The sequence below is a fragment of the Hordeum vulgare genome, chromosome 3H, assembly GCF_904849725.1.
Source record: "Hordeum vulgare subsp. vulgare chromosome 3H, MorexV3_pseudomolecules_assembly, whole genome shotgun sequence".
Taxonomy (NCBI): Eukaryota; Viridiplantae; Streptophyta; class Magnoliopsida; order Poales; family Poaceae; genus Hordeum; species Hordeum vulgare.
The window spans coordinates 157,954,639-158,098,817 of record NC_058520.1 but is presented as its reverse complement, the minus strand read 5'-3'; positions in this window follow the sequence as shown (position 1 = coordinate 158,098,817).

Below are 144,179 nucleotides of genomic sequence, written 5' to 3'. Positions count from 1 at the left end.
TGAGATTGATCATGTGGCTTCAAAGTCATGAATCTTCACACATGATAGTTCATTTGTGTGAACACTTTTTAAAAATAATTGTCGTATTACAAGTTTATTATTTTACATGGTAACTTTATCACATATGATGACATACTGCAAAGGTTTCCTATTTTTTGATTTTGTTTGAATTTTTCATGGCCTTTCAAAATGCGGTCGAAACGGCAAGCATGACCGTTCCTACCTAGTGGTTGAATCTTGGAAACCTTTTGGTGTTTCTATGATTAAATAGATACTTGTGTACCTATAAATGATTTTTGGAAAAAATAAAGAGCAAACTATAAGGCAGCCGCAGTTCAAATTTGACCTGCTTCCAGCTGATTCGACGTAGATTTGTCTTTTTCACGAGAGATGGATAAAAGCTTTTGACACCCAACCATTTTGTCAATTGTACATTAAATATGTCCTAGTATGTTAGAAATATGATTTGGACCAATTTTGAAACAAATATATGGTAGGTCCTTCACAAAAAAGCTCATTTCGGGTACTTGAAAAATGAAAAATGAATTTTTCATTCAAGGAAGATGAAAACTTCCTTAATCAATATTGTTTATCATTTCAACATGCACCATTATGCAAAATATGAGACCATTTCAACAAACTATGCCATGAATATGGCCATGAGATTGATCATGTGGCTTCAAAGCCATGAATCTTCACACATGATAGCTCATTTGTGTGAACACTTTTTAAAAATAATTGTCGTATTACAATTTTATTATTCTAAATGGTAACTTTATCACCTATGATGACATAATGCAAAGGTTTCCTATTTTTTTGATTTTTTTTGAATTTTTCATTCCCGTTTCAAAATGCTGTCGAAACGGCGGGCATGACCGTTCCTACCTACTGGTTGAATCTTGGAAACCTTTTGGTGTTTCTATGATGAAATAGATACTTGTGTACCTAGAAATGATTTTTGGAAAAAATAAAGAGCAAACTATAAGGCAGCCGCAGTTTAAATTTCACCCGCTTCCAACTGATTCGACGTAGATTTGTCTTTTTCACGAGAGATGGATAAAAGCTTTTGACACCCAACCATTTTGTCAATTGTACATTAAATATGGCCTAGTATGTTAGAAATATGATTTGGACCAATTTTGAAACAAATATATGGTAGGTCCTTCACAAAAAAGCTCATTTCGGGCACTTGAAAAATGAAAAATGAATTTTTCATACAAGGAAGATGAAAACTTCCTTAATCAATATTGTTTGTCACTCCAACATGCACCATTATGCAAAATATGAGACCATTTCAAGAAACTATGCCATGAATATGGCCATGAGATTGATCATGTGGCTTCAAAGCCATGAATCTTCACACATGATAGCTCATTTGTGTGAACACTTTTTAAAAATAATTGTCGTATTACAATTTTATTATTCTAAATGGTAACTTTATCACCTATGATGACATAATGCAAAGGTTTCCTATTTTTTGATTTTTTTTGAATTTTTCATTCCCGTTTCAAAATGTTGTCGAAACGGCGGGCATGACCGTTCCTACCTACTGGTTGAATCTTGGAAACCTTTTGGTGTTTCTATGATGAAATAGATACTTGTGTACCTAGAAATGATTTTTGGAAAAAATAAAGAGCAAACTATAAGGCATCCGCAGTTCAAATTTCACCCGCTTCCAACTGATTCGACATAGATTTGTCTTTTTCACGAGAGATGGATAAAAGCTTTTGACACCCAACCATTTTGTCAATTGTACATTAAATATGGCCTAGTATGTTAGAAATATGATTTGGACCAATTTTGAAACAAATATATGGTAGGTCCTTCACAAAAAAACTCATTTCGGGCACTTGAAAAATGAAAAATGAATTTTTCATAGAAGGAAGATGAAAACTTCCTTAATCCACATTGTTTGTCATTCCAACATGCACCATTATGCAAAATATGAGACCATTTCAAGAAACTATGACATGAATATGGCCATGAGATTGATCATGTGGCTTCAAAGTCATGAATCTTCACACATGATAGTTCATTTGTGTGAACACTTTTTAAAAATAATTGTCGTATTACAAGTTTATTATTTTACATGGTAACTTTATCACATATGATGACATACTGCAAAGGTTTCCCATTTTTTTGATTCTGTTTGAATTTTTCATGGCCTTTCAAAATACGGTCGAAACGGCGGGCATGACCGTTCCTACCTAGTGGTTGAATCTTGGAAACCTTTTGGTGTTTCTATGATTAAATAGATACTTGTGTACCTAGAAATGATTTTTGGAAAAAATAAAGAGCAAACTATAAGGCAGCCGCAGTTCAAATTTGACCTGCTTCCAACTGATTCGACGTAGATTTGTCTTTTTCACGAGAGATGGATAAAAGCTTTTGACACCCAACCATTTTGTCAATTGTACATTAAATATGGCCTAGTATGTTAGAAATATGATTTGGACCAATTTTGAAACAAATATATGGTAGGTCCTTCACAAAAAAGCTCATTTCGAGCACTTGAAAAATGAAAAATGAATTTTTCATACAAGGAAGATGAAAACTTCCTTAATCAATATTGTTTATCATTCCAACATGCACCATTATGCAAAATATGAGACCATTTCAAGAAACTATGACATGAATATGGCCATGAGATTGATCATGTGGCTTCAAAGCCATGAATCTTCACACATGATAGCTCATTTGTGTGAACACTTTTTAAAAATAATTGTCGTATTACAAGTTTATTATTCTAAATGGTAACTTTATCACCTATGATGACATAATGCAAAGGTTTCCTATTTTTTTGATTTTTTTTGAATTTTTCATTCCCGTTTCAAAATGCGGTCGAAACGGCGGGCATGACCGTTCCTACCTAGTGGTTGAATCTTGGAATCCTTTTGGTGTTTATATGATTAAATAGATACTTGTGTACCTAGAAATGATTTTTGGAAAAAATAAAGAGCAAACTATAAGGCAGCCGCAGTTTAAATTTCACCCGCTTCCAGCTGATTCGACGTAGATTTGTCTTTTTCACGAGAGATGGATAAAAGCTTTTGACACCCAACCATTTTTTCAATTGTACATTAAATATGGCCTAGTATGTTAGAAATATGATTTGGACCAATTTTGAAACAAATATATGGTAGGTCCTTCACAAAAAAGCTCATTTCGGGCACTTGAAAAATGAAAAATGAATTTTTCATACAAGGAAGATGAAAACTTCCTTAATCAATATTGTTTATCATTCCAACATGCACCATTATGCAAAATATGAGACCATTTCAAGAAACTATGACATGAATATGGCCATGAGATTGATCATGTGGCTTCAAAGCCATGAATCTTCACACATGATAGCTCATTTGTGTGAACACTTTTTAAAAATAATTGTCGTATTACAAGTTTATTATTCTAAATGGTAACTTTATCACCTATGATGACATAATGCAAAGGTTTCCTATTTTTTTGATTTTTTTTGAATTTTTCATTCCCGTTTCAAAATGCGGTCGAAACGGCGGGCATGACCGTTCCTACCTAGTGGTTGAATCTTGGAAACCTTTTGGTATTTATATGATTAAATAGATACTTGTGTACCTAGAAATGATTTTTGGAAAATATAAAGAGCAAACTATAAGGCAGCCGCAGTTTAAATTTCACCCGCTTCCAGCTGATTCGACGTAGATTTGTCTTTTTCACGAGAGATGGATAAAAGCTTTTGACACCCAACCATTTTTTCAATTGTACATTAAATATGGCCTAGTATGTTAGAAATATGATTTGGACCAATTTTGAAACAAATATATGGTAGGTCCTTCACAAAAAAGCTCATTTCGGGCACTTGAAAAATGAAAAATGAATTTTTCATACAAGGAAGATGAAAACTTCCTTAATCAATATTGTTTATCATTCCAACATGCACCATTATGCAAAATATGAGACCATTTCAAGAAACTATGCCATGAATATGGCCATGAGATTGATCATGTGGCTTCAAGGCCATGAATCTTCACACATCATAGCTCATTTGTGTGAACACTTTTTAAAAATAATTGTCGTATTACAATTTTATTATTATAAATGGTAACTTTATCACCTATGATGACATAATGCAAAGGTTTCCTATTTTTTTGATTTTTTTTTGAATTTTTCATTCCCGTTTCAAAATGCGGTCGAAACGGCAAGCATGACCGTTCCTACCTAGTGGTTGAATCTTGGAAACCTTTTGGTGTTTCTATGATTAAATAGATACTTGTGTACCTAGAAATGATTTTTGGAAAAAATAAAGAGCAAACTATAAGGCAGCCGGAGTTTAAATTTCACCCGCTTCCAGCTGATTCAACATAGATTTGTCTTTTTCACGAGAGATGGATAAAAGATTTTGACACCCATGCATTTTGTCAATTGTATATTAAATATGGCCTAGTATGTTAGAAAAATTATTTGGACCAATTTTGAAACAAATATATGGTAGGTCCTTCACAAAAAAACTCATTTCGGGCACTTGAAAAATGAATTTTTCATACAAGGAAGATGAAAACTTCCTGAATCAACATTGTTTGTCATTCCAACATGAACCCTTCTCCAAAATATGAGACCATTTCAACAAACTATGCGAGAAGATCAACAACTAGTGTTCATGATGTCTTTTTATGTGTGATTGATGGTCATGATCTGTTTATAGCAACAGGTTAGGACACTTCATTGTCATGGACACTTAAACACATAATACAACAAATTAAGAGCTCTCTTTAGCTAGGAGATTTCACATAATACAACAAATAACATATACCAGTCTAGTTCTCTTTAGCTAGAAGATTTCACATAATTTTCATGGGCACTTAAATACATTTGCAACAAATAAGAAGTCACTTAAACTAATCTATGAACAAATAAGATACAACAAGTACGATTAACCAAACTATCAACATACTTGGGTTGAACAAAGATAAAGTCACTTAATCATACATAATTAAGAGATTCTTCTCATCTTGCATTACAACATTGCTACAAAAGAGCAACACACCAACAATAGCATAGTACAGTTACAAACATAGCATAGTGGAGTCACTTAATCATACATAATATAGAGATTCTGATCATCTTGCATTACAACGTTGGTACAAAAGAGCAACATAGCAACACAACAACACATCAACCAAAGCATAGTGGACTTCATCTTCATCTGATCAGCTCATCCATCCAAAATGTCCCTGATCATCTTCAACTTCGCTTGGTTCTTCTCCAATGCCTTCAACTGATCAGCAATCTGGATCTTCAGCTCATCCCTACGTTTAATCAGATTCTCAATTCCTTTCTTCAGACCATCAATTTTGTCCTCAGATTTTGACAGTTTATCAACCCGAAGCTTTAAATTGTAGTTCTCTTTAGTAAGCTTCTCCTTCTTGTTCAAATGATTTTCCTTCTGCGTCCTAATGACCATGCCCTGAGCTTCAGCAAGGTTGACCAGTTGATTCACATCTTCTACTAGTTTGTCATAGTTTGCATCAAGATTCATTTTCTCCTCTGTGATGTGGTGAATTTTCAGTGAATTCTCCAAATTATCATCCCTCCTAGCACTCTTGTTGTCTTCCAACATTTCCCACAGTTTTAACAATGCATTTTGCATTGTGGGAGGCCACTCTTGGTCTACCCAACTAACAAAACCACAATTTTGAGGTGGCTACACTACAAAATAACCAGTACTTCAGCAATACAAAATAACCAGAAAATAACAAGCCAGAATTCTGTAATAAACATGCAATGACAGGGCTGTAATAAGCAAGCAATGAGAGTGTTGTAACAAGCCAGAATCTTTTAGCTTAACTAGCAATGACAGTGCTGTAATAAACAATGACAGTTTGAATATTTGAGCTAAACAAACAATGATAGTGATGTAGTAAACACTGACAGTCTTAATCTTTTGAGCTAAACAAACAATGACAGTCTGAATATTTTAGCTAAACAAACAATGACAGTGATGTAGTAAACACTCACAGTCTGAATCTTTTCAGCTAAACAAACAATGACAGTCTGAATCTTTTGAGCTAAACAAACAATGGTAGTTGGAATATTTTGAGCTAAACAAACAAAATTGCAGGGAACAACCAGATAGAAAAAACAGAAGCAACTTCATGCATGTCTAACACAAAATAAGATACAACTAACCAGCTGAGCACACACTAAAAATCTTCTCCCTGTCTCAAATCCTTCGAATGCTACGCGACGCTCAGGCGGCAGCTCATGCTCCAAGCAAACATCCAGGGCAGAATTCTCGATGCCCATGTAGTCTTCTTCGTCGATGCTAGCAGGGATCTAAAGAAGAACCAAGAAACAGAGATAAATCCCAATGTGAAGAAACTAAAACCCTAAACCTTACCCTAGCTCTAAAAATTACCCGGTACATCATGCCATCCGAGGAAGAGCTCCAGGCTCCATAGTTCGTTGCTACTCTCATCCTCGTAAACCATGGCGCGGCGGAGGTGGTGGCGGCCGACGAGCTTCGGCGACGAGGGGGGTAGAGCGCGAGCAGAGAAGAAGAGCTGATGCGGGAAGGAGTAGACTGGCTCGGTCGACCAGGTTCGAGCGAGACACAAAGACCGATCGAACCGGTTCGTGCCGACACTTACATGCGGGCCCGCTACGTCAGATTTTGATAATAAATTGTGTGACTTTGTACATTATTGATTTGTTAATGTGGATTTTTTTTCATATTGTGTAAGATGTCTATGCCATTTCTTTTTTTTTGAAGGTGTCTATGCCATTTTTTTGGTAAGATGTCCCGGACGACACGTGGCGGACGTGACGTTGCAGGAACTGTCACATCGTATAAAGAGGGAACTGCCTCTGGGCGCATCGTCTCCCTCGCCGCGACGTCTGCCACTCCTCCCACTTCGTCTTCTCGCTTTCTCCCGTCGCTCCATCTCCCCGTTGCTCTCGTCTCCCACACCGAATGGAGGGCGCTCGTCGCGCCGTCGCCGTTGCGGATCTTGAGAAGGAGGTGCCGAAGCAGGAGGACACGACAACAACCGTTGTCGCCGCTGCGGATCTTGAGAAGGAGGTGCCGAAGCAGGAGGACACGACCGCTATCGCTGTCGCCTCTGCGGATCTTGAGAAGGAGGTGCCGAAGCAGGAGGACACGACCTCGAGCGGTGCTGCGCAGGTTCACGACGATGAGGTTTTCTGGTTTTTTTATAGTTGATTCGTGCTTGAATGCTACATAGATTTATTGAGACTTGGTTTTCTTTAATTTCAATCTTGATTTGTGCATGTGGATGTGGTAATGCTTCCCGTTCCCCTGCTTTCATAGTTATCGTTGATAAGAAGGAGATTTAGCATATATTCAGAGAGGAGAACACACTCTGCTTTTGCATGTGTTGGCGAACTTTTGCATTTTGTTGGCTTGAATCAACGGAATCTTTCTCTTATTAGTAAAGATTTCACCTAGGTCATGTGCTTGATATATACGAACACCCATTCCTAAATATCGCCTAGGTCTGCCCCCTCTCTTGCATTTTATTGGGATTATTAGTAAGGATTTAATAAGAGTTAGGTTTTGAATTGACATCATGATTGCTGCATGTGCTTAGATTTTATTATGTGCCGGATATGTTGATAGATTTGTTGTGGTTATCCGCTCACCGGGGCACGGCAGGGGCTGAGCAGCCCAATTGTGCAATATTTAAATTTTATTTTGTATAAATCACGCTATGTATGTTCCTGAATAGGGTGGCTGATGCAGCAACACTATGAATGTAATTAGAAGCACATTGTTGAATGCTTGACCTTTTGAATACTGTGTTACATCGTTTGTACTAATCGAATTACTTATATTGTAGGAAAAGGAAGTTGCAGGCATGAAGAGGAAGCTCGCCAAGACTGGGTTCAAGAGCCCGTATGACTCTGACTACGATGACGACGAGACCCGTATAAGGTAATCCCAACTATTTTAGTTCAGCGTAAGCACTATATGAATGCATGTTGGTGGGATTTTTAATGAAATTGATGTAGAGAGTGTTTTAATGTTGTTTGTTTAATCAGATTACTATACATGATTTTTTTCTTTGCTTGTTCATTAAAATTTGGTAAATGGGAATTATCTGATGTTTTTTCATTGCATCATTCTGAATCAGAAGTGTGTGTTCTGGCTCCATAATGCCTATATGAATGCATAATGTGTTCCTGCAATTAATTTGTGTGTGCAGTATAACTCTGGAGATGACGTGGAGTACGGCAACAAAGAGTCCTTCATTGAGAAGGAAGCCGAGAAGATCAGGGAGAAGGGGAAGGCGGCGTACTTCAGGAGGGGAATGTTCAGATGCCCATACTGCACCACAAAGCCAAATCCCAAGGATGGGATTTATGAACACCTTATGTCGCATGCACGTGGTTTATCGACGAGTGCTGCAGACATCAAGACCAGGGCAGAGCATGCAGCCCTCCTGAAGGCTCTTGGTCCCATTTAGTCACCTCCATGATCTAGATGTCGTTGTGAACTGTTTTACTTTTGCGCAAATGGTAGGTTGTTGTGAACTGTTGGAATGTTATGGCAGGTTGTTGTGAACTGTTGGAATGTTCTACTTTTGATGTTGGAATGTATTATGAGTTTATGTGCTGCAACGATCACGGTAGCTGCTTCTATTTTGCTTCACTGATCATAAAGAGTGGGTCGACTGCTTTGATGTATTGAAAAGAGTGGGCATAGAAAACCAACATCCTATTCCTAGCCGAGCGGTAGAAACCCAGTGAAATGGGCGCCAGGTCGTGGGTTCGAGCCCCCGCTCACGCATTATTTTTTGTGAGAAAACAACAGCAACAAGCAACATCTCAGCAAATGGTTCTAAAAACATCAGGAACAGCAACAGTTCTGAAAACAACAACAACATGCAACATCTCAATTCAGTTTATTTATGTAGATAGCAACAACTCTCTAATGTAGTTTTGAAAATAGCTCTGAAAACAACATCTCAATTCAGTTCAAAAAAACTTCAGGAACATCACAACCAACAGTTTGCAATATTTTGCATTACAACACAACAGTTTGAATCAGGATCACATCACAACCAACAGTTCTCACCAAAACTAAGAATATTTTGCCGCTCAACTGCCTGTCAAATGGGTCCTACCTCAGTGACAAGTAAGTGAGGCTGCTGAGGTGGCTGCGTAACCAGCCTAGTGCATTCAAACTATTTAGTAACAACCATTCATATTGGTCATTATCACCTAGAAATAAGGAAGTGTCAGGTGCTGTCCGCTTTATGACCTTTTCCATTAAGCAAGTGATGACCTTTCTGATGAAAATGGCCGTTGGTTTTTGGGACTAGGACCCCTCCAGACAGCTTGCGACCAAATGATGTCAAATGGTCATAGATTTATGACCATTCCTTCCAGCGTCACTGACAAAAGGTCATTACTTGACATATTTCTTGTAGTGTGGAGTCATATCTTCTCTCAAATTGGTTGTCAGACCCGGAGCGAGAAATCCATTCTCCAACATGAGCGTGATGTCTTCTTCTAGAGCTTCTCTTGGTGTATTTGTCTTTCTTCTCCGATTTCTTACCTCTCCTGGAATGTCTTCGTTCTTAATGATCTTCTCTACTCCTCTCTCTACGAGGTGACTGATCTCTTGAGCTTCGTCTTCGAGGTGACTCTTCTCTTTGTTTGTAAGCAGCCGAGTACTCGTTGGAGTAGTGTCCGAGCTTCCCATAGTTGGAGTAGGTTTGGTCACGACTGGACGAACGATTCTCATCATGCCTTGAGCTTGAGCTTTTCTCTTTGGCTCTACTCTTGTATAACTTGTTTAATTTTCTGACCATGAGGCTTATCTCTTCATTGGTAACAAGATTGTCACTTGAAGTAGCGGGAGCATTGACTGAAGCTTTGTAAGCACCGCTTGACTTGTTCCGTGACTCATCTTTGTCTTTGAGAGACATTTCTTGATCAATAATCCTTCCAATGACTTCAGTAGGCATGCGATCTTTGTAGTTGGGCATCATTTGGATTAATGTGCACATGGTGTCATATCTTCCATCCAAAGCTCTAAGTATCTTCTTTATGATGAGATTGTAGTTCATCTCTTTGCTTCCTAAGCCGACAATCTCATTTGTGAAGCGAGCTAGCCTAGAGTACATTTCGGGACTCCTTCACCATCCTTTATCTTGAACTTGTCAACCTGACTTTGAAGCACATCCAACTTAGATTCTGTGACAGAATCGGTACCTTCGTGCATATCAATCAAAGTATCCCTAATTTCAACGACTCCTTCACCATCCTTTATCTTGAAATTATCTTGACGTACTCTTCCCCGGCAACGGCGCCAGAAATACTTCTAATGTTTGCTTATCCCTGGCAATGGTGCCAGAAATACTCCTACTACGGCACGTTGGTATTCCCTCGAAGCGGAAAGGGTGATGTAGCACAGCGACGGTATGTATTTCCCTCAGTTTGAGAACCAAGGTATCAATCCGGCGGAAGAGTATCTTAAGATCCTGCACAAACACAAAAGCTTGCACCCAACGCTATGAAGGGGTTGTCAATCCCTTATAGATTGTTTGCCAAGTGAGAACTGAAAGTAAGAAAGTAACAAAGCAAAGTAAAAGCGGAGATGTAAACGATTGATGTGAATAGACCCGGGGGCCGTAGTATTTACTAGTGGCTTCTCTAATGAAAGCAAGTAAACGGTGGGTGAACAAATTACTGCCAAGCAATTGATAGAACTGTGCAGAGGCATGATGATATCTATGCAATGACTGTTTCTATAGGCATCACGTCCGAAACAAGTAGACCGATACTTTCTGCATCTACTACTATTACTCCAAACGTCGACCGCTATCCAGCATGCGTCTAGTGTATTAAGTCCATAAGAACGGAGTAACGCCTTAAGAAAGATGACATGATGTAGAGCAATAATCTCAAACCAATAACGGAGGTAATTTGATGGCAACTGCTTGATGTGTGCCTTGCTGCCCCTTCTGTCACTGGGAAAGGTCACCACATGGCAGAACCCAAAACCAAGCACTTCTCCCATTGCAAGAATCATAGATCTAGTTGGCCAAACAAAACCCAAGACTCGGAGAGACTTACAAGGATATCAAATCATGCATATAAGAAATAAGCAAAGACTCAAATATATATCATAGATAATCTGATCACAAGTCCACAATTCATCGGATCTCGATAAACACACCGCCAAAGAAGATTACATCGGATAGATCTCCATAAAGATCATGGAGAACATTGTATTGAAGATCCAATAGAGAGAAGAAGCCATCTAGCTACTAACTACGGACCCGTAGGTCTGAAGTGAACTACTCACGAGTCATTGGAGGGGCGATGATGATGATGAAGAAGCCCTCCACCTCCAAAGTCCCCTCCGGCAGGGTGCCGGGAAGGGTCTCCAGATGAGATCTCGCGGAAACGGAAGCTTGCGAGGGCGGAAAAGTACTTTCGAGGCTCCCCTCATTTTTTGCGGAATACTTGGGAATATATAGGCGCAAAACCTAGGTCAGGAGGCGGCCAGGGAAGCCACAAGCTTGCCCACCGCAGCCTCCCCTCCTGGTGGCGTGGTGCAAGCTTGTTGGCTCCCTGGTGCCCACCTGGCCTGGCCCAAAGGCTCCCTGGTCTTCCTTCCTTCGGGAAAAAATCATTTCGGGGATTTTATTCCGTCTGGACTCCGTTCCAAAATCACATCTAAGAAGGGTCGAAAACACGGACAAATGGGAACTGGCACTTGACACTGAATCAATAAGCTAGTCTCCAAAAAGATATAAAAAGGTACATAAAACATACAAAGAAGACATGATAACAGCGTGAAACCATCAAAAATTATAGATATGTTTGAGACGTATCAAGCATCCCCAAGCTTAACTCCTGCTCGTTCTCGAGTAGGGAAGTGATAAGAATGAATTTTTGATGCTTTCATGCTACCTAGCATAGGTGTGCTTTGTAATTCCTCTTATGTGACGTGAATGTTCAGATCCATTAGATTCAAAACAATATTTTTCTATTGACGTGGAAACAATAATAATTCAAGCAAACTAGCAAAGTAATCATGAACTTTCAAAATAACAAGGACAAAAGAAAGTTATCCCTACAAAAGCATATAGTCTGGCTATGCTCTATCATCATTGCACAACGAATTTAAATCATGCACAACCCCGGTATTGGCCAAGTAATTGTTTCACACCTTTACTTTCTCAAACATTTTCAACTCTCACGCAATACATGAGCGTGAGCCATGGTTATAGCACTATATATGGTGTGGAATATGGTGGAGATTGCAAGACAAAAAGGAGAAGATAGTCACATTAACTAGGCATATCAATGAGTTGTGGAGACGCTCATCAATAGATATCAATGTGAGTGAGTAGGGATTGCCATACAAATGATGCCCTAGAACTACAAGTATGTGAAAGCTCTTAAAGAAAACTAGTGGGTGTGCATACAACTTGCTTGCTCACGAAGACCTAAGGCAATTTTGAGGAAGCCTATCATTGGAATATACAATCCAAGTTATATAATGAGAATTTCCCACTAGCTATATGGTGGTGACAAAACGAGAGACTCTCAATCATGAAGATCATGGTGCTCAAAATGCACAAGTGTGGAAAAAGTGGTAGCATTGTCCCTTCTCTCTTTTTCTCTCATTTTTATATTTATTTTGGTGGGCTCTTTGGCCTCTTTTTTATGGGCTTATTTGGCCTCTTTTATTTCCTCACATGGGACAATGCTCCAATAATGATGATCATCACACTTTCAACTCAAAACTTAGAGCAATTACAACTCTATATGGAATGCCTTCGGTAGTGTACCGTGGCAACGATCTAGCAAGGTATATACATCAATGGAAAAATCATGCTGGCTATCTTACGATCCTGCAATGGCAATGTAGACATGGTGGCACATATCATGGTGGTAGTTGCATGGCAATATATCTCGGAATGACCTTGAAAAAGCCATAGTAGGTAGGTATGGTGGCTGTTTTGAGAGAGGCTAATGGTGGGTTTTGTGCACCGGCGAAAGTTGCACGGCACTAAGAAGATAGTGATGGCGGAAGGTGAAAGTGCATCTAAGCCATGGACTCAACATTAGTCATGAAGAACTCATATACTTGTTTCAAAAGTTTTATTAGTAATCGAAACAAAGCATTCAACGCATACTCCTAGGGGAAGGGTTGGTAGGAATAAACAATCGCGCGATCCCGACCGCCACGCAAAGGATGACAATCAATATAATAATCATGCTCAGATTTCGTCACATAGCGGTTCACCATATGTGCAAGCTACGGGAATCACTAACTTCAACACAAGTATTTCTAGATCCACAACACCTTACTAGCATGACTTTAATATTACCATAACCACAACTCAAAACTAATTGAGATGAATCAAACTTCTCTAACTATTCAATGCACATGAAGGAGGAAGTTTTCGTATCCCTTTGGATAACTACCCCTTTTGAGACTACTTTCAAAGCATAAATCAACTACCAAGCCACGCACCGCTACACTCTAAAAGAAATAAGTGAAGCACAAAAAGCAAAAGTATCTAGCTCAAAAGATATAAGTGAAGCACATGTGAGCTGAATTGTCTACCAAAAGATATAAGTGAAGCTCGTCAAAATCACGGCGTGTGCATGTATCTCTTTCTAGGTGTGCAGCAAGGATGATTGTGACACAACAAGAAAAACTCCTACGATACAAGACGCTCCAAGCAAAAACACATAACATGTGGTGAATAAAAATATAGCCCCAAGTAACGTTACCGATGGATTGAACACGAGAGAGGGGATGCCTTCCCACGGCATCCCCAAGCTTAGGCTTTTACGACATCCTTCAATCTCTTGGGGTGCCTTGGGCATCCCCAAGCTTGAGCTATTGCCACTCTTTATCTTTTTCTCCATAAGAACTTCACCCAAAACTTGAAAACTTCACAACACCAAACTTAAACAGAAACTCGTGATAACATTAGTACAAGAAAGCAAACCACCACTTCCTTAGGTACTGTAGAAAACTTAAATTCTACTTGTGTTGATGTTGGGTTACTGTACTTTCAATCTTCCATGGCTAATACCCCCCGATACTATCCATAGTTTCATCAAAATAAGCAACAAACACAACAAAAACAGAATCAGTTAACAGCAGACCAGTATGTAGCAATCTGTATGTTTCGTATACCTCTGGTACTTCAAACATTATGAAATATTACGACAGTCTGAAGAATTTGCGTAGCAATCATCAGAAAAAAGAATCAACTCAAAAGCTCTTACAGAAAAAAAACGGAAATTCTTTTTGTGAGCAGAAAGTTTCTGTCTTTCCCAGCATGACCAAACGATCATCCTCAAGGCTAATCATAATGGTTTTGCTTGGCACAAACGCAAAAAGAAACACAAAAAACACAATCATAACAGAATTATGAAAGTGTGGAAAACACAAAACAGAAAGAAAAATGATAGATTCGTTGGGTTGCCTCCCAACAAGCGCTTTTGTTTAACGCCCTTAGCTAGGCATTAAATGATGCTCTCACAAAAGACAAGAATTGAAGCATAACGAGAGCATCCTAAAGGATGTGAAAATCACATCTAAGTCTAACATACTTCCTATGCATAGGCATTTTGTAGGAAAACAAATTGTCAAGACAACTAATAGTTGCCATATGCAAGGAAGAATAAAGAGATAATAGCAATCTCAACATAACGAGAGGTAATTTGGTAACATGAAAGTTTCTACCAAAATATTTTCCTCTCTGATAGCAATTACATGTGGGATATTCAAATTCAACAATATATCTATCCCATAGGATATTATTTTCATGATCAACATGAATGCAAAGTTGACGCTCTTCAAAAATAGTGGGATTATCATCAAATAAAGTCATGACTTCTCCAATCCCACTTTCAGTATTGTTGCAAATATCATATTCATCATGAGGTTTGAACAAATTTTCAAAATCATAAGAAAGATCATCAGCCCATTCATGATTATTGCAACAAGTAGTGGACAAAGCAAAACTAGCATCCCCAAGCTTAGGGTTTTGCATATTTTTAGCATGATTGTCACTAATAGGATTTGTAGTGAAATAAATGCAATCATGCTTTTCATCCAAGGAGCCTTCATGAATCACTTCATGAATTTCTTCCTCACAATTTTCAGATTCACACATCTTACGCAAAACTCCAAAGGAATAGACAATTGCCCTCAACTCAATAGCAATTTGTTCCATACGAGTGGGTCTCTTAAAGAGACTAGCAAGTGGATGAGGATCCATATCTCTAGATTTTCAATAAGCGAAGATGCAAGCATATTGAGGGCACATGGCACCCAAGCGAACAGAAAGAAAGCGAGAGAAAAGGGCGAAAGGAAAAAAGGCAAAGGAGAAAGGAAAATGAAAATGATAAATGTGAAGTGGGGGAGAGGAAAGCGAGAGGCAACTGGCAACAAAAGTAAATGCAAGAGAAGAATTTGTGAGACCTACTTGGATAGATCTTGATTTCTCCTCCCCGGCAACGGCGCCACAAATAGGCGTGTTGTCGGGAGAATATTCTTCACGATCCTCCTCGGCAAGCAATCCTCTTCCCCGGCAACGGCGCCAGAAATTGGCACGTTGTCGGGAAATTATCTTGACGTACTCTTCCCCGGCAACGGCGCCAGAAATACTTCTGATGTTTGTTGTGTATCCCTGTCAATGGTGCCAGAAATACTCCTACTACGACACGTTGGTATTCCCTCGAAGCGGAAAGAGTGATGTAGCACAGCGACGATAAGTATTTCCCTCAGTTTGAGAACCAAGGTATCAATCCAGCGGAAGAGTATCTTAAGATCAAGCACAAACACAAAAGCTTGCACCCAACGCTATGAAGGGGTTGTCAATCCCTTATAGATTGTTTGCCAAGTGAGAACTGAAAGTAATAAAGTAACAAAGCAAAGTAAAAGCGGAGATGTGAACGATGGATGTGAATAGAACCGGGGGCCGTAGTGTTTACTAGTGGCTTCTCTCATGAAAGCAAGTAGACGGTGGGTGAACAAATTACTGCCGAGCAATTGATAGAACTGTGCAGAGTCGTGACGATATCTATGCAATGATTCTTTCTATAGGCATCACGTTCGAAACAAGTAGACCCATACTTTCTACATCTACTACTATTACTCCACACGTCGACCGCTATCCAGCATGCATGTAGTGTATTAAGTCCATAAGAACAGAGTAACGCCTTAAGCAAAATGACATGATGTACAGGGATAATCTCAAACCAATGATAAAAACCCCATCTTTTTACCCTTGATGGGAACTGCTTGATGTGTGCCTTGCTGCCCCTTCTGTCACTGGGAAAGGTCCCCACATGGCAGAACCCAAAACCAAGCACTTCTCCCATTGCAAGAATCATAGATCTAGTTGGCTAAACAAAACCCAAGATTCGGAGAGACTTACAAGGATATCAAATCATGCATATAAGAAATCAGCAAAGACTCAAATATATATCAAAGTCCACAATTCATTGGATCTCGACAAACACACCGCCAAAGAAGATTACATCGGATATAAAGATCATGGAGAACTTTGTATTGAAGATGCAAGAGAGAGAAGAAGCCATCTAGCTACTAACTATAGACCCGTAGGTCTGAAGTGAACTACTCATGAGTCATTGGAGGGGCGATGATGATGATGAAGAAGCCCTCCACCTCCAAAGTCCCCTTCGGCGGGGCACCGGGAAGGGTCTCCAGATGAGATCTCGCGGAAACGGAAGCTTGCGGCGGCGGAAAAGTACTTTTGAGGCTCCCCTCATTTTCGGCGGAATATTTGGGAATATATAGGCGCAAAACCTAGGTCAGGAGGCGGCCAGGGAAGCCACAAGATTGCCCACTGCCGCCTCCCCACTGGTGGCATGGTGCAAGCTTGTGGGCTCCATGGGGCCCACCTGGCCTGGCCCAAAGGCTCCCTAGTCTTCTTTCGTTTGGGAAAAAATCATTTTGGGGATTTTATTCCGTTTGGACTCCGTTCCAAAATCAGATCTAAAAAGAGGCAAAACACGGAAAAACAGGAACTGACACTTGGCACTGAATCAATAAGTTAGTCCCCAAAAAGATTTAAAAAGGTACATAAAACATACAAAGAAGACATGATAACAGCATGAAACCAGCAAAAATTATAGATACGTTTGAGATGTATCAAATTGCAACATCTTCAACTCTTCCGTTGTCGCATCACAATCCGGTTCTCTCCATTCTTCGAAGAAGTCACCTTGCATACTAACACAAACAACAGCCCAAACGGCAGGATTATAACCAAGAATACGCATTTTATTTTATCCTTACAATTAGAGAAATTAGTGCCATCGAAGTATGGACCTGTACTGTGATAACTTCCCTCACTAGACGCCATACTCTCATAGGTTGTGAAACCAATGCAATGGAGACCAAAGCTCTGATACCACTTGTAGGGTTGAAAGTATGTGTAGAGAAGGGGGTGATTAGACTAATTGACAAGATACAAACTTAGCTTTTTCCCAATTTTTAGCGTAAGCCAGATTTTGAAACTATGACTAGTCAAGTACACCCTACACATGCACATCTAAGAGTATATCAACGAAAAGTAAAACATGCAGGTGTAAAGTAAGGAAGGATGGGGAGATCAAACGCAAGAGGTTGACACAATTTTTTTTGGCATGGTTAGTATAGGTGGCGCTATCGTACGTCCATGTTCGTGGAGACTTCAACCCACATAGGGTAACGACTGCGAGAGTGCACGGAGGTCTCCTCCCACAATGGGTCCATGAAGAAGCGGCCTTGTCTATTCCACTACGGCTTCCATCCACACAGGACTAGCCTCACTCACGGTTTATCTTCACAAAGTAGGCGATCTCCTTGCCCTTACAAACATCTTGGTTCAACTCCACAACACGAGGTAGGAGGCTCCCAAGCGACACCTAACCAATCTAGGAGGCACCATCCTCCGAAAGGTAATATATGTGTTAGAATGATGAACTCCTTGCTCTTGTGCTTCTCAAGATAGTATCTGCAACACTCAATTACTCTCTTTCAGATTTGGCAAGGGCAGGAGAGATTGATCTTGTGGAAAGCAACTCCGAGAAGCTAGAAATCAAGGTTCAAATGGTTGGAATGGAATCTCTTGATCACAACACATGAGTAGGTGGTTTTCTCTCAGAAAAATGGATCTAGCAATGCAGTGTGTGTTCCGAGTGCTTCCTCTAGGAGTGGGAGGTAGGTGGTGGGGTATATATAGGCAACCTCCAAAATCCGACTGTTACACCATAATTGACCAACTCGGTGACACAAAAGTTACAAATTCGATGGTACCGACTTGCTCAAACGGTAGCAACTTTGAATCTCGGTGGAACCAATATACACAACTCGGTAGAACCGAAAAGGTGACTAACGGTTAGATGACACAACTCGGTGACACCGAGACAAAAACTCAGAAACTCTGATTTAGTGTACCGAGGCAATAGAAGTTTGGTCACCTAAACTCGGTAGTACCGATGCAGATTTGGTTGCACCGAAAAGGTAGGTTTGGCTGGGATCTGTCTAAGTCTAAAATCGGTATGGCCGAGTGATAAATGTTGGTGGCACCAATTTTGGATATTTGGCTTGGGACAGATATATTTTGTGGAAGAGTGGCTGAGTATTTTTGTTGGCTATCTCTAAGCACTTGAGCAACCAATTCATCATAACATCTCATCCCCTTTTAATAGCATTGGCTTTCCTATGAACTCAAATGTGATTTCTCACAAAGTGTAAAATGAAGAGTCTTCTTCCTTAGCAAATCTTATCCTTCCTTCATGAAATGGGCGTCTCCACTCAATTCTATAGCCAAAGCATGCTTGAACTCTTCTGAAAAATACTTGGATAATCTCTGTAATCCATTGATGCATATGTTGTGATTAATTACCAAGACCAACTTTGGGAGCAATTGTGCTTTCACTCTCTCTCAGAACAATGGATGTGGCAAGTGTAAGTATGTTCTGAGTGCTTCCTGTGCGAATGAGAAGTAGGTGGAGGGGTATATATAGGCATCTCCAAAAATCCAACTGTTACAACATTATTTCCCAACTCGGTGACACCAAAATGCCATTCTCGGTGGTACCGAGTTGCACTAAATGTGGCAACTTTGAATTCCCAGTGAGGTCGATATATGAATCTCAGTGGTATCGATAGGATGATCTAGACTGGTTCCCAAACTCGGTGAGACCGACTTCAAACTCAGAAATTCCAAAACTTGAAGTTATCTCAACAGAATGTTGGTCACCCAATCTCGGTAGCACCGATAAGAATGTTGGTTCTACCGAGATGGTGTGTTTGGCATCGGATCTGTTTATGTGCAAAATCGGTATAGCCGAGTGCGAAATGTTAGTAGCACTGATTTTGCATATTTGGCTAGGGACAGGTATATTTTTGGGAAAGTGGTTAAGTATTTTTATTGGCTATCTCTAAGCACTTGAGCAACCAATTCATCATAATACATCATCCCCTTTTAATAGTATTAGCTTTCCTATGGACCCAAAGTGATTTCCCACAAAGTGTAAAATGAAGAGTCTTCTTGCTTGAGGCTTTAACCAATCCTATTCCTTCCTTGAATCAAAGGGGCATCTCCACACAATCCAATAGCCAAAGCATCTTTGAACTTTTCTGAAATGTACTTGGATAAATTCATTAGTCCAATAATACATATGTTGTGATTAATTACCAAAACCACCTTAGGGTGCAATTGTCCTTTCAAGTTCATTCAGTTGAAGAGTGTGCCGGTTAGAATTTATGCTATCCATGTATTTCCAATTGGCGATGAGCATCGATATCCATGAGACATTTTTCATATCAATTGTTCACATTCCAAAATGAGATAATATATAGATAGACAAACACATACAATTGATATATTTGGCATGCGTGGACAAAAGAATCGAGCATTTACATGCTGAGATTGGTCAAGTCCCTAGGTGGTGGAGTAATTTACAAACCATTTGCTTGCTAATTTACATCAATATAATATATATGAAATACGCATGCACAAAAGTGTTACTACCCCTAACGCCGACCTAGTACGCACAACTCCCATCGTCCATCCTGTCATTCCTTGGATCAGGAGGGAAGCACATCACCAAGTCAATAGCCTACAACTTGATTGATCGAGGCTCAGGCAGCCTCGACATTGGTGATCACCGGTACTTCCTCAGGTGCAGCTCTCAACGGGACTGCCGCATCCGCCTGGTCTTCGCATGTCGTCTAGGCGACTGATGAGACCCTCGCTCTCCCGAGCTCTACAACCATGGACGTGAGGCCTCCGATGGTGTTCGGAGCAACGTCCTCCTCCATCTAGGACATAAGTGTGCGCCTCATGCGGTGCCCACTGTAGAAGTTGTCCTTGAGTCGTCGTGGTTCCTGTTCCGCCGCCCGCACCATCCGTCGCACTCTGTGTCGAACCCACAATATCACCCGTTGGAGATCCCTAGATTCTTTCAGGATGACCATGGCTAACCTGCTCGCTTGCTTGTATCGTAATTCTTGCTTCCTTTCTCTGTCATCAGGAGAGGTAGTGGCATGGCCGTCGACCCCAAGCCGACCATTGCACCGATAGCCTCGATTCTACCGTCGCCCAACTCCATCCTATCATCGGCAATTGTGGTTTGACGGTATGTGTGGTGGCTACTAGCTAGGGGATCCATGACTCACGGTCACCGGCCATCGTTGTGGTTACTAATAGCTAACAAGTGGCTAGGGGATTCGTGATTTTACAATTTACCATGTTGGCTCGGACTTGCGCTTGCACGTGAAGACTAAATAGATCCCATGAGCGATGACCAACCACTCTTGGTGAGGGTAGGAGGCGAAGGGCGGCGAGTCATGGCACATAGTTGTTAGTTTAGAGCCATGTGTGGTTGCATGGCTTACCGGAGGTGCTTCGTATTTTACACTTGGGTGTGATATATCAATTCTGCATGGCACACGGTTTTCGGTGGCTGTGTATAACGTCATTCATTTCTGCATGTGGGCATTGGGCCGGTTTGTGGGTAGCACACATCTTGTTCCATCAACCATGTGTGCTCTTTTATTACTATCGCCCATGATTCTTTTACTTGCATCGTGTGCCCGTTAGATCACACAATATCAAGCATTTCCTAAGTTTGTGAATTCTTATCCTATACACTTAACTACACACGGAAAAAATGTAGGAACTCTCTACAATCATGTATAGGGACACAAACAAATACCTTCTCTCTTCATTCTCCATCGTCTGTTTCTTGTCTCGCTGCTCGCAACCCCAAACCTGTCCTTCTTCTCCCCATTGTGCTCGTCTCCAAAAAATTCTCGACATTACACAGGTCGTCAGAAATTTGAACCACCCACTCCATCATTGAAGGCATGGGGTGACACAACTCATACGCGTGTATGAGCCCATGGCCGCGGTGACGATACCCACTGATGAGGGTGCGAAGGCCTTGGTGGCAAGCACGAAAGAGATGGATGTTGCAACAGATCTGTTGAGGGCATGCAAGGTTCTGTAGGCAAAATGCATGGTTGAGTATGCGACCAGTGGGGCACGCGCTGATGAGGCCCCTGTTACCTTGGCAGCATGTGTGGATTTGGCAGTGATAAGGGCGGCAACCTCGTTAGTCTGTATAGGTCTAGCAATGTGCGGATACGCTTCCAATGTATCTATAATTTTCTTTATTGTTCGATGCTATAATATTAACATTCTAGGATACTTTTTGGGATTTATTTGTTGATTCTTATTATTTTTAACTACAAACCTATTAACCCAGTTGTTGGGGATATTATCCGTTGCCTGACCCGCCCTATTGGGCCGAGTTAAGCTCATGGCCGCTCAACACTTGTGACCTGGAGATGGGCTTAGGCCTGGAATATGGAAGGCATGAAGTGATCTTCAATGAAGAGCTGGCCAAGCCCAAGGGCCCGGATGGCAACTCAGGGCCCAAGAAGAGAAAGACTCGCCGTGCCAACTCCTTACTTCAGAGGCACGACGGCTTAGAGATATGTGAGGTCACGACTTGTGATATGACTTGGACTCTTGTAAGCCTAGGGCCTCGACCTGTATATAAAGGCGAGTCTCTAGGATTGAGAGTGTTAAGTTACAATCCATCAAGAGCTAGGTCAGGCGAGTTTCGCACCCTTGTAATCGATTCCACCATCAATATACACAAAGTAGGACGTAGGCTTTTACCTCCATCGGAGGGGCCGAACCTGGGTAAACCCGAGTCTCGCTTCCACTTACCCCCTTTGAGTCACCACCAAGGTGCGACGGCTCCATCTCTAAGTCCTTTCACGAGGACATCTGCCGTGACAAAACCACGATAGTTGGCGCCCACCGTGCGGCAACCGCATAGTGGAGTTGAGTTCTCAAAGGGAGCCCTTCTAGGGTTTGGGAGCTACGCAGTTGGCCTCATGACTAAAAGCCGTTGCGGGAAGTACTAAATCAACAATTCTCAGTGGGTGCATGGTGTTGGTTCAATCGAATCTGGTTACTGGGTCCCCTTTGGCAAGATCCAGGTCTTCATTGGCAAGTTTGGAGTCCGTGTACCTGAGCCGGACATCTGCACCGACATCGTTGAGCCAGCTTGGTTCGCCCAAACCCGACAAAAATCACGCCAGGCCGCGCCACGCTTTTGTTGGTTTTACGCAGGGGGTCAACCTACCGGATGAGCTGGTGATTGAGGAGAACACCCCTGTCAACTCGGACAATGAGTCATCCATGGGCGATACATATTCAATCTACCCCCTCCATGAAGGGCGGCTTGGGGGTTTGCCCGAGGCGGCGATTCCCGAGGATTTCCAAAAACCTCATCGTCAGGTCGCCATCTACATGGCAGGAGGAGTGGTGGCTCGGCCGACCATGATGGATAACAATAGAGCCAACAAGTCAGGGAAGGCTCCGGCCCAAGCCATGGCGGATCTAGTGGCAGAGATGTCTAAACTCACGGCGGTAGCCGTGACCACGGAGAACCAAGAAGAGGTTAACGTCGAATTGGCAACGCTGAGGGAGGAGATGACCAAGATCTAGCGTGAGATCAAAGTCGAGGTCACCCGGATGTCGAGCCAGCAGGCCCATATCACCGCGGAGACATAATGGCTAAGGGCTCAAGGATGGCGGCTTGAACGCCAACAACGCACTTCGGATGTGGTTCACTAGAGGAGGCATCTTAATCGTTTGCCAACTGATCTAAACTCTACGCAACTATTTGACAGCCCACATACCCCTGGTATGGAACCTAACTCGCCATGGCGAGTCACTCAGCAGGTTGAGCCAGCCCAGCCGCCGCCCAATCCACAGTCACCTTGGCTGAAGCCAGCACAGCCGCCACGCTTCCACATGCCGGAGGGTCACTTTTCTAACCCCGTCAACAATGTGCTCGCCGCGACCCGCAACTTAGAGTCTCTTCCCATTCATGGAAACTCTGTAGCTGAGGTGGAAGCAAGGAATGTCATCGAGATGTTGAAAATGGCGGTGGTCTAACAGACGCAATACTCATATAGTCGTGACTGGCTACACTCTACCCTCATGCAAGTCATACAAGGAGTCGCTGTTACGACTAGCCCGCGGTGTCTAGCGGTGAGCAGCGTCGACATCCATAGACCAACCCGCCTGGATTGCCACGCACACATGCCCAATACATTGTGGATGCAACACGAGCCGCCCGTCTGGCGAAGGCGGCAACAGCGGCGGGTCAAGGCTTTCAGGCTTATGTGCTGCCTTCCCCGACGCACGGCGAGTCAGGAGGCAGGAACATAGGGATTCCCTGTTTACCACTCGCCCTCTACAATGAGCGTATGCCCAAGGACTTTAAGGGTCCCCGCAAGGTTCCTAACTACACGCCTGACCTTGAGCCAAGAGCATGGGTTGAGAGTTACGAGCTCGCGATGGACATGCTCGATGTTAGCGATGCGGTGTGTGCCAAGTACTTCACAATGATGCTCGAAGGGACGGCACACACTTGGCTGAAGAATTTGTTGCCGAACTCCATCAATACCTAGTCCGAGTTGAAGGAAGTTTTGTCAAGAACTTCAGAGGAACTTGCAAGCGTCCAATGACTATTGTCGACTTACATCATTCTGTCCAGCGCTCACATGAGTCGGCCCATCATTAGACACAGCGGGTTGCAGAGATAATCCATTCATCGGATGGTATCACGGCGGCTCAGGCTGTGCTGATTTTGGAGAAAAACGGTCACTTCTAGCCCTTGGTGTTGAAACTTGGGCGACTCAAGCGGAAAGTGCAGGATATGGGCGAGTTGATGGACACCCTAACTCGATATGTCGAGTCAGATGGTAGCAAAGACCCCTGAGAGGACGATGACAAAGTCAACGACACCAGGAAGGGAGAGTCATCCAGAGGCCATTCTCAGGCCCAGGGACGTAACAACAATAACCCTGGGAGGCAAGGAACGAAAAGGCATCAGGAAGGTGTAAATGATTTCGTCGCCAATACTAACATCGGGACCGGGAATCAGCGTTAGATGAAAAGTAGGCATCAGGGATTCAGTGGCAAAAGACCATGTAACTATCAGAAGATGCTGAAGGGCCCCTGCCCACAACATAGCACAACGGAAGGTCCAACCACTCATTCTTGGGAAAACTGTTTTGTGATGCAGGAGTTTCGTGCCGAGGCCCTCAAGAACAACCAAGGAGGACGTAGTGGTGGACACCCGGATCAATTTTGTTTGGGCGGCTCACACAGGAATACGTTTGGCGGCTTTCCCAACCCTGGTCCACAGGGCGGGTCACACTCCAACATTGGGCAATACCCGGTCTAGGGTAACCAGTGCTGAGGGCAGCTTTCAGCAGCATGCAACTTAACCCGGGTGGCTTTCAACAGCAGAATGGCAACATCGGCTTCCAAAATAACCCCAATCAGTTGAATAGCGGGCAGTATCACGTGTTTACCACTAATGCCTACAAGAGGGACAAGAAGGTTAAGCAGAGAGCCCTCAGCATCGCTAAGCCGACGCTTCCCAGGTATCTCAACTGGTCTGAGCACCACCCACCCCGGGTTGATAACCCTAGCAACTTGGCATTGGTCGTGGCACCATAGGTTGGGGGCTATACCCTCTCCACAGTCCTCATGGACGGTAGCAGTAGTATCAACATCTTATACTTTGACACTTTCCGGAGAATGAATTTCTCTGAAGGCGACTTGATGCCTTCCTCCACTATCTTCCACGGCATCGTCCAGGGTAAGTCGGCATATCCTGTTGGGCGGATTAAACTCAATGTGGCTTTTGGAACCGAATCTAACTACATGAGCGAGTCTCTCACGTTCGAGTTGGTCAAGATCAAGAGCCCTTATCATGTGCTTTTTGGTCGGCCGGATTACGCCCGCTTCATGGCCAGGCTGTGTTATGTCTACGTTAAGCTCAAGATGACAGTCCCTAGAGGAAAAAACAGATAAGTGGAGATCGGAAGATAGCTCAGGAGTTCGAAGAAGGAGATGCTGCTTATGCTGAGTCAGCCTGCGCTGCTGAGGAACTCAAGTTTCATCAGGCCAATGTTGACCCGATAGAGATGACTCCACTCAAGAAGCCCAAAATCGATTCTGAGCCGCCCCTTAAGTGTAAACCGACAGATGACACCAAGTAGGTTGATTTTACGCCTGGCGACTCTTCCAAGCAATTCGCTATTGGGACAGGTCTGGACCCCAAATAGGAAAGCGCGCTCATCGAATTCATCCAGGAGAATTGGGAAATTTTTGCATGGAAACCTTCTGACATGCCAGGTGTACCGAGAGAGTTTGCTGAGAACCACCTTAATATAGATCCCAATATGAAGCCGGTTCAATAGTACCTCCGTCGTTTGAACGAGGAGAGGCTAAGGCAATCGTGGAAGAGGTAGCCCGACTCTTGGCTGCTGGGTTCATTGTGGAAGTCTTTCATCCAGCGTGGTTGGCCAATCCAGTCTTGGTCCTCAAGAAGAATGGGACTTTCCGCATGTGCATTGACTACACCGTCCTTAACAAGGCCTTCCTGAAGGACCCTTTCACTCTCCCTCATATCGATCAAATCATTAACTCTATGGCGGGTTGCGAGCGGCTGTGTTTTTTGGATGCATACTCACGTTATCACCAGATCAAGATCGCTCTGGAGGATCAACAGAAGACGACCTTCATAACCCATTTTGGTGCTTTCTTCTATGTTTCCATGATATTTGGGCTTAAGAGCGCAGGGGCGACTTATGAGCGCTGTATCCAGAAATGTGTGCACAATCAGATCGGGTGCAACGTTAACGCCTATGTTGATGACATAGTGGTGAAATTCCAGAATAAGGAGTCACTTCTGGATGATCTCAAGGAGATGTTTGACAATTTGCATGTGTATCAGATGAAGCTTAAGCTGACCAAGTGTGTCTTTGGTGTCCCTACAGGGAAGTTATTGGGTTTCTTGGTGTCACAGCGAGGCATTGAGGCTAACCCGGACAAGATCAAGGCGATTACTTCCCTTGGCAAGCCGACTAATATCAACCAGGTCCAGCGTATGGCCGGTCGTATTGCAGCTCTGAGTGGCTTCATAAGCCTCCTTGGTGAGCAGGCCATCCCTCTTTATTACCTTCTCAAGAAAACAGACTGTTTTGTGTGGACAGACGCGACCAACGAAGCTTTTGAGGCCCTGAAGAAGCAATTGGTTGAGCCGCCAGTTTTAGCCGCCCCTACCAAGAAAGAGCATATGCTCCTGTACTGTGCTGCTAACTCTAAAGCAGTAAGTGTGGCAGTGGTTGTCGAACACAAGGAAGAAGGAAAGGAGTACCCGGTCCAAAGCCATGTGTACTTTGTCAGCGAAGTCTTGACCCTCTCTAAACAGCGTTATCCACACTGGAAGGAGTTGGTTTTCGGGATCTTCATGGCAAGCCGGAAGCTGAAGTAGTACTTCCAGGAGCATCCGATCACGGTGGTCAGTTCCGTGCCACTTGGCGATATCATACAAAACTGTGAAGCGACTCGGTGGATTGCTAAGTGGGCCATTGAGCTTGGTCCTCACCACGTGAAGTATATGCCCCGCACGGCAATCAAGTCTCACGCCTTAGTGGATTTCATAAACGGCTGGACCGAGTTGCAAATTCCAGAAGACAGACCTGATCACACATATTGGACTATCCACTTTGACGGGTCCAGGCAAGTCGAAGGCTCGGGGGCTGGTGTGGTATTGACTTCCCCGTAGGGTGAAAAGTTTTCCTATGTCCTACGGCTCCTGTTTCCATGTACTAACGATGCAGCAGAGTACGAGGCTTTGCTCCATGGGCTTCGGATCGCGAGAGAGATGAACCTTAGCCGGGTTAAGTGCCTGGGCGTCTCAGATCTGGTGGTGCAACAAGTTTCCGGAATGTGGGATTCCAGGGATCCATTGATCGCAGCTTACACGCGTTCCGTATCAAATGTGGCGGGTCACTTTCACGGTTATCAAGTTGATCATATTGACCGCCGGCTTAATGAGGCTGCTAACGCTCTTTCACGACTCGGGTCACATCATAAGCTATTTCCTCCCAATGTATTTTTGGATATTTTGCATAACCAGTCGGTGAAGTTGCCTTTGGAGGAGGATATAGCAGTCCCTATTCCGGAAACTCAACTTGTGGCGGATCTTCGTGCCACTCCGGATTAGGCGGTCCCTTACATGGCTTATTTGGCACGGGGCGAGTTACCTGTTGATGAGTTGCTGACTTGCCAAATTATCCGGCGATGCAAATCCATGGTCATACATAAGGGTGAGTTACACAAACTAAGCACTTGTGGAATTTTTCAAAGATGCGCCTCGCCCGAAGAGGGACATGCGATCCTTAATGAGATTCACGCTGGCGACTATGGACATCACCCGGGTCATGATCTTTGGTATCAAAGGCCTTTAGACATGGGTTCTATTGGTTGACAGCTCACGTCGATGCTGAAGACATAGTGCGCGGGTGTGATGGTTGTTAGAAATTTGGGCGTCAGATGCATGTGCCGGCTGAAGAGTTGCGGATGATCCCAATTACATGGCCTTTTGCAGTCTGGGGGCTCGACATGGTTGGTCCTTTCAAGACGTCTTCCAACAAAAAGACTCATCTACTCGTGGCGGTTGACAAGTTTACCAAGTGGGTTGAATCAGAACCAGTTAGCAGTTGCGATGCAAAAATGGCTGCCAAGTTCCTCAAGAAGTTAATCTTTCGCTTTGGGTATCCTCATAGTATCATTACTAATAATGGTACTAATTTATCCAAAGGCGCCATGCAAGAATTTTGTGTAAAGGAGCACATCCAGCTTGCTGTCTTTGCAGTTGCACATCCCCAATCCAATGGACAGGCGGAAAGAGCAAATCAAGAAATCTTGCATGGGATCAAACCTCGACTCATGGTTCCTCTGGAGCGCACTCTGGGTTTCTGGGTTGAGGAGCTTCCTTCAGTACTTTGGAGCATAAGGACTACCCCAACAAGTCCACTACTTACACCCCTTTTTTCTAGGTCTACGGAGTTGAGCGGTCTTACCATGTGACATAAGGCATGACTCGCCACAAGTCACCGCCTATGTTGAGGAGGACAATGAGCTGGCGCGTCAATATTCATTGGATGCTTTGGAGGAGGAGCGTGACTTAGCCGCGACACAGTCGGCGATTTACCAGCAAGACCTACGACGCTATCATAGCCGCAGAGTCAGGAGCCGGGTCTTTCAGGAAGGCGACTTGCTGCTTCGATTGATTCAAGATCATACTGGTATGCACAAATTATGACCCCCATGGGAAGGAACTTTTGTTATCATCAAAAGTCTTCATAATGGTTTTTACTACCTGGTGGACCTTCGTCCAGATAGACCAACGACAGATGTAGAAACAACCCGGTCGTGGAACATTGCCCACTTGCGGCCTTATTATACTTATAGCCATTGGCTCCTTATCATTGTACATAGTTTAAGTCCTTGTACTCTCTTTATATATATAGCAATAAAGCCGGCGCCCACAAAATTCGGGGTCTCTGCCATCTCAGCTTCTTGAAAGCATGAGTCTTTATTGTTTCATAAGCCATCCAAGCATGCACGCTATCAGTATCAAAGAGCATAAGTCACCATGCTGCACTTATTTCAAAACTGGATACTGGTAAGCCAAACAGGACCAAAGTTGCCACGTTGTACGGTTCAAACATGGGGGCCTTATATGATTTTGATAATTAAGCCGGCTTACTTGGGGGCTACTAGTTCCCAAGTCATTTTGCAATAAGAGCGTAAACGCTTCTGCAATCCTATGTCCGTTTTCCCCCAAATCATAGGTCACTTGGGGGCTTCTACTCACCGAGTTCAGCTTGAATACCCTCTTGGCTAGCGAAAAATTAACGCATTACAATGGTTATACTGGACTGTATGTTTGGTGACTCGCCCTATGGTGCCATGTACTCTTGGCGAGTCAATCCAGTTTTGGACCCTGAACTTGCTTGGTTAAAACATGACGGGTGCTTGCCGGAGCTGGCATACGGAAAATAGACACACCATGGGTTCACTAAACCTACTTCACTGAAGCTTGACTCGTGCCTGATCAGCTGGTCTAAACAACTAAGGCTATTGCGAAAGCCTCTTTAGGGCAGCACTAGAGCCTTGCAAGCTCGTCCTACCCTGCCGCGACTTATTGAGCCGGCAAACTTTATGACTTCAAAGTATCTTTGGGGTACAGTTAGAGTTTTCAAGACGCATGTTACCCACTGCGTCTCATTAAGCCGGCTCAATATTCTTCTCTGACCACATGAAGCATCTTTACTTCGATGAAGACATACAAAAACGCCTAGTAAGGCGACTCATATTCTCAAAGGGGTGAGACTTCAGAGTCCATAATGGTATGGTGCAAAATATTACTGTTTTCATCTCTAACCTATTACATGGCTCAGAAGTCCACAAAATTTTACATGACCGGGAGATGGATCTTCTAGATCGATCTCCATGGCCAGTCTTCAAGGAACACCTTGTTCAAGACGCCTCTGGGTTATCCTGCGTCGAGCCTTCGCCGTCTTGGATCTGTAAGTCGCCCATTGTCCAATTGAACTTCGTTACGGCGTGGAACTCAGCCTCTACGGTCAAGATGGTGGACGGGTCAGCATCAGAGTCAAAAAGGTGCTTACGGTGTTGCGGAGTCATATTTGTGACTTCAAAAGAGGGAGGTGTGACACGTTTGTTGTTCTCTTCATAAGCCGCCTGATACTTGGCTATGTCAAGACTGGCTCCAAGTTGAGCCGCCGATAGGCGAGATTCCTTCACACAGCAATGATAGTGCTCTTGAGTGAATTCTGACCCGTCGTCTTTATATTCTGGAAACTCGCCATCTATTCCTCCGGCTTAAGATCTAGAGCGTTAGCCAAACATTTTCTAAGGGTGGTAATTACTCCTCTTCGGGCGGCTGATCTTTTTAATTCTTCAATCTGCTTCGGCATTATGTACAAGCACCTCAACATATACTTGATTGTCTTCACGGGCTCGTTATCTCTCATGACGGTTTTAATAGTCATCAAGCCGCCAACATAAAGTTGCTTTCTTAGAGTGTATATTGCCTTTAGCTTCAATACACAATCATCGTGTAGATTGGCGGACCGAGGACCTGCAGCAAGGATACACAATCATAAGATGCTGATGTGTTTTAAAACATTGCCTTACAAATAAGGACAACTGCGGGTACTTACCAAATACATCATTAGCCATTTTGGAGACATGAAGTTTCAGCCCAGTCAGTTCCTGAACAGCGACTTTCATTTGTTCTTCGGCTTGTTCGACCAGTTTCAGCAAAGGCGGCTTGTTCAGCCTAGGCTTTTTCTTCAGATTCTTTGAGATCCATTTTCAATTTCTTCATATCCACAAGTGCAAGGCGGAGTTCTTCTTCAACCTCAGCTCAGGCATCTTTTTGCTATGCTAAGATTTGTTTCAAGCCGGACACGGTTGAGTCGGCCTGGCTCAACGATTCCTACAAAATCCAGGTGTTTATGACAAGTTTCATGGAGATTGCAAGCAATATCCCTGACACTTGGGGGCTAATGTATGATTCAATTTTCCATGGCAATAACTTAAGCAAGACCCGACTCATCTTCAAAGAAGATGACTCGGCCCTTGGGGGCTACAGTTTGAAGCTTTATTACAATTTAAACTAAAGACCTGGCCCATCTTCAAATAAAATGACCCAACCCTTGGGGGCTACAGGTTGAAGCTTACTTCTACATTTACACCAAAGACCCGGTTCATCTTCAAGAAGATGACCCGGCCCATGGGGGCTACAGGTTAAGGTTGTCTACAAAGCTTGTCACAAAACTCCAACTCTTCATTACAAAGATGACTTGCCTTCTGAAGGGCTAATGGGAGTACATGTAAAGGAGGATGACAGGCATCATACCTCATATTTTTTCTTCATCATGTTGACCAGGCTTGTTTCCATGTTATGACTCGTCGCCACGCGACTCAGATAGCCAGAATGCAATTCTTCAAAGTCTTGCTTCTCAATATTGGGAAGCTTCAACTTGGTCATGCCCTTCTCTATAAGGATTGGGGTATCCTTGGACGTATGCTTGGTCACCATTGTGGATGCAGGTTCAGAATAGCCAGTTCCAGTAATAAAGACTTGATCTGGGTCAGGTGTCATGTCTTCAGCCGCTTTTTGACGCCTTGGCGGGTTGATATTCTCAGTAGCTTCCTTCTATGGGCTCGTTGGCTCATCTTGAATATCTGGGAGATCGTCAGGAGCTTCAGTGTGAGGCTCAGCAAGCTCGTTCTGATCTTCTGGAATGGAAGTACTTATTCCCACCTTCTTAGTCGCCTTGGGGTTAGATGATGACTCGACAGTCTTTCTCTTTTTGGCTGGACCCTACAAGGGTGGTATTTATGTTAAAATTGAAAGACTGGCGTCCAAAGAACATATTGGCAAGAGGATTTAGCCCTGGAGGCAGATTAAAGGAGGAAGAGCCGAAGCAGCTAAGTCGCCAGATGAAGGAGGTGAAACCTGTTAGACATAAGATTCAAAAGATTGAGTAAGTCGTGAGGATCGGCTGCATAAGACATTTAATATAAAATATACCTCGCTCTGGCGCTTGGGACCGACCGTTTTCTCGGGCAAGCCGGACAAGAGATCGCCAGAATGGCTTCAAGTGTGACGTTTTGGTGTATAACCCGCCTTCTTCAAAAGGAAATCGGGATCCAAATGAGCATCTAGGTGAGATAGGGGGACTTTCCTACAGACTTTCCTTGTCGGCTTGGGAGAAGAAGAATTTGAGTCAGAAGAAACGGAAATTACCTCGACGTCTCATCTTGGCTCTCCATGTCATCACCCTATAAACGAAAACAACAACGTTTAAGTATGGACTATGTTGGAATAAGAAGGACAAAATCATTTACCTCTGATTGTTCCTCTACGACCCGAGACTCGCCCACAACGGATGACTCTACTGTGGCGGCTTTGCCCTTGGTTTTCCTCTTTGGGGCGCTTTTCGTCGGCACCTTCTTGACGACAGTTTTTGGCTTTCGTTTCCAGAAAAGCGAGTTCTTCAGATTGGAACCCGAGTCAGAAACAAGCTCAAAGTTATAAAAAAGCAAGACATGCGAGTTGAATTATTTCACCTCTGGAGCCGGGTTGGAGAGGCAGAACGACTTTAAACCAAGCTTGGAGAAAGTCTGAAGTGACTCACCACAAAGTTTCTTCACAATACTATCAATGTCCTCCTTGTCAAGCATGACGTTGGAGAAGCATTGCGGATGGTTTAAGTCGCCATTGTATCGCACATTAAGTCGTCTCGGTGGCTCAAAGGAATTATCCGCCAGTCCACTCAGCAGCGGGTCAAATCAACGCTGGTAAGGCCGTTGGTGTTCAAGGCCCTAAGCTTCGCAAAGACAGGGGCAATTGAAACTCTTTCTTCACCAATCACCTTCTCGGGCAACTTAAAGTCCATAGGCAGACGTTCTTGCCTAAAGCCTGGTATGGGGTTCTCTATGGTTGGAGCAGTGTTGCAGCAATAAAACCAAGTCTTCCGCCAACCTTTGGGGTGACTGGGTAGAGCAGCAGTCGGGAACCCGCATTCTCGTCGTCTCTGAATGTTGAACCCTCCGAGTTCTAGGCACGGGCCGTCGACAAACTTAGTTTGGTGGTTCAAGTAGAAGAACTTCCTGAATAGGAGGACGGCAGACTCCATTTGCATGTAGGCTTCACAGAATACTTGGAATTGACACAAGTTGGTGATGGACTTTGGGCCTATGTCTTGGGGATGGAGATTAAAAAAAGTGCAGGGCATCTCTGAAGAATTTTGAGCTGGTCGGTGTGAAGCCCCGCTCGATGTGGTCAATAAAGACCACCACGTCCCCACTAGCGGGTTGTGGACGTCGCTCTCCAAAGGGGGGTCGCCAGCCGATTGCTTCATGTGGTTCTAGAGTTCCCACCTTTACAAATTTTTCAAGGATGGTGTCATTGATCTCTAATGGCAACCAATTACTTTTGGAGATGCTTCCCATGGCCACAAACTCAAGAGACAGGGACAGAAATCTGCATAAAGGCGATTGGCGGGTCATAAGGATCTACGCAGTATTAACTCGCCAACAAGTGGCTGGGGAGACACCTAAACAGACGTTGTGACTCGCCACAGTGTAAGGGTGGGTTATATTTTAAAACAAATCCCTTAGGAAGTTTTTTGGATTGGAGACAAACACATTTCCAACGTGGTGGCAGAAATTATAGATCTATGGGTGGTTCTAAAAGGAAAAATAATTCACAATTTCAGGAAAACTGAAGACGCAGGAACACTGTACGATCTATGTGCTGACCTTGCAAAGAAAGTAAACAGAACAACAGATCTATTACCAACTACTCGCTAATCTACTGCGGTCCCTTGCTAAAGTACGGGATTCAAGAAGTACTTATGGGATTAATGAAACGATTAATAGAGGACTGAAGAACTCCGACGCTGCGTGAAGAAATGCAGACAGCGGCGGAAGCAGCCGCGGAGATCCAATTCGAGGTTGTGCTCAGTCGATCGACGAGGCGGTGGATCAGAAGCGCGGAGCTATGCAATGGAGGAGTGTTCGCAGCGCGAGCTCAAGGAATAAGAAGAAGAAAGAGAGTGGTGATGTAGACGAAGGCAAGGGACCCCTCCCTTCGCGACTATTTAAGTACCCAAGGCTGGCATTGAAACGACAAGCGCGGGATCGAGGGGGCGTATTAAAAATCGAAAATGATGGCGTCTGCATTTTTGGGATGACAGGTTAAGTCAAAAGATCTGTTGAAGATGACGTCACCGAGATTCCTAGGATAATGGGGAAGATGACGTCACTCATAAATGACCTAGCGATTCAGGAGGAGCGTGAAGATTGGCGGCTTTTAATCCTTTAAGAAGAAAGGTTAGAGATCACATGTGAGTCGCCATGGTCAAGTGTGAAGGTATATTGACGTGAATAAATTCAAGTCAATCTGGGGCCTAATGTTGGGGATATTATCCATTGCCTGACCCGCCCAATACCTATTGGGCCGAGTTAGGCTCATGGTAACTCAACACTTGTCACATGAAGATGGGCTTAGGCCCAGAATATGGAAGGCATGAAGTGATCTTCAACGAAGAGCTGGCCAAGCACAAGGGCCCAGATGGTGACTCAGGGCCCAAGAAGAGAAAGACTCGCCGTGCAAATTCCTTACTTGAGAGGCACGACAGCTTAGGGATATGTTAGGTCACGACTTGTGATATGACTTGGACTCTTGTAAGCCTAGGGCCTCGACCTGTATACAAAGGCGAGTCTCTAGGGTTGATAGGGTTAAGTTACAATCCATTAAGAGCTAGGTCAGGCGGGTTTCACACCCTTGTAATCGATTCCACCATCAACATACACAAAGCAGGACGTAGGCTTTTACCTCCATCAGAGGGGCTGAACCTGGGTAAACCCGAGTCTCGCTTCCTCTTAACCCCTTTGAGTCGCCACGAAGGTGAGATGGCTCCATCTCTTAATCCTTTCACGAGGACATCTGCCATGACAAAACCACGACACCAGTGCCAATTGTGAGTTGTTGTTTTCTGCATGTTTTTGTCTTTTCAGGTTTACACTACCAAGCAGAGTCCAAATACCACGAATCTTTTTGATGATTTTTTCTAGGCCAAAAGAATACCTGGAAGCTTCAGAAGAAGGTTGGGGCCACACAGGGGCCCCACAAGCCAACAGGGCGCACCTAGGGTGTGTGGCCGCACCCTGTTAGCTTGTGGGCCATCCCCTCGTCTCCCGACCTCATTCTTTGGCTTAGAAATCCTCATATATTCTAGAAACCTTTGGTCCTGTTGGCGATATTATCCCGCCGTATGACCTGCCCCAAGAGGCCCAGACAAGATGATGGCGGCTAAACGTTCATACTCAATATGGGCCCTGACTTATGAAGCAGAAGGCGCAAGGCGGTTTACCAAAGAGAGCCGTTGGCGCCCAAGATACAAAGAGGGCGACTCTCGGCCCCCAAGGAAGAAGGTCACCCAGAGTTTCCTTGCTTAAGGAGTAAGGTGAGTTAGAGACATAACGGGTCACGGATCATAATGTGAGTCGGACTCTTGTAAACCTAGGGTCTCGACCTTTATATAAAGGCGAGTCTCTGGGGCTGGTAGACTTAAATTACAATCAATCGAGAGCTAGGTCAGGCAAAGCCGCACCCTTGTAATTGTTTCATCATCAATACACACAAAGCAGGACATAGGCTTTTATCTCCTTCGGAGGGGCCGAACCTGGGTAAACTTGTCTCTCGTTCCCAATCAACCCCTTTGAGTCGCCATATGGTTGCAATGGCTTCACCACTAAGTCCTTTCACGAGGACAAGTGCCATGACAAAGCCACGATAGGTGGCTCCCACCATGGGGCCAGCGCATGGTGGAGTTGAGTTCACAAAGGGAGCCCTTCCAGGGTTCGGGAGTTACGCGGTTGGTCTCATGACCAAGAGCCGCCGTGGAAAGTGCTACATCGAAAATTCAAGCTGGGGTCCTGAGGCCGGTTCAATCGAATCTGGTTACCGAGTCCCCTTCGACAAGATTCACATCTTCATCGACAAGATTTTTGTGCCCGTTCCCAAGCCGGACATCTACACCGTCATCGTCGATCCGGCTCGGTTCTCCCAACCCGCCAAGCATCAGATCAGACAACGTCACGTCTTTGTTGGCTTTACGTAGGGGGTCAATCTCCCGGATGAGCCGGCGACTCATGGACACACCCCTGTCAACTCATACGGCGAGTCATCCTTGGGGGACACATACTCGATCTTCCCCCTCAATGAAGGAACACTTGGGGGCTTTCCTTAGGCGGCGATCTCTGAAAGTCCGCAAGAGCCGCATCGCCGACTCAGAATACGCGAGATGCGCCAGCCATCGATGGAGCCAGCGGGTCCGGAAAAACGCCGGCCCAAGCCATGACGGATCTGATGGTCGAGATGTCAAAACTCGTGGCGGTTGCCGTGAAAGCTGACAATCAGGTGGAAATTAATGCGGAGCTGGCAAAACTGCGTGAAGAGATAGCAAGATACAATTGAGATTGACGCTGAGAACACCCGAATGGTGGATGAGCAGGTTCAAATTAACAGAGAGGTGGAACGCTTGAAGGATGAGGCATGGCAGCTTAAGTGTCGGCGAGTCGCCTCCGATCTGAGTCGTCTCTCGACCAATCATAACCCCACTCGTTTATTTTACAGGCCACACACGCCTCGTTCGGAGCATAATCTGCCACGAAATACTAATCAATAGGTTGAGGCGGCGCAGCCACCGGCGACCCAGTAGTCGGCTCAGCCTTCGCCGGTCCAGCCATCGGCTCATTGTTTCCAAACACCGCAGGGCCACTTCTCCAACCCCGTAGAAAACATGTTGGCTGCAACCCGCAACTTGGAGTCTCTCCCCATTCATGGAAACACTCTAATCGAGGTGGAAGCAAGGAACACCATCATGATGCTGAAGACGACTGTGGTTCAACAAGGGCAATTTTCTTACAGTCATGATCGGCTGCACTCCACACCTCATGCTAGTCACACCAAGAGCCGCCGTGACGACCGCCCTCCGGTTTCCAGCAGCGGTCACCGAAAGCAGTGTCAAGCCAACCCGCCTGATCTGCCAATGTCGAATGCTCACGCGCTTGTGAATGCGGCCCGAGCCGCCCATCAGGAAAAGGCATACACAGAGGTGGCGCTGGCGGGTCACGTGGATTCGACTTACGTCCAGTCGGCGCCTGCGTATAGTGAGTGGGGAGGAAGGAACATAGGCATACCTTGCTTGTCTTTTTCCCTTTGCAACGAGCGCATTCCCAGAGATTTCAAAGGCCCTCGCAAGGTACCCAATTACACACCCAATCTTGAGCCAGGTTCGTGGATTGAGGCATACGAACTTGCTATGGATATGCTTGATGACAGCGATGCAGTATGCACCAAATATTTCACGATGAAGTTGGAAGGACCGACTCGTACATGGTTGAAAAATTTGCCCCCCAACTCCATCAACACCTGGGCGGAGTTGAAGGAGCGATTCATTAAAAACTTCTGAGGAACTTGCAAATGCCAAATGACGATCGTAGATATGCAACATTGCATTTAGCGTATGGATGAGTCGGCCCACCTTTGGACGCGACGGGTTGCGGAGATTATCCACTTGTCGAATGACATCACGGCGGCTCAAGTCGTGCTGATCTTATAGAAGAATTGCCACTTTCAACCTCTGGTATTGAAGCTTGGTCGTCATAAGCGAAAGGTGCAGGATATGGGCGAGTTGATGGACACCCTCACCAGATTTGCCGAGTCGGATGGCATGAAGGATCCCGGCTCAGATCATGATAAAGCCAGTGAAGTCAAGAAAGGATATGGAACCAAGAGTCATCCCCAAGCCGATGGACGCAATGGCAACCAGGGTGGTCAAGGAAAAAGAAGGCAACAAGATGGCGTGTCAGATTTTGTTGCCAATACTTGCGTCGGACCAAGAAATGAGCGTCGGAATACTGGTCAAACTCGGGGCTATTGTGGGAGAAAAGCATGTAATTACGTGGAGATGCTCAAGGTACCCTCTACTAAGCACTCTACCCCGGATACCCCGGATACCCAATCTTGGGAAAACTGCTTTGTGATGCAGGAATTTTGTCTTCAAGTGTCCAAGGACCACCAAGGGGGGAACGTCGGTGGAAATCGGGGTTAGTTGGGTCCTGGTGGATCTCAAGGGGGCTCGTTCGGCGGGTTCCCTGGTTTCGGCCCTCGTTGGCAAGGTGGCTCGAATAAAGGCAGCGAAAAGCATTGTGGCCATGATAACCAACAATACAACAATCAAGGCGGCTTTCCGCAACAAAATAACAAAGGTGGTTTTCAGTATCCGAACAACCAGGGCGGGTTTCAGAGCAACCCTAGGTAGCTAAACAAGGGTCAGTACCATGTTTTCACCACCAACACCTATAAAAGGGACAAGAAAATCAAACAGAGGGCGATCAACGTGGCTGAGCCGACGGTTCCCAGATATCTCAATTTGTCTGAATAACCCATCGCATGGAGTATAGCTGATCACCCGCCCCGGGTTGATAACCCTGCTGACTTAGCATTGGTGGTGGCGCCTCAGGTTGGGGGATATACCCTCTTTAAGGTTCTCATGGATGGAGGCAGGAGCATCAACATCTTGTACTATGATACCTTCCGACGGATGAATTTTTTCGAGAGCGACTTGATGCCTTCGACCACGCTCTTTCCGAGAGCGACTTGATGCCTTTCGACGGATGGAGGCAAGTCGGCGTATCTAGTTGGGTGGACCAAGTTAAATGTGGCTTTTGGTGATGAATCCAATTATAGGAGCGAGGCTCTAATGTTTGAGGTGGTCAAGATCAAGAGCCCTTACCATGCTCTGTTCGGGCGGCCGGCTTACGCCCGCTTGATGGCCCGACCCTGCTATGCGTACCATCATAGTCAATGGGGACCAAAATATAGCACAGGAATGCGAAGAAGGAGACGCTGCCTACACCGTATAATCGATGCATATCCAAAAAGTGACCCTACAGCGGGTTGCGAGCTTTTGTGCTTTTTGGATGCGTACTCTGGTTATGACCAGATCAAGATGGCCAAGGAGGATCATGAGAAGATGATTTTCATAACTCCCTTTGGTGCTTTCTGCTATGTCTCTATGCCCTTTTGGTCTAAGAGTGCGGGGGCGACTTATCAACATTGTATTCAGAACTGTTCGCATAGTCAGATTGGGCACAATGTTCATGCCCACGTTGATGATATCATGGTGAAATCCCAGAAGAAGGAGACACTTTTAGACGATCTCAAGGAGACGTTTGACAACCTTTGCGTGTACCAGATGAAGGTTAACCCAGCCAAATGTGTTTTTGGTGTTCCTGCAGGCAAGTTATTGGGCTTCCTGGTGTCAGAGCGAGGCATTGAAGCTAACCCGGATAAAATCAAGGTGATATCCTCGCTTGGTAAGCCAACAAACATCAACTATGTCTAGTGCACAGCGAGTCGTATTGCGGCGTTGAGCCGTTTCATAAGTCATCTCAGTGAGAAGGCCATCCCCCTTTACCAGTTGCTCAAGAAAACGGATCATTTTGTTTGTACAGATGCAACTAATGAAGCTTTTGAAGCCCTCAAGAAACAACTTGCTGAGCCGCCTGTGTTAGCCGCCTCGAGTGATAAGGAACCTATGCTCCTTTACTTTGCTGCTAATTCAAATGCAGTAAGTGTGGCGGTGGTTGTTGAGCGGAAGGAAGAAGGCAAAGAATATCCGGTTCTGTGGCCGTTGTATTTTGTTAGTGAGGTGTTGACGTTTTCTAAGCAACGGTACCCGCATTGGCAAAAGCTGGTCTTTTATATTATTATGGCAAGCCGGAAGGTGAAGCATTACTTTCAGGAGCACTCAATCACTATGGTCAGTTTGGCGCCAATTGGGGACATTATATAGAACCGCGAAGCAACTAGGCGGATTGCTAAGTGGGCAACTGAGCTTGGTCCACACGATGTGAATTATATGCCCCGCACGACTATCAAATATGAGGCTTTGGTGGATTTCATCAACGATAGTACCGAGTTGCAGATTCCAGAAGATAGACCTGATAACACGCACTAGACTATCCACTTTGACGGTTCTAGGCAGTTGTAAGGCTCGGGAGTTGGCGTGGTGTTATCTTCTGCACGAGGTGACAAGTTTTTCTATGTCTTACGTCTCATGTTTCCTTGCACCAACAACGCGGCTGAGTATGAGGCTCTGCTCCACGGGCTCAGAATAGCTAAGGAGATGAACCTTAGTCGGGTCAGATGCTTGGACGACTCAGATTTTGTGGCTCAACAAGTCTGTGGAACTTGGGACTCCAAAGATCCACTGATGGCGGCTTATAGGCATGAAGTGACCGAGGTGGCGGGTCATTTTAACGGCTACCAGGTTGATCATATTGATCTTCGACACAACGGGGTGGCTGATGCTTTATCACGACTCGGATCTCAAAGCAAGCCGGTTCCCCCCAATGTGTTCTTGGATGTCTTGCATAATCCTTCTGTGAAGTTGCTTTCTGAAGAGGACATAGCAGTTCCTGACCCGGAGTCACAACTGGTGGCGGCTCTTGATACGTCTCCAACGTATCTATAATTTTTTATGGTTCCATGCTATTATCTTGTCAAACTTTGGATGTTTTGTGTGACTTTTATATCTTTTTTGGGACTAACTTATTAACTTCGTGCCAAGTGCGAGTTCCTGTTTTTTCCGTGTTTTTGACCCTTTTCAGAAGAGAATATTAAACGAAGTCCAAACGGAATAAAACTTCTGAAATGATTTTTTCCGGAAGAGAAGATACGCAGTGGGCGTGAGAACCAAGGCAGAGGCCACCATGGGAGGCCACAAGCCCCTAGGCGCTACCGGGGGGGGGGGCGTGCCTAGCAGGCTTGTGGGCCCCGGTGGCTCGTCTGCCCTACCTCTTCCGCCTCTAAATTCCTGAAAAATCCAAAACTGCGTGAGAGATCCACGAAAATACTTTTCCGCCGCCGCAAGCTTCTGCAGGAGGGGGGATTCGGATACGGAGGGCTTCTTAATCAACAACATGACCTCTTCGATGATGCGTGAGTAGTTCACCATAGACCTTCGAGTCCATAGCTAGTAGCTAGATGGCTTCTTCTCTCTTTTGGATCTTCAATACAGAGTTCTCCATGATCTTCATGGAGATCTATCCAATGTAATCTTGTTTTGCGGTGTGTTTGTCGAGATCCAATGAATTGTGGATTTATGATCAGATTATCTCTGAATCTTATTTGAGTTTCTTCTAATATCTTATATGCATGATTTCATATCCTTGTAATTCTATTCGAGTTGTGGGTTTTGTTTGGACAATTTGATCTATGATTCTTGCAATGGGAGAAGTGCTTCGTTTTGGGTTCATACCGTGCGGTGACCTCACCAAGTGACAGAAGGGGTAGTGAGGCACGCATCGTGTTGTTGCCATCAAGGGTAAAAAGATGGGGTTTATATCTATTGCATGAATTTATCCCTCTACATCATGTCATCTTGCTTAAGGCGTTACTCTGTTCGTCATGAACTCAATACACTAGATGCATGCTAGATAGCGGTCGATGTGTGGAGTAATAGTAGTAGATGCAGATAGTATCGGTCTACTTGTCTCGGACGTGATGCGTATATGTATGATCTTTGCCTTAGATATCGTCATGACTTTGCGCGGTTCTATCAATTGCTCGACAATAATTCGTTCACCCACCGTAATATTTGCTATTTTGAGAGAAGCCTCTAGTGAACACTATGGCCCCCGGGTCTACTTCACATCATATTTTCAGCTCCACACTTTTACTTTGTTGCACTTTCCACCTTCAGATCTCACCTTGCAATCAATCGTGAAGGGATTGACAACCCCTTTGTAGCGTTGGGTGCAAGTTTTCTGTTTCTGCGCAGGTACTTTGGAAACTTGGCTTGATACTCCTACTGGATTGATACCTTGGTACTAAAAACTGAGGGAAATACTTACTGCTACTGTGCTGCATCACCCTTTCCTCTTCAAGGGAAAAGCTAACGTAAGCTCAAGAGGTAGCAAGAAGAATTTCTCGCGCCGTTGCCGGGGAGGATCAAGTCTAGAATAGTCTCCCGTCAACGTGTCAATTTCTGGCACCGGGGATTATTCTAAGTGAAGCTTATCCAAGTAAGTGTCGCAAACTCATCTCTTGCATTTACTTTTTTCCTCTCGTTTTCCTCTCCCCCACTTCTGAAAAACAAAAAATTTACAAAAATCTTTGCCTTTTTCTCTTGCTTTCATTTTCTTGTGTGCTATGTGCCTTCTATGCTTGCATCTTCGCTTGCTGAAAATCTAGTGATATGGATCCTCACCCACTTGCTAATCTCTTTAAGAGATCCAATTATGTTCATCCAATTGCTAGTGAGTTGAGTGCACTTGACTTTCTCTATGGAGTTTTGCTTGAGATGGGTGAATCTGAAAATCGTGATGAAGAAATTTATGAAGTGATTCACGAGGGCTCCTTGAATGAAAAGCATGATTGCAATGGTTTCACTATGAATTCTATTAATGGCAATCATGCTAAAAATATGCAAAACCCTAAGCTTGGGGATGCTAGTTTTGGTATGTCCACTACTTGTTGCAATGATCATTATTGGGGTAATGATTTTTGTAATGATCTTGAAAATTTGTTTAAGCCTCATAATGAATATGATATTTGCAATAATATTGAAAGTGGGTTTGGAGAAGTCATGACTTTAGTTGATGATAATCCCACTATTTTTGAAGAGCATCAACTTTGCATGCATGTGGATCATGAAATGAATATCCTTTGTGATAGCTATATTGTTGAATTTGAATATGATCCCACATGTAATTTCTACGAGAGAGGAAAATATTGTGGTAGAAACTTTCATGTTACCAAATCACCTCTCGTTATGTTGAGATTGATATTGTCTCTTTCTTCTTCCTTGCATATGGTAACTATTGGTTGTCTTGACAATCTATTTTCCCATAAAATGCCTATGCATAGGAAGTATGTTAGACTTAGATATGTTTGTCACATGTTTCATGATCCTCTCTTCGTGTCCGATTGCTATCTTTTATGTGAGCATCATTGAATTATCCATGCCTAGCTAAAAGGCTTTACAGAAAAGCGCTTGTTGGGAGGCAACTGATGACCCACAAGTATAGGGGATCAATCGTAGTCCTTTTGATAAGTAAGAGTGTCGAACCCAACGAGGAGCAGAACGATTTGACAAGTGGTTTTCAGCAAGGAAATATCTGCAAGCACTGAAATTGTCGGTAACTAGTGATTCTGTGGTGAGATGATTCGTAGGGAGCAACAAGTAACAAAAGTAGCAACGCTGCAGCAAAGTAGCCCAATCCCTTTTTTAGCAAGGGACAAGCCTGGACAAAGTCTTATAATAGAAAAAAACGCTCCTGAGGACATACGGGAATTTCTGTCATGCTAGTTTCATCATGTTCATATGATTCGCGTTCGTTACTTTGATAGTTTGATATGTGCGTGGACCGGCGCTTGCGTACTGCCCTTACTTGGACAAGCATCCCACTTATGATTAACCCCTCTCGCAAGCATCCACAACTACGAAAGAAGAATTAAGACAAAGTCTTACCATAGCATTAAACTAGTGGATCCAAATGTGCCCCTTACGAAGTAACGCATAAACTAGGGTTTAAGCTTCTGTCAGTGTAGCAACCCATCATCTACTTACTACTTCCCAATGCCTTCCTCTAGGCCGAAATAATGGTGAAGTGTTATGTAGTCGATGTTCACATAACACCACTAGAGGAAAAACAACATACAACACATCAAATTACCGAACGAATACCAAATTCACATGACTACTATTAGCATAACTTATCCCATGTCCTCAGGAACAAAATTAACTACTCACAAAGCATAATCATATTCATGATCAGAGAGGTAATGATTAGCATAAAGGATATGAACATAAACTCTTCGGCCAAATAATCCAACTAGCTTCAACTACAAAGAGTAATCAACACTACTAGCAACCTTACAAGTACCAATCGGAGTCGCGAGACGGAGATTGGTTACAAGTGATGAACTAGGGTTTGCAGATGAGATGGTGCTGATGAACATGTAGATGGTGACGAGTTCCCTCCGATGAGAGGAGTGTTGGTGATGACGATGGCGACGATTTCCCCCTCTGGGAGGGAAGTTTTCCCGGCAGGATCGTCCTGCCGGAGCTATAGATTGGTTCTGCTCAAGTTCCGCCTCGTGGCAGCGACGAAACCACGAAAAAGATCCTCCCTAATTTTTTTTCTGGACGAAACCACCCATATAGCAAAAGAGGTGGCCGGTGGGCCGGTGGGCTGCCCACAGGCCCCTATGGCGCAGCCTGGGGGGTGGTCGCGCCGTGCAGGCTTGTGGGCACCCCCTGGTGCCCCTCTGGCACTTCTTCGGCCCAGTATTTTTGATAAATCGGGAAAAAATCCCCGTTGATTTTTACGGTGTTTGAAGTTGCGCAGAATAGGTATATCAACTTTGCTCCACTTTCAGGCATGAATTCCAGTTACCGGCATTCTCCGTCTTCATGTAAACCTTGCAAAATAAGAGAGAAAAGGCATAAGAATTGTACCGTGAATTGAAATAACAGCCAAAGAAGCGATAAATATCAACATGAAAACATGATGCAAAATGGATGTATCAGCAACCCAATGAATACATTTTTTTTTATTTTCACTTTCTGTTTTGTTGTGTCCACACCATCATAATTCTGTTATGATTGTGTTTTTTGTGTTTCTTTTTGTGTTTGTGCCAAGTAGAACCTTTATGACTAGTTTTGGTTATGGTTCTTTGATCGTGTTGAAAAAAGACAAAAACGTTTTGCTCACGAAATTATTTTTCATTCTTATCCAGAAAGAGCTTTTGAGTTGATTCTTTTTTCTTCTGGTTGATATGCCAATTCCACAAAATTTCGTAATTTTTCAGAATGTTTGAGATACCAGAAGTATACGAAGTATATAGATTGCTACAGACTGGTCAGTTTTTGAGAGATTCTGTTTTTGTTGTGTTGATTGCTTATTTTGATGAAACTATGGATAGTATCGGGGGGTATTAGCCATGGAAAAGTGAAAATACAGTAATCTAACACCAATATAAATAGAAATCAAGTTTGCTACAGTACCTAAAGAGGTGGTAGTTTGTTTTCTTGTGCTAATGATATCACGAGTTTCTGTTTAAGTTTTGTGTTATGAAGTTTTCAAGTTTTGGGTGATGTTCTCATGGACAATGGAATAAAGAGTGGAAAGAGCTCAAGCTTGGGGATGCCCAAGGCATCCCAAGACAAATTCAAGGACACCAAAAAGCCTAAGCTTGGGGATGCCCTGGGAAGGCATCCCCTCTTTCGTCTTCAATCCATCGGTAACATTACTTGGAGCTATATTTTTTTCACTACACGATATGTGTTTTGCTTGGAGCGTCTTGTATCGAAGGAGTCTTTAATTTTTTTTGTGTCACAATCATCCTTGCTGCACACCTTTTCAGTGATACATGCACTCATCATGAATTTTCTAGAATACTCTTTGAGCTTTGCTTATATCTTTTGCGCTAGATAACTTTCCTCTAAGTGCTTTACTTAGATCTTTTAGAGCACGTCGGTGTTATATTATGGAGAAATAAGAACTCTCGATCTTCACTTATATATTTTTGAGAGTGATCTCTCTAACTAACTTGGTAGTTGGCTTGTGCTATGAAAGTAGTCCCAAAGGTGATAGGCACCCAAAGAGGATACAGTAAAACTTCCATCTTCATGTGCATTGATTAGAAAGAGAAGTTTGATTCCTCTCAAATAGTTTTGAGACATGGATTTGGTAATATTAAGAGTTATGTTGGTAGGGTATTGTGATCTAGAAATACTTGTGTTGAAGTTAGTGATTCACGTAGCATGCACGTACGATGAACCGCTATCTTAGGAAGTCGGAGCATAATTGATCTATTGATTGTCATCCTTTGTGTTGTGGTCGGGATCGTGCGATGGTTAACACCTACCAACCCTTCCCCTAGGAGTATGCATTTAGGACTTTGTTTCGATTACTAATAAAAACTTTCGCAATAAGTATGTGAGTTCTTCATGACTAATGTGAGTCCATGGTATAGATGCACTTTCACCTTCCACCATTGCTAGCCTCTCTAGTGCCACGCAACTTTCGCCGGTGCACAAACCCACCATATGCCTTCCTTAAAACAGCCACCATACCTACGTACTATGGCATTTCCATAGCGATTCCGAGATATATTGCCATGAAACTCCCACCGTTCAATCTCATGACTTGCGCCGTCACTTACATATTTCCCTTGCATTATCGTAAGATAGCTAGCGAGATGTTTTCAACGTCACACGCCAAGCTAGATCGTTGCACATCCCGGTACACTACCGGAGGCATTTCCTATAGAGTCATCATCGTTCTAAGCATTGAGTTGTGAATAAATGAAAGTCTGATGATCATCATTATTAGAGCATTGTCCCATGTGAGGGAAAAGAGAAGAGAGATATGGAAAGAGGCCAAAGAGCCCAAACAAAAAAATTAAAATAAAATAAAGAGAGAAAAAGTGAGAAGGGACAATGCTACTATCTTTTCCACACTTGTGCTTCACAATAACACCATGTTCTACATGATTGAGAGTCTCTTGTTTCGTCAACACCATATGCTAGTGGGAATCTTCGTTATATAACTTGGCTTGTATATTCCAATGATGGGCTTCCTCAAAATTGCCCTTGGTCTTCGTGAGCAAGCAAGTTGGATGCACACCCACTAGTTCTCCTTTTGAGGTTTCACATACATATAGCTCTAAGAGCATCCATTGCATGGTAATCCCTACTCTTTCACATTGAAATCTATTAATGGGCATCTCCATAGCCCTTTGATACGCCGAGTCGATGTGACCATCTCCTCCTTTTTGTCTCACAACCTCCACCACACTCTATTCCACTTATAGTGCTATATCCACGGCTCACGCTCATTTATTGCGTGAGAGTTGAAAAAGGTTTGAGAAAGTAAGAGTGCTTGGCCAATACCGGGGTTGTGCATGATTTAAATTAGTTGTGTGGGGATGATGGAGCATGGCCAAACTATATAATTTTGTAGGGATAATTTTCTTTGGCCTTGTTATTTTGAAAGTTCATGATTACCTTGCTAGTTTGCTTGAAGTATTATTGTTTTGATGTCAATAGCAAACTATTGTTTTGAATCTTACGGAGCTGAACATTCATGTCACATGAAAGAAGTTACAAAGGACAAATATTCTAGGTAGCATTCCACATCAAAAATTCAGTCTTTATCACTTCCCTACTCGAGGACGAGCAGGAGTTAAGCTTGGGGATGCTTGATACGTCTCCAACGTATCTATAATTTTTTATGGTTCCATGCTATTATCTTGTCAAACTTTCGATGTTTTGTATGCCTTTTATATCTTTTTTGAGACTAACTTATTAAGTTAGTGCCAAGTGCCAGTACTTGTTTTTTCCGTGTTTTTGACCCTTTTCGGAGGAGAATATTAAACGGAGTCCAAACAGAATAAAACTTCCGAAAATAATTTTTCCGGAGCAGAAGACACGCAAGGAGCATGAGAACCAAGGCAGAGGCCACCAGGTGAGGCCACAAGCCCCCTAGGCGCGGCCAGGGGGCGCCTAGCAGGCTTGTGGGCCACCTGTGGTTCGTCTGCCCTACTTCTTCCGCCTATAAATCCCCGAAAATTCCGAAACCACGGGTGAGATCCACGAAAATACTTTTCCGCCGCCGCAAGCTTTTGTCTCCGCAAGATCCCATCTAGGGCATGTTCTGGTGCCCTGTCGGAGGGGGGGGGGGTTCCGATACGGAGGGCTTCTTCATCAACACCATTGCCTCTCCGATGATGCATGAGTAGTTCACCATAGACCTTCGGGTACATAGCTAGTACCTAGATGGCTTCTTCTCTCTCTTGGATCTTCAATACAATGTTCTCCATGATCTTCATGGAGATCTATCCAATGTAATCTTATTTTCGGTGTGTTTGTTGAGATCCAATGAATTGTGGATTTATGATCAGATTATCGATGAATCTTATTTGTGTTTCTTTTGATCTCTTATATGCATGATTTCATATCCTCGTAATTCTCTTCTAGTTGTGGGTTTTGTTTGGCAAACTTGATCTATGATTCTTGCAATAGGAGAAGTGCTTGGTTTTGGGTTCATACCCAGTGACAGAAGTGGTAGCGAGGCACGCATCATGTTGTTGCCATCAAGGGTAAAAAGATGGGGTTTATATGTATTGCATGAATTTATCCCTCTACATCATGTCATCTTGCTTAAGGCGTTACTCTGTTCGTCATGAACTCAATACACTAGATGCATGCTGGATAGCAGTCGATGTGTGGAGTAATAGTAGTAGATGCAGACAGTATCGGTCTACTTGTCTCGGACGTGATGCCTATAGTATGATTATTGCCTTAGATATCGTCATGACTTTGAGTGGTTCTATCGATTTCTCGATAGTAATACGTTCACCCACCGTAATATTTTCTATTTTGAGAGAAGCCTCTAGTGAACACTATGGCCCCCGGGTCTACTTCACATCATATTTTCAGCTCCACACCTTTACTTTGTTGCACTTTCCACCTTCAGATCTCACCTTGCGATCAATCATGAAGGGATTGACAACCCCTTTGTAGTGTTGGGTTCAAGTTTGCTGTTTTTACGCAGGTAATTTGGAAACTTGGCTTGATACTCCTACTGGATTGATACCTTGGTTCTTCAAACTAAGGGAAATACTTACTACTACTGTGCTGCATCACCCTTTCATATTCAAGGGAAAAACCAATGCAAGCTCAAGAGGTAGCAGCTCTTCAGGCAGTTCCTGACTGGACAGTTCGTTATATGGCTTATCTGGCCCGAGGCGAGTTGTGATCTGATGAAATGTCCATTCGATAGATAATACGGCGGTATAAGTCTATGGTTATCCATAAGGGTGAGTTACACAAACAGAGCACCTGTGGGGTCTTTCAGCGATGTGTTTCCTCCGATGAAGGACGAGAAATTCTCAATGGGATACATGCTGGCGACTGTGGGTATCCCGCCGGGTCACGATCCTTGGTGTCAAAAGCTTTTCGACATGTGTTCTTCTGGTTGACGGCTCATGCTGGCGCGGAGGATATAGTGCGCAAGTGTGATAGGTGTCAGAAGTTTGGTCGTCAAGAACATGCACCGGCTCAGGAATTTTGCTTGATCTCAATCACATGAACTTTTGCGGTCTGGGGGCTTGATATGGTTCGCCCGTTCAAGATGTCTTCTGACAAAAAGACTCATCTAATGGTGGCGGTTGACAAGTTTACCAAGTGGGTTGAAGTGGACCCGATCAGCAATTGTGAGGCACAAACATCAGTCAAGTTCCTCAAAAAGCTGATTTTTCGTTTAGGTTGCCTTCACAGTATCATCACTGATAATGGTACCAACCTATCCAAAGGCACCATGAAAGAGTTCTACCAACGGGAGCACATCCGACTTGACGTGTGTGCGGTAGCACATCCACAGTCCAATGGTCAAGCTGAGTGAGCTAATCAGGAGATCTTGCGCAGGATGAAGCCCTCGCTTGTGGTTCCTTTGTAGCGCACTCCGGGCTGTTGGATCGAGGAGCTCACCTCGGTGCTTTTGAGTAGCAAGACTACGCCTAACAGATCCATTGGTTACACGCTCTTTTCCTCATCTATGGGGCCGAAGCGGTTCTTCCAAGCAATATAAGGCATGATTCTCCCCGAGTTGCCACTTATGTGGAAGGAGAGGATGAGCAGGAGCGTCAGGATTCCTTGGATGCTTTAGAGGTAGAATGTGATTTGGCTACATCACGTTCAGCTATATATCAACAAGACCTGCGTCGCTATCATACTCGACGGGTTAAGAGCCGGATTTTCCAAGAAGGCCACCTGGTGCTTCGATTGATTCAAGATCACACGGGCATGCACACGCTATCACCTCCATGGGAAGAACTTTTAGTCATCAGCAAAAGTCTTCATAATGGCTCCTATTATCTAAGCGACCTTCGTCCAGACAAGCCAACATCAGAGGAGGAGACGACCCGCCCATGGAATATCGCCCACCTTCAGCCTTACTAGACTTAGATCCATCAGTTTCTTATCCATGTACATAGTTTAGTATTTTGTGCTATCTTTATCAAGACAATAAAGCCGACACCCAAAAAATTCGTGGTCTCTGCCGTTTCATCCTATATATTGAGCATGAGTCTTCATTGTTTTCTATAAGCTGCCCAAGAGGATGAGCCGCCACCAAGGAGGTCATTCAAACATGGGCGCTATTAGTATCAAAGAGGATGAGCCGCCACGATGCAATCATTCAAAAATGGATGCTGATAAGCCAAAGAAGACCAGTTGTCATGACATACGGTTCAAACATAGGCGCTAATTTATGATCTTGAGAATCGAGACAGCTTACTTGGGGGCTATTAGTCCCTAGGCTGTATATTAGTAATAGCATTGTCTTCGGCAATCCTATGCTTGGCTTTTCCGTGAACATATGTCACTTCGGGGCTTCCAACTCATTGAGTTCAGCTTTCTTACCCTCTTGGCTTGCGAAAAATTACCGCTTTGTAATGGTTATGCTGGACTCTATGTCTTTGGGACTCGCCCTATTGGCCCCATGTACTCTTGGCGAGTCAATCCATTTTGGACCCTCACTTGCCAATGTTAAAACATCGAGGTGTCGAGCGAGAGCCGGCATATGGAGAATAGATAAACTATGGGTTCATAGAACCTGCTTCATTGAAGAATCAATTGAGCCTGATACACCATTCTAAATTATAAAGGTTATTGCACAAACCTCTTAGGGTACGACTAGATCCTTGCAAGCCCGTCTACCTGTCGTGACTCACTGAGCCGGCTTATTTATAACAATTCAATACCCTATATGGTGTTATCTTTTTTAGGCAAGGATTCATGTAAAGCATGGTGACTATGAAGTCCTTTTTCTCATAAAGGGAAAATCCAAATTCCAAGGCAATAAAGCTCGGAAGGGCGGCTTATGTTAAAAGGTAATGCCAAAAGCTTCAACATCCATAAAGGTATTGTGCAACCATAGCAGTTTTTTACACCTAAAAAATATTACATGGCTCAAGAAGTCCAAAGTTTACTTTGCTACATCAACCCGGTGGTCAGCTCCTTCGGGTTAGTATCCTCTAGGTTAATATTGGGGAGACCTATTGGTTAAGCCGCCTCTGGGTTACCCTGTGCTGAGCCTTCGGGGTCTTGGATCTGGAAGTTGCCCATATCCCAGTTGCAAATGATTAAAGCATGGAATTCAGCTTCTTCTGTCAAGATGGTCAATGGATCAGCATCAGGGGCAAAAAGGTGCTTACGGCGTTGAGCGGCAAGGCCTACTCGTGCAAATGTGGGAGGTGGCACGCGCTTGTTGCTCTCATCATAGGCCGCCTGATACTTAGTTAAATCAAGACCTTCAGCAACCTGACTCGCCGATGGACGAGCCGCTCTCATGGAACAGGCATAGTCCTCTTGAGTGAATTCTGATCCATCGTCCTTGTATTCAAGAAATCCGCCCGCTATCTCCTCCAGCTTGAGTTTCCGTGCATAAGCCAAGGACCGTCTCAGAGCAGTAATTATCCCTTTACGTGCAACTAATTTCTTCAATTCTTTTATCTGCTTCGGCATGGTCGAGAGGCGCCTCAGCATGTCACAGATGAACTTCGCCAACTCTTTGTCACCCATAACAGCTTTGATGGTGAATAAGCCGCCAACATAAAGTTGCTCTGTCAAGGTATACAAAGCTTTCAGTTTCAGCACATAGTCATGATGAAGATTGGCCAACCGAGGACCTGCAACAAACAATTATGGAATGTGAGTCGCCTGATAGTTTTCTATTTTTACAATGGTTGTAATTGACAATCTTACATACAAAGTACTTACCGAACACATCACTCGTCAGTCTGGAGATATGTTGTTTCAGACCAGTTAAATCTTCAGTACACAGTTTCAGCCGACCCTCAGCGTCTTCGGCACATTTCAATAGGGAAGCTTTGCCAGCTTCAGCTGACTCTTTATATAATATTTGCTCAGTCGTGATTTTTTCCATTTCGGCCAAAGAAATCCAAAGTTTTTCGTCACCTTAAGCTCTAGCGTATTCCTGCAGTGCCAGATTTTTCTTCATAGTATTCAAGTATGAGTCAGCTTGGCCTAAAGATTCCTATACAGTCAAAACAAGATGGGTAACTAGCTCAAAGGTGAGCCACCAATATCGCCTGTAAAAGACTTTTCTACTTGCATAGAAGATTAGTATCAAGTCTCAACTAGATTGCACGCAATATACTTGACACTTGGGGGCTAATGCATGTTAGTTTTCTTTCACATTATTTGCAAAGACCCAGGTTATCTTCAAGAAGATGACACAACCCTTGGGGGCTACAGGTTGATGTTTCAAGTTAATACTTACAAGACCCGGCTCATCTTCCAAAAGATGACCCGGCCCTTGGGGGCTACAGGTTGTAGTTTAAAGTTAATACTGACAAGACCCGGCTCATCTTCGAGAAGATGACCCGGCCCTTGGGGGCTACATGTTGAAGTTTCAAGTTAATACTCACAAGACTCGGCTCATCTTCAAGAAGATGAACCAGCCCTTGGGGGCTACAGATTGAAGCTTCACGTTAATTTAGACAAAGATCCAGCTCATCTTCAAGAAGATGACCCGGCCCTTGGGGGCTGCAGGGTGAAGTTTCACACAAATATCAATAAGACCCGGCACTTCTTCAAGAAGATGACCCAGTCTTGGGGGCTATATGAGGATATATGGAATGAGTTATTGAGGAACAACATACCTTATATCTCTTCTTCATCATATTAACCAGACTGGCTTCCATATCCTGGTTCATGGAGAGGCGGCTCAGATATCCAGCATGCAGTTCTTCAAAGTCAAGTTTATAAATATTGGGAAGCTCAAGTTTAGCTTTTCGTTTATCCACTTCGGTTGTCACACCGTTGGCAGTATGCTTAGCCAGTGCGGTGAAGACGGACGCTGTGTAACCCGTCCTAGTAATGACAACTCCTTCATCGGACACATCATCTTTGGTTGTCCTTGGAGGACTTGGCGGATTAAGATCGTTTTTCTTACTTGCCTCCATGGCCATATTGTCAACTTTTGCCGGGTCAAATTGGACATCAGGAAGGTCGTCAATAACATGTGTATACATTTCAGGAATCTTGCTATGAGAGTCAGTCGGTTCAACCTGAGCTTCAGGGATAGTAATATCCATTTCCTCCTTTTCAGGCGCTTCAGCATTGTGTGATGACCTGCGAGTTCTTCTTTTCTTGGCCTGAGCCCGGAAGGATAAAAGTTGAGTATTATAATGAAGTATAAGTGTTGAGGCAAGTGTTAGATATACAAATAAGGGCTTACCCTAGGAGACGAAGAAGAGGTGGAAATTTTGAAGCCGTTGAGTCGCCCGATGAAGGTGGTGACACCTATTAAGGTGAAACCCGGAAATTTTGACTAATCAACAAATAGAATTTTCTAATAAGAAAGGAAGAGTTAGGATGAAAGGCACCTCATTTTAGCGTTTACGACTAGCTGTTTTCTCGAGCAAACCCGCCATAAGATCGCCTGAGGAGCTACGGGTGTGGCGCTTTGGAGTATAAATAGCCTTCTTCAAAACGAAGTCAGGATCCAAATAAGCGTCTGGATGAGTCATATCTGAGTCAGAAGAGATTGAAATTCCCTCGACATCTTCATATTGGCTCTCCGCATCATCCTAGTGAGATTGAACAAAATAATTAGTACATCACATGTCAAAATAAAGGGATATATGAAGCATTTACCTCAGATCGGTCTTCGATTATGTATGACTCTCCCATAACAGATGACTCGTCAATATCTGCTTTGTTCTTCCTTTTCTTACTTCTTGACAACCGTTTTCCCTAGTTTCCGCTTCCAGAAGGGCGGGTTTTTCTACAGCAATATTGATAAGAAAGCAAACTTCAAAGGCATAAAGGAAAGAATACGCAAGGCGAGTAATGGCTAAAGGTATCTACCTCAGGAGCCGGGTTTTGGACACAGAATGGCTTCAGTCCAGTTTTGGAACTTATTTGTTTGGCTCGCCAGATAGCTTCTTCACAATGTTATTGACTTCATCAGAGTCAAGAATGACATCGGTGAAACATTGTGCATTGTCCAAATCGCCATCATATTTGCACATCAAGTCACCCCGACGGCTCATGGGCATAATCCGTCACTCCACCCAGCACCGGATCAAGTCAATCCCGGTTAAACCATTGGCAGTCAAGGTACTAAGCTTCGTCCAGACAAAAGCATGGGTGGCCTATTCTTTGGTAGTTAGCGAGCGGGGAAGTTTAAAGCCCATCGTAAGGCGCTCCTCTCTAAACCCTGACAGGGGATTCTCGTTGGCGGGTGCAGTATTTTTGCAGTAAAACCAAGTTTTCCCCATGCCTTGGGGTGACTATGTAGGGAAACAGGAGGAAACCACATGCTCGCCGCTTTTGAATTGTAACTCCACCAAGTTCTAAGATGGGTCCGTTGTCACATTTTGTCCGGTGGCTTGCTACTACAACAAAAGACCTTCCAACGGGGCCAGAAACAAGCGTGCTGACGGGAGACTATTCTTGTCTTGATACTCCTCAGCAACGGCACCAGGAATCCTTCTGCTACGGCTACGCCTTTAGGGACTTCCTTGGAAAATATGCAAAGGATTCCCCCGTGGCCTTGGAGCCTTGCGTTGGTGTTCCCTCGAAGCAGAAAGGGTGATGTAGCACAGCGGCGGTAAGTATTTCCCTCAGTTTTGAGAACCAAGGTATCGAACCAGTGAAGGATTGTCACAAGTACCTACACAAACACAAAGAGCTTGCACCCAACGCTATGAAGGGGTTTTCAATCCCTTATAGATGTTTTCAAAGTGAGAACTGAAAGCAAAAAGAAACAAAGCAAAGTAAATGCGAAAGTGGAAATGATAGTTGTGAATAGACCCAGGGGCCGTAGTGTTCAATAGTGGCTTCTCTCATGAAAGCAAGTAGACGGTGGGTGAACGAATTACTGTCGAGCAATTGATAGAACCGCGCAAAGTCGTGACATTATCTAAGGCATTTATTATATCTATAGGCATCACGGACAAAAGAAGTAGACCGATACTTTCTGCATCTACTACTATTACTCCACACGTCGACCGCTATCCAGCATGCATCTAGTGTATTAAGTTCAAGAGAACAGAGTAATGCCTTAAGCAAGATGACATGATGTAGATGGACAATCTCATATCTACGATAAAAGCCCATCTTGTTACCCTTGATGGCAACAACACGATGCGTGCCTTGCTGCCCCTTCTGTCACTGGGAAAGGTCACCACATGGTATGAACCCAAAACCAAGCACTTCTCCCATTGCTAGAATCATAGATCTAGTTGGCCAAACAAAACCCAAGACTCGGAGAGACTTACAAGGATATCAAATCATGCATATAAGAAATCAGCAAAGACTCAAATATATATCATAGATAATCTGATCACAAATCCACAATTCATCGGATCTCGACAAACACACCGCTAAAGAGGATTACATCGGATAGATCTCCATGAAGATCATGGAGAACTTTGTATCGAAGATCCAAGAGAGAGAAGAAGCCATCTAGCTACTAACTACGGACCCGTAGGTCTGAAGTGAACTACTCACGAGTCATTGGAGAGGCGATGATGTTGATGTAGAAGCCCTCCAACTCCAAAGTCCCCTACGACAGGGCACCGGGAAGGGTCTCCAGATGAGATCTCGCGGAAACGGAAGCTTGCGGCGGCGAAAAAGTGTTTTTGTGGATGCCCTTATTTTTTTTCTAGATTTTAGGGAATATATAGGCGAAGGAGCTACGTCAGGGGCCGCTAGGGAAGCCACAAGCCTGGTAGCCTCCGCCCCCCGTGTTAGCGACTACACGGCTTGTGGGCCCCCTGTGGCTCTCGTGCCTTGGCCCTCAAGACCCCTGATCTTCTTCTGTTCTGGAAAAAAATATTTCGGGGATTTTATTCCGTTTGGACTCCGTTCCAAAATCAGATCTGAAAAGAGTCAAAAACAGAGAAAAAACAGGAACTGACACTTGCCACTCAATTAATAAGTTAGTCTCAAAAAAGATATAAAAGGTACATAAAACATCCAAATTTGACAAGATAATAGCATGAAACCATAAAAAATTATAGATACGTTTGAGACGTATCATCGCTCATGTAGAAGAATTACTTAAACAAGAGAACAGTGGGCTCTATCTCCAAGTATGCTTCAAAGAAAACTTGAAATTGGCAAAAAATGGTGATTGAGATGGGGCCTGGGTCTTGCGGGTGAATATTGTAGAAGTGTAGGGCGTATCGAAAGAATTTTGATCCACGGGGTAAAATCCTCGTTCAAGGTGATCGTTGAAGACCACAACCTCTCCTTCAGCGGTTTTCGGGCGTACTTCTCCAGCGGAGGCTCGCCATCCAATTTCTTCCTTAGGTGACAAGACTCCTAAGGTCACACATTGTTGAAGGGATATGTCAGGAATTTCCGACGGCACCGAGTCGCATTTGGAAGGCTTTGACATAATGATAAGTTCAGGAAGGAAAAAAGATGAAGAAATATGTTTGGCGGGTTATCTGGATGAACGGGTTTGTTTTGAAAAAGCAAGGGACTCGAGAAAGAAGGTAGCCTACAATGTTCAAGTCGCCCTAACATAAAGACATTTTACAAAGATGGCGAGTTACAATCCTATCAAAGAAGCTAGTGTGAGCATGAAGGCGACTTAAGGGAGAATAGTGACTTCAGATTATACTAAGTGTGGGATAAACAGATTTCTACCAAAGGGCATAAAAATATGGATCTACCAACGGTTCAGTAAAAAGAAAAAATTCTATGGCGCTTGGATGTCAGTACAACATGGAGCAGCATTAGTTCACTATTTGAATAAAGATTCCGCAAGATATTTCAGAGGAAAATGAATCCCTACATCTATGGCAATGTAAATAGTGGGGAAAGCTTCATCAAAGAACTAACAAAGTATGCAATGGCGATAAACATGGATGAACTCTCACGAACCCTACTAAACTATGGTGGATTAACAAGTGGATCTGGAAAAGAAGAGAACTTACGTGACAACGCTGATGGTGGCGGAGAAGACCCGCGACTCGAAGCAGAAGTTGTACGGTGAAGGGCTCCTGGATCAGATCACCTGATGATAGGGGTTCCATGGCGGCGGCCCGGTGAAGGTACGAGCTCAATCAGGAAGAAGGAGATGGGAGCAAGGTAAAAATAAAAAGATGCCCTCGTGAGTATTTAAAGGCAGAGCCCAAGTGAAAATGGTAGGTGCGGGAATCCATGTGCCTCAATCAATTTTGGAACTGATGGCGCCTTGATTTTCGGGCTAAATGGCTAAGCCAAGAGATCCATTGGAATGACGTCACTAAGATCCCTAAAATCTTGGGGCGGTGATGTCACTGACAAATAGCGCAAGAGCTTCAGGGAACATTTGGAGCTGGCATTTTCTGCCTTGGAAGACAAAACTTGGGTTGCATATGATCCGCCAAGATTAAAAGTAAAGTCTATTGACACGAATAAATTCAAGTCAATCTCAGGCCTAATGTTGGGGATATTATCCCGCCTTATGACCCGCCCTAAGAGGCCGAGTCAAGATGATGGCGGCTCAACGTTCATACTCAAGATGGGCCCTGACTTATGAAGCACAAGGTGCAAGCCGGTTTACCAAAGAGATCCGGCGGCGGCCCAAGATACGAAGAGGGCGACTCTCGGCCCGCAAGGAAGAAGGTCGCCCAGAGTTTCCTTGCTTAAGGAGTAAAGCGAGTTAGAGACATAACGGGTCATAGACCACAATGTGACCTGGAGTCTTGTAAACCTAGGATCTCGACCTGTATATTAAGGCGAGTCTCTACGGTTGGTAGACTTAAGTTACAATCAATCAAGAGCTAGGTCATGCAAAACCGCACCCTTGCAATCGATTTCATCATCAATACACACAAAGCAGGACGTAGGATTTTACCTCCATCGGAGGGGTCGAACCTGGGTAAACTTGTCTCTCGTTCTCAATCAACCCCTTTGAGTCGCCACATGGGTGAGATGGCTTCACCGCTAATTCACTTCACGAGGACATCTACCGTGATAAAACCATGACTATTCCGGTGCCCTGTCTGAGAGGGATCAATCATAGAGGGCCTCGATATCAACCTTGCTGCTCCCATGGTGATGTGTGACTAGTCTATCACAAACCTATGGGTCCATACCTAGTATCTAGATGGCCCTCTCTCTATATATATGTTCTACAATACAAAGTTCATTGCAACTTCCCAATGATCTATTCGATGTAATGACTTTGTGCGGTGCGTTTGTCGGGATCTAAAGAATTGTGGGTTCATGTTGAGATTATTCATGATAAATGATTTGAGTCTTCTCTAAATTATATGATTCTTATTTGCATAATTATCATAGCTTCATAAATATCTTCGTTCTATTTATTCGGTTTGGCCAACTAGATTGATCTATGTTCACTGGGACGTGTGTGTTGTAGTGGGTTCAGTCTGGCGGTGGTCTATGTCCTAGTGAGAGAAAGGGACAAGACACGTCTTTGTATTGTTGCCACTAAGGATAGGATGATGGGATTGATTCATATTAATTATATTTTCTTTTTCTACATGATGTCATTGTTCTCCAAGCATTACTTTGTTTTACTTAATACTCAAGATGCCTGCTCGATAGCGGTCGATGGGTGGAGTAATAGTAGTAGCTACAGGCAGAAGTCGGTCTACTTTCTTATGGACGTGATGCCTATATACACATGATCATTGTCGTGAATAAATATTACATAACTACCAATTTTTCTATCAGTTGCCCATCAATAATTGTTTTACCCATCGTATGCCTTCTTCAAGAGAGATGCCACAACCAAACGCTATGCTCCCGTGTCTATTCACTTACAAATTTGCAAGTGCTATTATTTCCTCGCTAACTTTTATTATTTGTATTTACTTTTTATATTTAATATATTTGAGCTATCTATCTACACTACTTATCTTCTTGCAAGTAACGAGTTCAAGGGGCTTGAAAACCCTCTTGCCAGTGTTGGGTGCAAGTGTTTTCTCTTTTGTGCGTAGGTGTTGAAGATGGGAGTTCCGCGATATGTCTCAAACGTATCTAATTTTCCAAACACTTTTGCATTGGTTTTCCCCTCTAATTTGCATGCTTTGAATGGAACTAACCTGGACTGACGATGTTTTTAGCAGAACTACTGTGGTGTTATTTTTGTGCAAAAATAAAAGTTCTCTGGATTGGATGAAACTTTTTGTAAATTATTGCTTGAATATATGAGTAATTATGGAACGAAGAAGTACCAATGGCGGGCTGCATGTGGGCCACAAGCCATCAAGGCGAGCCCACCCCCCTAGGCGTGATCTAATAGCTTCTGGGGGGCCACGTGGCTCCCCGGCCCTAATTCCAGTCCTATAAATTCACATCCACAAGGAGCCGTTGCCACCTCTTGTTCTTCGTCGGGAGGGCTGGTCTAGAATCTGTTTGGGGCTCCGAAGAGGGGGATTTATTTCTGTCAACATCACCAACCCTTCTCCATCAACAATTCCATGATGCTCATCACCAGGAGTGAGTAATTCCTTTGTAGGCTTCTTTTACGCTGATGGTTTTTGGATGAGATTGATCATGCAATTGATTTAAGTTGATAGGGATTGATCACTACTACAAGATGCTGCTAACTCAAAACACATATTCTCCCTTGGTGGTTTTGATAATTCATGACAACATACATTGTCTCTTGGACAAATACTTTTACCTAGTATATTTCAAGCATAGTCGAACGAGAGCATTGTTATAAAGGATTGTGTGGAGAAGCCCCTTGATGGAAGGAAGGAATAGGATTGGCTCAAGCTTCAAGTAAGAAGACTCTACTTTTTACATTTGTGAGAAATCACTTTTGAGTCCATGGGAAAGAGAATATTATTAAAAGGGGGTGAGGTACTATGATGAATTGGTTGCTCAAGTGCTTAAAGATAGCCACCAAAAATATTCACTCATTATCCCACAAAATATCCTGTCCAAAGCCAAACCACCAAAATCGGTGCCACCAACAATTTCCTCTCGGCTAGACTAAATTAACACATGACAGATCATATGCCAAACCCTACCTTCTCGGTACCACCAACTTTCACATCGGTGTCACCGAGATTCAGAGACCAACTTTCTTTTGAGAAGGTTTCAAGAATCGGAATTTCCAAGTTTCAAATCGTTCTTACCGAGATTTGGAAACTGTTCTAGGTCATCATATCGGCACCACTTTGATTCCTATGTCGGTCTCACCGAGAATTCAAAACTTGCCACATTTAGTTCAACTCGGTACCACCGAGATTCATTTCGTTATCACTGAGTTATGCAATAATGTTGTAAGGGTTGGATTTTGGGCGATGCCTATATATACCCCTCCACCTACCTCTCATTCATAGAGGAAGCACTGACAACACACTTACACTTGCTAGATCCATTTTTCGAGAGAAAGCCACCTACTCATGTGTTGGGATCAAGAGATTCCAATCCAACCATTCGAAATGTGATCTCTACCCTCCCCAAGTTGCTTTCCACAATATAAATCTCTCCTACCCTTGCCAAATCCGAGAGAGAGTGATTGAGTGTTGAGGATACTATCTTTTGAAGCACAAGAGAAAGTAGTTCATTATTCTACCGCATCTATTACCTTTTGGAGGGTGGTGCCTCCTAGATTGGTTAGGTGTCACTTGGGAGCCTCCTACTTCGTGTTGTGGAGTTGAACCAAGAAGTTTGTATGGGCAAGGATACCACCTACTTTGTGAAGATCTACCGCGAGTGAGGCTAGTCTTGTGTGGAGGGAAGCCATGGTGGAATGGTCAAGGCCACTTCTTCGTGGAACCCTTGTGGGTGGAGCCCTCTGTGGACTCTCTCAGCCGTTACCATCCATGAGTTGAATTCTCCACTAACATGGACGTGATATAGCACCCCCTATAGGAACCACGACAAAAATCATCGTGTCAACTTTTTTGTGTTTGCTCTTCCTAATTTCTACTCCTTACTACATGTGCAAATTCTTTACATTCCATTGCCATATTTGTTGACTCGCATATATAGGGTGCACTAGTCTTATTAGAATGCAAAAATCTGCCAACCACTAAAGTTGGGAAAAGGCTAGAATTTTAATTTATGCAAGTAGTCTATTCACCCCAACTCTATACACCTCTTCTATCGATCCCACAATTTGTATGAGAGCAGGTATCCATAATCTTGGTTTAAACACCATTGTAGGAAGATGGATGTGCCCAGTTTTGGGAATATTAGTTGTAGAGCGCCCTTTTTTGATGGGGAATATTATAGAAAATGGAGAGATGAAATGCTTGGTAAATTTTATGAATTCCATCTGCGCAATTATGTTGAATGTCCCTATGAGCCTCCGATTGATCCTTTACATCCTTGTTATGATGAAGAACTTCGTATTCTTGGTAATCATAAAACTGTAAATCTCATCATTAGAGGACTCCCAAGAAATGTGCTTAATCAATTGTAAAGTTTTGAGTGTGCTCACACTTTGTGGAAAAACTTTGAGAAAATTTATACGACTATTCACCGAAAAATCTTGAGATAATTTCTATAAATGCATTGCCTTCCACAAAATGAAGCCAACTGATCCTAATTTTGATAAATGCCTATTTGAGCTTCGTGACCTCAGTCATTGTTGAAGCCATTCACATGCATAAAGATGAACATTGTCATAGTCAAAATTCTGATGGAACTCTTGTTTCTTATGAAGAAGATATTTCATCCAACGATGACAATGTGAAGCATGGCTACCATGATAAAGATGAGGAGTTTGACATCGAGTATGAGAAGGCCATGAGGAACATTAGTCTTATGGAGAACCTTAGAGACTACATGCCCAGAGGAAAGGAGGGGATACTTGATAGTGGATGCACCGATCAAGTGACCGGAGATAAAGACATGTTCCATGAGATCACACCAAACCGTGGTCTCGAAGGTATGTGACTTTTGGAGAAAACTCCAAGGGCAAGGTATTTGGTCTTGGTAAGGTTGCCATATTTCATGATAGTTGCACTCAAAATGTCATGCTTGTTGAATCCCTTGACTACAATCTTCTTTCCGTATCTAGATTAGCTCATTTTGGTTTCTATTTGCTATTGACGGATATTGAGTGCCAAGTGTTTAGCCATGATAACTATAACATGGTTTTTACTGGTTTTCGCACACGTGGTCTATACATTGTTGATTTCACTAAAAAATCCAAACGTCGTACATGTATTATTGAAAAATATTCGAAAGGTTGGTTATGGCATAGAAGGTTTGGACATGTAGGTATGCATAACCTTGATAGGCTTATGAAAGGTGTTCATATTCATGATGTTAAATATGTTATCTCTGACAAAGATAGACTTTGTAGTGCTTGTAAAGCAGGAAAGAAAATCGATGGAAGTCATCCATGAGGAACATCATGACTACAAGAAGGCCACTCAAGTTGTTTCACATGTATCTATTTGGTTACAATGCACACAAGAGCCTCGGTGGAAATTCTTATGGTCTAGTTATTGTTGATGATTTTTCCAGATTTATGTGGGTAATCTTTCTTGATGATAAGTCGCGGGTACAAAAGATCTTCAAGAACTTCACACGAAAAGCTCAAAACCAGTTTGAAGTGTAGATCAAGAGTTTAGAGAAAAAATGGAGCGGAGTTCACGAACACAAATGTGGATATTTCTTGACGAAGAAGGTATCTCACATGAGTTGTTGGCGACGTACACACCTCAACAAAATGTAGTTGTTGAGAGGAAGAACAGAACTCTCATAGAGATGGCCAAAATGATGCTTGAAGAATACAAGATGCCAAGACACTTTTGGGCAGAAGCCGTGAAAATAGCTTGTCACGCCATAAACTGACTCTACTTGCACAAGCTTCTCGGTAAAACGGAATACGTGCTACTCACCAGTAACAAACCCCAAGTTGGATACTTTCAAGTATTCGTCTCAAAGGGCTACATTCTTCATAAGCATCGTCAGTCTAAATTTGCTCCTAAATCTCTTCAAGGTTTCCTACTCGGTTATAGGTCAAACTCTCACACTTACCGTGTCTACAACAACTTCACTCAAAAAGTAGAAGAGATGGTAGATGTGAAGTGTGATGAATCTAATGGTTCACAAGTCGAACAATTGACAAATGATGTAGGATATAAGGAACCTTCGGAATCCATACAAGATCTACCTATGGGAAAGATTCATCCCATAGAGGTGAAGGAAAGGAGTTCATCAATTCAGGTGGAAGATCCTAATTCGCGTCAAGGCGAACCACAAAACCACATGGAGGCATCCACAAGCGGTACACAACATGATGAAGAAGAGGATGAAGTACATCGTGATGATCCACCTAAACCTTCCTCACTGCCACCTAAAGGAGATGACACCATCAACAATAACGTACAAGAATATGATGATGAAGAAGCTCCACCATCCACCAAGAAGAAGTTGTCACGAGTTCGAGCAAGAGTGGACAAAGATCATCCGCTAAATCAAATCTTCGGTGACATACAAAACGGGTGCATCACTTGCCCTAAATGTAATTTAGATAACTTTTGTGAGAATTATTCATTTATCTATGGCATTGAGATGTTGAAGGTAGAATAAGCCCTTCAAGACACGGATTGGGTGAATGCCATGCATGAAGAGCTACACAACTTCGAGAGGAATCAGGTGTGGACAGTTGTTGAAAAGCCCGAAGACGAGCACAGAATCATTCGTACAAATGTGTGTTTTGGAACAAGCAAGATGAAGATGGACAAGTTGTATGCAACAAGGACCGTATCGTAGCCCAAGGATACACGCAAGTCGAAGGTACGGACTATTATGAGACCTATGGCCCCGTTGCTAGAATTGAAGCCATTCACATTCATCTCGCTTATGCCAATCACCATGACATTACTATTTACCAAATGGATATGAAAAGTGCTTTTCTAAATGGTGAAATTGAGGAGGTTTATGTCAACCAACCTCCCGTCTTTGTGAAGCCCAAGAAACCTAATCATGTTTACAAACTTCGTAAAACTTCATATGATATTAAACAAGCCCCTAGAGCTTGGTACAAATGCATAACTAATTTTCTTATGGAAAAGGGTTTTGAGATAGGTAAAATTGACGCAACCTTATTGACTAAAAGTGTTAATGGAGAACTGTTTGTGTGCTAAAAATATGTGGATGATATTATCTTTGGTTCCACTAACCCACATTTTAGTGACAAATTTGGAAGGTTGATGTTACAGAAATATGAGATGTTTATGATGTGCGAGCTAAAATTGTTCCTCAGATAGCAAATCAAACAATCGAGAGAAGGTACATTTATGTCTCAAACCAAGTAAACAAAGGACTTAATTAGGAAGTTCAATATGCAAGAGTGCAAAGGAATGAGAACCCCCATGAATACTAGTGGAGATCTTGACCTCACTAAGGAGGACAAACCGGTTGATCAAAGAGTTTGTTGATCAATGATCGGTTCATTGCTATATTTATGTGCCTCGTGTCGTAACATCAAGATGAGTTTTTCCATGTGTGCCAGATACCAAGCGTCACGTAAAGAGTGTCATCTATCACTACTGAAATTCAGGAATTTGCCGTCTGCCACGGCGGACGGCAAAGGGGGGAACCACGGATGGCAAAGGCTTTGTCGTCGGTCAGCAGACGACAAGCTAGACGGTAAAAAAATCCGGTGAAGAGGTTCTTTGTCGTCTGCTTTTGTAAAGCGGACGGCAAAGAATCTTTGCCATGAGGGGCAGACGACAAATTAACTGGGATGACATATACTGCAACAACCCCGTTAAGTGTTCACTGTAGGCCTCCTCTCTTTTCCGTCTGCCATCCCCCCTTTGCCATGTGGGGGCAAACGGCAAAGAGGAGGAGAGAGAGGGGGCTGATTCACCCCTTTGACGTCTGCCCACCCCCTTTGCCATGTGGGGGCAGACAGCAAAGAGGGGAGAGAGGGGGGGCAGATTCCCCCCTTTGCCGTCTGCCTACACCCCTTTGCCATGTGGGGGCAGACGACAAAGAGGGGAGAGAGAGGGGGCAGATTCCCCCCTTTGTCGTCTGCCATCCCCCCTTTGACATGTGGGGGCAGACGGCAAAGGGGGGAACCAACCCCTTTTTAATTTATTTTTTATTATATCCAGCATTTTTAACAATAATCAGGATATATATATATATATATATATATTTGACATAAATAAATTTCTTTCCGTACTCATAACCATATTAAAATAACTCTCATCCATAGAGCATACATATTATGCAAGTTGCCTCCGTACCAAACCATATATTACACCAGTTTCATCCACATGCATACATAGTTTCATATATATCCATGTACTACAATAGTTTCAATACAAGCCATGGTACAAGAAATCATCTTCAAGCATTCCATCAATATAATCCAAGCTTCCCGTGAAGTGAAGGTAATCTGCAAAATGACTAATAAGAAAGTTAGAATAATAATACTAGATGAAGAAGTGTATATATAGGTTATTTGGTAGAGAAATTAGCTAAGTATAGACCATTTAGGAGCTAACTAAGCTAATTATGTCATTTAGGTGGAACCCTAGCTAACTATAGGTCGTTTCGGAGCTAACTTGGGTAAAATAGGTCATTCCGGAGCAAACTATGCTTATTAAGCCATTTTAGATCTAGCTAGGCTAATTATAGGCCATTTAATACCTAAGTTAGGGGGAATAGGTCATCTTGCAGCTACGTAAGCCTTATTATGTCATTTAGGAGAGAACTTAGCTAACTGTAGGTCATTTTTTTATTAAATAGGTCATTTTGGAGCTAACTAAGCTAACTATGTCATTTCGTAGGATAATTAGCCAATTTAGGATTTCATGGATGAGTCTAAGCTACGTAGAAGAAGAGAAAGAGAAGAAGAAGTAAAAGAAGGAGGAGGAGGAGGAGGAGGGGGAGAAGGAGAAGGAAGAGGAGAAGAAGAAGAAAAGAAGAAGGAGAAGGAGAAGGAGGAAGAAGGAGGAAGAAGAAGGAGAAGGAGGAGCTCCTTCTCCTTCTTCTCCTCCTTCTTCTCCTTCTTCTCCTTCTTCTCCTCCTTCTTCTCCTTCTTCTTATCCTCCTCCTTCTCGTTCTTCTTCTTCTCTTCTTCTTCTTGTTCCTTCCTTTCATTTTTCCTCTTTCTTCTCCTCTTGTCCCCTTCTTCGGGCTAAATTGGCTAAGAATGCCTTTTTAGAGCTAATTATGTCATTTCGAGGATAATTAGCTATGTATAGGTCATGTTTTATTTAATAGACCATTTAGGAGCTAACTAAGCTAATTATGTCATCTAGGTGGAACCCTAGCTAACTATAGGTCGTTTCGGAGCTAACTTGGGTAAAATAGGTCATTCCGGAGCAAACTATGCTTATTAAGCCATTTTGGATCTAGCTAGGCTAATTATAGGCCATTTAATACCTAAGTTAGGGGGAATAGGTCATCTTGGAGCTGTGTAATCCTTATTATGTCATTTAGGAGAGAACTTAGCTAACTGTAGGTCATTTTTTATTAAATAGGTCATTTTGGAGTTAACTAAGCTAATTATGTCATTTCGTAGGATAATTAACCAATTTAGCCTTTCTTGGATGAGTCTAAGCTACTAGAACAAGATAAAGAGAAGAAGAAGTAAAAGAAGGAGGAGGAGGAGGAGGAGGAGAAGGAAGAGGAGAAGAAGAAGAAAAGAAGAAGGAGAAGGAGAAGGAGGAAGAAGGAGGAAGAAGAAGGAGAAGGAGGAGCTCCTTCTCCTTCTTCTCCTCCTTCTTCTCCTTCTTCTTATCCTCCTCCTTCTCCTTCTTCTTCTTCTTCTTCCTTCCTTTCATTTTTCCTCTTTCTTCTCCTCTTGTCCCCTTCTTGGGGCTAAATTGGCTAAGAATGCCTTTTTGGAGCTAATTATGTCATTTCGAGGATAATTAGCTAAGTATAGGTCATGTTTTATTAAATAGACCATTTAGGAGCTAACTAAGCTAATTATGTCATCTAGGTGGAACCCTAGCTAACTATAGGTCGTTTCGAAGTTAACTTGTGTAAAATAGGTTATTTCGGAGGAAACTATGCTTATTAAGCCATTTTGGATCTAGCTAGGCTAATTATAGGCCATTTAATACCTAAGTTAGGGGGAATAGGTCATGTTGCAGCTATGTAAGCCTTATTATGTCATTTAGGAGAGAACTTAGCTAACTGTAGGTCATTTTTTATTAAATAGGTCATTTTGGAGCTAACTAAGCTAATTATGTCATTTCATAGGATAATTAGCCAATTTAGCCTTTCTTGGATGAGTCTAAGATACGTAGAAGAAGAGAAGGAGAAGAAGAAGTAACAGAAGGAGGAGGAGGAGGAGGAGAAGGAGAAGGAAGAGGAGAAGAAGAAGAAAAGAAGAAGGAGAAGGAGAAGGAGGAAGAAGGAGGAAGAATAAGGAGAAGGAGGAGCTCCTTCTCCTTCTTCTCCTCCTTCTTCTCCTTCTTATCCTCCTCCTTCTCCTTCTTCTTCTTCTCTTCTTCTTCTTCCTTCCTTCCTTTCATTTTTCCTCTTTCTTCTCCTCTTGTCCCCTTCTTCGGGCTAAATTGGCTAAGAATGCCTTTTTGGAGCTAATTATGTCATTTCGAGGATAATTAGCTAAGTATAGGTCATGTTTAATTAAATATACCATTTAGGAGCTAGCTAAGCTAATTATGTGATCTAGGTGGAAACCTAGCTAATTATAGGTCGTTTCGGAGCTAACTTGGGTAAAATAGGTCATTCCGAAGCAAACTATGCTTCTTAAGCCATTTTGGATCTAGCTAGGCTAATTATAGGCCATTTAATCCCTAAGTTAGGGGGAATAGGACATCTTGCAGCTACGTAAGCCTTATTATGTCATTTAGGAGAGAACTTAGCTAACTGTAGGTCATTTTTTTATTAAACAGGTCAGTTTGGTGCTAACTAAGCTAATTATGTCATTTCCTAGGATAATTAGCCAATTTAGCCTTTCTTGGATGAGTCTAAGCTACGTGGAAGAAGAGAAAGAGAAGAAGAAGTAAAATAAGGAGGAGGAGGAGGAGGAGAAGGAGAAGGAAGAGGAGAAGAAGAAGAAAAGAAGAAGGAGAAGGAGAAGGAGGAAGAAGGAGGAAGAAGAAGGAGAAGGCAGAGCTCCTTCTCCTTCTTCCCCTTCTTCTTCTCCTTCTTCTTATCCGTCTCCCTCTCCATCTTGTTCTTCTCCACTTCTTCTTCTTCGTTCCTTTCATTTTTCCTCTTTCTTCTCCTCTTGTCACCTTCTTCGGGCTAAATTGGCTAAGAATGGCTTTTTGGAGCTAATTATGTCATTTCGAGGATAATTAGCTAAGTATAGGTCATGTTTTATAAAATATACCATTTAGGAGCTAACTAAGCTAATTATGTCATCTAGGTGGAACCCTAGATAACTATAGGTTGTTTCGGAGCTAACTTGGGTAAAATAGGTCATTCGGGAACAAACTATGCTTATTAAGCCATTTTGGATCTAGCTAGGCTAATTATAGGCCATATAATACCTGAGTTAGGGGGAATATGTCATCTTGCAGCTACGTAAGCCTTATTATGTCATTTAGGAGATAACTTAGCTAACTGTAGGTCATTTTTTATTAAATAGGTCATTTTCGAGCTAACTAAGCTAATTATGCCATTTCGTAGGATAATTAGCCAATTTAGCCTTTCTTGGATGAGTCTAAGCTACGTAGAATAAGAGAAAGAGAAGAAGAAGTAAAAGAAGGAGGAGGAGGAGAAGGAGAAGGAGAAGGAAGAGGAGAAGAAGAAGAAAAGAAGAAGGAGAAGGAGAAGGAGGAAGAAGGAGGAAGAAGAAGGAGAAGGAGGAGCTCCTTCTCCTTCTTCCCCTTCTTCTTCTCCTTCTTCTTATCCGCCTGCCTATCCTTCTTGTTCTTCTCCTCTTCTTCTTCTTCCTTCCTTTCATTTTTCATCTTTCTTCTCCTCTTGTCACCTTCTTCGGGCTAAATTGGCTAAGAATGACTTTTTGGAGCTAATTATGTCATTTCGAGGATAATTAGCTAAGTATAGGTCATGTTTTATAAAATATACCATTTAGGAGCTAACTAAGCTAATTATGTCATCTAGGTGGAACCCTAGATAACTATAGGTCGTTTCGGAGCTAACTTGGGTAAAATAGGTCATTCGGGAACAAACTATGCTTATTAAGCCATTTTGGATCTAGCTAGGCTAATTATAGGCCATTTAATACCTGAGTTAGGGGGAATAGGTCATCTTGCAGCTACGTAAGCCTTATTATGTCATTTAGGAGATAACTTAGCTAACTGTAGGTCATTTTTTATTAAATAGGTCATTTTCGAGCTAACTAAGCTAATTATGCCATTTCGTATGATAATTAGCCAATTTAGCCTTTCTTGGATGAGTCTAAGCTACGTAGAATAAGAGAAAGAGAAGAAGAAGTAAAAGAAGGAGGAGGAGGAGGAGAAGGATAAGGAGAAGGAAGAGGAGAAGAAGAAGAAAAGAAGAAGGAGAAGGAGAAGGAGGAAGAAGGAGGAAGAAGAAGGAGAAGGAGGAGCTCCTTCTCCTTCTTCTCGTCCTTATTCTCCTTCTGCTTATCCTCCTCCCTTTCCTTCTTCTTCTCCCGTTCTTCTTCTTCCTTCCTTTCATTTTTCCTCTTTCTTCTCCTCTTGTCCCCTTCTTCGGGCTAAATTGGCTAAGAATGCCTTTTTGGAGCTAATTATATCATTTCGTGGATAATTAGCTAAGTATAGGTCATGTTTCATTAAATAGACCATTTAGGAGCTAACTAACCTAATTATGTCATATAGGTGGAACCCTAGCTAACTATAGGTCGTTGCCGAGCTAACTTGGGTAAAATAGGTCTTTCCGGAGCAAACTATGCTTATTAAGCCATTTTGGATTTAGCTAGGCTAATTATAGGCCATTTAATACCTAAGATAGCGGAATAGGTCATCTTGCAGCTACGTAAGCCTTACTACGTCATTTAGGAGAGAACTTAGCTAACTGTAGGTCATTTTGGAGCTAAGTAAGCTAATTATGTCATTTCGTAGGATAATTAGCCAATTTAGCCTTTCTTGGATGTGTCTAAGCTATGTAGAAGAAGAGAAAGAGAAGAAGAACTAATAGAAGGAGGAGGAGGAGGAGGAGAAGGAGAAGGAAGAGGAGAAGAAGAAGAAAAGAAGAAGTAGAAGGAGAAGGAGGCAGAAGCAGGAAGAAGAAGGAGAAGGAGGAGCTCCTTCTCCTTCTTCTCCTCCTTCTTCTCCTTCTTCTTATCCTCCTCCTTCTCCTTCTTCTTCTTCTCTTCTTCTTCTTCCTTCCTTCCTTTCATTTTTCCTCTTTCTTCTCCTCTTGTCCCCTTCTTCGGGCTAAATTGGCTAAAATGCCTTTTTGGAGCTAATTATGTCATTTCGAGGATAATTAGGTAAGTATAGGACATGTTTTATTAAATAGACCATTTAGGAGCTAGCTAAGCTAATTATGTCATCTAGGTGGAACCCTAGCTAACTATAGGTCGTTTCGGAGCTAACTTGGGTAAAATAGGTCATTCCGGAGCAAACTATGCTTATTAAGCCATTTTGGATCTATCTAGGCTAATTATAGGACATTTAATACCTAAGTTAGGGGGAATAGGTCATCTTGCAGCTATGTAAGCCTTATTATGTCATTTAGGAGAGAACTTAGCTAACTGTAGGTCAGTTTTATTAAATAGGTCATTTTGGAGCTAACTAAGCTAATTATGTCATTTCGAAGGATAATTAGCCAATTTAGCCTTTCTTGGATGATTCTAAGCTACGTAGAAGAAGAGAAAGAGAAGAAGAAGTAAAAGAAGGAGGAGGAGGAGGAGGAGGAGAAGGAAGAGGAGAAGAAGAAGAAAAGAAGAAGTAGAAGGAGAAGGAGGCAGAAGGAGGAAGAAGAAGGAGAAGGAGGAGCCCCTTCTCCTTCTTCTCCTCCTTCTTCTCCTTCTTCTTATCCTCCTCCTTCTCCTTCTTCTTTTCTCTTCTACTTCTTCCTTCCTTCCTTTCATTTTTCCTCTTTCTTCTCCTCTTGTCCCCTTCTTCGGGCTAAATTGGCTAAGAATGCCTTTTTGTAGCTAATTATGTCATTTCGAGGATAATTAGCTAAGTATAGGTCATGTTTTATTAAATAGACCATTTGGGAGCTAGCTAAGCTAATTATGTCATCTAGGTGGAACCCTAGCTAACTATAGGTCGTTTCGGAGCTAACTTGGGTAAAATAGGTCATTCCGGAACAAACTATGCTTATTAAGCCATTTTGGATCTAGCTAGGCTAATTATAGGCCATTTAATACCTAAGTTAGGGGGAATAGGTCATCTTGCAGCTACGTAAGCCTTATTATGTCATTTAGGAGAGAACTTAGCTAACTGGAGGTCATTTTTTATTAAATAGGTAATTTTGGAGCTAACTAAGCAAATTATGTCATTTCGTAGGATAATTAGCCAATTTAGCCTTTCTTGGATGAGTCTAAGCTACGTAGAAGAAGAGGAAGAGAAGAAGAAGTAAAAGAAGGAGGAGGAGGAGGAGGAGAAGGAGAAGGAAGAGGAGAAGAAGAAGAAAACAAGAAGGAGAAGGAGAAGGAGGAAGAAGGAGGAAGAAGAAGGAGAAGGAGGAGATCCTTCTCCTTCTCCTCCTCCTTCTTCTCCTTCTTCTTATCCTCCTCTCTCTCCTCCTTCTTCTTCTCCTCTTCTTCTTCTTCTTCCTTCCTTTCATTTTTCCTCTTTCTTCTCCTCTTGTCCCCTTCTTCGGGCCAAATTGGCTTAGAATGCTTTTTTGGAGCTAATTATGTCATTTCGAGGATAATTAGCTAAGTATAGGTCATGTTTTGTTAAATAGACCATTTAGGAGCTAACTAAGCTAATTATGTCATCTAGGTGGAACCCTAGCTAACTATAGGTTGTTTCGGAGCTAACTTGGGTAAAATAGGTCATTCCAGAGCAAACTATGCTTATTAAGCCATTTTGGATCCTGCTAGGCTAATTATAGGCCATTTAATACCTAAGTTAGGGGGAATAGGTCATCTTGCAGCTACGTAAGCCTTATTATGTCATTTAGGAGAGAACTTAGCTAACTGTAGTTCATTTTTTATTAAACAGGTCATTTTGGAGCTAACTAAGCTAATTATGTCATTTCGTAGGATAATTAGCCAATTTAGCCTTTCTTGGATGAGTCTAAACTACGTACAAGAAGAGAAAGAGAAGAAGAAGTAAAAGAAGGAGGAGGAGGAGGAGGAGGAGGAGAAGGAGAAGGAAGAGGAGAAGAAGAAGAAAAGAAGAAGGAGAAGGAGAAGCAGGAAGGAGGAAGAAGAAGGAGAAGGAGGAGCTCCTTCTCCATCTTCTCCTCCTTCTTCTCCTTCTTCTTATCCTCCTCCCTCTCCTTCTTCTTCTTCTCCTCTTCTTCTTCTTCGTTCCTTTCATTTTTCCTCTTTCTTCTCCTCTTGTTCCCTTCTTCGGGCTAAATTGGCTAAGAATGCCTTTTTGGAGCTAATTATGTCATTTCGAGGATAATAAGCTAAGTATAGGTCATGTTTAATAAAATAGACCATTTAGGAGCTAACTAATCTAATTATGTCATCTAGGTGGAACCCTAGCTAACTATAGGTTGTTTCGGAGCTAACTTGGGTAAAATAGGTCATTCGAGAGCAAACTATGCTTATTAAGCCATTTTGGATCTAGCTAGGCTAATTATAGGCCATATAATACCTAAGTTAGGGCGAATAGGTCATGTTGCAGCTACATAAGGCTTATTATGTCATTTAGGAGAGAACTTAGCTAACTGTAGGTCATTTTTTATTAAATAGGTCATTTTCGAGCTAACTAAGCTAATTATGCCATTTCGTAGGATAATTAGCCAGTTTAGCCTTTCTTGGATGAGTCTAAGCTACGTAGAATAAGAGAAAGAGAAGAAGAAGTAAAAGAAGGAGGAGGAGGAGGATAAGGAGAAGGAGAAGGAAGAGGAGAAGAACAAGAAAAGAAGAAGGAGAAGGAGAAGGAGGAAGAAGGAGGAAGAAGAAGGAGAAGGAGGAGCTCCTTCTCCTTCTTCTCCTCCTTCTTCTCCTTCTTCTTATCCTCCGCCTTCTCCTTCTTCTTTTCTCTTCTTCTTCTTCCTTCCTTCCTTTCATTTTTCCTCTTTCTTCTCCTCTTGTCCCCTTCTTCGGGCTAAATTGGCTAAGAATGCCTTTTTGTAGCTAATTATGTCATTTCGAGGATAATTAGCTAAGTATAGGTCATGTTTTATTAAATAGACCATTTAGGAGCTAGCTAAGCTAATTATGTCATCTAGGTGGAACCCTAGCTAACTATAGGTCGTTTCGGAGCTAACTTGGGTAAAATAGGTCATTCCGGAACAAACTACGCTTATTCAGCCATTTTGGATCTAGCTAGGCTAATTATAGGCCATTTAATACCTAAGTTAGGGGGAATAGGTCATCTTGCAGCTATGTAAGCCTTATTATGTCATTTAGGAGAGAACTTAGCTAACTGTAGGTCATTTTATATTAAATAGGTAATTTTGGAGCTAACTAAGCTAATTATGTCATTTCGTAGGATAATTAGCCAATTTAGGCTTTCTTGGATGAGTCTAAGCTACGTAGAAGAAGAGGAAGAGAAGAAGAAGTAAAAGAAGGAGGAGGAGGAGGAGGAGAAGGAGAAGGAAGAGGAGAAGAAGAAGAAAAGAAGAAGGAGAAGGAGAAGGAGGAAGAAGGAGGAAGAAGAAGGAGAAGGAGGAGATCCTTCTCCTTCTTCTCCTCCTTCTTCTCCTTCTTCTTATCCTCCTCTCTCTCCTCCTTCTTCTTCTCCTCCTCTTCTTCTTCTTCCTTCCTTTCATTTTTTATCTTTCTTCTCCTCTTGTCCCCTTCTTCGGGCCAAATTGGCTTAGAATGCTTTTTTGGAGCTAATTATGTCATTTCGAGGATAATTAGCTAAGTATAGGTCATGTTTTGTTTAATAGACCATTTAGGAGCTAACTAAGCTAATTATGTCATCTAGGTGGAACCCTAGCTAACTATAGGTTGTTTCGGAGCTAACTTGGGTAAAATAGGTCATTCCAGAGCAAACTATGCTTATTAAGCCATTTTGGATCCAGCTAGGCTAATTATAGGCCATTTAATACCTAAGTTAGGGGGAATAGGTCATCTTGCAGCTACGTAAGCCTTATTATGTCATTTAGGAGAGAACTTAGCTAATTGTAGTTCATTTTTTATTAAACAGGTCATTTAGGAGAGAACTAAGCTAATTATGTCATTTCGTAGGATAATTAGCCAATTTAGCCTTTCTTGGATGAGTCTAAACTACGTACAAGAAGAGAAAGAGAAGAAGAAGTAAAAGAAGGAGGAGGAGGAGGAGGAGGAGGAGAAGGAGAAGGAAGAGGAGAAGAAGAAGAAAAGAAGAAGGAGAAGGAGAAGGAGGAAGGAGGAAGAAGAAGGAGAAGGAGGAGCTCCTTCTCCATCTTCTCCTCCTTCTTCTCCTTCTTCTTATCCTCCTCCCTCTCCTTCTTCTTCTTCTCCTCTTCTTCTTCTTCGTTCATTTCATTTTTCCTCTTTCTTCTCCTCTTGTTCCCTTCTTCGGGCTAAATTAGCTAAGAATGCCTTTTTGGAGCTAATTATGTCATTTCGAGGATAATAAGCTAAGTATAGGTCATGTTTAATAAAATAGACCATTTAGGAGCTAACTAAGCTAATTATGTCATCTAGGTGGAACCCTAGCTAACTATAGGTTGTTTCGGAGCTAACTTGGGTAAAATAGGTCATTCCCGAGCAAACTATGCTTATTAAGTCATTTTGGATCTAGCTAGGCTAATTATAGGCCATATAATACCTAAGTTAGGGGGAATAGGTCATGTTGCAGCTACATAAGGCTTATTATGTCATTTAGGAGAGAACTTAGCTAACTGTAGGTCATTTTTTTATTAAATAGGTCATTTTCGAGCTAACTAAGCTAATTATGCCATTTCGTAGGATAATTAGCCAGTTTAGCCTTTCTTGGATGAGTCTAAGCTACATAGAATAAGAGAAAGAGAAGAAGAAGTAAAAGAAGGAGGAGGAGGAGGAGAAGGAGAAGGAGAAGGAAGAGGAGAAGAACAAGAAAAGAAGAAGGAGAAGGAGAAGGAGGAAGAAGGAGGAAGAAGAAGGAGAAGGAGGAGCTCCTTCTCCTTCTTCTCCTCCTTCTTCTCCTTCTTCTTATCCTCCTCCTTCTCCTTCTTCTTTTCTCTTCTTCTTCTTCCTTCCTTCCTTTCATTTTTCCTCTTTCTTCTCCTCTTGTCCCCTTCTTCGGGCTAAATTGGCTAAGAATGCCTTTTTGTAGCTAATTATGTCATTTCGAGGATAATTAGCTAAGTATAGGTCATGTTTTATTAAATAGACCATTTAGGAGCTAGCTAAGCTAATTATGTCATCTAGGTGGAACCCTAGCTAACTATAGGTCGTTTCGGAGCTAACTTGGGTAAAATAGGTCATTCCGGAACAAACTATGCTTATTAAGCCATTTTGGATCTAGCTAGGCTAATTATAGGCCATTTAATACCTAAGTTAGGGGGAATAGGTCATCTTGCAGCTATGTAAGCCTTATTATGTCAATTAGGAGAGAACTTAGCTAACTGTAGGTCATTTTTTATTAAATAGGTAATTTTGGAGCTAACTAAGCTAATTATGTCATTTCGTAGGATAATTAGCCAATTTAGGCTTTCTTGGATGAGTCTAAGCTACGTACAAGAAGAGGAAGAGAAGAAGAAGTAAAAGAAGGAGGAGGAGGAGGAGGAGAAGGAGAAGGAAGAGGAGAAGAAGAAGAAAAGAAGAAGGAGAAGGAGAAGGAGGAAGAAGGAGGAAGAAGAAGGAGAAGGAGGAGATCCTTCTCCTTCTTCTCCTCCTTCTTCTCCTTCTTCTTATCCTCCTCTCTCTCCTCCTTCTTCTTCTCCTCTTCTTCTTCTTCTTCCTTCCTTTCATTTTTCATCTTTCTTCTCCTCTTGTCCCCTTCTTCGGGCCAAATTGGCTTAGAATGCTTTTTTGGAGCTAATTATGTCATTTCGAGGATAATTAGCTAAGTATAGGTCATGTTTTGTTTAATAGACCATTTAGTAGCTAACTAAGCTAATTATGTCATCTAGGTGGAACCCTAGCTAACTATAGGTTGTTTCGGAGCTAACTTGGGTAAAATAGGTCATTCCAGAGCAAACTATGCTTATTAAGCCATTTTGGATCCAGCTAGGCTAATTATAGGCCATTTAATACCTAAGTTAGGGGGAATAGGTCATCTTGCAGCTATGTAAGCCTTATTATGTCATTTAGGAGAGAACTTAGCTAACTGTAGTTCATTTTTTATTAAACAGGTCATTTTGGAGCTAACTAAGCTAATTATGTCATTTCGTAGGATAATTAGCCAATTTAGCCTTTCTTGGATGAGTCTAAACTACGTACAAGAAGAGAAAGAGAAGAAGAAGTAAAAGAAGGAGGAGGACGAGGAGGAGGAGGAGAAGGAGAAGGAAGAGGAGAAGAAGAAAAGAAGAAGGAGAAGGAGAAGGAGGAAGGAGGAAGAAGAAGGAGAAGGAGGAGCTCTACTCCATCTTCTCCTCCTTCTTCTCCTTCTTCTTATCCTCCTCCCTCTCCTTCTTCTTCTTCTCCTCTTCTTATTCTTCTTCGTTCCTTTCATTTTTCCTCTTTCTTCTCCTCTTGTTCCCTTCTTCGGGCTAAATTGGCTAAGAATGCCTTTTTGGAGCTAATTATGTCATTTCGAGGATAATAAGCTAAGTATAGGTCATGTTTAATAAAATAGACCATTTAGGAGCTAACTAAGCTAATTATGTCATCTAGGTGGAACCCTAGCTAACTATAGGTTGTTTCGGAGCTAACTTGGGTAAAATAGGTCATTCCAGAGCAAACTATGCTTATTAAGCCATTTTGGATCTAGCTAGGCTAATTATAGGCCATATAATACCTAAGTTAGGGGGAATAGGTCATGTTGCAGCTACATAAGGCTTATTATGTCATTTAGGAGAGAACTTAGCTAACTGTAGGTCATTTTTTATTAAATAGGTCATTTTCGAGCTAACTAAGCTAATTATGCCATTTCGTAGGATAATTAGCCAGTTTAGCTTTTCTTGGATGAGTCTAAGCTACGTAGAATAAGAGAAAGAGAAGAAGAAGTAAAAGAAGGAGGAGGAGGAGGAGAAGGATAAGGAGAAGGAAGAGGAGAAGAAGAAGAAAAGAAGAAGGAGAAGGAGAAGGAGGAAGAAGGAGGAAGAAGAAGGAGAAGGCGGAGCTCCTTCTCCTTCTTCTCGTCCTTATTCTCCTTCTTCTTATCCTCCTCCCTTTCCTTCTTCTTCTCCCCTTCTTCTTCTTCCTTCCTTTCATTTTTCCTCTTTCTTCTCCTCTTGTCCCCTTCTTCGTGCTAAATTGGCTAAGAATGCCTTTTTGGAGCTAATTATGTCATTTCGTGGATAATAAGCTAAGTATAGGTCATGTTTAATAAAATAGACCATTTAGGAGCTAACTAAGCTAATTATGTCATCTAGGTGGAACCCGAGATAACTATAGGTCGTTTCGGAGCAAACTTGGGTAAAATAGGTCATTCGGGAACAAACTATGCTTATTAAGCTATTTTGGATCTAGCTAGGCTAATTATAGGCCATTTAATACCTGAGTTAGGGGGAATAGGTCATCTTGCAGCTACGTAAGCCTTATTATGTCATTTAGGAGATAACTTAGCTAACTGTAGGTCATTTTTTATTAAATAGGTCATTTTCGAGCTAACTAAGCTAATTATGCCATTTCGTAGGGTAATTAGCCAATTTAGCCTTTCTTGGATGAGTCTAAGCTACGTAGAATAAGAGAAAGAGAAGAAGAAGTAAAAGAAGGAGGAGGAGGAGGAGAAGGATAAGGAGAAGGAAGAGGAGAATAAGAAGAAAAGAAGAAGGAGAAGGAGAAGGAGGAAGAAGGAGGAAGAAGAAGGAGAAGGAGGAGCTCCTTCTCCTTCTTCTCGTCCTTATTCTCCTTCTTCTTATCCTCCTCCCTTTCCTTCTTCTTCTCCCCTTCTTCTTCTTCCTTCCTTTCATTTTTCCTCTTTCTTCTCCTCTTGTCCCCTTCTTCGGGCTAAATTGGCTAAGAATGCCTTTTTCGAGCTAATTATGTCATTTCGTGGATAATAAGCTAAGTATAGGTCATGTTTAATAAAATAGACCATTTAGGAGCTAACTAAGCTAATTATGTCATCTAGGTGGAACCCTAGCTAACTATAGGTTGTTTCGGAGCTAACTTGGGTAAAATAGGTCATTCGAGAGCAAACTATGCTTATTAAGCCATTTTGGATCTAGCTAGGCTAATTATAGGCCATATAATACCTAAGTTAGGGGGAATAGGTCATGTTGCAGCTACATAAGGCTTATTATGTCATTTAGGAGAGAACTTAGCTAACTGTAGGTCATTTTTTATTAAATAGGTCATTTTCGAGCTAACTAAGCTAATTATGCCATTTCGTAGGATAATTAGCCAGTTTAGCCTTTCTTGGATGAGTCTAAGCTACGTAGAATAAGAGAAAGAGAAGAAGAAGTAAAAGAAGGAGGAGGAGGAGGAGAAGGAGAAGGAGAAGGAAGAGGAGAAGAACAAGAAAAGAAGAAGGAGAAGGAGAAGGAGGAAGAAGGAGGAAGAAGAAGGAGAAGGAGGAGCTCCTTCTCCTTCTTCTCCTCCTTATTCTCCTTCTTCTTATCCTCCTCCCTTTCCTTCTTCTTCTCCTCTTCTTCTTCATCCTACCTTTCATTTTTCCTCTTTCTTCTCTTCTTGTCCCCTTCTTCGTGCTAAATTGGCTAAGAATGCCTTTTTGGAGCTAATTATGTCATTTCAAGGATAATTAGCTAAGTATAGGTCATGTTTTATTAAATAGACCATTTAGGAGCTAACTTAGCTAATTGTGTCATCTAGGTGGAACCCTAGCTAACTATAGGTCGTTTCTGAGCTAACTTGGGTAAAATAGGTCATTCCGGAGCAAACTATGCTTATTAAGCCATTTTGGATTTATCTAGGCTAATTATAGGCCATTTAATACCTAAGTTAGGGGGAATTGGTCATCTTGCAGCTACGTAAGCCTTATTATGTCATTTAGGAGAGAACTTAGCTAACTGTAGGTCATTTTTTATTAAATAGGTCATTTTGGAGCTAAGTAAGCTAATTATGTCATTTCGTAGGATAATTAGCCAATTTAGCCTTTCTTGGATGAGTCTAAGCTACGTAGAAGAAGAGAAAGAGAAGAAGAAGTAAAATAAGGAGGAGGAGGAGGAGGAGGAGGAGAAGGAGAAGGAAGAGGAGAAGAAGAAGAAAAGAAGAAGGAGAAGGAGAAGGAGGAAGAAGGAGGAAGAAGAAGGAGAAGGAGGAGCTCCTTCTCGTTCTTCTCCTCCTTCTTCTCCTTCTTCTTATCCTCCTCTCTCTCCTTCTTCTTCTTCTCCTCCTCTTCTTCTTCTTCCTTCGTTTCATTTTTCCTCTCTCTTCTCCTCTTGTCACCTTCTTCGGGCTAAATTGGCTTAGAATGCTTTTTTGGAGCTAATTATGTCATTTCGAGGATAATTAGCTAAGTATAGGTCATGTTTTATTAAATAGACCTTTTAGGAGCTAACTAAGCTAATTGTGTCATCTAGGTGGAACCCTAGCTAACTATAGGTCGTTTCGGAGCTAACTTTGGTAAAATAGGTCATTCCGGAGCAAACAATGCTTATTAAGCCATTTTGGATGTAGCTAGGCTAATTATAGGCCATTTAATACCTAAGGTAGGGGGAATAGGTCATCTTGCAGCTACGTAAGCCTTATTATGTCATTTAGGAGAGAACTTAGCTAAATGTAGTTCATTTTTTATTAAACAGGTCATTTAGGAGAGAACTTAGCTAACTGTAGGTCATTTTTTTATTAAACATGTCATTTTGGAGCTAACTAAGCTAATTATGTCATTTAGGAGAGAACTTAGCTAACTGTAGGTCATTTTTTTATTAAACATGTCATTTTGGAGCTAACTAAGCTAATTATGTCATTTCGTAGGATAATTAGCCAATTTAGCCTTTCTTGGATGAGTCTAAGCTACATAGAATAAGAGAAAGAGAAGAAGAAGTAAAAGAAGGAGGAGGAGGAGGAGAAGAAAAGAAGAAGGAGAAGGAGAAGGAGGAAGAAGGAGGTAGAAGAAGGAGAAGGAGGAGCTCCTTCTCCTTCTTCTGCTCCTTCTTCTCCTTCTACTTATCCTCCTCCCTCTCCTTCTTCTTCTTCTCCTCTTCTTCTTCTTCGTTCCTTTCATTTTTCCTCTTTCTTCTCCTCTTGTCTCCTTCTTTGCGCTAAATTGGCTAAGAATGCCTTTTCGGAGCTAACTATGTCATTTTGAGGATAATTAGCTAAGTATAGGTCATGTTTTATGAAATAGACCATTTAGGAGCTAACTAAGCTAATTATGTCATCTAGGTGGAACCCTAGCTAACTATAGGTCGTTTCGGAGCTAACTTGGGTAAAATAGGTCATTCCGGAGCAAACTATGCTTATTGAGCCATTTTGGATCTAGCTAGGCTAATTATAGGCCATATAATACCTAAGTTAGGGGGAATAGCCCAGCTTGCAGCTACGTAAGCCTTATTATGTCATTTAGGAGAGAAGTTAGCTAACTGTAGGTCATTTTTTATTAAATAGGTCATTTTGCAGCTAACTAAGCTAATTATGTCATTTCGTAGGATAATTAGCCAATTTAGCCTTTCTTGGATGAGTCTAAGCTACGTAGAATAAGAGAAAGAGAAGAAGAAGTAAAAGAAGGAGGAGGAGGAGGAGGAGAAGGAGAAGGAAGAGGAGAAGAAAAACAAAAGAAGAAGGAGAAGGAGAAGGAGGAAGAAGGAGGAAGAAGAAGGAGAAGGAGGAGCTCCTTCTCCTTCTTCTCCTCCTTCTTTTCCTTCTTCTTATCCTCCTCCCTCTCCTTCTTCTCCTCTTCTTCTTCTTCTTTCCTTTCATTTTTCCTCTTTCTTCTCCTGTTGTCCCCTTCTTCCGGCGAAATTGGCTAAGAATGACTTTTTGGAGCTAATTATGTCATTTCGAGGATAATTAGCTAAGTATAGGTCATGTTTTATTAAATAGACCATTTAGGAGCTAACTAAGCTAATTATGTCATCTAGGTGGAACCCTAGCTAACTATACGTCGTTTCGGAGCTAACTTGGGTAAAATAGGTCATTCCGGAGCAAACTATGCTTATTAAGCCATTTTGGATCCAGCTAGGCTAATTATAGGCCCTTTAATACCTAAGTTAGGGGGAATAGGTCATCTTGCAGCTACGTAAGCCTTATTTTGTCATTTAGGAGAGAACTTAGCTAACTATAGGTAATTTTTTATTAAATAGGTCATTTTGGAGCCAACTAAGCTAATTATGTCATTTCGTAGGATAATTAGCCAATTTAGCCTTTCTTGGAGCTAACTAAGCTAATTATGTCATTTATATGGAAGTGTAGCTATTTTTTATTAAAACACTAGAAATAACATACCATTATCGTCATCACACCGGTGAAGCACGGTGGCTCTGGCTTGTTTCAATTGGAGAAGGCTGCCCTGGAGAAGGCTCGACTGTAGAAGGGTCGTGCGATGCGTTTCGGGAGGTATTCTGCACCAAACATCGTTTGCAATGTGTAGTTAGCATGAGGACACTTTTAAGATCACTGCACTGAAATGAAACTCACCGTACCCGCCACATTAATGACTGGCACCGGCGGAGGGACTTGGCCGTTCTTCTCGCACATAGACTGTACATTTGGTTTCGACAAGTCAAACTTTTTATTTATTAATGAAACGGGCATTCAAATGCAAGATTTGAAATAACATGAAGACCAAACTTACCACGAAGGGCTCGTATATGGCCCTGTTAGACGCATCATTCCGTGCCCTCTCCGCCTCCACCAATGCAGTCGTCCTCTCCTCCAGCTCCCTAATTTCCTTATCCTTCTCCGCCATAGCCGCCTGCATTGCCTCTCTCTCTTTCTGAATAGCAGCCTGCAACACAACTCATTGCTATCAATGTAATCATATTGGTTCCAACTCACAACATAATGCGGAAAGATAGTTGAGTCCATTAAACTAACCTCGATGGCGAGCTCAACTGGCCGTGGACGACGTGTTATCTCCGGACAAGAGCTTGTTTGGCATGCCTTTATGTGCCGGAGAGTGCTAGGACAACGTATAAGGCCGTCTCCAACGGCGATCGAGCCATGGGGCCTCCCGTTGGCAGCTATCATCACCAGCACTTGATCAATAGGCCCCTCGCTCGGGTTAAAGTCCTCCCCTTTACTCGCCTTCCCGTGATCTCTGTACTTCACGAGCTTGTGGTGGGAGGAGATGTTGGTGAAGTTTTCTGGATGCTCGAGGTCAGACTCAGAGAATGCCTTGACCTTCTTGTACGAGGCAGTATGGGCCATCGCATAGAGGTCGTACATCTGTGGCGCCTTCGTCTTATTGTGACGCGCCTAAAAGAGAGAGAGAGGAAAATTGTATTAGTAAAGGGCTCAAGATAGCATTAAGAATGAATTGCATGAGGCATGAAGCAAACCACATACCCAGTTCTCGCCAAATTGGATTAAGTTGATGCTCCCTTGATTGTGTGGCACGCCAACCATTTTGCTACGACTCTCCTTGGCGTTGTTGTGGCTGGCCTCCCACGTTTCGGAGCACCACTGATCCACCAAGGCCTCCCAACAATCCATCTTATCCACACACCATCTCGGGGGCACCTAAGTTAATAAAGAGAAATTTGAGCGCGTAAGAACCAAATCAAGGAAACTAAGTACAAAGCCTTAATAACATGTAATTACCTTCGTGTAATGCTCCTTCTCCATCTTAGCATCATGGCACTTCGCTTTGTCAATCCTAATACGCGGCGTGGCATAGTAGTCTCGAACAGCCTGCACCCGAGCCTCGTGCCGATATTTTTGAAGTGGGGGCGACATTCGGTTTCGATAACCTTTGCCGCGTCCTCCTCGTATCCCTCCTCACATCTGTAGTAGGTCTGCAAACGAGACAACACCGATTAGTACAATAAATAGCTATGGTTGATTTATAATTGTGTGAAGGAGAAATTACCCAGAACTTTCGGATCACCATGTCCGCCCTCATGTCGCACAAAACACCGTCGATCTCCACCTCCGGCGGGGCTGGGGCACCCAAGTAGTGCTCCCAGGTCATTCCTACCTCTCGCTCCCGATTGGGCAACGTAACAAACCCTGGGAAGTTTTTACGGCAAAGAACACCAAGGACGTTGTTGGGCTTGCGGACACCCTTGGCAACAATCCAAGCCCTACAGTATGACAAATTAAAGCCAAAACATTAGATATTTGAGAAAACGCGAAGGCAAAAGGATAAATAAGAGTAAATTAACTTACTTGTCTCCATTTGGCCTAATCGACCACCTCTGGTCGGGGTCGCTGGCACGAGCGGGAGCCCCGAACTACCACGCTGGTAGACGGTAGCCCCCTCACCCAGCTCCTCGTCGCTACCAGCATCCCACTGGGTCTCTTGGGACGTACCCTCATCCCTGCTTTGCTCCGGAGTCTCCTGGAAGGAAGCCTCTAGGACACGAGTCTCGTGGGTCGAAGGCTCGTCGACCCGAGGCTCGTCAACCGGAGACCGTGTAGCCTCCATCTCACACGAATCCACCCTAGAAGTCCTGTGCTCACGTGAATCAGCTTGGGGTGGTGGCGGAGACCGTGTAGCCGCCACCTCAGAAGGCGTGGCAGCCACCGCCCTACCTCTCCCACGGCCACGTGTACCTTTAGTACAACATAAATACCAACATGAGTAATAAAATGTATATAAATACCAATATGCATACAACATGAGTACAACATAAATACCAACATGAATACAACGTGTACCTTTAGTGCCTCTCGGCTTTGCAGGGGGTCGACCTCCTCTCACGGGGGGCGCTCCTTGCATAGTAGACAGCAACACTCTCCGAAGAGGCGAGGCAGGAATGGAAGTACCCATCGCATCACCCGCTGACGAAGAAGGAGCCGCGGAGTGCTTTCGACCCTTTCCCACCATCTTTCAACACCTTTCATGACAAAGAGTAAATGAAATTAGTACAACATAAATACCAACATGAGTAATAAAATGTATATAATTTAAGTGTATCATCGTCATAAATACCAACATGACTAATAAAAATTGAATACCTAACATGAACTCAAAATTTATATATAATATAATAGTTGAATACCTGACATGAACTAATAACAATCGTGCTCGTCTATATATGCTTCGGGGTCAATAAATGCATCATGACCATCACTAGCTATCATCAATAAATGCATCATCATCATCACTATCACGAAGAACATGTGGAAGGCCACCATTATGTAATCGGTCAAGAAGTGACAGGTCATCCGCAACAATAACCTCTTCTTCTTCCAGCTCTTCCTGTTCGAGCTCAGGGGTTAAGACGGATTCACTGTCGCTGTCTACTTCAATGTTCTGGGGTGAAGTAGAGCGGTTCTTGAAACGTTTCTTGGACATACGTGTTTCTTGGAAGAATTCTCCTTCATATGTGTCTGGGTTAATGTGAGGTTCGTAATCCTCTTCATTGAGGGTAGGTGGTATAAAATGTGGTGGCACTTAATAAACGACATCCCAACCTTTGAGATTTGGATCAGTTTGGCAGGCCCACAGTAGATAGAAAACTTATGTAGCCTGTTGAGCCGTAATATAGACATCGGGAACATCTAAGTGGGTGTTTTGGTTGATTTCGACTAGTCCTATATGTTCATGAGTCCTTCTAGTCTCCCTCGGCTCAAACCAATAACATTTGAAGACTACGACGGTCGGTGGGTTTTCACCATAGAATAGAAGTTCATAAATTGCTTCAACTCTTCCATAATACTCGGTGTCTCCTTTGCCGATAGCAAAGATAGAACAATTTGTAGTCTTTTGGTCGGGCATAGATAGCTCTTTGCCAAAGGTATGAAAGTGATACCCGTTGATGTTGTATTTGTCAAATGAACGGACCTTATAGTCAAAACCATTAGCGACTTGTCTCAACTCGGCGTCCATAGACTCTGCATCAGCCTACAAGTTTAATACGAAAGAATGGATGAATTAGCCACAAATTAGACCAAGAAATCAAATGGGCCCTTAATGGTAATTAATTACCCTTTGTTTGAACCAAGAGATGAAACCGGGATAGTCGCCTCCATGTTTTGCGAGAAGCTCATACTCTTCGACGGAATCCTTTTCGATGACCGCTCCATCCGAGAATTCGATGACGTATCGACTATATCAAATATCCAGGAATAAGAGTAGTTCAAAGCAATTAGAAGTTGCGGAACAATAAATTACCGAGAACTTACTCGATGTACGGCCGCACTTCTGTTAGGTTGGTGAAGATATACAATGAAATAGTCCGCCATTCTTCGACATCCAACGATTTCCCTTTCGAAGCAACGGATGGTGCGAGCTTACCTTTGAATAGGCTGAGGTTGGATCAAACTTTTTTTCGATCGCCATCATTGTACCGAGGCTTCGGGTTATGCAAAAGATGATTTTTGGCTTTGTAGTGTGCTGTCACAAAGTTTGCCGCCTCCTCAGTAATGAATGCCTCGGCCATCGATGCTTCAATTCTACGTTTATTTTTACACTTAGCTCGAAGCGTCTTCTGCATCCTCTCAGTTGAGTAGCACCATCGATTTTGAATGCCCCCCCCATTCTTTCCTCGGTCGGGAGATGCAAAATCAAATGTCGCATAGGATTAAAGAAGCCCGGTGGAAAGATCTTTTCTAATTTGCAGATCAAATCCGGCGCCAACTCTTCCATTTCATCTAGAACGCCACGCGATAGTTCTTTCACACAAAGAGAATGGAAGAAATAGCTCAGCTCTGCCAGTACTAGCCATTCATCCTCACGGATAAAGCCACGCAACATCACCGGCAATACCCGCTCAATCCATATGTGCCAATCATGACTCTTGAGCCCAAATATTTTCAATTTCTCAAGACTCGCTTCCCTCTTTAGATTCGCAGCATACCCATCGGGGAACATCAACCGCATTTTCACCCACAATAGCATTTCCCTCATAGCTGGCCTTTCAAGATTGAACCATGCCTTTGGCTTCTCTATGCTTTGCTTTCCTTTCCGTTGTCGCAAGTTTTGCAATGGTCTATCACATAGATCCTCCAGGTCGATTCTAGCCTTAGGATTATCTTTTGACTTCCCATCTATGCCGAACAATGTACCAAAAATGGCCTCCGCAATGTTATTTTCAGTGTGCATCACGTCAATGTTGTGTGGGCAAAGGAGGTCTTTGAAGTAAGGCAAATCCCATAAGCATGACTTGTGAGTCCAGGCGTGTTCCGTATTATACCCTTTCAAGTATCCTGGACGCAAAGGATCAGGCTCGAGAGCGTTTAACTGATCAAGGGTCTGTTGGCCTATCAACGCAGCTGGTGCAGTGTTTTTGACAACTCTACCTTTTATGAAATTCTTCTTGTCTTTTCTGAACTTATGGTCAGGATCCAGGAATTGTCTATGCATGTCGAAGCAAGAATACTTGCGACCAGCCTGCAGCCAACGGAACTGAAGAGCTGCCTTGCATGTGGTGCACGGGAACCTTCCATGCACACACCGGCCAGCGAATAGCGCAAACGCCGGATAATCATGCGTCGAGTACATGTACCACACATGCATTTTCAAATTTGTTTTGGTAGCCGCGTCGTAGGTCTTGATCCCATTATCCCAGGATTCTTGCAACTCATCCTTAAGCGGCTGCATGTACACATTCGTATTCTTCCCCGGATAGTTGGGCCCTGGAATTATCAACGTCAGGAAAATGTTCTTTCTTTTCATAATCTCTCCGGGTGGCAAATTTAGTGGAATGACAAATACAGGCCAACAACTGTATTGTGCTGCCGTCATACCATAAACATTGAACCCATCCGTGCTGATGGCAACTCTAGGTTGCCTTGGATCTTTCGATTTATCCTTATGTAATGCATCGAAGTGCCTCCACGCAAAACCATCTGAAGTGTGTACCAGCATCTTGTTCCCATCCACATCTAGTTCGGTTCTTTTGCCCAATTTGTGCCATGTCATCTGTCTGGCCATCTCTTCGGCCATGAAAAGACGTTGAAGTCTTGGTACGATTGGCAGATACCGAAGAACACTAATGGGGATTTTGGTCTATTTCTTCTCACCCATGCCGTTGTCTACCACAATATACCTGGAAGAATTGCAAATGGGGCAATAGTTCAAGGCCGCATACTCAAGCCTAAATAAGGCACATCCATTCTCACAGGCATGTATCTTCTCATAGGGCATCTTAAGTACACGGAGGATTTTCTCTGACTAGTACAGGTTTGCGGGCAGTACATGGCCTTTGGGTAGAAAGCGTCCAAATATCGTCATCATCACGTCGTAGCATTCTCTGCCTAGGTTGAATTGAGCCTGCAGAGCGATTACTTGCGCGATGGCATCCAGCTGACAAAGCTCAGTCTGATCATGGAGAAGTCGTTTTGAAGACTCCAACATTTCATAGAAGGCCTTTGCAGATTCCTCCATCTCATCGTCCAAATCCCGAGCATCATCAAAGTCTTGCACCATGTCTTCAATCCCGGTACCATGCTCGTCGGTGCGACGACGAATCAACTCAGCTCTGGCACGTTGGTCAGACTCACCATGAAAATTCCACACCATATAATTAGGCGTAAAACCCCACTTCTGCAGGTGTTTACCCATTTCAAACTCTGTCTGCTTTTTCCAGTTGTCGCAGTTGGGACAGGGGCACCATGTTTTTTGCTGGCCATTTGCAAATGCGGCTTTCACAAACCCCCTAGTTTTTGTTAACCATTCATGGGTCATGTCTTTCTGACTAGGATGACCAGTGTACATCCAAGCACGATCACTCATGTTGCCTAGCTACCTATGGGGGCACAAGAAATAAATATATAATTCGTCATCTATATTCATACGCTAATCAAGTTTGTCAGCTTTATTACGTCCATGCAACCTACACGCTAATAGGTAAAGATAGGTCCTAATCCCACCCGAGTATGTGTAGACTGGGTTCATTTTCCCACTCCAGATGCGACGCAGAATTTCGGCAGCACCTCCCCGCTGTTCTCCTGATACACGTCTTGGCAATAAGCAGAGAGGATGTGTACCCAGAGAACAACAGGGGAGGCAGAGACGAAATTCCGCATCGGATCCGGAGCACAGCATACAGGAAAACAAACCCAATCTACACATACTCGGGCTGTCCATGGATAATGTTGGACAATTCAAAAGGATGGCGGTTATAAATATGCAAAGAAATGCATATTTATAGATGTCGCCCTTTCGAACGGGAGACGCATACTGGTCACGCATACTCATGATTGAAGAAACCTATAGCTAGCAAGTTTCATCGGCACGAAGACCGGGACAGAGCAAATTAAGGGGGTAGGAGGAGAAGGTATTTGTGCTCACCAACAAACGCAAGGGCGGAGCTCGTCCAATGCACGTGGAGGTCGTCGAATAACTGCACATTGAGATTCACACGATCAACACAAATATGATGTTTTTATAATTAACATAATCGGAAAATATGTGACCTAAGTCATAATTTACAAAACTATGACCTCGTGGGCCTCTGAAAGGCTGAAAAGCACCTTCTCATTCAAAAGAAGGCAAAAGAGGTGTCGGGGTCGGGGCTTAGTGGCGTCGGGAGTCAGTGCCGTCGAGGGTCTGTGGTGTCGGGTGTCGGTGGCATCGGTGGTCGGGGGGTTAGTGGCGTCGGTTGTGGGGGGTCAGTGGCGTCGGGGGTCCAAGGTCAGTGACGTCGGGTGTTAGTGGTGTCGGGGGTTGGTGGCGTCGAGCGTCTGCGGTCGGGAGTCGTGGGCCGAGGTTCTGGATCGGGGGACAGTGGCGTCGGGGGTCGAGGGTTAGTGGCGTCGGGGGTCGGGGGTCAGTGGTGTCGGGGATCGATAGTCGGGGGTCAGTGGCGTTGGGTGTCAGGGGTCGGGGGTCAGTTTCGGGGTGCCGGGGTTCCCTTTTCCTCTTCTTTCTTCTTCTCCTCTCTCTTCTTCTTCTTCTTCTTCTTCTTCTTCTTCTTTTTCTTCTTCTTCTTCTTCTTCTTCTTCTTCTTCTTCTTCTTCTTCTTTCTCCTCCTACTCCCCTCCTCTTTTTCTCCTCCTATTCTTTTTTTTCTTCTTCTTCTTCTTCTTCTTCTTCTTCTTCTTCTTCTTCTTCTTATTCTTCTTCTTCTTCTTTCTCTTCCTCTTCCTCCTCCTCTTCTTCTTCTTCTTCTTCTTCTTCTTCTGCTTCTTCTTCTTTTTTCTCCTCCTCCTCCTCTTCTTCTTCTTCTTCTTCTCCTTCTTCTTTTCGTTCTTCTTCTAATTATTTTCTTCTTTTCCTTTTTTCTTTTTCATTTTTTTCCTTCTGCTTTTCCTCGTTTTTTCTTCTAACCTAACTACTAACCTAATTAGCCTAATACTCTAACCAAATAAACTAACTGAATTACCCTATATATAATAAAAAACTAACCTAATAAACTAACTAAAGTAATTAACTTTTTTAAAAAGAAAAACAAGAAGAACTCAACTCACCGCGGTGGACGACGGCACGGGGCGGCTGCGGCGGTGGACGATGGCAGGGGGGCAGGGGGGGCGCGACAGGGGGCGCGCGGCAGGGGGCTCGCCGCGGGAAGGGGCTGCCGCGGGGGTGGGTCGCCGTGGGGGTGGGTTTCCGCGGGGAGGGGCTCTCGCGGGGAGGGGCTCGCCGCGGGGGGGGCGGGGGCTCGCTGCGGGGAGGGGCTCGCCGCGGGGGGGGGGGCTCACCGCGGGGAGGGGCTCTCGCGGGGAGGGGGTCGCCGTGGACAGAGACAGTGAGCGAGTGGCCGAGGGGAGAGAGAGATAGTGAGGACGAGGGGGTTAACGGCCGTTATAGGGCGGCCGCTTTGCCGTCCGCCCCCCGACGGCAAAGGGCCCCACAGCAGACGGCAAAGGCCCGCGAACGGCAAAGGACCCCGGATTTCGTACATGGCAGGCATGGGACCCACCCGTCCTCTTTGCCGTCTGCCCTGGGTCTCTTTGCCGTCCGCTGGCAGACGGCAAAGGGCCGACACATGGCAAATAGTATTTTTGCCATGTGTCAATTCTTTGCCGTCTGCCCTCTGTCAACTGATGGCAAAGAGGTTCTTTGCCGTCAGCCAGCAGACGGCAAAGAACTGGATTCCAGTAGTGTATTGGCTGTGAAAAGAATTGTGAGATACCTCATACATACACCAAACTTTGGCATATGGTATCCCAAGAGACCTTCTTTTAATCTTGTTGGCTATTCTGACTCAGACTGTGCCGGAGACAAGGTTGATTGAAAATCCACCTCGGGTACAAGTCAATTACTTGGGAGATCTCTCTCGTCTTGGTCATCCAAGAAACAAAACTCGGTGTCTTTATCTACTACCGAAGCTGAATATATAGCTGCCATGTCATGTTGTGCACAATTACTTTGGATGACTCAACCTCTGAAGGATGATGGCATTCATGTTAAAAATGTTCCATTATTGTGTGACAATTAAAGTGCTATCAAAATTTCCTAGAATCTTGTGCAACATTCCCAAACAAAACATATTCAAGTGCAACATCATTTCATTCATGATCATGTTGGTAAAGGAGATATAGATCCTAAGCATGTTCGCTGACAAACAATTATTTGATATCTTTACCAAACCACTTGTTGAGAAAGTATTTTGTCATTTGAGGAGTGAGTTGAACATCATTGATGCTTCAAACTTGAGCGAGACCCACTCGGATGCATGCAAGGGCATGAGCTTGAGTGACTATTCCTTGATGCCATTGATTTTACACTACCTTATAACTTGGAAAACTATGCTCCCTTGTATTGGATCTAACCTTTTGTAGGTACTTGGAAGAACAACGCTCCATAAGATTGACATCAACTAACATCAAAAGCAATCTTGTCATAGCCAAGTATCAACAGCCCTTTCTTTGGATATGAAGGAAGAAGACAACAAAATCATATCATTGAAAAAATATATGGTGATGAAATTAACTCATGTCATTTGGATATAATATGTTCTTCCTTGCATAACTAACCATTGTAGATGAAAAGTGAATCAATACAACCTGGATAGCTGCCTACTCAAGATGATCATCATCATCCATGACAAGTTCACCTACATGCCACATCATCAACATTATTCAAAGGTATGTACTCATATCCTTGATAAAGCTTTGCACCAAGTCATAAGGTAAAGCACCTCAAGTGATATGAATAAATAAAAAAACTTAACTAAAAAATGGTAACTCCATTTTGCGCTTAACGATGAGTATGACCTATGATCAAGCATTATTTCTTGACTCCTCAAGTCAATATACTCTAATATTTGTGGCCTAGTGCTACTGCAATAAAAGACATTCCAACGGCGCCCGAAATAGGAGTGTTGCGTGATACTCCTCAGCAACGGCACCAGGAATCCTTCACCTGCGGCTACGCCTTAAGGGACTTCCTAGGAAAGTATGCAAAGGATTTCCCCCGTGGCCTTGGAGCCTTGCATAGGTGTTCCCTCGAAGCGGAAAGGGTGATGTAGCGTAGTGGTGGTAAGTACTTCCTTCAGTTTGAGAACCAAGGTATCAATCCAGTGGAGGAGTATCTCCAGATCCTGCACAAACACAGAAACTTGCTCCCAACTCTATGAAGGGGTTGTCAATCCCTTATAGATTGTTTGCCAAGTGAGAACCGAAAGCAAGAAAGTAACAAAGCAAAGTAAAAGTGTAAGTGTAAACGATGGATGTGAATAGACCCGGGGGCCGTAGTGTTTACTAGTGGCTTCTCTCATGAAAGCAAGTAGACGGTGGGTGAACAAATTACTGTCGAGCAATTGATAGAACCACGCAAAGTCGTGACGATATCTATGCAATGATTGTTTCTATAGGCATCACGTCGGAAACAAGTAGACCCATACTTTCTGCATCTACTGCTATTACTCCACACGTCGACCGCTATCCAGCATGCATCTCGTGTATTAAGTCCATAAGAATAGAGTAACGCCTTAAGCAAGATGACATGATGTAGAGGGATAATCTCAAACCAATGATAAAAACCCCATCTTTTTACCCTTGATGGCAACTACTTGATGTGTGCCTTGCTGCCCCTACTGTCACTGGGAAAGGTCACCACATGGTAGAACCCAAAACCAAGCACTTCTCCCATTGCAAGAATCATAGATCTAGTTGGCCAACAAAACCCAAGACTCGGAGAGACTTACAAGGATATCAAATCATGCATATAAGAAATCAGCAAAGACTCAAATATATATCATAGATAATCTGATCACAAATCCACAATTCATCGGATCTCGACAAACACACCGCCAAAGAAGATTTAATCGGATAGATCTCCATGATGATGATGGAGAACTTTGTATTGAAGATCCAAGAGAGAGAAGAAGCCATCTAGATACTAACTACGGACCCGTAGGTCTGAAGTGAACTACTCACGAGTCATTGGAGGGGCGATGATGATGATGAAGAAGCCCTCCAACTCCAAAGTCCCCTCCGACAGGGTGCCGGGAAGGGTCTCCAGATGAGATCTCGCGGAAACGGAAGCTTGCGGCGGCGGAAAAGTATTTATGAGGCTCCCGTGATTTTTTACGGAATATTTGGGAATTTATAGGCCAAAGACCTAGGTCAGGGGGCGGCCAGGGTGGCCACAAGCTTGCCCACCGCCACCTCCCCCCCTGGTGGCGTGGTGGGAGCTTGTGGGTTCCCTGGAGCCCACCTGGCTTGGCTCAAAGGCCCCCTGGTCTTCTTCCGTTCGGGAAAAAATCATTTCGGGGTTTTTATTCCGTTTGGACTTTGTTCCAAAATCAGATCTGAAAAGAGTCAAAAACACGGAAAAAATAAGAACTGGCACTTGGCACTGAATCAATAAGTTAGTCCCAAAAAAGATATAAAACGTACATAAAACAACCAAAGAAGACAAGATAACAGCGTGAAACCATCAAAAATTATAGATACGTTTGAGACGTATCAAGCATCCCCAAGCTTAACTCCTGCTCGTCCTCGAGTAGGGAAGTGATAAAGTGAATTTTTGATGCTTTCATGCTACCTAACATAGGTGTCCTTTGTAATTCCTCTTATGTGACATGAATGTTCAGATCCATTAGATTCAAAACAATAGTTTGCTGTTGCCGTGGAAACAATAATAATTCAAGCAAACTAGCAAGGTAATCATGAACTTTCAAAATAACAAGGCCAAAAGAAAGTTATCCCTACAAAAGCATATAGTCTGGCTATGCTCTATCATCGTTGCACAACGAATTTAAATCATGCACAACCCCGGTATTGGCCAAGTAATTGTTTCACACCTTTACTTTCTCCAACCTTTTCAACTCTCACGCAATACATGAGCGTGAGCCATGGTAATAGCACTATAGATGGTGTGGAATGTAGTGGAGGTTGCAAGACAAAAAAGGAGAAGATAGTCACATTAACTAGGCATATCAATGAGCTGTGGAGATGCTCATGAATAGATATCAATGTGAATGAGTAGGGATTTCCATACAAATGACGCACTAGAGCTACGAGTATGTGAAAGCTCTTAAAGAAAACTAGTGGGTGTGCATCCAACTTGCTTGCTCATGAAGACCTAAGGCAATTTTGAGGAAGCCTATCATTAGAATATACAAGCCAAGTTATACAATGAATATTTCCCACTAGATATATGGTGGTGACAAAACGAGAGACTCTCAATCATGAAGATCATGGTGCTTAATATGCACAAGTGTGGAAAAAGTGGTAGCATTGTCCCTTCTCTCTTTTTCTCTCATTTTTTTATTTGGTGGGCTCTTTGGCCTCTTTTTTTTGTGGGCTTCTTTTGCCTCTTTTATTTCCACACATGGGACATTGCCCCATTAATGATGATCATCACACTTTCAACTCAAAACTTAGAGTAACTATGACTATATATGGAATGCCTTCGGTAGTGTACCGTGACAATGATCTAGCATGGCATAGACATCAATGGAAACATCATCCTAGCTATCTTACGATCATGCAATGGCAATGTAGACGTGGTGGCACATGTCATGGTGCTAGTTGCATGGCAATATATCTCGGAATGACTTTGAAAAGCCATAGTAGGTAGGTATGGTGGCTGTTTTGAGGGAGGCTAATGGTGGGTTTTGTGCACCGACGAAAGTCGCACGACACTAAGAAGATAGTGATGGTGGTAGGTGAAAGTGCGTCTAAACCATGGACTCAATATTAGTCATGAAGAACTCATATACTTGTTGCAAAAGTTTTATTAGTAATCGAAACAAAGCATTCAACGCGTACTCCTAGGGGAAGGGTTGGTAGGTATAAACCATCGCGCGATCCCGACCGCCACGCAAAGGATGACAATCAATATACTAATCATGCTCAGATTTCATCACATAGCGGTTAACCATACGTGCATGCTACGGGAATTACTAACTTCAACACAAGTATTTCTAGATTCACAACACCTTACTAGCATGACTTCAATATTACCATAACCACAACTCAAAACTAATTGAGATGAATCAAACTTTTCTAACTATTCAATGCACATGAAGGTGGAAGTTTTCGTATCCCTTTGGATAACTACCCCTTTTGAGACTAATTTCAAAGCATATATCAACTACCAAGCCACACAACTCTGCGCTCTAAAAGATATAAGTGAAGCACATAGAGCAAAAGTATCTAGCTCAAAAGATATAAGTGAAGCACATGTGAGCTGAATTGTCTACCAAAAGATATAAGTGAAGCTCGACAAAATCACGGTGTGTGCATGTCTCTCTCTCTCTAGGTGTGCAGCAAGGATGATTGTGACACAAAAAAAATAAAAGACTCCTACGATACAATACGCTCCAAGCAAAAACACATAAAATGTGGTGAATAAAAATATAGCCCCAAGTAACGTTACCGATGGATTGAAGACGAGAGAGGCGATGCCTTCCCGGGGCATCCGCAAGCTTAGGCTTTTACGACATCCCTGAATATCTTGGGGTGCCTTGGGCATCCCCAAGCTTGAGCTCTTGCCAATATTTATCTCTTTGTCTATAAGAACTTCACCCAAAACTTGAAAACTTCACAACACGAAACTTAAACAGAAACTCGTGATAACATTAGTACAAGAAAGCAAACCACCACTTCCCTAGGTACTGTAGCAAACTTAAATTCTACTTGTGCTGATGTTGGCTTACTTTACTTTCAATCTTCCATGGCTAATACCCCCCCCCCCGATACTATCCATAGTTTAATCAAAATAAGCAACCAACACAACAAAAACAGAATCTGTTAACAGCAGACCAGTCTGTAGGCATCTGTATATTTAGTATACCTCTGGTACTTCAAAAATTCTGAAAAATTACGACAGTATGAAGAATTTGCGTAGCAATCAGCAGGAAAAATAATCAACTCAAAATCTCCTACAGAACAAAAACTAAAATTCTTTTCGTGAGAAGAAAGTTTTTGTCTTTTCCAATATGACCAAACGATCATCCCCAAGACTAATCATAACGGTTTTGCTTGGCACAAACGCAAAAGGAAACACAAAAAACACAATCATAACAGAATTATGGAAGTGTGGAAAACACAAAACGGAAAGAAAAAAGATAGATTCGTTGGGTTGCCTCCCAACAAGCGCTTTTGTTTAACGCCCTTAGCTAGGCATTCAATGATGCTCTCACAAAATACAAGAATTGAAGCACAACGAGAGCATCCTAAAGCATGTGAAAACCACATCTAAGTCTAACATACTTCCTATGCGTAGGCATTTTATAGGAAAACAGATTGTCAAGACAACCAATAGTTGACATATGCGAGGAAGAAGAAAGAGACAAGAGCAATCGCAACATCATGAGAGGTGATTTAGTAACATGAAAGTTTCTACCAAAATATTTTCCTCTCTCATAGCAATTACATGTGGGATCATATTCAAATTCAACAATATAGCCATCCCATAGGATATTGTTTTCATGATCCACATGCATGCAAAGTTGACGCTCTTCAAAAATAGTGGGATTATCATCAGATAAAGTCATGACTTCGCCAATCCCACTTTCAAAATTGTTGCAAATATCATACTCATCATGAGGCTTAAACAAATTTTCAAGATCATAAGAAAGATCATCACCCCAATCATGATTATTGCAACAAGTAGGGGACATGGCAAGACTAGCATCCCCAAGCTTAGGGTTTTGCATAATTTTAGCATGATTGTCACTAATAGAATTTATGGTGAAACCATTGCATTCATGATTTTCATCCAAGGAGCCCTCGTGAATCACTTCATGAATTTCTTCCTCACAATTTTCAGATTCACGCATCTTATGCAAAAATCCAAAGAAATAGTCAATTGCCCTCAACTCACTAGCAATTATTTCCACACGAGTGGGTCTTTTAAAGAGACTAGCAAGTGGATGAGGATCCATATCACTAGATTTTCAGCAAGCGAAGATGCAAGCATATTGAGGGCACATGGCACACAAGCGAACAGAAAGCAAGATAGAAAAAGGGCGAACGAAAAAAAGCAAAAGAAAACAGCGAAGGAGAAAGGAAAATGAAAACGGCAAATGTGAAGTGGGGGAGAGGAAAACGAGAGGCAACTGGCAACAAAAGTAAATGCAAGAGAACAGGTTGTGAGGCCTACTAGGATAGATGTTGATTTCTCCTCCCCGGCAATGGCGCCAGAAATACTTCTGCTACTGCAACAAAAGACCTTCCAACGGCGCGAGAAATAGGAGTGTTGCTTGATACTCCTCAGCAACGGCACCAGGAATCCTTTAGCTGCGGCTACGCCTTAAGGGACTTCCTAGGCAAGTATGCATTGGATTTCCCCCGTGGCCTTGGAGCCTTGCGTTGGTGTTCCCTCGAAGCGGAAAGGGTGATGTAGCATAGAGGTGGTAAGTACTTCCCTCAATTTGAGAACCAAGGTATCAATCCAGTGGAGGAGTATCTCAAGATCCTGCACAAACACAAAAACTTGCTCCCAACGCTATGAAGGGGTTGTCAATCCCTTATAGATTGTTTGCCAAGTGAGAACCGAAAGCAAGAAAGTAACAAAGCAAAGTAAAAGCGGAGGTGTAAATGATGGATGTGAATAGACCCGGGGGCCATAGTGTTTACTAGTGGCTTCTCTCATGAAAGCAAGTAGACTGTGGGTGAACAAATTACTGTCGAGCAATTGATAGTACCGCGCAAAGTCGTGACGATATCTATTCAATGATTGTTTCTATAGGCATCACGTCCGAAACAAGTACACCGATACTTTCTGCATCTACTACTATTACTCCACACGTCGACCGCTATCCGGCATGCATCTAGTGTATTAAGTCCATAAGAACAGAGTAACGCCTTAAGCAAGATGACATAATGTAGAGGGATAATCTCAAACCAATGATAAAAACCCCATATTTTTACGCTTGATGGCAACTACTTGATGTGTGCCTTGCTGCCCCTACTGTCACTGGGAAAGGTCACCACATGGTAGTACCCAAAACCAAGCACTTCTCCCATTGCAAGAATCATAGATCTAGTTGGCCAAACAAAACCCAAGACTCGGAGAGACTTACAAGGATATCAAATCATGCATATAAGAAATCAACAAAACCTCAAATATATATCATAGATAATCTGATCACAAATCCACAATTCATCGGATCTCGACAAACACACCGCCAAAGAAGATTACATCGTATAGATCTCCATGAAGATCACGGAGAACTTTGTATTAAAGATCCAAGAGAGAGAAGAAGCCATCTAGCTACTAACTACGGACCCGTAGGTCTGAAGTGAACTACTCACGAGTCATTGGAGGGGCGATGATGATGATGAAGAAGCCCTCCAACTCCAAAGTACCCTCCGGCAGGGTGCCGAGAAGGGTCTTCAGATGAGATCTCGCGGAAACGGATGCTTGCGGCGGCGGAAAAGTATTTTCGGGGCTCCCCTGATTTTTTGCGGAATATTTGGGAATTTATATGTCAAAGACCTAGGTCAGGGGGCGGCCAGGGTGGCGACAAGCTTACCCACCGCCGCCTCCCCCCTGGTGGCGTGGTGGGAGCTTGTGGGCTCCCTGGAGCCCACCTGGTTTGGCCCAAAGGCCCCCTGGTCTTCTTCAGTTCGGGAAAAAATCATTTCGGGGTTTTTATTCCGTTTGGACTCCGTTCCAAAACCAGATATGAAAAGAGTCAAAAACACGGAAAAAACAGGAACTGGCACTTGGCACTGAATCAATAAGTTAGTCCCAAAAAATATATAAAGGTACATAAAACAACCAAAGAAGACAAGATAAAAGCGTGAAACCATCAAAAATTATAGATACGTTTGAGACGTATCACCTAGTCACCGCCCACATCTAGATGAGATTCTTGTATGGTTCACATTTGTCATTTCACACTTTCGAGGAACCATTCAACTCTCATCTATATGTGCATACAAATTACAAAAAAAATATTTGTGCCAATTTCTGTTTTCTACAATTGGTACCTTATAACAATCTTTAGATTTTTTGGTCTATTTTGAGCAAAGGAGTTAATTTTCATTGCAACTTGGTCTCACCAAAATGGAAAACTTGATATAACCGATTTCTTCCAGATGCTACTACTATACTCGATTCTATCGAACCATAATGCCTCGGTGACTCCGAATTTAACCACTCCCTATGATTTTCACATATTTTCTGGATTATTGCCTAAGGGGGAGAAAGATTATCAATGATCCAAAGTTTCATTATCTCCTAAGATCTTATTGAACATTTTCACTTTTGTCAAAGGAGGATTTAATCCCGTTTCCCAAATTTTTGAGGGGGGGGGGGGGGTAAACTTATCTAGGGGGAGACAAATCTCAGTGATCCCATACAATATAAGTTGGCGAAACATCTAGGATCCCTAACCCAGGGTGAGATGGTTCAAGGAACTCTTAACAAATTCTAAAAGGGGGAGAAAAGTCAAATTCAAGGATCCGTTATCAAAGAGAGAAGAATCAAGGATCCCTTTATCTCAATGAGCCCTTACCCTCTAACCTTTTTGGAAATTAATGCCAAAGGGGGAGAAATATCAAAGCTTCCAATAAGCTTACATAAGGAGGAGAAATATCGAAAGGGGGAGATACATGTTTCTAAAGGAAGGTCTACCTACGGGGAGATCCACCTAAGGGGAGATATATCAAACCTTACATATTCAGGGGGAGTAACACCATTAAGGTGGAGAGAGATAAAAATTGTTTAAGATAGCAGTAAAACAATGTCTACATACTATCACTATTTTTGGATGGAACTTGTCTCACCCTACCTACTCCCAATATCTACATGCTATGACTCAGGGGGAGAGGAAATTCTTACATTTTCATTCTTAGGGGTTATAATAATTCTCTTGGAGACATATCTATCATCAATTCAGATTTCTCATATGTCTTCAATATCTTGGTACTTTTGAAGCTCTTTGCATCTTTACAATAGAGTACTCTTGTGTTATCTAAAATTTGTTTTCCCAGTTGTACTCCTACTGCTAAGACGCTCAAGAACCTCAAGGTAAGTATATGCATCATATCCTTGTTCATGATGATCTCTTGTCTCTTGCACATATTGTTTGCAAGAGTGAGTCTTGAACATGGAAGCTCTTCATTTACATGTGTTTGATGCATATAGACAAGATTCATATGACTTGTCCGGTCCTTCTACCATGTGTGTGCCCATGCAGTCTAAAACAACTATCCTTTAAAAAGGGATTGCACACATTTAGGAGGAGCTTCTACTAGTCATGAATCCTTCAAAGCTGTCATATTCTAATGCTCATCTTTATTTGAAGCTTTGATTGTCTGTTGTCATCAATTACCAACAAGGGGGAGATTCAAACCACATATGCTCCCTTGGTCGTTTTGATAATTTATGACAACATACATTGTCTCTTGGACTAACACTTTTACCTATTATATTTCAACATAGTCCATAGAGAGCATTGGCATAAAGGATTGTGTGGAGAAGCCCCTTGATTAATCAAGGAATAGGATTGGCTCAAGCTTCAAGCAAGAAGACTACATTTTACATTTGTGAGAAATTACTTTGAGTCCATAGGAAAGCCAATACTATTAAAAGGGGGTAAGGTATTATGATGAATTGGTTGCTCAACTGCTTAGAGGTAGACACCAAAAATACTCAGCCATTCTCCCACAAGATATCTCTCTCCAAAGTCAAACCAGCAAAATTGGTTCCACAAACAATTTCCCCTCGGCCCTACTAATTTTACACTTGACAAATCCTATGCCAAACCCTACCATCTGAGTACCACCAACTTTCACATCGGTGCCATTGAGATTCAGTGACCAACTTTCTGTCGAGGAAATTTCAAGAATCGGAATTTTCGAGTTTCAAATCGGTCTCACCGAGATTTGGAAACTTGTCTAGGTCATCGTATCAGTACCACCAAGATACCTATATCGGTCTTACAAAGAATTTAAAAGTTGCCACATTTAGTGCAACTCGGTACCACCGAGATTCATTTCGGTATCACCGAGCTAGGCAACAATGTTGTAAAGGTTGGATTTTAGGATATGCCTATATATACCCATCCACCTACCTCTCATTCATAGAGGAAGCATTCAGAACACACTTACACTTGCGAGATCCATTTTTCTGAGAGATTGCCACCTACTCATGTGTTGAGATCAAGAGATTGAAATCCAACCATTCGAAACTTGATCTCTAGCCTCCCCAAGTTGCTTTCCACAAGATTGGTCTCTCCTACCCCTAGCAAATTTAAGAGAGATTGATTGAGTGTTGAGGAGACTATCTTATGCAGCATAAGAGCAAGGATTTCATTGTTCTACCGCATCTATTACGTTTTGGAGGGTAATGCCTCCTAGATTGGTTAGGTGTCACTTGGGAACCTCCTACTTCGTGTTGTGGAGTTGAACAAAGAAGTTTGTGTGGGCACGGAGATCGCCTACTTCGTGAAGATCTACCGTGAGTGCGGCTAGTCTTTTGTGGACTAAAGCTTTCGTGGAACAGACAAGGCCACTTTTTCATGAACCCCTTGAGGGTGGAGCCCTTCATAGACTCTCATAACAGTTACTCTATGTGGGTTGAAGTCTTCACTAACACGGACGTACGATAGCACCACCTATCAGAACCATGACAAAAATCGTCGTGTCAACTTCTTTGCATTTGACCTTCCTAAACTCTACTCCTTACTACATGTGCAAAGTTTTTACTTTTTGCTGCCATATTTGTTGACTAGCATGTGTAGGGTGCACTAGACTTGTTAGAATGCTAAAATATGCCAAGCACTAAAATTGGGGAAAGGCTAGGATTTTAATTTATGCAAGTAGACTATTCATCTCCCCCCTCTAGACACCTCTTCTATCGATCCTACACTAATGTGACACTAAAATTAGAGACCCTTCAACAAACTGTGTGCGATGAATTAGTCGCAAAGGATGGTGTAATAAAATCGTCAAAAAATATACAAAACGTTTGCGATGGCGGAGACATCAAACCTAATTCAGATTGTAGTTGTGTGTGCGGTGTGTGGTATATAGGTAACTCGAATGAACTATTTGTGATGAGAATAACACCAGAAACAGTGTGACAAATGAAGGTGTGTGCGATATACAACATACCGTTCACTTGCATGAACTGTTTGCGATTAGGAAACACAGCATAAACAGTCAGATAGATCATGGTGTGTACGATATATGACATACAGTTCACTCGGATGAACTGTTTACGATTAGCCAACAAAACAGAAACAGTTCAACTTAACAAGATGTGTATGACATGCGACAAACAAGCGAGTAATCAGAAATGTATGGGAAGACCGATAACAACACACATGATTCCTGTTAACAAGCTATTGTGTTGTGAGCAAACGATTGCTGGTATACAATTGTGAGCGGTTGATAAAATCATCACTGACGGGTTCCATTGTTTAGTCCGTGTGCGATGTGATTTGCTCTATCCACATGACATCTAGGCTCTGTCTACAGAACATCCACATCTATACTTATAAGAAGAGCATTGCATAACCAAATTAAGGATACAATTACATAAGTGACTACACACCTAAAATTTCCACACACCAAACTAAGCAATTACATGCATACTAAACTAGGAGAAGTGAGCATATAATCATCTACTTCTTGTTGTGATGACGGTTGCCATTGCTCTGCTTCTAGCTGGATCCCTGGCCGTTTTGGGTAAGGAGGCACTTCCTCATGTCAACGATCTGCATGTACATCTTGTAGCTCATGTACGCCTCCTTCACCGCGTACACGAAGTGAGCTTTGTTGAGTTTCTCCATCCAGGCCGAGTGCCACGCACGCTTGTCCTTGTTGCATAAATCCTTCATGTCTCTGTAGTAGGGGACGATGCTAGCCTCAGCGAGGTGAACGAGTGAGTCATTCTCATGCTTCTTGGTGCCCCAGATCTTGTATTGGCCCTAGATGTTGGTAAGATTCTGGCAGGCAATGCCCAAATTCTTGAGCACCTTTACATCGTTGGTGATGTCCACTGTAGCGAATATGTAGCGGGGGTTGTTGACAAACCTAGTGAAACGCTTAGAAGGCCTTGTGGCCAGACAATAGTGGTAGACAAGGACGTGCGCATGGACATCTAGCCGACGATGACCTTGGGACAAGACCCAAACGAGCGTGTGTGTACTCAGATCGAACCCAACCACCTTGTACTTCTCCTCAACAAGAAACAACTCCATGATGTGGATGGAGTGCTCCACCAAGATCGGGTTGTTGGTGTACATCACCGAGAGCTCTGTGAACCTTCTGTGGGTGTCCACCATGGCATGGATGGTGAACTGCTACTCATTGTTGGCAGCCGCTCGGAGCGCCACTTCAGCACTGCATAATACCCTCAAAGAATTTATCATGGTCGGTGTGCTTCTTCCAATACTGGGATGTGATCGAAAGGTTGAAGATACACAAGGGTTAAATGACCGTCGTAATAAATGAGCACCCCCGTGTTTTGTTTGAGAACATATGGGCTTGAAGAGGCTCCAAATGTATCGTTGATGAGCGGAGCATGTTCCCACGCAACCTTGCAACTTACCACGCGCAACCGCTCAAGATTCCCAGCCGGTTAGTTTGGCCACGTGTTGGCTAGAAGAGGTGCAAATCGTGGGTGTTTATTGGCAATTTTTTTTGCTAAAATGATGTATGTGGAATGTCTTAGATCATAAGTTTACCCATGAGTGATGAGGTCAAAGTGAAATAGAAGGGTGATGATGGACACTCGAGTGCAATAATTAATTCTGCGCTCTACACATCACACGGTTGAAGAAACTAAATGTGTGCAATAATGTACAAGATAGCAGTCGAGTTAGCTATACAGATCGTTTGCAATGAGATCGACAGGGGAAACACATTTGAGAATGGTTAGTAAAATCGAAGTCCATTGCATATTAGGGTCAACATAGTACTACCAATACATGAGTCGCATATGATGCCATTTCAATAATTGAACCACAAAATCTTGAAATATTACAAGGTTCAAATTCCATAGTTATATAGCTGAAATTCCAAGAGTACCACTTCCAAGGCTAGTTTTGAAACCTCATTATTTTTGCAAAGGGATCAGCCACTAAAAAGTCATGTATGGGGTTGACGGAATGACTTCCGATTACTCTATCGTCTAAAGTTCCAAAATGAAGTTCTGTTTTTTTGGAGCCTTTTCCATTCTTCTGCAACCGCCAACCCTGGTCAACAAACCATACATTTTTGTGAAATAAATGTAGGGCAAACCACATTACCTTCAACACCCTTGATGTGACAACAATGAACCTGGCGAATATAATCTCTAGTAAGGTCCCCCGATAGGAGTTCAATGTAATTTTTCAGAGATGTGGATCTAGGCATTCAATGTGCTTGTTATACTATATCGCATTATCCACCATCGGTCCTATTCTTATGTGAAAAAGAAGAGAATGTATTAGTGCCTACATGCAGTTTTGAACACTACTACAGGCCAATTTGGTTTGTAGGATTTGTAACATGCACTAACGTGCCATCTTCGATCCAACATGATTAACATGGGCATTTTATTACAATCTAAAAAATGTAGCCGTGTTCACAAGAAGTTGGAGTGGATGAAAAAATCCCTAAAAAAACTAGTACACACGAAGCCGAAGGAGAAATGCTTAGGGATTGTCACCATATGAATCAAGCAACCAATATGGGCGGAAACATGTATGTACCTAAATCCTCCAAAATTTCTTCAGAAATCACAGTACATTGTCATTGTAAACTTGGGAAAAGGTGCAAATACTGAACTCCCTTATGGTTAACTTTTAACAGGAAAGGAACATCACATTGATATATAGCTTCTCCAGGCATGGAAAGCATCCCAGGAAACTGACAACTTGTTCCAGGTTGGGGCCGATAGGTTCTAGTGCCAAGACCATCATTGCACACAGATTCGGGGTGAAGCTTTTCAAAATCATTTTCTGGATGACAAATGAACATACATCTTCGAAATTACAAAAAATTCTAATTTCAACAAAGAGTGGTAGAAGGCGATTGTTGTACATGAACGTGTGTGGATCCAATAACAAGTTTGAGGTATTTTACCGACGAATAGCCCACCACTGTCAATTTTTCCGCAGAAATGACATTGATTTTTGTTGGACCTTGTTGATCAACTACAAGTAATATCTCAAGTGAAGATGTTTCCTCAGTGACCATACTATGGTACACCTTTTGTGATCTCTTGTTGCAGCACCAGCAACACACATAAATAGCCCGGAGAGTCATGGAGGTGATGTGGAAGCTACTCAACCCATTGATCCCCTGAAGACGAAGGTACTCGAGTGCAGTATAGCCTCGAAGCAGGCGCCCCATGTCATCCTTTGGGATGGAGACGGCGATGAGCTCGAGGTGCTTCGGTCATGATAGAATAAGAGCGGGCGTGTCATTAGGGGGATGGCAGTTCATGAACTTGGCGAGGTGCAGCGTGGGCGCGTGGCAGAGTGTGGACAGTAGCAACTAGCACATATTCCCATCATTAAAACTAAGCTCCTCGAGCTAATCTAGGGCTGGGGATCGGAACCACTCGTCGATCTTGGCTCGGTCCTTGCTGTTCGAACAGAACTTGCCCGTTCTAAGGCCACTTATTGGGCCATGGTGACTGTAGAGGATCTGGGACAGTGCATCCAAGCCTTTGCGATATCCATGGCAGAGCTTGTGGGCATCAATGAGGTGGAGAGGGGTGGAGTGCCATAGGGGGCGCCACTGTTGGGAAAGTACGATTGTTAGTGCCCCATATTTTGTTGGGAGGTGGGAGATGATGGCTATCAACATATCATCGAGGAGGCTGCTAATGAAGTGTAGGCCTGCTGGAGTCGCTTGCGGTTCTTGATCGACCCACCTGTGCTTGTTGGCCGACTCGTTCTCCACCTCCGAAGTCTCCTCATCAGCGGTGCTTTCTGACAAAAGAGGGACTACAAGGAATATTTAGTTAAAACACGGCAAAAGAAAAGTGTATTTGTAACTACAAGTTAGTAGGTAGGAATAGAGTAAGAAAATGGAATAATAGTTGGTTGCTTAAATAGTACATATTTCCTTGGATATTGCTCGGCAAGTCAACATGCACATACTTGAAAAGAATACTTGGACGGATTATATTGCCAGGGAAGTTAGCATATATCTCTTGACCAGGCTCTTCTATGTGCATTGCAATTTTAGTGCCAGCTTTCAATAACTAAAACTTAGAAATTTTTGTCGAAAGGCCCGTGCCAAAATAGGACTTACCACTTTCATCAAGTCTTACAGAAACAAAAAATGTAAATTCGTGGTTTGTGTTCAATATGACATCACTACAGTCATGAGTTATGTAAAGGGCAAGAGTGTGTACTACACATGTTATCACATAGCAAGGGATGTGCTACATAAAATGGTTGGATTGTTAAATCATATGGTAACATGCAAATATGGACGAAATTGAAAGAAGAGTATATCAGTTGAATTCAAAGGGAAAAATCTATAATTAAACAAATAGTGTAACCATGATGTCATGGAAATATGAGAGTAATCGAAAGATAATACAACATTAATTTTGCTAAGATAGAAAGAAGAGGGAAAAAATCCCCTTTGACGTATATGTTTCGGGTGGCACCTTTTATTCGAATGTGGCAATATATAGTATATGTTTGGGAAGGTAGGCCATACCAACCGATGTAGAGTGAGATTGAACATACCGTGCACATCCTCAAGTCATGTGGTATGGTGAGATGGAACGCCACAGATGTGTGGCCGAGGCCGCAAAGTCCTGATGTGTCCACGCACTATACACTCTATTAATGAAACAAAGCCTTCAAATCAACTCGAATAAAAATGAATTCAAGACAATTTCTGTCGAGTGATTAAAGGAGGCAGATGAACTGGGATAAGAGATGAGAGAATATCTCGATAAATTAGTTTCCTTGTTGTCCATGAGAAAAAAAACCAATAACGCAGATTCCCTAATCGGGCACAGCTAGGTCGATGATGCGCAACATCGAGAATGTCGATGGTGATAGGCGGTGGCAAGCAGAAGTGGAAAAATGCGTTTGGGTTTGCCGGCAGCCTTGCGGCGGCAACATGCGTAATGCTAAGTGGTTGCCACAGTGATATGCGGTGCAATGCAGAGTCATGGAGGAGCTTGTGCACGTGTGAATGGGGATTGGAGGGGGTGGCTGGCGGTGTGAGAGTTTTTGCAATGTGGGGATGGTGAGAGTTTTCTTTTTTCCTTTTTGAATTGGAGTGGTGAGGGTTTCTGTCCCACAAAGAGTTTTGAAGGCAATGGTTTTCTTAGAGCCAAGCGTGTGTGCTTGACGTAACTCGGAAAATGAAAGTCTTTGCACATGGTTCCAATTTTGGAAAATAACCATGTTTCAGGGTGGTTCCACATATCCTTTGTTGGTTGAATTTGAAATTTTTACCCACGGTAAACATTCACCTAAATATGCATAAAATTCCATCAACCGAACTGATTGCATCCATATCCCACATTTAGACATAAGTAAACATAGATTAAACATACTCACACATAGACAATAAACATACACAAGCATAGTTCAACCATCATTAAGCATACTCAAGCACATTTATAATTAAAGACACCACATAGCCACACATAGTTCAATCTCACATATCATCTGTCGGCACAATCGTGAAGTTTCTCCAGGTACTCAGTGTACGCGACGTGCGCCACTCTGCGAGAATACCTATGCATGAATGAGCCAACGACTCGTCCTCTTGCATGCACTTGAACACTTTCATACGCGTCATGAATCATTTCGTTGCAAAATGGGCATCGAAAGCCCCCGTTCGAGGTCCTAATATGCTTGTTATGAATTCCTGCATAAATCTCCCTCAAGATTTTCCTCTTGTACCTCCTCTAGCCATCCTCATCCTTGTTGTCGACATCTTTAGATAGCACCAATACATATAGTAAAAAATGTGGCATCAAATTTGGAATAAAACTAATCTCCAGCAAGTATTTGGTAGTTGCCATAATTTGGCATCAAATCAGTTTTTACATGCCATAAAGTAGGATTAGGAATTTATGTATTTTATTACTATTTTTTAGACATATCCAAAGATTATGGTTTGATTTTTAAGCACAATCATCTATGTAGAGACCAATGTTTAACAAATGGCACAAACATATATGTAGGTCATTCAAAATCAATTGTCAAGACCTGGCTAGGAATTATTAGCACGAACACTAACCCTAGTCGGGTTATTAGCAGAAATCATTTGTACTGATGAAACAACTAATCACTTATCATTTGTACCATTCAAACAATTAGTACACCAAGATATATTTGACACATAAACGGGTATAGATGACTAACCAGTTGTCCGTCGTCGTCGCTGGAGTGGTTGTCGGAGTCGTCACCGAAGTCGGTGTAGACCATCGGCTTTGGTTGTGGAAGGAGGAAGCCGTCGATGACGTCAAGGTCCATAGAGACCTCGGCAACGGCGATGGCAACATCTGTCTCCATCTTCACGCACTGCTCTGGTGCTTCAGCAACCCCGGTATCGCCACTTCCTTTGATGGGGCGCTTCAGTGGCATCCTCATACACTTATAGCCATGAGGACTGAGAGTGGCGCCGAGGATGCAAGCGGAGAGAAAGGATTGTGTGTGTGGCGAGGACGCGGTTTCGGCCGCTCGGGCCCGCCATTAATATGAAGTAGTGGGAGAGAGGCGGGCGACGGTTAAACCGTTGGCTCGCCTCTTGTTGAGCGTGCGCACTAGATTGCTGGCATACCTACCGTCATTTCACACAACTACTTGCACGCCTCCCGAGAACGTTGTCCAACGAGCATGCCTCCCGTCAATTCACACACGTGCACGCAAGCCTCCTAGTTTCCTGCATGGTGGACTGCTCGCATGCGTCTCTCATGACCCACAAGTATAGGGGGTCAATCATAGTCCTTTTGATAAGTAAGAGTGTCGAACCCAATGAGGAGCGAAATTAAATGACAAGCGGTTTTCACAAAGGTAATTTATGCAAGCACTGAAATAACGGTAACAAGTTGTTTGATAGCAAGGTAATGGTAACAAGTGACAAGTAGCAATAGTACTAATAGGTGCAACAAGGTACCCAATCCTTTTGTCGAAAAGGATATGCCAAAATAGATTCTTATAATAGGCAAAGCATTCTTGAGGGCACATGGGAATTCCATATAGTCACTTTCGTCATCTTGGGTTAATTCGCGTTCGGTATTTTGATAATTTGATATGTGGGTGGACCGGTGCATGCGTGATGTTCTTACTTGACTAAACCTTCCACTTATGATTAACCCTCCCGCAAGCATCCACAAGTAAGAGAAAAGTATTAGGGACAAATTCTAATCATAGCATTAAACATAGGGATCCAAATCATCCCCTTATGAAGTAGTGACTAGACATGGATTTTAGTTTTTGTCACTCTCACAACCTACCCTCTAATTACTAATCCACAATACATCCCCTTGGCCTAAATATGGTGAAGTGTCATGTAGTCGATGTTCACTTAATTCCACTAAGGGAATCACAACATTTATATCATCAAAATATCGAACGAATATCAACTTCACATGACTACTTGCAACCTGATTTCTCCCGTGGCCTCGAGAATAAAAGTAACTACTCACAAGTGATAAATATGTTCATGATCAGAGAAGTATTAAATAGAAGAATGGCTCTGAACATATGATCTTCCACCAAATAAACCATAAAGCACCAACTACAAGATATAATTAACACTACTAGACACACCCCAGGTACGAGTATGAGGTTCCGGTATAAGATTGAGTACAAGAGATGAACTAGGGTTTTGATAGGAGATGGTTCTCATGAAGATGTTGCCGAAGATTGGCCTCCCCAAGATGATAGTGTTGTTGGTGATGACGATGGTCTTGATTCCCCTCTGCGAGAGGGAAGTTCCTCCGGCGGAATCACTCCACCGGAGGGCAAAAGTGCTCCGGCCCAGGTTCCGTCTCGAGATGGAGGCGCTTTGTCCTGAAGGTTCTCTCCTTACTTTTTCCAGTTAAAAGTGATTTTATACCACAAGATGATCGTGAGAGGTGGCCACGTGGCCCACTAGACATCAGGTCGCGCTAGGGGGGCCTTGCGTGCCTTGATGTCTACTGTGCGTCTGGTGGCCCCCTCTGGTACTTTTTCCCTCCAGTATATTTTATTTATTATAAAATAAATTTCCGTAAATTTTCATCCCAATTGGAGATGTGCAGAATAGGTATCTCTAACGTCGCTTTTTCAGGTATAGAATTCCATCTGTTAGCATTCTCCCACTTGATGTAAACCTTGCATGTTATGAGAGAAAAGGCATTAGAATTACTCCACAAAGTGGCAAAATGCATGAAAACACTATAAATAATAGTAAAAAAACATGATGCAAAATGGACGTATCAACTACCCCAAGCTTAGACCTCGCTTGTCCTAAACCGAGAGCCGATAACGAAAATCATGACCACATGCTTTGAGAGAGAGGTGTCGATAAAAACAAAATACGGACATATCAGCATCATAATCATTATTATAACATTAAATAAAACTTTATAAAATACTTTATCATAGAATTTTTATCATATAACTTTTATCATAAAGGCATCTTATAAACAAGTAGCAATTCATCACCACATTGAAGTATGAAGCATAAACTCTATTGAAAACTAACAAACTATGTTCCTAGTCAACTTTGCAACACAATTCATCATATTTTCAGGAAGGTCACATATCAGAGCTTTTATGCAAGTCTACATGGTCAACCATCATTTAGTCTTCTATGATTTCTAACACTCACTGCATACGTATGAGCAAACATTTCAACCGGACACGTAAAAAGTGTTTCCTCCCAACGTATTCACCTCAAGGGTGATGACAACAATAATAATTCATGACCACCACATTCAGCAGGATATATATGTTTAGATCTTTCCCTACCACATGATGCTTGCCAAAGATAAGATAAAGTAAGTAGAGGAAAATACTTCGACTCCTGCACAAAAGTAAATACATAAAATTAAAAGACAGGCCCTTCATAGAGGGAAGCAGAGATTGTCATGCGCTTTTTGGTTGTATGCTAAATCTCTTAGTGCAAAGGAACGTTACATTATATTGCCCCGTGTGATGGCAACCTTTATTATGTAGTCCTTCACTTTTATCATTGCCATCACAAGTTTGTACAACGCTTAATTTACCTTACACCAAATGATCAAACATGTTTAGAAGCAATTTGTATTGCTTTGTGCACCGATGACAACTTACTTGAAGGATCTTACTCAATCTATAGGTAGGTATGGTGAACTCTTGAAACGTGGATTTGGGTTTAAGGTTTTGGATCCACAAGTAGTATCTCTACTTAGTGCAGAGTTTTGGCTATCAAAGGTATTGGGCAAGCACCACATGTTAGAGGATCTATAACATTATAACTTCTGTGTGAATGTGAACAAGCATAAATCATTATGTTGTCTTCCTTGTCCAATGTTAATAGTATTGGCATATTCTAATTAATGGGGGCTCACAATCATAAAAGATGTCAAGGATAGTGTATTTGCATGTAAATCTTCTCTTCCCTTATTAATTTTTTCTTGTGCTGCATCACCAACCAATGCTATGTTTGTCAACCTTCAACAAATTTTACCACTTATACTTTTCCTTATGTGATGTCACTACTTACTATAAGATTGACATATGATATTTTTCATTATTTTCCTTTATTTGATTGCATCAAGAAAGTAGAGAAGCAAAACTCAAACTAAAATTTAATATATAACTCTCAGTCAATTACAAAGATAGATCGATAGATCACGAAAGTAGCACTCCAAAGAAAAGGATCGAACTAAACTTCTATTTAACTAAATCAAAAAATAACTAAAGATCAAACTAAGATGGATAAAGATGAATAAGAGTGATGGTGATACAATACCGGAGCACCTCCCCCAGGCTTGTCACAAGCCAATAGGAGTGCCCATGCCCGTGTACTCAAGTCTCCTTCTTTGGTGGTGAAGATGGAGGTCGTGGTGTAGATGATGAGGTAGCATCAAACTTGTCCTCCGGCTTCGATGGCAGTGGCTCACCATTATAAGAAGACATATCAGTCTCTAGAGTCCTGCAACTGCTAGCAAAACTCATACGTCTAAACCATGCTTAATACTCAAAGATTTGGTTTTGAAGATTGAAGACTTGGCCTTGCGGAAAATTAATTTAATCGTTGAGGTTGAAGACGATATACTCCAAGGGCTTTCCATCGACCTTCACATCACAGTTGAATTCCGCAATCATAGAGTGGTTGGCACTGAGTCCACTCTCCATCATGCCTTGGCACGTGAAGCTCTCGTGCACCACCGCCTCCAGCCAAGCTTCCACGGTTCCTCACTTCTTCCGCCCTTGAACATCCCAGATGTGAACCACCCCATCACGCATCTCGATGGTTTCAGGGTGCTTCATCACCTCTAGTAAGTAAGGTTGATTTCCCTCTTGAAGAACTTGTCCTTGGAGGACCTTGATGAGGCCATGGTAATCTAGATCTGTCAGAAAAACAACACAAAACAAGAACTGGGGATTTCTTAGTCGTACTAGGGTCAAATCATCGGGAGATATATTAGAGAATTTTTATACAAGGTGTCGGGAAAACGACACATATGGGAAGCTCTAAGGGTCCCTTGATCATTCGCCGAAGAGAGAGAAGTGGCGCCAAGAGTGGAATTAGCGATCAGAACTGGCAAGGTCGTTTACCCAGGTTCGGGCCGCTTGGCGCGTAAAACCCTATTCCCGCTTTGCTTGTATTAGGTGCTTAATGTAGGGTTATTTGCTAGAGTAATTTAGGTGGTGATTAGAGAGTCTAAAAACCCAAAAGGTCCAACCCCTAGAAATGAGTCTTGGGCCTCCTTTTATAGGCAAAGGGGTGACCAACAGTGTGCTCACGGGTGCTACAGCAACAGACAACAGCGCCAGAAATTGGCAAGTTGACGGAGACTTGTCTTGCGCTAGTTTTTTCCTTGAAGAGGAAAGGGTGATGCAGCACAGGAGCAGTAAGTATCTCCCTCAGTTTGAGAACCAAGGTATCAATCCAGTAGGAGAATCTCGTCAAGTCCAGAGTACGTGCACAAACACAAAAGAGCTTGCACCCAACGCTATAAAGGGGTTGTCAATCCCTTCAAGTTTGATTGCAAAGTGAGATCTGAAGGCGAAAAGTACAACGAAGTATAAGTGTATGGCTGAAAATATGATGTGAAGTAGACTCGGGGGCCATAGTGTTCATTAGAGGCTTCTCTCAAAATAGCAAATAATATGGTGGGTGAACAAATTACTGTCGAGCAATTGATAGAACCACGCAAAGTCATGACGATATCTAAGGCAATGATCATACATATAGGCATCACGTCCGAGACAAGTAGACCAATACTTTCTGCATCTACTACAATTACTCCACACATCGACCGCTATCCAACATGCATCTAGTGTATTGAGTTCATGACGAACATAGAAACGCTTTAAGAAAGATGACATGATGTAGAGGGATAAAATCAAACCAATTATGAAAACCCCATCTTTTTACCCTTGATGGCAACAACACGATGCATGCCTCGCTACCACTTCTGTCAGTGGGTGAGGTCACCGCACGGTATGAACCCAAAACCAAGCACTTCTGCCATTGCAAGAATCATAGATCAAGCTGGCCAAACAAAACCCACAACTCGTAGAGAATTACAAGGATATGAAATCATGCATAAGAGAGATCAGAAGAAACTCAAATAAGATTCATAGATAATCTGATCATAAATCCACAATTCATCGGATCTCGATAAACACACCGCAAAAGAAGATTACATCACATAGATCTCCATGAAGATCATGGAGAACTTTGTATTGAAGATCCAAGAGAGAGAAGAAGCCATCTAGCTACTAGCTATGGACCCGTAGGTCTGTGGTGAACTACTCATTCATCATCGGAGAGGTCATGGTGTTGATGAAGAAGCCCTCCGTATCCGAATCCCCTCTCCGTCAGGGCACCAGAACGTGCCCCAGATGGGATCTTGCGGAGACAGAAGCTTACGGCGGCGGAAAGATACTTTCGGTGATCTCTTGATTTTTTTCTGGGATTATAGGGAATATATAGGTGAAAGACCTAGGGCAGATGTGGCCCTGGGAGCCCACAAGCCTGGGAGGCGCGGGCCCCCTGGCCGCGGCTAGGCGGCTTGTGGGGTCCCTGGTGGCCCCCTGCCTTGGTTATCAAGCTTCCCGATCTTCTTCTGTTTCGGAAAAAATCTTTTTGGAGGTTTCGTTCCGTTTGGACTCCGTTTAAAATCCTCCTCTGTAAGGGGTCAAAAACACGGAAAATACAGGAACTAGCACTTGGCACTGAGTTAATAAGTTAGTCCCAAAAAGATATAAAAGGCATATAAAACATCCAAAGTTTGACAACATAATAGCATGAAACCATCAAAAATTATAGATACGTTGGAGACGTATCAAGCATCCCCAAGCTTAACTCCTCCTCGTCCTCGAGTAGGGAAGTGATAAAGACTGAACTTTTGATGTGGAATGCTACCAAGCATAGTTGTCCTTTGCAACTTCTTTCGTGTGACATGAATGTTCAGATCCATAAGATTCAAAACAATAGTTTTCTATTGACATGAAAACAATAATACTTCAAGCACAACTAGCAAGGTAATCATGAACTTTTGAAATAACAAGGCCAAAGAAAGTTATCCCTACAAAATCATATAGTCTGGCTATGCTCCATCATCCCCACACAACTAATTTAAATCATGCACAACCCCGGTATTGGCCAAGTAATTGTTTTCGCACTCTTACTTTCTCAAACCTTTTTCAACTCTCACGCAATACATGAGCGTGAGCCATGGATATAGCACTATATGTGGAATAGAGTGTGGTGGTGGTTGTGAGACAAAAAGGGAGGAGATGGTCACATTGACTCGGTGTATCAAAGGGCTATGGAGATGCCCATTAATAGATATTAATGTGAATGAGTAGGGATTGGCATACAAAGGATGCACTAGAGATATAAGTATGTGAAAGCTCAAAGGGAGAACTAGTGGGTGTGCATCCAACTTGCTTGCTCACGAAGACCTAGGGCAATTTTGAGGAATCCCATCAATGGAATATACAAGCCAAGTTATATAATGAAGATTCCCACTAGCATATGGTGGTGACGAAACGACAGGCTCTCAATCATGAAGAACATGGTGCTATTATGAAGCTCACAAGTGTGGAAAAAGATAGTAGCATTGTCCCGTCTCTCTTTTTCTCTTTTTTTTATTTAGGCTCTTGGGCCTCTTTTTCTCCCCTTTTTTTTATTTGAGCTCTTTGGCCTCTTTTTTTCCTCACATGGGACAATGCTCTAATAATGATGATCATCACACTTTTATTTACTCAGAGCTCAAAGGTTAGAACGATGATGACTCTATAGGAAATGCCTCCGGCAGTGTACCGGGATGTGCAACGATCTAGCTTGGCGTATGACGTTGAAACATCTCTCTAGCTATCTTAAGATCATGCAATGGAAATATGAGAGTGAAGGCACAAGTCATGAGACAGAACGGTGGGAGTTGCATGGCAATATATCTCGGAATGGCTATGCAAATGCCATAGTAGGTAGGTATGGTGGCTATTTTGAGGAATCCATATGGTGGGTTTGTGCAACGACGATAATTGCGCGGCACTAGAGAGGCTAGAAATGGTGGAAGGTGAAAGTGCATCTATACCATGGACTCACATTAGTCATGAAGAACTCACATACTTGTTGCAAAAAAAATATATTAGTAATCGAAACAAAGTGCTAAACGCATACTCCTAGGTGAAGGGTTGGTAGGTGTTAACCATCGTGCGATCCCGACCGCAACACAAAGGATGACAATCAATAGATCAATTAAGCTCCGACTTCCTAACATAGCGGTTCACCATACGTGCATGCTACGGGAATCACTAGCTTCAACACAAGTATTACTAGATTCACAATACCCTACTAACATAACTCTTAATATTACCAAATCCACGTCTCAAAACTAATTGAGAGGAATCAAAACTTCTCTTTCTACTCAATGCACATGAAGATGGAGGTTTTTGTATCCTCTTTGGGTACCTATCACCTTTGGGACTACTTCCATCGCACAAGCCAACTACCAAGTCACGCACCGCCGTGCTCTAAAAGATCTAAGTGAAGCACATCGAGCAAAATTATCTAGATCAAAAGATATAAGTGAAGCACGATGAGCATTCTAGCAAAATCACGATGAGTGTGTGTCTCTCTCGAAAGGTGTGCAGCAAGGATGATTGTAACACAATAAAAATAAAATACTCCTACGATACAAGACACTCCAAGCAAAACACATATCATGTGGTGAAAAAAAATATAGCTCCAAGTAATGTTACCGATGGATTGGAGACGAAAGAGGGGATGCCTTCCAGGAGCATCCCCAAGCTTGGGATTTTTGGTGTCCTTTAATTTTGCTTGGGAGCTTTAGCTCTTTCCACTCCTTATCTCTTTGTCCATGAGAACATCACCCAAAAATTGAAAACTTCACAACACAAAACTTAAACAGAAACTCGTGATAACATTAGCACAAGAAAACAAACCACCACCTCTTTAGGTACTGTAGGAATCTTGATTTCTATTTCTATTGGTGTTAGTTTACTGTATTCTCACTTTACCATGGCTAGTACCCCCGATAATATCCATAGTTTCATCAAAACAAGCAACCAACTCAACAAAAACAGAATCTATCAAAAATAGACCAATCTGTAGCAATCTGTATACTTCGTATACTTCTGGTACCTCAAAAATTCGGAACAATTACGACTGCCTGGGAAAAAGGCATATCAACTAGAAGCAAAAAGATTCAACTCAAAAGCTCTTTTTGAATAAAAATGAAAAATAATCTTGTGAGCGAAAAGTTTCTGTCTTTTTCCAGCACGATCAAACAACCATCACCAAGACTAGTCATAAAGGTTTTGCTTGGCTCAAACGCAAAAAGAAACACAAAATACACTATCATAACAGAATTATGATAGTTTGGATGCAACAAAACAGAAAGAAAAATATAAATTCATTGGGTTGCCTCCCAACAAGCGCTATTGTTTAACGCCCTTAGCTAGGCATTGATAATTCAATGATGCTCACACAAAAGACAAGAATTGAAGCACAACGAGAGCATCATAAAGCATGTGAAAATCACATCTAAGTCCAACATACTTCCTATGCATAGGCATTTTATAGGAAAACAAATTGGCAAGACAACCAATAGTTACCAAATGCAAGGAAGAAGACAGAGACAATAGCAATCTCAACATAAAGAGAGGTAATTTGTAACATGAAAGTTTCTACCACAATATTTTCCTCTCTCATAGCAATTACATGCGGGATCATATTCAAATTCAAGAAAATAGCTATCCCAAAGGATATTCTTTTCATGGTCCACATGCATGCAAAGTTGACTCTTTTCAAAAATAGTGGGATTATCATCAACTAAAGTTAGGACTTCTCCAAACCCACTTTCAATCTTATTGCAAACATCATATTCATCATGAGGCTTAAACAAATTTTCAAGATCATAAGAAAAATCATCAGCCCAATCATGATCATTGCAACAAGTAGTGGAAATAGCAAAACTAGCATCCCAGGCTTAGGGTTTTGCATATTTTTAGCATGATTGTCATTAATAGAATTTATAATGAAATCATTGCAATCATGCTTTTCATTCAAGGAGCCCTCGTGAATCACTTCATAAATTTCTGCATCACGATTTTCAGATTCACGGATCTCAAGCAAAACTCCATAGAGGAAGTCAAGTGCACTCAACTCACTAGCAATTGGATCAACATAATTGGATCTCTTAAAGAGATTAGCAAGTGGATGAGGATCCATATCAATAGATTATCAGCAAGCAAAGATGCAAGCATATTGAAGGCACATAGCACCCAAGCGAACAGAAAGCAATTGAGAGAAAAGGGCGAACGAAAAAGGCAAATGAAAAATGCAAATATTTTTGTAAATTTTTGTTTTTCAGAAGTGGGGGAGAGGAAAACGAGAGGCAAAAAAGTGTAAATGCAAGAGATGAGTTTGTGACACTTACTTGGGTGAGTTCTTGACTTGATCTTCCCCGACTACAGCGCCAGAAATTCTTCTGCTACGGCAACAGACAACTGTGCCAGAAATTGGCACGTTGACGGAGACTTTTCTTGCGCTGGCTTTTCCCTTGAAGAGGAAAGGATGATGCAGGACAGGAGCAGTAAGTATTTCCCTCAGTTTGAGAACCAAGGTATCAATTCAGTAGGAGAATCTCGTCAATTCCAGAGTACCTGCACAAACACAAAAGAGCTTGCATCCAACGCTATAAAGGGGTTGTCAATCCCTTCAAGTTTGATTGCAAAGTGAGATCTGAAGGCGCAAAGTGCAACGATGTAAAAGTGTAAGGCTGAAAATATGATGTGAAGTAGACCCGGGGGCCATGGTGTTCACTAGAGGCTTCTCTCAAAATAGCTAATAATATGGTGGGTGAACAAATTACTGTCGAGCAATTGATAGAACCGCGCAAAGTCATGACAATATCCAAGGAAATGATCATACATATAGGCATCACGTCCGAGACAAGTAGACCGATACTTTATTCATCTATTACTATTACTCCACACATCGACTGCTATCTAGCATGCATCTAGTGTATTGAGTTCATGACGAACAGAGTAACGCCTTAAGCAAGATGACATGATGAAGAGGGATAAACTCAAACCAATGATGAAACCCCATCTTTTTACCCTTGATGGCAACAACATGATGCGTGCCTCACTACCCCTTCTGTCACTGGGTGAGGTCACCGCACGGTATGAACCCAAAACCAAGCACTTCTCCCATTGCAAGAATCATAGATCAAGCTGGCCAAACAAAACACACAACTCAAAGAGAATTACAAGGATATGAAATCATGCATAAGAGAGATCGGAAGAAAATCAAATAAGATTCATAGATAATCTGATCATAAATCGACAATTCATCGGATCTCGACAAACACACCGCAAAAGAAGATTACATCGGGTAGATCTCCATGAAGATCATGGAGAACTTTGTATTGAAGATCCAAGAGAGAGAAGAAGCCATCTAGATACTAGATATGGACCCATAGGTCTGTGGTGAACTACTCACGCATCATCGGAGAGGTCATGGTGTTGATGAAGAAGCCCTGTGTAGCCGAATCCCCCCTCCATGATCTTGGTGTTGATGGGATCTTGCGGAGATAGAAACTTGCGGCGGCGGAAAAGTACTTTCAATGATCTCTTGATTTTTTCTAGGATTTTAGGGAATATATAGGCGAAAGAGCTAGTGCAGAGGTGGCCCAGGGAGCCCACAAGCCTGGGAGGCGCGGGCCCCCCTGGCCACGGCTAGGGGGCTTGTGGGGTCCCTGGTGGCCCCCTGCCTTGGTTCTCAAGCTTCCCCATCTTCTTTTGTTTCGGAAAAAATCTTTTTGGAGTTTCGTTCCGTTTGGACTCTGTTTAAAATCCTCCTCTGAAAGGGGTCAAAAACACGGAAAAAACAGGAACTAGCACTTGCCACTTAGTTAATAAGTTAGTCCCAAAATAATATAAAAGGCATACAAAACATCCAAAGTTTGACAGGATAATAGAATGAAACCATCAAAAATTATAGATACATTGGAGACGTATCAACGGGTTGCCCAGTGAACAGGGTTCACTGCTTATCTTTCTACTTTGGTGTCAGGGGCAGTAAATGCCTTGGTGTGTTGACACCTGGGCTTCGTATTGGCGCATGAGGGATGCACTGGAGCACTTTCGGTCGGCGGCACTGTGGCAGGAGGGACACCTGGCGGGCGAAGGTAACCTGTCGGCTTGGCGTCCTTGTCTGTGGCCTAGCCCGCCTTCCCGGCAAGGATGGCTTGTCGGGGCCTTGGACATTTTCCGGCGAGGAGGTCTTGCCGGGGCCTTGTGAGTCTTCCCAGCGAGGAGGGCTCCTCGGGGCCTTCTGGATCTTCCCGGCAAGGAGGGCTTGCCGGGGCCTTGGCTGGTTCTTCACACCTTTGGTGGGGTGTGGTCTTGGCGAACCTAGGGTTTACCTTCACGTCGGTTGTCTTAGTGTGTTGCCGCCAAGTGTTTTGCTGGTGCTCGTGCACAAATCTGGGGAATAGGAGACCCCACTCTCCAGTGCACCGACAGGAGCCCCCGGGCCTGGGCCACACATGCATGCGAGGCGTAGTTTGGCCAGGCCCAAAGTGGTGCACGGGCTTTTGTTGGGTAGCTTGGAGACGTTGCAAGTGGCCCTTCCCCATGTTGCACATTGAACACATGAAGTGGGGAGGCGTGCGCAAAGTGGCCGAGGTGGCCATGCGCGCGTAGAGCCGTTGGTTGGGTACGCAAGGGTCTGCCCGCATATCTCCACACCTCCAACATAAGAAGGGGGGACGCAAGCTCTTAAGCCCATCGCCCCCAACTTCCTTCAGTCTCGGAGCCGCCGCCGTCGCCTCTCTTCACCTAGAAACCACCTCCTTCCCCCTGCCACCTCTTAGAGTGGCACTCCGAGGAGCTGCAGCTTCCACCGTCGTTATGGCGCCGAAGGGGGACAAAGGCAATGAGGGGAAGGTTGTTCCCAGGGACAAGGAGCTGGTGAAGATGCGGAAGGAGTTCACGTACTTCTCCCCAGGGCCCGATGCGCTCACCCTGAAGTGGCGCTACCAGTTAATGTGGGAGACTCGGACGATGGCGCATCTGGCCACCTGCTTGACTCCGAGAGAGGCTAGCGGTGGTCTTCATAAGTATCCTTCCTTTGTTGATTACTTCTATTGCGGGCTCTACCCGCCTTTCTCTTAATTCTTCATCGACATCATGCGCACCTACTGTTTCCATCTCTTGGACCTCAGACCGAACGCGGTGACATGCATGTCCATATTCGCGCACCTCTGCGAGAACTTTGTTGGGATTACTCCCAACACATCCCTTTTTTGCCATTACTTCACTCCTCGCATCCAGGGAGGGGACGCCCTTTCGGGCTCCATGACCTAGATTCCAAGGTCCGGATGCAAGGAGTTATACCTAGATGGGGCCCTCCGCAAGAAGTGGGAGCCCGGGAAATGGTGTTGGATCCGCGAGGACGGGTATCTGCCCTTCTGCGAGCCCAGGACCGCCAAGATCGATTCCCGCAACAAGCATTGGAGTGACTTCGACCCGGATGATAAGAAGCTGACCATCATCGTCAATAGGATCCTGCATCTCAGGGCCGCAGGGTTGACGATAGAGATGGTGGGCGCTGACTTCGTCTTCAGGCGCATCGCCCCCCTCTAGAACAGGGGGGAAGGCCAGCCTCAGCCTTCTTGAATGTTGCGGACATTATGCGGCTGCGGACCGGCTTGAACAACAACCTGATGACGCTGGAGCATGCCTTCATTTGCCATAAGCTATTCAAATCTAACTCTAGGCCTCGGCTACCGTATGGCGTCATCCCCTTGTGCAACAACTCGGCCTTAAGCGCCCTCACGGCGATGATGCCAGAGCGTAATGCTCATGGCGTGGTTGCAACTTGTATCGAGCCCAAGGAGGATGACGCCTTATATTTTTTCGACTTCTTGTCAGAGAAGCCTATCAGGGAAGAGACCGTCCTCATCCGCGACACCACCGACGAGGAAGTGGCGTACATCGCCAACCGGGCCAAGGAACGAGCCCTTCCTCAAGCGATCGGGAGTCTCAGCTTTTACGGTGAAGGGGCGCTCGAGGAGAGAGCGCTGCTGGAGGGAGAGCTTGCCGGGGAGCCTAGCAGCTCGGTTGCCGGGGGCCCTTCGGAGGAACGGGCGCCCAACAAAGAGGAGGAGGAAGAGGAAGAGGAGGTGCCTCTGGCCCGCAAGAAGCCCAAACGAGTGCTTCGGCATGATGGCTCCAACCTCCCTGTTCGGCCAGCTCCATCCTTCGCGCATGTCAAGCGTCTGAGGGCCGCATTCCCTCTGGTGGATGTCGAAGGGTATGAGGATTTCGATTTCTCGACCTTCAACTCGGGGGAGGAGGGAGAGTACGCGCCTGACAGTTTACCCTCTTGGAAGCACTTGCTTTATGTTCTTACTCATCGGGTGCTGGTTCTTCTTCATAAGGACACAAAGACGTTGGCCCAGAGGATGGCGAAGAGGGGCAAGGTGTCGGCACGTGGCAGTCCTTCGGCAAGTGCCTCAGAGGCGCCGCTGGTAGCTTCCGCTACCCCGGTGCCCAGCCCCCGTCTAAGCCCCCAGCAGGAGTCGCCGAGGCCCGTGACGCTTCAAGACGATCCCTCGGCGACTGATGTTGCCGGAGAGGGGACAGCTACCCCTCACTAGCTCGACGAGGGTGTGTGTCCCGACAAAGAACGTTTGCGAGTTTTTCCTTTTGCTTTCTTGAATGCCCATCTTGTTCTGATCATCTTCTTCTTTGTCTCGTACCTCAGGTCTCTTCCCTTTGGAGGAGATGAACATCGACTCCGTCATCGAGGAGACCGTGCGGGACACGGTTGTAGAGGCCGATAACGTTGCCCCTACCTCGCGCGCCAAAGATGTCGGGAAAACGACACCTATGGGACGCTCTAAGGGTCCCTTAATCGTTTGGTGGAGGGAGAGAGGTGGCGCCAAGAGCGGAACTAGCGATCAACACCGGCAAGGTCGTTTACCCAGGTTCGGGCCGCTTGGCGCGTAAAACCCTACTCCTGCTTTGCTTGTATTGGGTGCTTACTATATGGTTATTTGCTACAGTAATTTAGCTGGTGATTAGAGAGTCTAAAAACCCAAAACATCCAACCCATATAAATGAGCCTTGGGCCTCCTTTTATAGGCAAAGGGGTCACCAATAGTGTGCTCACGGGTTGCACAGTGAACAGGGTTCACCGCTTATCTTTCTACTGTGCTGTCAGTGGCAGTAAATTCCTTGGCAGGCCCCCTGACCAGCATCAAGGTAGCTTCGACACATACCCAGGTGTGTTGACACGTGGGGTTTGTGCTGGCGCATGAGGGATGCGCTGGAGCGGTGGCACTGTGGCAGGAGGGACACGTGGTAGGCGAAGGGAGCCTATCGGCCTGGCGTCCTAGTTTGTGGCCTAGCCCGCCTTCCCGGCAAGGATGGCTTGTCGGGGTCTTGGACATCTTCCTGGCGAGGAGGGCTTGTCGGGGCCTTGTGAGTCTTCCCGGCGAGGAGGGCTCTTCGGGGCTGATGTCTACTACGCAACCTTCTCCTTGTAGACGTTGTTGGGCCTCCAAGTGCAGAGCTTTGTAGGACAGTAGCCATTTTCCCTCGAGTGGGTGACCTAAGGTTTATCATTCTGCGGGAGGCGTAGGATGAAGATGGTCTCTCTCAAGCAACCCTGCAACCAAATAACAAAGAGTCTCTTGTGTCCCCAACACACCCAATACAATGGTAAGTTATGTAGGTGCACTAGTTCGGAGAAGAGATGGTGAAACAAGCCCAATATGGATGGTAGATATAGGTTTTTGTAATCTGAAATTACAAAAACAGCAAGGTAAAAAGTAACAAAAGTGAGCACGAACGGTATTGCAATGCGTGGAAACAAGGCCTAGGGTTCATACTTTCACTAGTGAAGTTCTCTCAACAATGATAACATAATTGGATCATATAACTAGCCCTCAACATGCAACAAAGAGTCACTCCAAAGTCACTAATAGCGGGGAACAAACCAAGAGATTATTGTCGGGTACGAAACCACCACAAAGTTATTCTTTTTGATCGATCTATTCAAGAGTTAGTATTAGAATAACACCTTAAGATACATATCAACCAAGACCCTAATGTCACCTAGATACTCCATTGTCACCACAAGTATCCGTGGGCATGATTATACAATATGCATCACACAATCTCAGAATCATCTATTCAACCAACACATAGAACTTTAAAGAGTGCCCCAAAGTTTCTACCGGAGAGTCAAAACATGTGCCAACCCCTATGCATAGGTTCCCAATGTCACAAACCCGCAAGTTGATCACAAAAACATACATCGAGTACTCACATGAATCCACGTGTGTCAACCCATATGCATAGGTTCCCAATTGTCACAAACCCGCAAGTTGATCACAGCTGATAGACGCGTGCAAGACATACATCAAGAGTTCTCAAAGACTCAGTCCGATAAGATAACTTCAAAGGGGAAACTCAATTCATTACAAGAAGGGTGAGGGGAAAGAACATCATAAGATCCAACTATAGTAGCAAATCCCACGGTACATCGAGATCAAGACATCTCAAGAACACGAGAGAGAGAGAGATCAAACACATAGCTACTGGTACATACCCTCAGCCCCGAGGGAGAACTACTCCCTCCTCGTCATGGAGATCACCGGGATGATGAAAATGGCTACCGGAGATGAATTCCCCCTCCGGCAGGGTGCCGGAATGGGCTCTAGATTGGTTTTTGGTGCCTACAGAGGCTTGCGGCGGCGGAACTCCCGATCTAGGTTTCTTTCTCAAGGTTTCCGTATTTATAAGACCAGATGGCGTTGATAACAAGTCAGGGGGACCCACGAGGAAGTCACAAGCCCTTGTGGCGCGGCCAAGGGGTTGGGGGCGCCCTCCAGGCTTGTGGCTTCCTTGGGACTCTTCTCCGGTATCTTTTTCTTCCGGTATTTTTGATATTTTCCATTAAGAAATCATCGCGAAAGATTTATTCCGTTTGGACTCTGCCTGAAAAAGGGTCAAAAACATGGAAAAAACAGAAATTGGCACTTGGCACTGAGTTAATAGGTTAGTCCCAAAAAATATATAAAATAGCATATTCATGCATATAAAACATCCAAAGTTGACAAGGTAATAGCATGGCACCATCAAAAATTATAGATACGTTGGAGACGTATCAAGCATCCCCAAGCTTAACTCCTGCTCGTCCTCGAGTAGGGAAGTGATAAAGACCGAATTTTTGATGTGGAATGCTACCTAACATATGTTGTGGCATGAATATTCAGATCCATATGATTCAGACCAATAGTTTGCTATTGACGTGAAAACAATAATACTTCAAGCAAACTAGCAAGGTAATCATAAACTGTCGAAATAACAAGGGCAAAGAAAGTTATCCCTACAAAATCATATAGTCTGGCTATGCTCCATCATCCTCACACAACTAATGTAAATCATGCACAATCCCGCTATTGGCCAAGTAATTATTTTCGCACTCTTACTTTCTCAAACTTTTTATAACTATCACGCAATACATGAGCGTGAGCCATGGATATAGCAATATAGGTGGAATAGAGGTGGTTGTGTGACAAAAAGAAGGAGATGGTCACATTGACTCGGCGTATCAAAAGGCTATCGAGGTGCCCATTAATAGATATCAATGTGAATGAGTAGGGATTGCCATACAAGAGATGCACTAGAGCTATAAGTATGTGAAAGCTCAAAAGTAGAACTAGTGGGTGTGCATCCAACTTGCTTGCTCACAAAGACCTAGGGCAATTTTGAGGAAGCCTATCATTGGAGTATACAAGCCAAGTTATATAATGAAGGTTCCCACTAGCATGTGGTAGTGACAAAGCAAGAAGCTCTCAATCAAAAAGAACATGGTGCTATCATGAAGCACAAGTGTGGAAAAAGATAGTGGCATTGTCCCTTGTTTCTTTTTCTCTCCCCTTTTTATTATTTGGGCTCTTGGGCCTCTTTTTTCCTCTCTTTTTTTTGTTTTCTCTTTTTTTTATTTGGGCTCTTTGGCCTCTTTTTTTTATTTCCACACATGGGACAATGCTCTAATAATGATGATCATGACACTGTTATTTACTCACAGCTCAAAGCTTAGAACGATGATGACTCTATAGGAAATGCCTCGCGCAATGATCTAGTGTAGCAATGACATCAAAAAACTGTCAAGCCATGAAAACATCATGCTAGCTATCTTACGATCATGCAAAGGAATATGACAATGATGGCACAAGTCATGAGACGGAACGGTGAAAGTTCCATGGCAATATATCTCGGAATGGCTATGAAAATGCCATAGTAGGTAGGTATGGTGTCTTTTTTGAGGAAGGCATTTGGTGGGTTTGTGCACCGGCGAGAATTGCACGGCACTAGAGAGGCTAGCAATGGTGGAAGGTGAAAGTGCATCTATACCATGGGCTCACGTTAGTCATGAAGAACTCACATACTTATTGCGAAAGTTTTTTATTAGTAATCGAAACAAAGTGCTAAACGCATACTCCAAGGGGAAGGGTTGGTAGGTGTAAACCATCGCGCGATCCCGACCTCAACACAAAGGATGACAATCAATAGATCAATTATGCTGCGACTTCCTAACATAGCGGTTCACAATACGTGCATGCTACGGGAATCACTAACTTAAACACAAGTATTTCTAGATTCACAACACCCTGCTAGCATCACTCTAATATTACCATATCCATATCTCAAAACCAATTGAAAGGAATCAAACTTCTCTTACTAATCAATGCACAAGAATATGAAGATTTCTATCCTCTTTGGATGCCTATCATATTTAGGACTACTTTCGTAGCACACGCTAATTACCATGCTGATTAAGACTCTCAAAATGATCTAAGTGAAGCACGAGAGTTCAACTATTTCTATAAAATATAGCCATTGCAATGCTCTACGAAGATATAAGTGAAGCAGTAGAGCAAAACACAAACTACTCCAAAAGATATAAGTGAAGATCAAAGAGTAGTTGAACAACTATTTGGCTATGTGAAGACTCTCCCATCTAAGAATTTCAGATCCTAAGTACCTTATTCTAACAAAATAAAATGACGCTCCAGGCAAAACACATATCATGTGGTGAATAAAAATATAGCTTCAAGTAATGTTACCGATGGATTGAAGACGAAAGAGGGGATGCCTTCCCGGGGCATCCCCAAGCTTAGGCTTTTTGGTGTCCTTGAATTTGGATTGGGATGCCTTGGGCATCACCAAGCTTGAGATCTTTCCACTCCTTATCTCTTTGTCCATGAGAACATCACCCAAAACTTGAAAACTTCACAACACAAAACTTGAACATAAACTCGTGATAACATTAGTACAAGAAAACAAACTACCACTTCTTTTGGTACTGTAGAAAACTTGAATTCTATTTATATTAATGATGGGCTACTGTATTCTCACTTTTCTATGGCTAGTACCCCTCATACTAACCATAGTTTCATCAAAACAAGCAACCAACTCAACAAAAACAGAATCTGTCAAAAACAAACCAGTCTGTAGCAATCTGTATACTTCGTATACTTCTGGTATCTCACAAAATCTGAAAAGTAACGACGGCCTGGGCAAAACACATATCAATCAGAAGCAAAAAAATCAACTCAAAAGCTCTTTCTGAATAAAAATGAAAAATCATCTAGTGAGAGAAAAGTTTCTGTCTTTTTCCAGCATGATCAAACAACTATCACCCAAGCTATCATAAAGGCTTTACTTGGCACAAACGCTAATTAAAACACGAAAAACATAATCATAACAGAATTATGATGGTGCGTACAAATGAAAACAGAAAGAAAAAATAAAAAATAAATTCATTGGCTTGCCTCCCAACAAGCGCCATTGTTTAACGCCCTTAGCTAGGCATTGATATCAATGATGCTCACATAAAAGGTAAGGATTGAAACACAACGAGAGCATCATGGAGCATATGGCTAGTACATTTAAGTCTAACCCACTTCATATGCATAGGGATCTTGTGATCAAACAATTTATTGCAGCAAGAATCAACTAGCATAGGAAGGCAAAACAAACATAGCTTCAAAAATTTCAACACGTTGAGAGGAAGCTTGATACTATTGCTATAAGTAGAAGCATATGATCCTCTCTCATAGTAATTTCCAGTAGCATCATGAATGAATTCAACAATATAACCAGCACCTAAAGCATTCTTTTCATGATCTACAAGCATAGAAATTTTACTACTCTCCACATAAGGAAACCTATTCTCAAGAATAGTAGTGGGAGTATCGTAAAACACTTGAGCACTACTCATTGTGTCCACAATGAAAAAGCAAGGTTTAGCAAAGGGGTTCTCGAAAGTATGACAAGTTTTATCTAAATTATTTTGATCATTCAAGGTGGAAGAACTAAAAAGATCATCTTCATCAAATATAGCATCCCCAAGCTTGTGGCTTTGCATATCATTAGCATCATGGGTATTCAAAGAATTCGTGCTAACAACATTGCAATCATGCTCATCACATATTCTATGCCAAGCATTCTATGTAATTCTTCTTTCAGCACTTGAGCACAATTTTCCTTCCCATCATGCTCACGAAAGACATTGAAAAGATGGAGCATATGAGGCATCCTCAATTCCATTTTTTTAGTTTTCTAGCGAAAGAACAAGAAACAAAAAGATTCGATTGCAAGATCTAAAGATATACCTTTAAGCGCTAACCTCCCCGACAACGACGCCAGAATAATGCTTCGTTGACGGGAGGTGAGTGCCGCTTACCTAGCCTCCGTGGCAACGGCGCTAGAAAAATGCTTGATGTCGACTACGCAACCTTCTCCTTGTAGACGTTGTTGGTCCTCCAAGTGCAAAGGTTTGTAGGACAGTAGCAATTTTACCTCAAGTGGGTGACGTAAGGTTTATCAATCCGAGGGAGGCGTAGGATGAAGATGGTCTCTCTCAAGCAACCCTGCAACCAAATAACAAAGAGTCTATTGTGTCCCCAACACACCCAATACAATGGTAAGTTGTATAGGTGCACTAGTTTGGCGAAGAGATGGTGAAACAAGCGCAATATGGATGGTAGATCTAGGTTTTTGTAATCTGAAATTACAAAAACAACAAGGTAACAAGTAACAGAACTGAGCACGAACGGTACTGCAATGGGTGGAAACAAGGCCTAGGGTTCATACTTTCACTAGTGAAGTTCTCTCAACAATGATAACGTAATTGGATCATATAACTAGCCCTCACCATGCAACAAAGAGTCACTCCAAAGTCACTAATAGCGGGGAACAAACGAAGAGATTATTGTCGGGTACGAAACCACCACAAAGTTATACTTTCTGATCGATCTATTCAAGAGTTCGTACTAGAATAACACCTTAAGATACATATCAACCAAGACCCTAATGTCACCTAGATACTCCATTGTCACCTCAAGTATCCGTGGGCATGATTATACGATATGCATCACACAATCTCAAAATCATCTATTCAACCAACACATAGAACTTCAAAGAGTCCCCCAAAGTTTCTACCGGGGAGTCAAAACGTGTGCCAATCCCTATGCATAGGTTCCTAATGTCACGAACCCGCAAGTTGATCACCAAAACATACATCGAGTAGTCACATGAATCCACGTGTGTCAACCCATATGCATAGGTTCCCAATTGTCACAAACCCGCAAGTTGATCACAACTGATAGACACGTGCAAGACATACATCAAGTGTTCTCAAAGACTCAATCCGATAAGATAACTTCAAAGGGGAAACTCAATTCATTACAAGAAGGGAGAGGGGGAAGAACATCATAAGATCCAACTATAGTAGCAAAGCCCACGGTACATCGAGATCAAGACATCACAATAACACAAGAGAGAGAGAGATCAAACACATAGCTACTGGTACATACCCTCAGCCCCGAGGGAGAACTACTCTCTCCTCGTCATGGAGATCGGCGGGATGATGAAGATGGCTACCGGAGATAAATTTCCCCTCCGGCAGGGTGCCGGAACGGGCTCCAGATTTGTTTTTGGTGGCCATAGAGGCTTGCGGCGGCAGAACTCCCGATCTAGGTTTCTTTCTCGAGGTTTCCGTATTTATAAGACCAGATGGCGTTGAGAACAAGTCAGGGGGACCCACGAGGAAGTCACAAGCCCTTGTGGCGCGGCCAAGGGGGTGGGGGCGCCCCCCAGGCTTGTAGCTTCCTCGAGACTCTTCTCTGGTATCTTTTTCTTCCGGTATTTTTGATATTTTCCATAAAAAATCATCGCGAAAGATTTATTCCGTTTGGACTCCGCCTGAAAAAGGGTCAAAAACATTGAAAAAACAGAAACTGGCACTTGGCACTGAGTTAATAGGTTAGTCCCAAAAAGATATAAAATAGCATATCCATGCATATAAAACATCCAAAGTTGACAAGATAATAGCATCGAACCATCAAAAATTATAGATACGTTGGAGACGTATCAGGGGCCTTGTGGATCTTCCTCGCAAGGAGGGCTTGCCGGGCCTTGGCTGGTTCTTCACACCTTTGGTGGGGTGTGGTCTTGGAGAGCCTGGGGTTTACCTTCCCGTCGGCTGTCTTACTGTGCTGCTAATAAGTGTGCTGTTGGTGCCCGTGCACAAGTCTGGGGCACAGGAGACCCAGTCTCTAGTGCACTGACACAAGGGAATACGTATTCCACGGGAAAATTGAACAAGGGAGGTTGCTCGAGGTGCCCACTAGTCATCAGGCCACTCGAGGGGGTCCTGGCGCGCCCTAGTGTCTAGTGGACACCTGGGTTGCCTTCCCGTGTGTTTCTCAGTTTCCTAATTTTTCTAATATTCCAAAATTGCCAAAAAATATTTTTTGCCGATTTTTCTGGGCCTCTTTACTTACCATATCACATACCTATTCCTTTTAAGGGCTCTTGAGTGTTCTGGAAGGTTTTCCTAATGTGCTCCTCCGGTTTCATGGTTTGGATAACACGAATAAATTCTAACCATATCATTAAACATAGCTATCCAAATCAGCCCCTTACAGAATAGCGCACAAAGTGGGGTTTAAGTTTGTGTTACTCTCACAACCCACCATCAACTACTCCACAATGCATTCCCTTAGCCCCAAATATGGTTAAGTGTTATGTAAACAACGTTCACATAACACCACTAAGGGAATCACAACATTCAGATCATCAAAATATCAAACGAATATCAACTTCGCTTGACTACATGCAACATGACTTCTCACGTGGCTTCAAGAACAAAAGTAACTAATTATATGTGATAAACATGCTCATGATCACACAGGTATTAAATAACACATTCGATATGAAATTTTGATCTTCCAGCAAATAAATCATGAAGCATGAACTACAAGATGTAATCAACACTACTAGTCACGCCCTAGGTACCAATCTGAGGTTCCGCTACAAGACTGAGCACAAGAGATGAACTAGGGTTTTGAGATGGCGCTGATGAAGATGTTGATGAAGATTGTCCTCCCCAAGATGAGAGGGTTGTTGGTGATGATGATGGCTTCGATATCCCCCTTCTTGTGGGAAGTTCCTCCGACATAATCGCTTTGCTGGAGATCAAAAGTGCTCTTGCCCAGGGTCCGCCTCGAGACGGAGTGCTTCATCCCAAAAGTGCTCCCCAAAATTTTTCAGGTCAGAAGATATTTTATACGAGAAGATGGTCACCAAAGGTGGGCGAGGAGGGCCATTACCTGCCACGCTACACCAGAGGTGGCTAGCGCGCCCTGGTGCCTAGTTGGCACCTGGTAGCCCCCCTCTCGTACTTATTTCCTCCAGTATTTTTCATTTATTCCAAAATAAATCTCCATGAAGTTGCATCCCATTTGGAGATGTATAGAATAGGTATTTTTGACGTAGCTTTTTCAGGTCCAGAATTCCATCTGTTGGCATTCTCCCTCTTGATGTAAACCTTGCATATTATGGGAGAAAAGGCATTAAAAATTTACTCCATAAAGTGGTATAATGCATAAAATACTAAAAATAACAGTAACAAAACATGATGCAAAATGGACATATAAACTCCCCCAAGCTTAGGCCTCGCTTGTCCTCAAGCGAAATCCAATAACAAAAATCATGACCACATGCTTTGAGAGAGAGGTGTCGTTAAAAACAAAATACGGACATAGTAGCATCATACTCATTGTTATAACAACAAATAAATTTTATAAAATACTTCATCACAACATTTTCATCATATAACTTTCATCATAAGAACTTCTCATAAACAAGTAATGATTCATCACATCATCAAAGTATGAAGAATAAGGGCCGGCGATGGCGACTCCCACCTCCCACCTCGGCGACACTATGGCGATCTGGACTTCTAGCCGGTGTTTGATCCTCGGCCTCCGTTCATCAACTCAAGTGAACCCCAACACTCTTTTACGCGGTTGTGCATGGCTTGCATGGTTGGTTCCACGTTGGATCTGGATTTTTCTCCTGGTTTGGCCTTCGCGGATGAGGTTTATCGCATCTCTGGCTTTCTGGTGCATCCAATGAAACATCGTCGATCTTTCACAATGGTCGCCTCTTTTGGACTCCATGCTTTCCGCCTTTCTGAGGAATCTGTCGCTGTTGCGATTGAATCAGCTATTGAAGGTTCCGCCATTGAACTGAGGGTTTCCCAAGTTGCAGACTTGGTTTTCTCCTTAAAGGTTTCTTGCCAGCAAGTTGGTTTTTCCATTCTGGATTTGCGCTCTTACAAATGTTCAAGCTTTAAGTGCTATTTTCAACTATGGGGTTATGGTGGCCCTAATTGGTGTCGAAAATTCAAGTTATGGAAGAAGCAATGTGATGCAGAATGGATCATTATTAGCCTGAGCAAACGAAGAGCAACACTAGGTCTGATGGCAATGCATTCCAGACCTCCTAAGTCCTCTCTTAAGTCGGGATCTTCTGCTTGCAAGAAATTAACTTTTGCAACACTACATCAATATGACATTTGCAAAGGTTACCGATGCCTTGTTTCTCAAGATGAGCTTATTACTCTGTCCTAGGCTGGTTATTCGATCCCTCCACAAGAACGTGTTACTATTAGTGCTCCACCGCCGGCAGAGCTCCGGTGGACGTCAACCTCGCCACACATCACCTTTGGTTTAGTTCATCAGCATGTATCTCATCCCGGATCATCCAGTAACCTAATGGAAAGTGTCGAGATTAATGGGATATCCTCCTCAGCCGGCGCAGTTTTGGCTAATCTCACCGCGCTAGGCCGGGTTTCAAAACAGTTTGAATCTATTTCGTTGGATTGCCCCGACAGTGGGCCTCTCTCCGAACCCATTAATGGGTCTTCGGCGATGACATCTACTGCCGGGCCAGAATCTTGTTCTCAACATGATATTTCATCTTCGCAGGAGGCCCACCAGCTCTTCAATGAGTTGATTAATCGCTTGGTTAAAGACATTTATTCTTGCACGATTTTTTTGTCTCAAGGGCACCTTGCCTCCAACTGCACCGCCATGCTGATTTGCTTTGCCTGTGGCAATGTGGGCCATGCCAAATCTGACTGCACTTCCTTTATGCGCGATAATTGTCTTGCTTAGAAACGCAAGAGCCCCATCACCTCCCCTGTTGCAGATATCTCGAGAACCTCTGCTATTCTTGGGGAAACCGCAAAGCCTGTCGAGCAGTTCCTCCTCCCTGTCTTGTCAAGCCCATCGTCTCCCCGGACTCCGTGTGAGACGCCACCATTGACGCCGCCTCCTCCTGCTTCTTCGACAGCAATGGCCAACTTCGAGCTTGATCCCCTGCGCTTCGTTCCACAGGGTCACAACATCATCGACGGAGGCCCTGATCGCCTCCCAAGGACCTTCATCACGCCGACCAACCCCATCACCCGCAGGCATGAATATTTCATCACCGCCGAAGTAATGCCCACCCCTCCTGTCGAGTTGGTGGCCCAGGCACGACAAGAAGTTACCGCCCTACTACTCAATAGGGGTTTTCATGTTCGCTCAGCCCAGCCGTGGATTAAGGGGGTTGCTCTATTGAGCTTAGAGATGCTGTGGAAAGTTTTGCTACAGTTCAGATGGTCCCTCAAGCACTAGGGAACGACACCTTCGTTCGTTTCACGCGTCATAGCGATGGTGCAGGATTTCGGGGACAAACAGGTTTTCGTCAGGGCTGCTTGATGCTGCTTGGAGTTCATTCAGACTTCCGCAATACGAATGATCTCCGGACTGCTGTTAACACTTTTTGGGAGTTCCATCATTGGGTCAGCGATGACCCATATTTGGTTCGATCCATTTTCTTTGCATCTTTTCTTGAAGATAATCTGGTGCCAAGGAGCGTCACCTTCTCTGAATATGTTGCTTGGTGAGGGGCCAAGGTCTCATGGTCTGCGCCAGTCTACTTCCTTGGCGCAAATTTTGGTGAACAGATTCCCAATGATGAAGATCCCATGCCCCTCAATGGCAACCCACACCCACTTCCTGGTCAACTGGTCAATGACAATCTGTTATTTGCACTGCCACCATACCCTGCTTTGGGATGGAATGCGGTGCCACCACCTCCCCCAGACCCAGAGCCACAAGCCCCAGTCGGTGGAGGATGGGGTTGGGAACCTGAAGCCCCAGAGTCAGAGCCACAACATGATGCGCCTGCACAAGATCAAGAATCGATGGTTATTGATCAACCAACCTCCTCAGATTTTGTTCAGGAGTTGGTGGTTCTTGACCCTCAGCCTGCTGCAGCTGACGCTGATGCTGTGGACATGCCTGCTGTCCAACCTGCGCCTGACGAGGCGGCTGCTCCTGATGCTGCCCCTCCCAATGATGTTGCTGCAACGGCAGCTGACAATGCCGAAGACGAAGAGCTTGTGGAAGCAGATCATGCTGACGAGGTTCTTGTGTTTCACCCCTTGGTGTTCGTCCCATACGAGTGACCTGTGATGCAGCAAACGAACCTGGTTGTCGGCGCGGCAAGGGTTTTCTATGGTCCACCACTGCCACCTATGATATCCTGGGCCAGGTCTTTTGAATCTCTTATGGGCGCGGCATGCACTATGCATGTCCCTCGCCATATTCAGATGCCACCATTGCTGCAGATCATGATCCCCAAGCGATCATGGTCGTCTGCTTTTGATGACGAGGCTGTAGGATCAAGCTTGGCGCCCATCAAGATCCCCCTGCTCCTTCCACTGAGGTAACATATGACAACTCTCTTGCAACAACAGGGAGTTCGCTTTTAGTTCACCTGCTGTCAAGAAGAAAGGGTCTCGCAAGCAGGCCACTCCCATTGTCAACACTTCGGTTCGCCGCTGCACGAGGGGCTCGATCAAGGGTGACGGCTTGAAACCAGTGCTACAAGAACTCCCAATGCACATTCCCAAGAACAAGAAGCCGAAGGCCAAGCCTATGGATAACCCAGAGGGTGAACAAGCTCAAGAGGAGGTGCCACCAGCAACGCCAATCCCTGTACTGCAAGCAACTGGTCAGAAGCTTGGGATTGTTGCTGAGAAGCTCTCTGTGGATGGTCTTATGGGGGATCCTGCTGAATCCAAGACCTCATCTTCTGATGTTTAAAACAATGTTGTTATTACTCTATTCTGTTGGTTGTTCGATTTGTCAGACTAGTGCTTGTCCTTTGTTACAGTGTTCTGAACCTTGGCTGTGTGAGTTATTATGTAACTCCACTTTTGCTATATCTATTAGTTCTTATGGATAGTAGATCTATGCAAAGTTGGCGTGTCCTCTGCTGGAATGTGCGTGGCCTCAATTCTGATCATAGACAGAGAGCTGTTCGTAAAAAATCAATGAGAGCTTGGCCTCCGTAGTATGTTTACAGGAAAGAAAAATGCAACACATTGACTTTCGATCAGCAAGAAGCTTTTGTCCTAAAAGATTTGACCAGTTTGCATACTCACCCTCCCGTGGGGCCTCTGGTGGGCTGATCACTCTGTGAAACTCCCATGTTCTTACTGGAACCTTAGTTGAGTGTCAACCTTTTGGTCTTATTATCTCTTTTACATCCAATTAGTCTGCAGAATCTTGGACCGTGGTAAATGTCTATGGACCTTGTCACGGTGAGGCTAGAGATCTTTTTGTCACCTGGTTATATAATCTCAACATCCCTGCTGATGACAACAAGTTACTACTTGGGGATTTTAATTTTATTAGATCACCATCTAATAGAAACCTTCCTGGGGCTGATGTAAATGACATGTTCATCTTCAATGAGATCATTGGTCACCTAGCTCTACTTTAATTTCCTATTAAGGGCAGATCTTTCACCTGTTCCAATATGCAAGATTCACCCCTGCTAGAGCAATTGGATTGGTTTTTTACATCTGCTTCTTCGCTCTCATCATATCCTCTGACACAAGTCCTCCCTTTGGCTAAAACTGCATCTGACCATGTCCCCTGTGTAGTTACAGTCAACACTTCCATACCAAAATGCAATCTCTTTCGATTTGAAAACTACTGGGTTGAAATGGATGGCTTCATGGATTGTGTCAAGGACTCTTAGAAGATTCCATCCAGGAAAGGGCATATCACTGCCATCATCATGGACAAGTTCAAGAACCTAAGGCAGGCCCTAACGAAATGGCAAACTAACCTCTCTCAGCTCAAGCTTCTTATTGTTAGGTGCAACCAGGTAGTACTTTGCCTTAATGATCTGGAAGAGCTAAGACCCCTATACTGACCTGGAGCTAATTTCAGGGTGATTGTAAAGTTGCATTTGGATCATCTCTTGCATCTCCAGTTCCTTTACTGGAAAAAAAGAGCTACAATTCGTTTCATCAAAGTTGGAGAAGAGAACACTAAATTTTTCCATGCCATGGCAACTGAAAGATATAGGAAAAATTCCATTTCATCTCTTAAGCTGAATGATGGCTGTGTCATCTCTGATCATGAGAAAATTGATGGATGTTTTTGGACTTCTTTCAAGGATAGGATGGGCTCCTCTCAGGGTATTAATATGGCTTTTGACCTACAGTCCCTAATTCAGAAGGTGGATGGGCTGGATGTGCTAACAGAACCTTCTACAAAGTCTGAAATGGATTAGACAGTGAAAGAAATGCCCACTGAAAAGGCCCCTGGTCCTGATGGTTTCAATTGCATTTTTTCAAGAAATGCTGGTCTATTATCTTCCCTGTATTTTATCAACTTGCAGCTGATTTCCATGCTAGCATTGCCAAGCTTGAAAACATGAATTCATCCTATATAACTTAGATACCCAAAAAGAGCTCCCCTGAGCAGGTTGGTGACTTTAGGCCTATCTCTCTCACAGGGATGGGACTTAAGTTTTTGTCTAAAATGGTGGCCAACAGACTGCAACTGCAAGTTAGGAAATGTATACACAAAAATCAGTATGGCTTAATAAATCTAGAACCATCCAAGATTGTGTGGGCTGGACACTAGAGTATTTGCACCAATGTCATCAATACAAGAAACCTATTTTCATCCTTAAACTAGATTTTGAAAAGGCTTTTGATTCTGTGGAACATGAGTTCATTTTTCAGATTCTCAAATATAAGGGTTTTTAATGATAGATGGCTCCTATGGGTGCAACAGCTGCTCACTTCTGGCGCCTCCTTTGTACTTCTCAATGGAGTTCCTGGAAGAAAGTTCATGTGTAGGAAAGGGGTCAGAAAGGGAGACCCCATGTCCCCTCTTCTTTTTGCAATTGCTGCAGATTATTTGCAAACTTTGGTCAATAAGCTCTTGGAGGATGGCCTCATTCAATTTCCAATTCCTTGTCATGACACAGACTTCCCCATAGTATAGTATGCTGATGATACTCTCATCATTCTACGTGCAGAAGAATCTCAGTTGCTTGAATTCAAAAAATGCTACATTTGTTCTCCCAATCTACTGGTCTTCAGGTGAACTATCACAAGTCTGCTCTACTCCCCATCAACATAGATCAAGGACAGTTCCAAAGGTTGGCAGATGCTATTGGTTGCAAGGTGGGTTTCTTGCCATTCACCTATCTTGGTTTACCTGTAGGAACAACCAAACCAAGGATAATTGATCTCATGCCCTTAGTGGATAACATGGAAAGAACACTCAGTGCTAGTTCATCCTTCCTGTCTCAGGGGGGGGGGGGTTTGCAATATTTGAACTCAGCTCTGTCTTCGGTCCCTGCCTTCCTTCTCTGCAGCTTACATGTTCCTCCAGGGATCCTTAAGCAGCTAGAACGAATCCAACGACAATGCTTATGGAGAAAGAATGGTCAAGATCATGCCCCCTCTCTTGCTGCCTGGGACCTTGTATGCAGACATAAGATGAAGGGTGGGTTTCGGATCACGAACCTTGATATCCAGAATGAGGCCCTGCTCCTCAAACATGTAGACAAGTTTTTGAATAAAGCTGATATTCCCTGGGTCAAACTGATTTGGAACACATACTATCATAACACAGTTCCCCAAGGTACCTCACTTTGTGGTTCCTTTTGGTGGAAGGACATCTGAAACGTCTCGACAATTTCAGAACTGTGACTTATGTTAAACCAAATAGAGGTGATACATTCTTGTTTTGCTCTGATTCCTGGTTGATTGGAGACTCTATCAGACCACTGGCTTCTAGGTTCCAGAGACTGTTCTCTTTTGCTATGGATTCTTTTTGCACTGTTGAGGAAGTTTTACATGCTTTCCAAGAGAACAATCTGCTCTCCATGTTCCACTTACCTCTCTCTGAACAAGCTTACCAAGAGCTGGATACTGTAAACACTATGCTTCAGGACATTGATATAAACTAGAATGCTGATGATGTGTGGCTCTGGAGTAAAGACTCTAAAGCATACACTACCAAGAAGTATTATCTCCATATCCACCAACCCATCACACCAAACCCCCTGCTTAGCTGGATCTGGAAGAGCTGCTGCACCATGAAAATTAAGATGTTTACCTGGTTTCTGATCACGGACAGACTCAACACTTAAGATATGCTGGAGAGGCATCTCTGGAATGTGTCTGATTCAAATCTATGTGTTCTTTGCCATGCCAGGACCAAGGAGGACAGGGATCATTTGTTTTTCAACTGTCTTTTTAGTACCAGGATTTGGAATTATCTTCAGATATTATGGCAGGGAAATTCCATGTGGACTACATCTTTAGCTGCAAGAAGAGACTTTCATCACCCATTCTTCCCTGAAGTTGTCTTCATTGCTTGCTCGAACATCTGGACTGTGAGAAATGCCAAAGTTTTCATCATTAGCAACCCAGGTTCAGAAAATGGAGGTCTAGCTTTATTCAGAATATTTCACTCCTAGCTCATAGGATTAAACCTAGTTTTAGGTATGATCTCCTTAGATGGATAGCATTTTTACCTCCTTGAGATCTGTATCTCCCCTCAACTTTATCTTTTGTATATTCTTTACCTTCCTTTGTACATATAAACTCTTTATAGAATTAATAGAAAAGACTGTGGGGTGATTCCCTATAGTAGTCGGTCAAAATAAAAAGTATGAAGAATAAACTCTGTTGTAAACTATCAAACTATGTTTTCACTCGACTTTACAACAGAATTCATTATATTTTCATGAAGGGTTACATATTGGAGCTTTTAAGAAAGTCTATATTCTCAACCATTATTCAGTCTTCTATGATTGCTAACACTCATCGCATACATATGAACAAAAGGTTTCAACCGGACATATAGAAAGATAGGGGCTTCAAGTGTCGCCTCCCAATGTATTCACCTCAAGGGTGATGTCAAAAATATTAACTCATGTCCATTCACATTCAACTCGATAAAAATGCTAAGATCTTTCCCACCACATGATTCTTGCAAAGGAAAAAATAAAAAGGGGTGGAGAGGAATACTTTGACTCTTGCATAAAAGTAAAAGATAGGCCCTTCGCGGAGGGAAGCACAGGTTGGCATGCGCTTTTTGGTTGTATGCCAAATCTATTAGTGCAAAGTAATGTTACGTTATATTGCCCCTTGTGATGGCAACCTTTATTATGCAGTTCGTCGCTTTTATTATCACCATCACAAGTGTGGACAACGCTTAATTTCCCTTACACTAGGTGATCAATAATGTTTAGAAGCAAATTTTATTACTTTGTGCACTGATGGCAACTTACTTGAAGGATCTTTCTCAATCCATAGGTAGGTATCGTGGGCTCTTAAAATGTTGATTTGGGTTTAAGGTTTTGGATGAACAGGTAGTATCTCTACTTAGTGTGGAGTTCTGGCTAGTAAAGATATTGGGAGAGCACCACATTTTAGAGGACCTATAACAATATAACTTCTATGTTAATGTGAACAAAAGTAAATCATTTTGTTGTCTTGCTTGTCCAATATCAATAGTTTTGGGAGACTATAATTAATGGGGGCTCACAATCATAAAAGATGTGAAGGATAGTGTATTTGCATGTAAATACTCTCTTCCCTTATTAATTCTTTAATGTCTTGCATTACAAATATTATGTTTTTCAATCTCTAACAAAGTTTACTACTAATACTTTTCCTTACGTGGTGTCACTACTTACTATAAGATTAGCATATGATCTTTTTCATTATTTTCCTTTATTTTGAATGCTGCAAGAAAGTAAAGATGGAAAACTCAAACTAAACTTTATTATATAATTACCCCTCGATTACATAGATAGATAGCGAAACTAGCGCTCAAATAGATGGATCAAACTTAACTTTTATTTGACAAAATCATGAAATAGCAAAAGATCAAACTAAGATGGATAAAGATAATGAGAGTGATGGTGATACGATACTGGGCACCTCCCCCAAGCTTGGGACAAGCCAAGGGAAGTGCCCATACGCGTGTACTCACGTCTCCTTGTTTGGTGATGAAGATGGAGGTGGAGGTGGTGTAGCATTTTTGTCTTCCAACTTGCGTCTGAGGCTAAAATTATCCTCCCTCAGATCCTCATTCTCCAACTCCAGCTTTAATATATTTTCACGCTGCTTTGCTCTCTTGCAAAAATGGGGAAGCGATAAATTCTACCTTAGGTTTGTACTTGTTAGGGAGGCTTGACTTCTTGAATTCCACTTCCAGATCTCTGGGTTGACGTAGTGGATCCTCCTCTTCCTCAAAGCTATCCTCCTTTGCTTCCTTCATATCTTCGTCTTCCTCCTCCTCCTCCGTAGTCCAACCGTAGTGATCCACCTCTCTGTAGACCTTAGGGTTCGCGATGTAGTCAGTGACATAGCTCTCTCCCTCTAAATCTTGATACGTCATAATTCCACATGTGCGAGGAAAATAACACGAAACAAGAACACATGATTTCTTCGTGGTACTGGGGTCAAATCATCAGGAGATATTGATATGTCTCCAACGTATCTATAATTTTTGATTGTTCGAGGCTGTTATATTATCATTCTTGGATGTTTTATGATCATTTTATAGTAACTTTATATCATTTTTTGGGACTAACCTATTGACATAGTGCCTAGTACCACTTGCTATTTTTTTCTGTTTTTGCCTTCGCAAAAAATCAATATTAGATGAAGTCGAAATGCCATGAAACTTTACGAAGATTTTTCTTGGACCAAAGGGAAACGTGGGAGCCAAGGATATGCACCAGAGGAGGCCCAAGCAACCCACTAGGCACCAAGGAGCGCCCAGGGCCCCTGGGATGTCTTGGTGTCTAGTGGGGCCCTCGGGCGCCTCCTCCACCGCCTTTGAGCTCTGTAAATACCCTAATATTCGAAAAACCCTAAAGGAGTCGACGATAAATCATTTTAGCCACCGTCTGTTCCAGAAGCCACAAAATCCAATCTAGAGTCCGTTTAGGAGAGGAACACGGTCAGAGAGGGGTTCTTCATCCTCAGTGGTGCTCCTCGATGATTCGTGAGTAGTTCATATCAGACCTACGAGTCCGTAGGCAGTAGCTGGATGGCTTTATCTCCCTTTTTTCTCAGTACAATGGTTTCTTTAAGATCCATCTGATGTAACTTTTTCTTTTGTGGTTTGTTTGTTAGGATCTGACGGATTGTGAGTTTATAATCAGATCTATGAAATAGTATTCATGCTTGATTATTATAGCCTTGTATTTCTTCTCACATATTTGGTTTTTGTCTGGCCAACATGATCTTTTATCTTGCAATGGGAAGAGGTGCTTCGTAGTTGGTTCGATCTTGCAGTGCTCAATCTCAGTGACAGAAAGAGACATGCCACCCATGTGTCATTGCTATCAAGGATAAAATAATGTGGTTTATTCCTACATGAATAGATCTTGTATATATCATGTCATCGTTCTTAAGGCATTACGCTATTTCTCCATGAACTCGATACACTAGATGCATGCTCGATAGCGGTTGATGTGTCGAGTAATAAAAGTAGATGCAGGCAGAAGTCGGTCTACTTGTCTTAGACGTGATGGCTATATACATGACCATTGTCTTTAATATCGTCATAATTATTTGCTCTTCTATCAATTTTCCAACAATAATTTGTCTACCCATCGTTCGCTTTTTCTTGAGAGAATCCACTAGTGAAACCTACCCCCCAGGTCTATTGCACATCATATATCTGCAATCTTTGCTTTTCTATTTGTGTTTCTATTTTATTTTCTCTTTTATTTTCATATCTATATTATCAAAAAACCCAAAAATACGTTGATGCTCTTTATTTGCTATCACTCTTATTTGCATCAATCAATCTACCCTTAGTTTACCCACGAGGGATTGACAACGCCTCCATGCGTTGGGTTGCGAGGATTTGCTATTTGTGTGCACGTGCCACTTACATAGTGTTGTGGATCTTCCTACTGGATTGATACCTTGGTTTCAAAACTGAGGGAAATACTTGCCGTTGCTATGCTACATCACCCTTTAAGCTTGGAGGGAAACCACCGCAATTAGCGAGGAGTCAGATATATACACAAAATTTTTATACATGGAAATATTTGTCACACAAGAAAACGAAGCCAGGAAGGTGCCCGAGGGTCCCACTAGCCACCAGGTCGTGCGAGGGGGCCTGGTGCGCCCTGGTGCCTAGTGGGCACCCGGGTTGCCTTCCCGTGTGTTTATCAATTTCCTAATTTTCAAAAAATCCAAAAATAAATATATATTTTTGCAGATTTTTCAGAAGTGGGGGAGAGGGAAACAAGAGGCAAATGAAAAAGGCAAATATTTTTGTAAATTTTATTTTTTCAGAAGTGGGGGAGAGGAAAATGAGAGGCAAAAGGCAAAAAACTAAATGCAAGAGATGAGTTTGCGACAGTTACTTGGATAAGCTTCACTTAGAATAGTCCCCGGTGCAATAAATTGACACGTTGAAGGAAGACTATTCTTGACTTGATACTCCCCGGCAACGGCGCCAGAAATTCTTCTTGCTACCTCTTGAGCTTGCGTTGGTTTTTCCCTTGAAGAGGAAAGGGTGATGCAGCACAGTAGCAGTAAGTATTTCACTCACTTTGAGAACAAAGGTATCAATCCAGTAGGAGAATCAAGCCAAGTGTCCAGAGTACCTGTGCAAACACAAACGAGCTTGCAACCAACACTATAAAGGGGTTGTAAATCACTTCAAGATTGATTGCAAAGGGAGATCTGAAGGTGGAAAGTACAACGAAGTAAAAGTGTAAGGCTGAAAATATGATGTGAACTAGACTCGGGGGCCATAGTGTTCACTAGAGGCTTCTCTCAAAATAGCAAATATTATGGTGGGCGAACGAATTACTGACGAGCAATTGATAGAACCGCGCAAAGTCATGAAAAAATCTAAGGCAATGATCATACATATAGGCATCACGTCCGAGACAAGTAGATCCATAGTGTCTGCATCTACTACTATTACTCCACACATCGAACGCTATCCAGCATGCATCTAGTGTATTGAGTTCATGACGAACAGAGTAACACCTTAAGAAAGATGACATGATGTAGAGGGATAAATTTATGCAATAGATATAAACCCCATCATTTTACCCTTGATGGCAACAACACGATGTGTGCCTCGCTACCCCTTCTGTTACTAGGTGAGGTCACCGCACGGTATGAACCCAAAACCAAGGACTTCTCCCATTGCAAGAATCATAGATCAAGTTGGCCAAATAAAACCCACAACTCAAAGAGAATTACAAGGATATGAAATCATGCATATACGAGATCAGAAGAAACTCAAATAAGATTCATAGATAATCTGATCAAAAATCCACAATTCATCGGATCTCGACAAACACACCGCAAAAGAAGATTACATCGGATAGATCTCCATGAAGAGCATGGAGAACTTTGTATTGAAGATCGAAGAGAGAGAAGAAGCCATCTAGCTACTAGCTATGGACCCAAAGGTCTATGGTGAACTACTCATGGATCATCGAAGAGGCAATGGTGTTGATGAAGAAGCCCTCCGTATCCGAATCCCCCTCCGGCAGGGCACCAGAATGTGCCCCAGATGGGATCTTGCGGAGACAGAAGCTTGCGGCGGCGGAAAAGTATTTTCGTGGATCTCTCTCGTGGTTTTGGATTTTTCGGGGATTTATAGGCGGAAGAAGTAGGGCAGACGAGCCACACGGGGCCTACAAACCTGCTAGGTGTTGGAATTATGCCCTAGAGGAAATAATAAATATAGTTATTATTATAATTCCTGTATCAAGATAATCGTTTATTATCCATGCTATAATTGTATTGAATGAAGACTCATTTACATGTGTGGATACATAGACAAAACACCGTCCCTAGCAAGCCTCTAGTTGGCTAGCCAGTTGATCAAAGATAGTCAGTGTCTTCTGATTATGAACAAGGTGTTGTTGCTTGATAACTGGATCACGTCATTAGGAGAATCACGTGATGGACTAGACCCAAACTGATAGACTAGCATGTTGATCGTGTCATTTTGTTGCTACTGTTTTCTGCGTGTCAAGTATTTATTCCTATGACCATGAGATCATATAACTCACTGACACCGGAGGAATGCTTTGTGTGTATCAAACGTCGCAACGTAACTGGGTGACTATAAAGACGCTCTACAGGTATCTCCGAAGGTGTTAGTTGAGTTAGTATGGATCGAGGCTGGGATTTGTCACTCCGTGTGACGGAGAGGTATCTCGGGGCCCACTCGGTAATACAACATCACACACAAGCCTTGCAAGCAATGTAACTTAG